This window comes from Muntiacus reevesi, chromosome 8, assembly GCF_963930625.1.
Source record: "Muntiacus reevesi chromosome 8, mMunRee1.1, whole genome shotgun sequence".
Classification (NCBI taxonomy): domain Eukaryota; kingdom Metazoa; phylum Chordata; class Mammalia; order Artiodactyla; family Cervidae; genus Muntiacus; species Muntiacus reevesi.
The window spans coordinates 15297150-15431038 of record NC_089256.1 but is presented as its reverse complement, the minus strand read 5'-3'; the positions used below and the strand labels follow the sequence as shown (position 1 = coordinate 15431038).

General features: G+C 48.9%; 1 protein-coding gene, 1 non-coding gene and 2 pseudogenes across 2 annotated transcripts; 2 read left to right on the top strand and 2 right to left on the bottom strand.

Moving 5' to 3' along the window:
* Positions 1-15624: 15624 nt before the first annotated feature.
* SLCO2A1 (solute carrier organic anion transporter family member 2A1) lies at positions 15625-100489 on the bottom strand. The gene is made up of 14 exons (XM_065943213.1): positions 100043-100489; positions 59281-59418; positions 53874-54036; positions 38073-38300; positions 36942-37040; positions 34977-35113; positions 32720-32798; positions 32051-32215; positions 30386-30575; positions 28596-28761; positions 25903-26066; positions 21734-21798; positions 19194-19317; positions 15625-18324 (listed from the first exon to the last, which is right to left on the bottom strand). The coding sequence occupies exons 1-14, from the start codon at positions 100136-100138 to the stop codon at positions 18204-18206; spliced, it is 1935 nt and encodes a 644-aa protein (XP_065799285.1). The 5' UTR covers positions 100139-100489; the 3' UTR covers positions 15625-18203.
* Positions 88662-89406, bottom strand: LOC136173660 (KAT8 regulatory NSL complex subunit 2 pseudogene; annotated as a pseudogene).
* Positions 100490-108052: 7563 nt separating the features above from the next.
* On the top strand, positions 108053-109764 carry LOC136173182 (protein YIPF5 pseudogene; annotated as a pseudogene).
* A 13351-nt stretch (positions 109765-123115) lies between these two features.
* TRNAC-ACA (transfer RNA cysteine (anticodon ACA)) lies at positions 123116-123187 on the top strand. Its single transcript has one exon. It is a non-coding gene; the product is annotated as a tRNA-Cys (tRNA).
* The last annotated feature ends 10702 nt before the right edge of the window (positions 123188-133889 follow it).

Here is a 133889-nt window from a genome sequence, read left to right as displayed (position 1 = left end):
TATCTTAAGATCCACAGTAGCTGTTGTAAGAATTTTCATACGGCTGAGAGAGTATGAGTTCACTGGCCTCTTTATTGCTTTCATAGAATGCTGTCCTCTCTCGACAATGGGAAACGGAATGAGATCACAAGAGAATTTTGGATACTACTCCCTGCTCTGTGGAAGGTATGGGTTTCAGAGCTGTCTGGGACCGGATAAATTGATACCCTGGTTGGATGAGTATTTGAATTAATAGAAAGGATGAGCGGATCCATGAGAGATATAATGGACTGATTTTTGAATGAGTGGCTTTGTGGGTGAATAGATGAACATCTGAAAGAGTAGATATAATTACATATGAATCTATGTACTTGGATGGATGGTGGAGTAAATAAATGTAGATAAATGGATAGAAAGATGAATGGAAGGATGTTGGGTAAACTGACAGATAAAATAGGGGGAGAGAGAAATGGCTACATATATATGCATGTAAGTTTGAATCATATATGTTACATATATATGCAAGTAAATTGTGTGTGAATGGACTGATGAAGAAGTAGATAGATGGGTGTTTGATGGATGGATGGGAATAACAGAACAGAGCTACATAGCAGGGAATGATGATAATGAGCAAGTGTATAAGTGGATGAGGGCAGCGGATAATGGATGCAGTGAAGTTTGAAATTAGGCCTGTATTTGCATCTTGACTTTGCGTCGTTGTGCGACACTAGGTAAAAAATTTTAATGTATATAAGCCTTGGGAAATTTTTAAATATTCAAGAAAAAATAAATCACGAGTGAAAAATTTAAGGGGAAGTATTATAGAAAATAAATACTTTTGAGAATAAAACCATTCAAGAAATAAATATCAGGGAGGGATTAAGGTCTTATTTGAAGCTAAATGTCTACAAATCAAAATGATTTCATGAGTGAAGAAACTGTGCTAAGATTTGGAAACATTTAACTATGAAATAATAGTAGTATAAAACATTTTAAAAATTATAGTTACAAACTAAAATATCCATTAGCACCACCTGGGAAACCCACAACTAAAATATAAATACTATTCATATAATCATATAATATTAATGTTACAACATGGGGGAGAAAAGGCTCTGGATCAGATGACCTCATCTTTCACATCAGAGAGTCCAATGATAATGCCTACATTGAAGTATGGATTGTAAAAATGATTACGCTCATATCAATATTTTTTCCCCTCCAAAGTCTATTTTTGTAATTACAGAAGCATCTTGTACTTTCGCAAAACTTTTTTTTTAATTAATTTATTTAATTTCTTGGCTGCATTGGTCCTCCTTGAGTGCGTGGGCTTTTCATCACAGTGGCTTCTCTCGTTGCACTGCATGAGCGCTAGGCACGTGGGCTTCAGTAGCGAGGCAGGCAGGCTCAGTAGCTGTAGCTCCCAGGCTCTGGAGCTCCGGCTGAGTGGTTGTGGCGCCCAGCCTGTGGGGTGCTCCCAGACTAGGATCAAACCTTGCATGGCCAGCTGGATTCTTAACCACTGGACCACCAGAGACGGAGAAGGCAATGGCACCCCACTCCAGTACTCTTGCCTGGAAAATCCCATGGACAGAGCAGCCTGGTAGGCTGCGGTCCATGGAGTCACTAAGAGTCGGACACGACTGAGCGACTCCACTTTCACTTTTCACTTTCACGCACTGGAGAAGGAAATGGCAACCCACTCCAGTGTTCTTGCCTGGAGAATCCCGGGGACGGCAGAGCCTGGTGGGCTGCCGTCTGTGGGGTCGCACAGAGTCGGACACGACCGAAGCGACTTAGCAGCAGCAGCAGCGGGACCACAGAGAAGTCCCTACAGAATTCTCTTGAAGTGAATAAACATTTATTTGAAATTTTATCACTCTTTCATGTTCATTTGGATTTATTTTTCAAGCTTTAACTACAAATGAATTCAAATGCAATAACATTACAAAAACATATTTTAAAAAATCACATGTTTATCAAAATACTTCAATATATCTACATTTGATCTTAGCCAAAAGGTTGAGAAACAATAAAATACTTCAGTATATCTATTTAGCTTTTCTTGAACACATACATGGAATGATGTCTAGAATGATACCCTTCTAATGTAAATACTAATTATTTATGAGCAATGGCACTTAATTTTTTTAACCTCTATGCAGTGCTTGAATAATTTATAATAATATGCATTCTTTCTACAAAATTCATACTGGTTTTCCTTCATATAAAAGAAATTTTTTTAAAATTAATTCTCTGCTTATTCAAATTGTCTCATCATTACCTTAAGTAGTTTATTTGTAGGAGCACCCTGCTACCTTCTAACTCTAGGCTTACTGTTAATTCTCTTTGGAATGTAACCTTTAATTTCAGGATGCAGAAATGCTATGCTGACTTTACTTTGTATGTTTGTTAGAGAAAAGTATTATTAAGATATTTATTATAAAAATTATTGCAAACTGTATCTGAGGTAGGAAAATAAATTTGCTCACAATCCTTGAAAAGTAATCATTGACTCTGTCCCCTCTGGCCCTGTTATAATTAACCTGAGAGTATATAAACTAAGTAGAGTCTATGGAGAATGAGAAATTTAATGGTAAGCTTTCCCTTCTAAAAATACATATGCATATTCATTTTTAAATAAAACATATTCATGGGGAGTGGGGGCAGATGGCGCCAGCTCCCCAGCCTAGGGCTTCATCAGGTCTGGGTGCTAACCAGCTCAAGGCTATGAGGTGGCCGTTTATGCTTTATAACCACCGAGTCATATACAGAAAGGAAATGCCTACCAGCTAAATGGGTTGAGAACCAACATTTTCGAAACTGTGAAGAGGAAGTTTTCTTCAAGAATTTAGGGTTCTGGCTGAGCTGTGGTATACTAACTTTCTTTGGCTACTGTAACAAATGACACAACTTTGGTCAGAATTTTTTATAACCAACAGAGATAAAAGAAATTTATTCTCACAGTTCTAGAGCCCAGAACTAGGCTGAAACTAATAACTGGGCTGGGGCGGCGGGGAGGGAGGTTAAAGAGGGGGATGCCTGGGGCAGTGCTCCCAGAGGCTGAGGGGAGAATTCACTCCCTGCCTCTTGCAGCTGCTGGTGGCTGCCTGCATCCCCTGACTCGCGGCCTCTGCAGCACCGTCTCCACCTGCATGTTCCAGTGCCTTCTCCTTTTCTCTGTGTTATCTTCTCTTCCCCTCTCTTAAAAGGACACTTGTGATTGCATTAGGGTCCACCCAGGTAATCCAGGATAATCTCCCGGTGTTAAGATCCTTAATTACAGCTACAAAGTCTTTGCCATATAAAGTAACCTTCACAGGCTCCGGGGATTAGGACAAGGATGTGTTGGGGCCATTTAGCATACCATGCAGCCTAAGATGGAGAAACAGCTAGCAAAGTTTTTTCTCTTCTCACACTGTATAAATTAAGGTCTCCATCCGAAAGCTGTGAATGTGTGAATTTACTCTGATCTGAATTGTGAAATCCCGACCTGGGAGACTTCCATTTCAGCCCTGGACCAAGGCAGAGGCCTGGCTCTCCTCAGCGCTCCCCTGGCACCCACCGGCCTCTCTTCCCTGAAGTTTCTTTGTGCAAGAGGATAGAGCCTCACTCAGAGAAGACGCCTATGCTGGCGGTCTGAGTGTTTGCTCTTCGGGACCCTGGGTGAGGACAGAAAGGCAGAAAGCTGTGTATTGATCCAGAAACGGCCACCCTAGGGCTTGTTTCCACAGGAGTCCAGTCTGACCACGTGTGTCTCTCTCCTTTCCCAAACTGCCCCTGGGTGTTCTGGGGCAGCATCATTCACACGGAAACAGTGGGGCCCACAGTGAAACGGGGACGCTTGCTGTGTGTGTCTCAGGATTTGTAGCCTCTCTCTGGATGTGTGTCCTCTGCCTTGCACCCCACGAAATACCCAAACTTGACGAAGTTCTGGCAGCACCATGCAGGTTGGGAGGGCCTCCTGGTGCTCTCCAGCTGAACCAAGGTTATAGCTCTGTTCCTATTTTAAGTGTGAATTATTTGTGCCATGAAGATCCCAGCACAGTGAGGCGGGAGGAGAGAGGAAGGTGCGTCTCATGGATCCTTTCTCAGCACACATCATCACAGTCCTATGAGGTTACCCATCCAAAGACACGGAATAGGATTCAAGGGGTATTCAGACAGACAGTACAGTGATTGGGAGATTCCTGACTCGTTGCCTTAAGGCTCAATGCAACTTTCTGTTCGGTCCTGCCCACCCCCTTGCCCTCCCTTGCAATCTCATACAAAGGCCAGTGGAAGAGTGTGATTTTCAAATTCTAAAATGTGTTCAAGCATATTAAATAAGTTAAGAAACTTCGTGGTTAGAGAACTGAACTTTATAAAATAAAAACTTTGTTCTTGAAAAAGGTATATTTTGAGAATAAAATTAAACTATGTGTTAACAATTAAGATCCCTTATTAACTTGTAAAATTAGTTAATTAAGCTATTAGTTAATTATTATTAACAATTAACAATTTAAATTGTTAAACAATCTAACAAGTATATATTGTGTTCTGAAAGAGAGAACAAATGTATGCAGATATTTTGGGGTAAAAAGCTATTAATTAGAACATCATAACTGCCAGATGAAGTTTGAACAATAAAAATTAAAATTTATTATAATTCATGCTGAATGTCAAAACTGATAATTCAATTTTTTTCTCACCTAACTTGTTTTCTCCCCATTCAGACAGTGCAGACTGAGAAAGCAGGAAATTTAAAAAGTCACTTATTTTCTTCATCTATTTAAGTTACAAAAAATAGCAGACTTTTGGATTGAAACCTTCTCTGTCTAAAATAAGTTGCAGAGCAGGTGGTGCCATGTAACATGATAATACTTCCCTTCATTTAAAAAAATCGTAAATACAAAGGTAAACTGGTGAAACTTTTAAAGTTGGAAATGCTTTCCATTTGAAGCACTTCAATACAAATACTATTTATTTAAAAAGATAGTAACATGTTCAGTTCAGTTCAGTTGTTCAGTCATGTCCAACTCCTTGCGACCCCATAGACTGCAGCATGCCAGGCCTCCCTGTCCCTCACCAACTCCCAGAGTCTACTCAAACTCATGTCCATTGATGCCATCCAACCATCTCATCCTCTGTCATCCCCTTCTCCTCCCGCCTTCAATCTTTCCCAGCATCAGGGTCTTTTCAAATGAATCGGTTCTTCACATCAGGTGGCCAAAGTATTAGAGTTTCAGTAATGTTACTGTGTAGTAAAGCCATGAGTGTTGATTTTAATCCAAAATATACCAAAAGGCCATAATTAAATAAACCCTTGGAAAATAAAATCTTAGGTGTGAGTTTTATCCTAAGGATGATTCTGTGTTTCATCTCTGGGGCAGAAATAGAGTTATGATGGATCCCAACAGAGATACATGCCTGCCATTTCGACACTATACTGTCAACTATGATACACAGATGCACATAAAGTATAAATGTATGGCTCAAGAATTATCACAAAAGAATGTATCCACCATGAGCTCAAGAAGTAGAACACTGCTACAATCACAGCAGTTTTCCACACTCCTTTCCCAGTTACTAAGCCTTCCTTCCTTCCCCAATATAAATGCTTTTCCAACTTACAACAGACACTTTCATTTGAGTAGTTCTGGAAGCCCGGTGTATGAGTTCTTTTGTGTCTCAGTTTTTCACTCAATGAAATGTTTGTAAACTCATCCATGATGCTATATTAGTTGCTGTATGTGTTGTATATGTATGTGCTCTTGTATATATGTGGCAGGGTTTCCAGGTGGGGTTATTATGAATGATTTTATTATGAAACAACTTGCCTGTGTCTTCTACACGAAGGCAGTGTATTTCTGTGTGTATATACCTAGGAGTGGGGCTTCTGGGTCAGATGATATGCATGTGTTCAACCTCAGTAGAAAATGTCAAAGTGAGTTCAAAATGATCTACCAATTTACACCCCAAGCAGCAACATATGAGCATTCCAATTCTTACCAACATTTAGTATCATCAGTCTTTTTAACTGTGGCCATCCTGGTGGAGATGTAGTAGAATCATATTGGAAATTTTACTTCTTATTTCCTGAGTGACTAATGATATTCAGTTCAGTTTAGTTGCTCAGTCATGTCTGACTCTTTGCGACCCCATGGACTGCAGCATGCCAGGCTTCCCTGTCCATCACCAACTCCTGGAGCTTGCTCACATTCATGTCTATCGAGTCAGTGATGCTATCCAACTATCTGATTCTCTGTTGTCCCCTTCTCCTCCCACTTTCAAACTTTCCCAGCATCAGGGTCTTTCCCAATGGGTCAGTTCTTCGCATCATGTGGCCAAAGAATTGGAATAGCTTCAGCATCAGTCCTTCCAATGAATATTCAGGGCTGATTTCCTTTAGGATGGACTAGTTGGGTCTCCTTGCAGTCCAAGGGACTCTCTAGAGTATTCTCCAACACCACAGTTCAAAAGCATCAATTCTTGGGTGCTCAGCTTTCTTTATGGTCCAACTCTCACACCCATACAATGACTGCTAGAAAAACCATAGCTTTGACTAGATGGATATTTGTTGGCAAAGTAATGTCTCTGCTTTTTAATATGCTGTCTAGATTGGTCATAGCTTTTCTTCCAAGGAGCAAGCGTCTTTTAGTTTCATGGCTGCAGTCACCATCTGCAGTGATTTTGGAGCCCAAGAAAATAAAGTCTCTCACTGTTTCCATTGTTTCTCCATCTATTTGCCATGAAGTGATGGGACCGGATGCCATGATCTTAGTTTTCTGAATGTTGAGTTTTAAGCCAACTTTTTCACCCTCCTCTTTTCCTTTCATCAAGAGGCTCTTCAGTTCCTCTTCACTTTCTGCCATAAGAGTGGTGTCATCTGCATATCTGAGATTATTGATGTTTCTCCCAGCAATCTTGATTCCAGTTTATGCTTCATCCAGCCTAGCATTTGACATGATATACTCTGCATATAAGTTCAATAAGCAGGGTGACAAATATACAGCCTTGACATACTCCTTTCCCGATTAGGAACCAGTTGTTCCATGTCTGGTTCTAACTGTTGCTTCTTGACCTGCATTACAGATTTCTCAGGAGGCAGGGAAGGTGGTCTGGTATTGGTATTCCCATCTCTTGAAAAATTTTCCACAGTTTGCTGTGATCCACCCAGTCAAAGACTTTGGTGTAGTTAATAAAGCAAAAGTAGATGTTTTTCTGGAACTCTCTTGCTTTTTCTAAAATACAGTGGATGTTGGCAATTTGATCTCTGTTTCCCCTGTGTTTTCTAAATCCAGCTTGAACATCTGGAAATTCTTAGCTCATGTACTGTTGAAGCCTGGCTTGGAGAATTTTGAGCATTACTTTGCTAGTGTGTGAGATGAGTGCAATTGTGCGGTAGTTTGAACCTTCTTTGGCATTGCCTTTCTTTGGGATTAGAATGAAAACTGACCTTTTCCAGTCCTGTGGCCACTGCTGAGTTTTCCAAATTTGCTGGCATATTGAGTGTAGCACTTTCACAGCATCATCTTTTAGGATCTGAAATAACTCAGCTGAAATTCCATCACCTCCACTGGCTTTGTTCACAGTAATGATTCCTGAGGACCACTTGACTCCACACCCCAGGATGTCTGGCTCTGGGTGAGTGACTACACCACTGTGGATATCCAGGTCATTAAGACCTTTTTTGTATCTTCTGCTTCTGTTAGGTCCCTACCGTTTCTGTCCTTTATTGTGCCTATCTTCGTATGAATGTTTTCTTGGTATCTCCAATTTTCTTGAAGAGATCTCTAGTCTTTCCCATTCTATTGTTTTCTTCTATTTCTTTGCATTGTTCACTTAAGAAGCCTTTCTTATTTCTCCTTGCTATTTTCTGGAACTCTGCATTCAGATGGATATATCTTTCCTTTTCTCATTTGCCTTTTGCTTTTCTTCTTTCCTCAGCTATTTGTAAACCCTCCTGAGACAACCACTTTGCCTTCTTGCATTTAGTTTTCTTTGGAATGACTTTGGTCACCACCTTCTGTACAATGTTATAAACCTCTGTCCATAGTTATTCAGGCACTCTGTCTACCAAATCTAATCTCTTGAATCTATTCATTACCTCCATGGTAGAATCATAAGGTATTTTATTTAGGTTATACCTGAATGGCCTAGTGGTTTTCCCTATTTTCTTCAATTTAAGCCTGAATTTTGCAATAAGGAGCTCAGCCTTATTGCAAAAAACAAACAAACTGAAAACAACTTATATACCCAGTTCATGCATGCATTCGAAGTCACGTCAGTGTTGTCTGACCCTTTGGGACCCCATGGACTATAGCCCATCAAGTTCCTCTGTCCGTGGGATTCTCCAGGCAAGAATACTGGAGTGGGTTGCCATTTCTTCTCCATAAGTGCCCAGGTGAATGGATAAATTATGGTATGCTCATCCAACAGAATACTAACCAGCAATAAACAGAAGGAACTATTACATATTCACAACCACATGAATGACTCTCTGAAATATTATGCTAAGCAAAAGAAGCCCGACCCAGAAGACTATATGAAATTGTAGAACAAGTAAAGTTATCTGTAGAAATACAGCAGATCAGTGGTGATTTGCATGAGAAGGGAGGATGGGGTAGGGAGGTGAGGGAAGTACTGCTGGTGAAGGGTATCAAAAAGTTTTCTGGAGGTTGTGGAAACTATATATCTGGATTCAAAATTCACTAAGTGAATTCATAATTCATTTAAGAAGGCTTAAAATGAGTGCTTTTTGTTATACGTAAATTATATATCAGTAAAGTTGACTTTTTTTTTTTTTAAGAAAGGCTTATTTTCTATTGTCTCCAAGTTTTTGGTCTAATCACTAGAAGCTTGGAGTGCCATTTAGTGAGATGGGAAAGTCAGTGAAAGGAGGTCTGGGGAGAAATACGGGAGCTCTGTTTGGACTTCATTCTCCAGTGGGCCCAAGTCAGGCACCTGCAGTCAACTGGCCCTCACAGTTTCTCCCAGACAGTCATCTCCCCGGCTGTTATTTCTCAAACTCAACCCTTTGCTGCTGGACTGGCCCTGTCCAACATTCCCCCAGATTTCCACGGCTTAGTTTGACTCTTCTAGGGTGTGGGTATGTCTGGAAATTTAAATACCCAAAGGGGTTGAGTAGGTGATGTGGGGAGCCTCAGTAACCCTAAGAATACAGGGGCCACCTCACAAGGTGATCTCTACTCAGCTGCAGTGCCTTGTTGTAGGGCTTGAGTGCTGGTCCAGGTTTTTTCCAAGAAAAAAATCCCAAGATTCAAATTCTCAATGTTTACAGGTAATTTAAATACATAAGTGTCAAGTGGGCCAATTAGACCCCACGTGTTGGGCCCACAGACAGCCAGTTCCCAACATCTGCTCTTTAGCAAGGCACATTCTGGTGCAAGAATCTACTCCAGCACTCCTCACGCTAACTCCCAGTACTCTGGGCAGCTCGGCCTGGCCCCAGGGAGGCGCCTGGGAGGCCCCTGCTGCTCACTGGTCCTGCCCTTCACTCTGACCTGTCGGAGCCCCTTGGCTCGGATCTCCTCCTGTGCCCAAGCCCCCCAGCAGTCACAAAGAAAAGAAGGAGACCATCTTCCTAAGAACCTACCTGGGCCAGCCAGGCTCCCTTTCCCAAGTACGAAGCAGCCCCAGTGGCTTTTGAAACTCAGAAACTGGGTGGCATCTTGCCTCTTAAAAACCTGTTGGTGGTTCCCCATTATCCATAGCAGCATCCAGCCACTAAAGGAGGTGTATACACAGTAACCCTCCCTCTGGAGCTTGCCTCCCACTACACTCTACCTCCAGCCATTTGTAACTGTGCTTCCTCCCTGCTGCCCTCCAGGCAAACACACCTCAAGCGTCTCACCTGTGAGTCTCCAAGCCTGAAGTTCCCTCTGCCCAGAACACCTTCATTCTAATGCTCCTGCTTCATAAACTTGCGGCCATCCTTCACGATGCAGCTGGCGTTCACCTCCCTGCCCCTGATCCTTACTGCACTAGGGAACTGGCCTCTATCACCTTTGTGATATCACCACACATACCCCTCCCCCCTGCATTCTGATGCAGGCATCTGTCTGCATCTCTCCTACATAGCACTGTTGCATCTGGAATTATTAGCCAGTCTCAACCACACAATTTGTGTGCCTTCTTGGTTACGTGTGTCTTCCTTCCAAATTGTAAATTCCCCCAGGGAATGGGTTCTCTTTGTCTTGTTCACTGCCTCCCCCGCCCCCCGCCCCGCACCTGCCCGATGCTAGAGTCTGCGACAGGATGGGCAATCGGCACTCCCTGAGATGGGCAGGGCCTGGATCTGCACACAGGTTTGTCTCTGATGCCCGCTTCTGTTTCAGGGCCGGGTCCCACGAGGCGCTCCGGGAGGCAGCCGGAGGAAAGAGGGATGGGAGGATACCTGAGTGCCCTGCTGCCACGGTGGTTCCCAGGCGGCGGCTCCGCGGGAAGGCTGGGACACCCTCCTACGCCCCCTCCCCCGCCCACGGCCCTTCGGGGGGCCTACGGGAAGCCGTGTGTTCTCCCGGACCCTCTCGGGCTTCCTCGTACTTTTTTCTCTACCTTCCTCGTTCTTGAATGTGTTTATTACACTCTTGTACTAAAAATACAAATAAACAGGCCAAACGGTGCTTTATCGCGCGGCGGGGGTGGGACATCTCAAGGACACTCCGGAGGCTGGCGCAGGCGGGCTCAGGCTGCGGACAGATTCGGGCTGGCCGGGATCGGTGGTTGCAGGCTGGGGTGGGGGGCGAGCGAGTGGACGCCAGGGCGGGAACGCTGGGCTGCAGGAAGCGCGGGGCTAGGTGGCGGCGGGGTGCGGGCGCGGAGGCGCGGGGGAGCTGAGGACACGCGCAGCGGGGATGCAAATCCGGCCTCCCTCGCGCCCCTCTGCAGGGCCCGGCGTGGCGGGTGGCGCCCCCTGGTGGCACCCACGAGGTGCGGTTTTGCAGACCCCAGCGCCTGCCCCGGCTGCCTTCGGAGGAAAGGAGAGACAGGGTGCTCTGACCACAGTCGTTCAGATACGCAGATGACCCCATCCTTATGGCAGAAAGTGAAGAAGAACCAAAGAACCTCTTGATGAAAGTGAAAGAGGAGAGTGAAAAAATTGGCTTAAAACTCAACATTCAGAAAACGAAGATCATGGCATTCGGTGCCATCACTTCATGGCAAATAGATGGGGAAACAGTGGAAACAGTGAGAGATTTTATTTTGGGGGGCTCCAAAATCACTGAAAATGGCGACTGCAGCCATGAAATTAAAAGGCACTTGCTCCTTGGAAGAAAAGCTATGCCCAACCTAGACATCATATTAAAAAGCAGAGACATTGTCAACAAAGGTCCGTCTAGTCAAGGCTATGGTTTTTCCAGTAGTCATGTATGGATGCGAGAGTTGGACCATAAAGATAGCTGAGCGCCGAAGAATTGATGCTTTTGAACCGTTGGAGAAGACTCTTGAGAGTCCCTCGAATTGCAACAAGATCAAACCAGTCCATCCTAAAGGAAATCAGTCCTAAATATTCATTGGAAGGACTGCTGTTAAAGCCAAAACTCCAGTACTTTGGCCACCTGATGCGAAGGACTGACCCATTGGAAAAGACCCTGGTGCTGGGAAAGACTAAAGGCAGGAGGAGAAGGGGATGACAGAGGATGAGATGGTTGCATGGCATCACCGACTCAATGCACATGAATTTGAGCAAGCTTCGGGAGTTGGTGCTGGACAGGGAAGCCTTGCTTGTTGCAGTCCATGGGGTTGCAAAGAATCAAATACGACTGAGCGACTGAACTGAATTGACCTCAGTTGGCTATGCCTCCGGTTCCTCATGGGAAATGGCATGATAATTGCATCTCTTTGGTGCTGAATAAAAGTGCAAACTTATGTGAAGCTCTTAGGGCAAAGTCTGGGTGCTCAACGCCCTGAACTGCTGAATGCTGGGCTGCAGGAGCCCTTCTGGAATCTCAGAGTGAATAAAGAGGAAGCTGAGGTCAAGGAGCCAGATGAGAAGAGTGTGAAACCCACCTCGGACTTACCCACTGGGGATCCAGGGGTGAGCTTCTGCCTCTTCTGGACTTACCACTCCCTCTTCTGTAAGCTAATGGCAGTGAAGTGTAATGACAGCCAAGGTTTAAACAAATGTTGGGCCCCGTCTGGAATCTCTGAGGTCACGGTATGGATCTGGTGTCTGTAGAAGAGGATTCCTGTCCTATCGCACACGCATGGATCACAAAAAGGAGAAGCGGGTAGCAACACACTGGGGTCCGGATGGACATTCCTTTAAATTAGCTGCCATTTTGTGCCCTGAGACTCAACCTTTCTGACTCCCAGCTCCAAGCCTGAGTTTCCAGAGCTTGGGTGGGAAGAGACAGGAGATGAGAGGGGATGAGAGGGCACAGAGAAGCTTCCACCCTGTCCTGGGTTGGGGCAGCCTTGAAACTCTGGCCAAGAAGGGAGCTGAAAATGGGCAGCTCTTCCAAGCTTCAGAGGCAGGACTTCCTGGGAACTGGTGGGCAGGCTGGTGTGGCTGGGGTGCTAAGAGGACCACTCCTAGAAAGATAGAAGGGCCTCTTCACAAGCCCCTTCCCAGTGTAGACAGAGTCCAGGAGGGGGCCTGAGTTAGGAGGACCTTCCTGGGATGTGTTGGCTGAGGCTCAGAGGCCCTCTGGCAGGCCCAAGTGGGAAGACGGGGGCCTGGTCTGCCCCAGGAGCCAGGGCCAAAGGGCCCACCACTCATGGCTGCCCTTAAAACCCTCCAGGAAATCTTGAAGTGACTGCCTCTCCAGAGATGACCCCAGCTCTCCTTTATGTACCTTATGTCCAGTGAGTTCTCAGAACTCCTGGAATGTCTTCTTTTGCACCTTTTCGTTTCTTGAAATCTAGTCCATCTTGTGAGAATGGATCAAGCCCCTTCTCTGATCTCTCAGTTGAATGCACTCTCAGCCCTTGTACCTAATTCTTGCTTCTAATTATGTGACCTTGGAGGTGAGGGACCATATGTGCATCATCTTTTGTCCTCATCTACGTCGGGGACTAAGTGAATAAATAAAGGCACAAGACAGCTGGGAGGGGTCTTGTTTTCTCCATTTGGAGGACAGGACTAGTCATACTGGCCTTTCAAGGCTGGTGGAAGCTCTGGCTGAGATTCCTCCCCTGGGGATCGACTCACCCTCTCTTCCTCCTTAGGGCCTTTCTCTGGTTCTTCAGCCTTCCTGAGTCTTCGGTCCTTTGCCCCAGCAAATCTCACCCCAGGAGACCCCTCCCCCAACCCCACATCTCCTGTCACTACACCATCCTCTTCCTCTGAGCCGACCTCCCTTCTCATCTCCTCTTTTTCCTGCAAACTGCCTGCAGGTTCAGCCTTGCCTCAAAACCATCTCCTTGCCTTTGGGGACCCAATATTCATGTCGCCACCTTCAGAGAACTTTCTTCTGGCTGTACCCCCTCCCCCAACGCCTGGCAAACTTTGCTTAAGTGCGGCAGTGAGCACCTGTGTCCATCCAGGTTTGCCCCAGTGGTGGGGGAGCCGAGCGTTTGTCCAGCATGTCCGCTTTCTGTCTCTTCTGAGCTCACAGAAGGATTATCCTTCTCCATCTCTGTGACAGTTAGGCAGCAACAGTGACTAGTTCTGGCCAAGGGGCTGGAAGCGGAGGGGAAGCGTGTAACTTCTGGGCCAGAAGTTGACTTAGCGGTGCAAGACCTTCAGAGACTTCCTGGCACTGCCCCATCCATCTGGCAGTGTGTGATGAGAAGGGGGTACTGAGCCACTGCCCTGCGAGTCACCCAGACTGACGGTGGACTTCAGGTGAGCAAGGCGTGCACTCCTGTTGTGTCATGAGACGATTGGCGAGGTTGGTTTGTTTCCCAGTACACCCAAGCCTATCCTGAGTTTCCAGTTAAAGCAGTTTGTTAAATGAGTGGATGGTGTTGTGAGCTGTAAAGATCCGTGTACATTTTAGTCCCTGTCATCAAGCGGTAGCAGGTGCCTGGGGGGCAGGGACTTCATCACACTGCAGTGACCCCCTGTGTGTTGTGGCCACAACACGGCGGGGTGGGGGTGGATCGGAGTGGGCGAGTGAGCAGGGTGTGTCGTGGGAGAAAAGCTTTCTCTCACTTATAATTTGCCAAGGGCTTGTCCACAACCTGTATACATATTTAATCTCTGATTAAAGGTTATAATGAATTCTGTGCTGTTGGCAGGAGACGAACATTTCTCCCAGGTATTTGGTTCTTATGGTTGTAAAAAGATAGTGTTTCTCTGTTGGATTCACAGGGGAGTTTTTTTGTTTGTTTTCTTTCTCTTTTCTCTCTCTCTCTCTCACACACACACAGCCCCTATCAATCTCTGGGAATCTGTAATATAATATTTTAATAATGGTTTGATACTGACTGGATTCAGCCCCCAGATTAACTGTATCTCTCCATCTTTGAAAGCAACTGGGGAAAATCACAATGTGGCTTTGTTTCCTAAGCAAAACCCTGCTGACTCATCACCAAGTGGGGGGTGTCTCCTAGAAGGTCTGTCTGCCTGTAGCTCTTCCAAGGCTTTTTCTCTTGAAAGCCTTTTTCTCTTTGTCCCTTTTCTCTGTGACTCTTTAAACTCGTGCATCTATAGGGCTGACGTGGTCCTACTTAATGAACAGGTATAATGTTCTTGTTACTTGAATAGAAGGTGGGTAAGTGAAATATTACCTGCTCTCTCCACGTCCATTAACGACTTTACCTGGCCCTCACTAGATTCCCCCACCTCTGTCTTGTGGTCCAGTGGACCTCCATGGGAATGGACACAGCAGGGGAGCTGGAGAAGAGAGGGCTGGACAGCCTGGTTGAAGTCCAGGCCCAACCACTTATTATTTGCATAAAGTTGATCACGTGGTTACTTCCTGAATCTCAGATTCCTCATCTTCAAATGGAGCCTGAAGACCAATCTGGCCTCCAACATGGAGCTATGGCAAAGATCACCCAAAAGGGCTTTGGGCCAAAAGACAATTTATGGAGATATGGTATTTAATTCTATTGCATTTTCCCTCTCCTGCGCCAAGAAGGTTCAAGGAAGGGTGAGACAAAAAGGTTCCTGCAGACCCTTCCTTTGCTGGCTTTTTCATTCAGCCCCTGAAGGGCTGGCAGGGGAGTGGATTTCCTAGACTGGATGGGGGTGGAGGGGCATCACTGGGGTACACAGGACCTTAGTTTTGGGGTCCAACCTCTGCAGTTTCCAGGCTAAGGGAAGAAACCAGGCTTCTAGGGGCCTCAGACCAGGAAGGGACCAGAGACCCACAGTGGCAGGACCCAAGGACATGTGGATGGCTCTGGGAGCCAAACCAAGGCTGATTGATGTTGAATTTCCAGCCAGGCAGCACCATGAGGACCTGAAGTCAGACACAGCCAATATAAAGAAATGACTGTGACGCATTTTGCACTTTCGAGCTTGTAGAGGGAGAATTCCACTCTCAGGACTGATAGAACCTAATATAAATGTGGGCTTTTGCATTGTTTTCCATGTCCACTAGCCCCTGGTTGGAGCCACCCAGGAAATCAGAGTCACCTGATTCCTCCACTCACATTGGAGCTGACCAAAGGCCTATTGTCAGTTTCTCAGTGGTCCAAGCAGAAGTGGGCATCCCTAAGGCTCTGATGACCCCCACACAGGGTTTGACAACTACCCGCATCAGCCTCACACAAAGGACCTGTTAAAAATGCCACTCCTGGTTTCCCTTCAGCCCCATATAAATAGCCTCTGGGGCAGGGCAGAGAGGGTTGGGAATCTGCACTTTGTTTTATTTAGTTCTTAAAAATATTTAATTCACCGTGCTGGGTCTTAGTTGCGACACGTGGGATCTAGTTCTCTGACCAGGGATCAAACCCAAACCCCTGCATTGGGACTGCAGAATCTTAGCCATTGGACCACCAGGGAAGTCCCAGAGATCTGCATTTTAACAACACGCTCTATGAGAGTCCAACACTCAAGGAAGCTTGTTAAGCTTTGCACCTGAAGGGAAATGAAGGTAACATCATTCCAGGTCCTGCAGGCAGATTTGCTGTAGGGTAGTTGTACTGGCTGTGACCAAGTGATCAGTGATGATTATGATATTAATTCCACTTCATATCATGCATGGACTTAGCTGTCTGTGTCCTACCCCACTTCTGCATATGAACTCAAGGGCAGGGATCAGAGATTCTGGGAGCCCAGCACTGCGGGGTCTTGACTGAAGGGACTTCACTGAAAGGACAGGAGGCACCTGCTGCTTCTCCGTACCAGCATGATGAGTGGAGAGTAGCATTACCTCCCATCCCCATGGTCTTAGGCCCCCAAGGATTGGGCAAGGGACAGTCTCTGGCCAGAACATATAGGTTCTGTCTGCTCTCTAGCAAATATACATGACAATACAAATTCATGACCAAGTTACATTATATTAATAGAAATATCAAAATAGAAAAAAGGCTTGGAATAGCAACCATCTTCTAGAATCTGAAGGCTGGCAGTCATTGTTCATGAGCTCAGCTAAAGGCAGTGCCTTCAGAATTTGGTTAAATTGCAGAGAGAAGAACCAGGGTTAGTTGCAGAGAATCATTTTCCAAGCATGACCACTGAAAGGGCTGAAACTGGCTTCTGAGGTTGCATGGAGCTTCCCTTCCTGAGTGAGATCTGTGGAAACAGAGCTGGTGGCTTTGGAATCAGGCTGTCTGTGACAGTGGCTTTCATAAAGACTTCAGGCCATGGCACTGTGGCCACTGACATTCCGTCATATGAGGCCTTTCCGGAAGTGGCTTCTGGAAGGGTCTTCTAAGAGCAGTGGCACTCAAGAGATCTGCATGTGACCACGACCGACGTCCAGCAGCTCCAGAGGACATGGTAAGTCAGCTCCCCATATGGTAAAGCCCAGAAGCAGACTCAGTATGGTGGGGTGTGCACAGTCAAGGTTCTGTTGATAATCTCCAGGTTCTTGCTGTGTGTCCCCCACCCTGCCCAGGGAGCCTGCTCTGGGAGGAGGCCTTAGTGTAGACGGAAGGCAGGGAAGCTCCGGGGAGAACCATGCCCCAGTGCTGCCTTGCACAAAGTTGGTCTCCAATAAATATTTGTGGATGAAAGGAGTCCTTTGCTGGCTTCTGACTCTGAACCTCCACCCAGGGCAGCAGCAGCTCTCAGCCCAAGCCCGGGGAAGGCACCCTCCTCTCTGGAGGCAGTGAGAAGAGGCTGAGAAAATGCTAATAAGCACAAGCATGTTCAAAGCCAGGAAAGTCAACTTCTCGGGCCTCTACTCTATGGGCTACAGGAGGCCAGACAGCTTGATGGCTTTTGACATTTGCTGGACTTCATAACCTGATTGCTGACATCCCTGACAGCCTCTCTTTACTCCATGACCCACAGGCTAGAGTCCAGATGGGGAAACCCGTGTGAAGCCACCTCGTCTGCACCAGAGTCAGCTTAGGGGAGGTGGTCTTCCCATCACTCTGCGATGAGGCGTCCTGTCTCCCCACTGTGGGGTGGGGGCTGGGTGTCATGGCCATCCATAATCAGCCGCAAGTCTTCAGCACCGTGTGACTTTCTTAGTGTGAGAGATACTCCTGGAAAGACGGAGATAAACCTACACAGACCCGGGTACAGAAGAGTCTACAGTTAACGTGAACACCATTGGGATGGCCTGTCTTCAGGTGTTAGTCCGAGCTCTGGTCCTGAGCGTGGGTAACTGAGAGGACCAACTGGCCATACTTCCCGACATGAGAGCTTCCAAAGCAGCCTCTTGGGCAGGAAGCGAGGATTGGAGTGGAAGCAAGTCAGCCCTTCCTGGGCTCTGTACTGGGACTGAACCCAGATACACAAGGGACTGCAGCCAGCCGCCCCGTCCCCTAGCCTGGCTCTGGTCAGTAATAACTCAGCCCTCTCCCTCCTGCCTCTGGGCAGATACCCAGAGTCTCCCCACAGAGAAACCACAGAGCTGGTGAGGGGTCGGCGGGGCTGCCTCAGTGAGCATCCCCATCGCGCAGGACGAGACTGGGCCTGTGGGGGCCTCGCCCAAGGGGCCAGGAGAGACCCAGCCCTCCAGCTCCGTGCCCACCGGGCCCATGGGCACCCTGGGTGGGCTCTGGGAGGAGGGGACAGGGAAGGCAAACGGTGACGGGGTTTTCTTTCTCATTTACGAAACAGAAAGGAGGCGGCGTGTTAACGTTAGTAAATATGGGCAGGTGTGCGGGCAGGTCCCTCTCAGGAGTAGGGCAGCAGCTGAGGCCGAGGGTCAGATGAGGCTGGCAGCCTTCTCCTGCACATTGTACTCCTTGTTCTTCTTCACCCGCCAGCTGATGAAGATAAGCAGCGCCGCGCCCAGAGCCTTGTAGGCCACCTGCAGGCCCAGATACCTGTGGGAGGCAGGACACGTGAGGGGTGTGCAGGCTCTGCGGCCAGGGCCACTGAGAAGAGCAAAATCATTGCCCCAGTGGCCCCGGGTCATGTGTCATCACCACTCAGGTAAGGATCTGTCCCCACCTGAGGGGGAACCACCTTCCTCATTCCTTTTGTCCACAAGCCTAGAGAGGCTTGTAGGACGTGGGAGCTACGTGGGGCTCCCAGTCCAGTGCTCCTGGTTGTCACCCTCCCTGGCGCCCCCCAGAGGGCCAGTGAAACACTGCAGGACCAGCCATCGGGGAGGGTGCTATGTCCCAGCACAGCCAGGAGGGGGCGCCTTCTCCCTGCCCTCTTGGTCTGTCCTCCTCCTGGACTTCTGTGCCCCTCCCACACCATTTCCAGACCCCGTCCAGTCCCCTGCAGCCCACTCTCCCCACTTTGTTTGTGACAAGGCAGCAGGTGAGGTGGCTGAAGGGGCGCAGAGCTCAGTGGTGCTGCAGCTGGGCTTGGTCCCACCTGCCCTTGGTCTCTGCCAGGAGCTGTGATGGGCCACCGCTTTCTGAGCAATAGGAGACTGGCCTGGCATCATCGTTCCACAGCCATGAGCTCTCCCTTTAACAACCCTCTTTGTTATGCTGTCCCTCTCGGCGGCCAGCGGGGCCTGAGGACGGGGAGCAGGACACATCAGAGCAGCCTCCGGGTCTGGTTATTTGGATGGCTTTCTGTGAGCCTTGACTTGCTGGTCGGTGGTGGGCCCCACTCCTGCCCATGGCGAGCTCCCCTCCGGCTCTCCCTCGCAGGCCTGAGAGCCTCACAATTGCCACCAGAGTGATGACTGCCCTTTGCTCGGGCCTGGGGCCTGGCGCATCGTGCAGGCTCTCACCTGTTCCGGAGAGCGTCGTTGTCATAGTAGGCACAGGCCCCTCGCCTCCCCGAGCACTTCGAGCTCCACAGGATGCAGGAGTAGTCGATGGTGAGGCCGTAGAGGGCTGGAGACGGCAGCCAGGCTAGCATCAGCAGGAAGAGAGTTCAGAGAGCTCAGGTCACTTGGAGCTGTCAGCAGAGGTGCCAGGGCAGGGTGGGGAGCCAGATGCCAGGGGCTCACAGGCATGAGAACATCTCTGTCCCACCCCTGGGAACCACAGTGACTTTGGAAAGCAGACCAGCTTTCCATGAAGCCTGAATTACTCTTTCACTGGAGGCTCAGAAGAGAAGAGGAACCTGAGCCATCCTTCCAGGTCAGTGAGCTGCAGGTGTCCCCTTGTACCAGTTCAGACAGGTACCAGAGTTCCCATGCTTGGGACTGCTGGGCTCACCCGGTGGCAGGAGGCTCTTGAGGACACCAACTCCTCAGGCCCTCAGGGCAGCCTGGAGGCAGGCGGGTGCCCTCATTTTAATGGGGAGGAAGGTGGGCTCGGCTGGCTCACCTTTGCATACCCAAGCAGGGTCAGGGCTGGACTAGGAACCCTAGTTCTCAGAGGTTCGAATCCCACATTCTTCCACAATGGCAAGCTGCCCTTAGACAGCAAGCCCCCAGGCCCCAAACACCCTGGCTGTTCAGAGCCTCTGCCCCAAAGCTGAGTGCTGGGAACTGGTCCAGCAGGGGCCGTGCCCTATGGCTGCTGAATAGTCAGGTCAGTCCTGCATCCTTAGCTACAGGTTTAGACAGGGGAGGGCTTGGCCAGATCCACACCCAGGTCAGGCCACCCCATTCTCAGAACCACTGAGAACAGCCTCCCAGACTCTGTTTAGGGCCCTGTGAGAAGCTGCTCCTGGGGGAAAGAAACAGGCAATCTTCTGTTTGTGGCTCTGCTCTGAAGTGGGGACCTTTAAGAACCAGCCAATAAAATAAAATGTTTAAGGTGTGGGGGGAAAAAAAAAAGAACCAGCCTCTCTATCAAACCTGCTCGCTCCCAAATCTCCAGGTGAATGGGGGATGGAAACCACAAGGAATGACCTTCCTAAATGATGTTCCCTAAATAGAAATGAAGTCCAGAAAAATTTTCAACTAAGTTTCAGTGGGTAATTTGAAACTGGCCAAGTCCTTTTTTCTACCCAGGGTGGAATTGCATTCTTGGGGGATGAATGGATCCCTCCAGCCTGCGATTTCTATCTGTGGTCTCACATTGAGTTATCTGAGCTCAAATGAAAAAAAAAAAGGCAGCAGGTGCTTTGAGCACAGGAGGGCCTGTTTTCACAGTGGAAGAAGCAGGGCGGGGTGCTCCAGAGCTTATCCTAGCTGCTGTTGAGCTGGGTGGAACATAAGCTTTCCTTCCCAGTGGAGGTTTCAGAGCAAGTTGTAAATGATCAGTTATAAATGGAAAGGCGTTGTGCTGACATCGGTGCCTCTGCAATCAGGACAGGGTGGCCCTGGTGCTTCGTGTCCGCTGTGCTTGTAACATAGGCCAGAGGAGCAGAGTCTGAAGAGGGGGGCCTTAGGAGCAAGTGGCCAGAGACCAAGAAATTCCGCTGAAAACACTGGTTCACTCCGCCTTATCCCACACTCAGCTTTGGTAGGAGAGGGTCCCCAGTGGTTGGGCCCAGGAGAGACATCACCCACACACCCCAGGGTGATCATCAAAGCTGCTACAGAGTGAGGTTTTGCAGCCAGACTCCCGAATAATAATGCACCGCAGCCTCCGCAGGGATTTCAGCATTCAAGGTCAGAAAGTGCACTCTGATGCCACTGAAGTCTCTCCACTGAAGTCAGCATATTCCCCACTGCAGTGGGCACCCCCGGGGTCCTTAATAAATCCCTCCTCAATCCCTTTACTTCGTGTACCTGTCACTGCAAGAGTCTCCATACAAGTGCCTTGTGTTTAATCCAGAGCCTGGAGGCATCCAGAGGGCACAGTTCAGCATGAGCAGTCTGGGAAAGGACCCACGGTGTCCCCACACCTGGGGCGAGCTGGGTGTAAGCAGATGCCTGCAGGCAGCGCATCCCCAGCCAGTCCTGACCGCTGTGCACAACGCCCTTCCTCCTTGGGCTCTGACTGCTTTTGCGGGGTTTGCCAGCAGAGGGCCCCCTTTTGCTGAATAGAGGTAGGAGGAGTGGATTTTGTAAAATGGAAGGGAGGCCAGGGCTGGGCTCTGCCGGAATGTGAGGTTTTGTTCCTACAGTGAACTCTTGGAGAGAGAGAAAAAAATACCTACACTCTGTTCTATTAGGCATTCTCAGCTGTGTCCACTTTTCCTTCTTCTTACAGTTTCGTTTGGAATTAATGCCATAGATGGAAACTTTCCTAACCTCAAGTGATGCGGAAACAGTCCATATGGGATTTGGCCTTTGCTGTTGTGCTTATTCTGTACAGCTTCTTATGACAGAGATGAGATGGGGCTTTTCCCCTCCCCACCCCACACCCCACAGCCCTCTGATTTCCCTTAATCTGGGGCCACCAGAAAGGGGGCGTCTCTGACACTTACCCAGCAGACGCATCAGCAAGAACTGTACTCCAATGGCGAAGGACTTTTCCTCCTGGTTCACCACACTGAAAAGGTAAACAGGAAATCAGCAAGGGGAGGACTCAGGGCTGAGCCTTCCCTCTGTTGATGCAGCCAGCCTCAGGGCGTATCAGACCTGCCCTCACAAGGCCTCCCTGGGTTCACCTGGGCCCTGTGCTCCTATTGTTTCTCTTGGTGGTTCTCAAAGCGTGATCATTGCATCAACAGCATCAGCATCCCCTGGGAACTTACTAGAAATGCAGATTCTCAGGTCACGCCTCAGATGAAGAAGCAGACGCTCTGGGGGTGAGGCCCTGCACTCTGTATTGTAAGAAGCCCTCCAGAGATTCTGTGCACACTCAGGTTTGAGAACCACTGGTCTCTATGATTTTCAGGGCTGCCCAGAGCTCCCTTCAGGAGGCAGAGGACAGAGCATCGTGGAACCAGAGGACGCTGAAGGATACTGAAGTGCAGCACGCCAGGCCTCCCTGTCCATCACCAACTCACGGAGTCCACCCAAACCCATGTCCATCGAGTCGATGATGCCATCCAACCATCTCATCCTCTGTCGTCCCCTTCTCCTCCTGCCCTCAATCTTTCCCAGCATGAGGGTCTTTTCAAATGAGTCAGTTCTTCACATCACGTGGCCAAAGTATTGGAGTTTCAGCTTCACCATCAGTCCTTCCAATGAACACCCAGGACTGATCTCCTTTAGGATGGACTGGTTGGATCTCCTTGCAGTCCAAGGGACTTCTTAAGAGTCTTCTCCAACACCACAGTTCAAAAGCATCAATTCTTCGGTGCTTAGCTTTCTTTACAGTTCAACTCTTACATCCATACATGACCACTGGAAAAACCATAGCCTTGACTAGATGGACCTTTGTTGGCAAAGTAATGTCTCTGCTTTTTAATATGCTGTCTAGGTTGACCATAACTTTCCTTCCAAGGAGCAAGCGTCTTTTAATTTCATGGCTGCAATCACCATCTGCAGTGATTTTGGAGCCCAGAAAAATAAAGTCAGCCACTGTTTCCACTGTTTCCCCATCTATTTGCCATGAAGTGATGGGACCAGATGCCATGACCTACGTTTTCTGAATGTTGAGCTTTAAGCCAACTTTTTCACTCTCCTCTTTCACTTTCATCAAGAGACTCTTTAGTTCTTCTTCACTTTCTGCCATAAGGGTGGTGTCATCTGCATATCTGAGGTTACTGATATTTCTCCCAGCAATCTTGATTCCAGCTTGTGCTTCAGCCCCAAATTAACACTGACTCTCTGACCTCTGTCTTGTGATACATTTTTGGCACATCTTCACCCCCAGCCTGTATTTCCATGCCTGGTTGAGGGCCATGAGTGATACAAATAAGGTTTGGGTCACCTATAACATTGGCTTTAAACCTCACCTTCTTTGCACTACACAGCATCCATTCCTTCATCTTTCCCAGGGGAATTTATCTCAAAATTATTTTGGGATACTGGGGCCTCTTCTTCAATTTCACTCCAGCTTGTGACCAAACTTGGAAGGGAGAGGTTTTTTTTTTTTTAAATCCCACCCTGGGGTTCAAATGGTGCTTTCCCTTCACTGCTTCCTCATCCCTGAGGCTTGGCAGTCCTCTGGGAGGCAATCTGACAGCAATGCCCTTCTCCGATGTTCAGGGGCTTCCCTATGAAATTTCCTTATTCTATTCCCTCTCCTCGTCATGGCCACCCACATACCTTTCTCAGGATTACTGGGTCCACTGTGGTCCATCTGACCTGGAGTGCAAGAAGGGAACCACACACAGGGGTCTTGAGTGAAAGCATGGGTACTTGGAATACACAGATGCAGGATGGTAGAGGAGAGGGTGATGACAGTGTTGACACAAGCAACCTGCTCTGAGCACCTCTACACGTTCTTGTGGAGGATGCTAAGATTGCAAGGGCCTGGCCGTGTGCTTCCTGGGCCATTTCCAAGGGTGTGGTTGCAGTGAACAGACTTAAGGCACGAGGTAAAATTTTCTAGACCAGCTGCAGGCTTGGTTTATAGAAGCAGTGGCTCTCCCAAGCTCAATGCTCCTCAGGGGTGACCTACACCCACTGCAGGTGACACATATGCCTGAAGGCCTACACATCACCCAGTAGGACATGGGGGTCACAAATACATGATGCAACATGAGCTTCACATTGCTTGCTGTCCTGTGAGCAACAAAGTCCTTTGCCTTTGACCTAGGAGTCTCCCGGCTTCTGCCAGCATCTTTATGAAACAGTAACAGAAACAGGAGCTTGGTAGTTTGCAATCTAACGTGTAAATAGGATAAAATCCCAGACCCCTCAACTCCTAGTCATCTGGGGAATAAGAAGCTGTTGATAAGAATAGTAATAATAATTTGGTGGTAATAATTTTTCCAGTTGTCATGTATGGGTGTGAGAGTTGGACTATAAAGAAAGCTGAGCACTGAAGAATTGATGCTTTTGAACTGTGGTGTTGGAGAAGACTCTTAAGAGTCCCTTGGACTGCAAGGAGATCCAACCAGTCCATCCTAAAGGAAGGCAGCCCTGAATATTCATTGGTAGGACTGATGCTGAAGCTGAAATTCCAATACTTTGGCCACATGACGTAAATAACTGACTCATTGGAAAAGACCCTGACGCTGGGAAAGATTGAGGGCAGGAGGAGAAGGGGACAACAGAGGATGAGATGGTTGGATGGCATCATTGACTTGATGGACATGGGTTTGGGTGGACTCCAGGATTTGGTGATGGACAGGGAGGACTGGTGTGCTGCATTCCGTGGGGTTGCAGGGAGTCGAACACGACTGAGTGACTGAACTGAACTGAATAATTTGGTTAATAGTGATAATGAACCATTATGCAGAGCAAAGCAGTTTACCATACAACCCTCACATGAATCCTTTGAGGTCAATATCATTAATGCCCTTTCATTCATGAGGAAGGGCTTCCCAGGTGATACAGTGGTAAAGAATCTGCCTGCCAATGCAGGAGACACAGAGACATGGGTTTGATCCTTGAGTGGGGAAGATCCCATGGAGTAGGAAGTGGCAACCCACTCCAGACTCTTCCCTGGACAGAAGAACCTGGCAGGCTATGTCCATGGGGTTGCAGAGCTGGACATGACTGAGTGACTAAGCACACACATACATGAGAAAATTGAGACTTGGTGAACTTGGCAACACCGAAGCACATTTAGCCAGTTTATGGCAGAGCTAGGCCTTTGACCCTGGACCGGGTTTTCCAAATCCTGTTTTTCCATCTCTGTTGCCAGACGGATAAGGACAGGAGGGAGGTAGGCAGAGGGTAAGTTATGCCAACTTGGTTGAAACCTTGTTTTCTCCTTTGCAGAGGGTGAGGTGAATGGAAGGTCATTCCATGTCAGCACCTCGGGGGCACCTTGGTGTCACTGTAACAGGACACCTCTGCCTTGGCCTGCCGCCTGTCCTGCCCTCCCTTCTGACCTGGCTCCTAGGACACGGGGCTTTTCTCATTGTCATTCTTTCCACATTTCCTTATTCTGTCTCTGGAACTTTCCTCGTTTTCCTTCTCTGATTTTATGCCTCCAACTGAATTCTCCTCCCTCCTCTGAGTTCTTTTGAGAGTTAAAGATAGGTGAATCTACAGATGTGGAGCCAGCGTGGAGTCTGGCAGCCTGGAAGGGTCATGAGGCCCAGACGGCAGGCTCCGCCTCCCCTCCAGGCCCCGCCTCCCCTCCAGGCCCCCCCTCCCCTCCAGGCCCCCCCTCCCCTCCAGGCCCCGCCTCCCCTCCAGGCTCCCCCTCCCCTCCAGGCTCCGCCTCCCCTCCAGGCTCCGCCTCCCCTCCAGGCTCCGCCTCCCCTCCAGGCCCCGCCTCCCCTCCAGGCTCCCCCTCCCCTCCAGGCTTCCCCTCCCCTCCAGGCCCCGCCTCCCATCCAGGCTCCGCCTCCTCTCCAGGCTCCTCCCTCCTCATGCAGGGTGGAGAGGCAGGGACACCCACCGAGTGAGGCTGCAGCGTGGGACTCCGCACCAAAGCCCTGGCACTGGCGCACTAGTATTATCTCCCTGTATCACCCCAAGAGCATCTCATGTCCGAGGACTCGGAGGAGCAGGAGAGGGAGGAGAGCTGAGAAGGGGGCAGCTGGACGCTAAGTGAGCGGCGCACTGGGAAGGAGAGGCGGCTCACCGCAGCACCATCATGTAGAGTGGGTTGTGCGAGGTGCAGGCTATGAGCGCCACGAAGGAGATGAGGAAGGTGGTCGGGAGCAGGAAGTGGGCGCAGGAGATGGGGCACGGGCCTGTCTTCGCTGAAGCAGATCCCCTGCCAATGCAGTGGCAGTTCAAGTAGATCTTGGAAGGAGACGGAGGGGAACAGGGGAAACCTGCTGTTATTATTTCGATTCCACACACTTTAAGTGCCTGCTCCAAAGGTGACGCCTCTGCCCTCCCTGGGGACCTGGTGATGCTAGATGCAGAGACTGGAGAGGAGACGAGGCGGGGACTCCAGGTGCCCCAGGGATCTCGCATCTGATCACTGGGCAACAAACAGTGTTTGTTTCACCAAAACCAGTCGTCCAGTGCGCGCTGGACTCCTCCGGCAGTTACACCGCATGGGGATCTGCAGGATCCCACTGCCAGCTATGGTCCACCAGTGCGGACCTGGGGGTGGGAGGGCCCTCCTCTGGGCCAGGCCACCCTCTGCCGAGCAGTAGTGGTTTTCTGAGTTTTGCTTTTGCTGTTGTGTGTTTATTGCAGGGACATTAAAGGAAGATAAAAATAGGAGGAGATGCCAGTGGGAATGGGCTTCCCAGGTAGTTCAGCTGGTAAAGAATCTGCCTGCAGTTTGGGAGACCTAGGTTCAATCCCTGGGTTGGGAAGATCCCCTGCAGGAGGGGATGGCTACCCACTCAGTATTCTTGCCTGGAGAATCCCCATGGACAGAGAAGCCTGGCAAGCTACAGTCCATGAGGTCGCACAGAGCCGGACACAACTGAGCGACTGAGCGCAGCGCAGCACAGCACCAGTGGGAACAGAGTGAAATCCAGTGACCTTTCTGCCTGAGATAAATTCCTCCTGCCTCTAAAGGTCTCTGTCTCAAGTCTATAAATCCATACAGCTCACCATGGTTGTACAGCTCACCTCGGTGGACCCTGTCTGTGTCAGGTGGCTTCATCTTCCCTCTCTTGTCGTCTGATGGACCAGCCTATGGTCCAACTGCTCCAAGTGGCAAAGCCATTAGAGGGCAGAGATTGGAACTAATGACCTGGTATGCTTCCTTCCACCAAGGATCGGAACTATATGGAACTATGGACTATGGCAGGTGGGAAGCTCATAATTAAGTTGTATACAGTGTTGCTGCTACCTTCCTCAGTCTGGATTTTTTACACATACTTTCCCTTATAATTGGCTATTTATTTTTCTTGATATTCTGCTAATGGATTTTGGTCTTGATGTGCTTGTGGTGTTATTGGAAACGTGTCAAGATTATTTCTGGAGGTAGATGAGTCAGAGGTAAATAAGTAAAGATAAGAAAACCACAGAAGCCACCACAGGCTCCCCCCCAAAAAGAAGGCAGCTGAGAAAGCATCTTGTCCAAGCTCTTTGTCCTTGCACTTCCTGAGAACCACGCTCCTGTGCCAGCAGAGGAGGCCATGGAAGCAGCCTTGCCTGTCTTCTCATGGAAGATGGCTAGCCTTGCCCATGCCCTCCACACAGGCTTAAAGGAACAGGCTGCATCCTCTCCTTAGGGAGCTGCACAGACTTCCCAGCTCTTAGGATAAAGAATGTCCAAGTCTGAAGCCTGAGCCCTGCCCGCTCCCAGGCCTTGCTGGGTATGACCCTCCTCCACACTCTATGCCAGCCCTAGCCTTCTTGCTCTTCCCATTTGCCAGATCATTCACACCCTTGGGCCTTGCACTTGCATTTGCTTCACTCCTGGGTTTTCACAGTGTTTTCTTCCTCTGCTGGTTCAGTTCTAATGTCACCTCCTCTGGCAGGTCCCTAGATATTCTGTCTCATTAAGTCTCTTCGTGGCATGGGTTACCTTCTAAAAACACTCTTGTGCCTTTATTTGATGAATACAAGTTCACGAGGGCCGGGACATGGGCTGATGTGTTCCCCACTGAATCCTCAGCACCCACGTGCGTGTCTGGTGTTCACTAGGTGTTTGCTGAATACCCACACAGACGACTGGAGTTGGTTTGCTGCTGTCTGATCTGGGGAGGCAGGGAGCACTCTGAGGGCTGGTCAGGGCCTTGCCAAGTGAGCACCATGAATGTGAGCTGTGTGAGAGGGGGGCTGTGACCGGGAAACACCTGATCTTGCACAGACGTGCCCCGAGCTGGGGCAGCACCCTGGGTTCTAGTCCCAGATCTGCCCCTGAATAGCCACCGCCTTCAAGCCAGTTGTGTGGCCATAGCTGAGAGTGTCCAGAAGGGTTGAACCAAATGGCCTCCATCACCACTTCCGGCTCTAAGCTTCCAGATCCACATCACAGAAGCCCTCTGCCCTCCATCTACGTGGGCCTGTCAATATGGCTTTGCAACACAACCAGATCGCAGGACACTGATGTGTCCAATAAGGACCCATCAGGGTGAGACTGGCAGGCTTCAGAGGAAGGAGTGCTCTGACTTGTTTCTGTTTTGAGCATTGTTAGGCTTCAGGAATGTGAATTCATTGGACATTGGCCAGTCTTTAATTGACTTTGAGCTGCAAGCATCTGATCATGACCCTAGGGAACGGGAGGTGGAGAAAAGGTGGGTGTGACCCAGAGGCCAGGATGCTGGGAATGAGTGGGGTGGAGCCCTGCCCATCCCAAGTGGAGGAGCAGGCTGTCAGAGCACACACTCGGGGGAGACCCGGGGCCCCTCCGGCCCTTACCGGTTGCTTGAGAGCTATAGAGCTGAAGTTGACTTCACTGCAGCCAGCGTGGCAAGGGGAGAGGTATTCAACCCCATCGTCTCCACAGACCGGGTGGAAGACAGAATCTGGGCACGAGCAGTCCTGGCGGCAGGAGAGAGGTTGTGGACGTATAGAACTTGATGTGCTGCCAGCAAAACAGGAAATGGGAATCAAACAAAGCAGGACCAAAGGAAAACGTCGCCACTCCAGCCCAGCATGACTTCCCCGCCTGGTTAGCATGCTTGTGTCTCTGTTTGTCTTGGGCCAGCGCCACCCAGAGATCTGAATCATGTCTACTGGAGCCAAGGGTCAACTTGGCTGGTGTTCATGGCACCTCTGCTGTTTCTGCCAGTAGGAGCCCAAACCTACCAACTAGTCATTGGGAATGCTTGGTTGGCAAATCCCCCACTGCAGAAGGGGTCGAGATGAATAACCTGCCAGGACTCTGATGAGAGAGAAGGCAGATGCTATGGGAAAGTCACAGGTGATCTTTCCCTTCCTTTCTCTTTCATCTGGGCTCGGGCTGAGGCCCCTTGAGGTCATCGAGGGTCTCAGTGCCTCCTGTCTCTGGGTCTATGTAGCCATCGCCCAGGTTATTGCATCCCCCTGAGCTTTAACCCAGGGATTTCACCGGTTGATCGCACCAATCTCTCCACCCTCCATATCCAACATTCATGATTTCCTCTGAGAAGGGTGGGGGCTAGGGGCTGATAAACCACAGTCCAGAACTTAGCTAAAATAATTATTCTAGTGCTGGGTAACAGTGATGGAACATCTCTCATGCTCCAGGCACTGTGCTTTAGGGCTTTTCATGCCCTGACATCACAGTAAATGTTCTGATAATGATGCTTCCTTTGTGGATGAGAAACCTGAAGGAACTTTCCCCAACTAGGAAAGAAAAGTGCCAGACCTAGGACCTGGTCTGATGACAAAGCCCTGTGCTAAACACCCAGTGAAAGCATTCTTGGCCTCTCTCAGCCACAGCCAGAAGACCAGTACAAACTGGGAGTGGGCCAGAGTGGGGCAGGGGGCAGTTCCATCCTGAGTAACACTCCCCTCCTTCGTACCCTCTGGAGACAGAAGAGGTCCTTTCACAGAGAAAGATAAAGCACCAAAACTGAAAAGTGTGCTCTCTTCCAGTATTGCAACCTCACTGGGCAAAATCTAAAAGAAGAGGTGTTGAAACGTGGCTCTGAGGAAAAAAGCGAAAAAGCACATCCCCTCCTTGGCTTCAAAGCCCTTCCTGAACATGAAGCCAAACTTAGAACTTAAAACCATGTTGCTTTATGCAAACCGACAGGTATCCTTTACCTGCCCTCTTCCTCACCTGCCCTAATTTTTTCAGTCTGCCATCACTTTCATTGTTCTTCTCCAAATCTTTTCAAGTCTCCATCTCTCATCTTTCCTCAGCGTTCAATAAGACTCTGTAATTCTAGCTGGTAAAGAGCAGATGCTAAACATAGCTATTTCCTGGTTCCTGAGGCTCACAGCACTACAGATTCTTCTTGAAACCGAACAAATTAGTTTCTGGTGCTTCTTAAAAAACAGAACCCTAATCCTGATTGCTAGTGGCCCATTAGCACTCTCTGATTTCTTCTCATCATTGAGCACACTACGATCTGCTTTTCTCAGTCGCCACATACGAGATCAGATCAACAAGGGAAAAGGAAAGAGGACAGTTGAAGAAGCAGAAAGGAAGATGTGGCAGCCACCTCCATGTTCTGGCCTCAGCAAAGAGTATTTCCTCACCCTCACCCTCACCCCCTTACCTGGGGGGGTAGACCTCTGCCACGAGCGGGGTGGAGCAGCCCATGAAGAACAGAGGGGCACAGAGGATCATGGAGATGATGATGATGGTGGCAGCCACACGGGGAATGGTTTGCAGAGAGAAAACACAGCGCTTCATGAGGATCCCTCCAAGCAGCATCCCCAAAGCCGCAGCAGGGAGGTTCACAGCGCCTACAGACAGAGAGAAACTGGTCTGGGCGCATAGGCCTTGGAGTGCTATGTGGACCACCGAGAAGGGGGCATGGCTTCTGAAGGGACATTCGATATGTTTAATTGCAACAGTAATAGATGACATTAACTGAGCATTTACTGTTTGCCAGGCATACTGACAGAGTTTTCTTGACATGGAGGATTGCCCTGCCTGTGCAAAGAATAAAGAAAGAAGTGGGACCCTTACAACCAGAGAGATGTGGGTTGAATATGCATTTATTAGACAGTGAAAGTGTTAATTCCTCAGTCATGTCCAACTCTTTGTGACCCCATGGCCTATAGCCCACCAGGCTCCTCTGTCCATGGGATTCTCCAGGCAAAAACACTGGAGTGGGTAGCCATTCCTTTCTCCAGTGGATCTTCCTTACCCAGGGATAGAAGCCGTACCTCCTGCATTGCAGGCATATTCTTTATAGTCTGAATCACCAGGGAAGCCTAAATAACTCTGTGCGTGCATAGTTGCATCCAATTCTTTGTGATCCTGTGGACTGTAGGCAGGCTTCTCTGTCCATAATATTCTCCAGGCAGTAACACTGGAGTGGGTTGCCATGCCCCCCTCCAGGGGGGTCTTCTGGACCCAGGAATTGAACCCAAGTCTCCTGCACCTCTTGCATTGCAGGCAGATTCTTTACCCACTGAGCCACCTGGGAAGCCCTTATTAAGGCTTTCATTATCTGGCCCTTTATTGCACTGTAACTACATGGGGTTAGCAAGGCACCTATGGTGCTTCCTGTTTGATGTGCTAGTCAGAGGCCAAAGGCTAGAAGGGTGAAGTCACAGCCAAGAGCCACACAGGAGGTCAGGGGTCATGCCCTGACCACCCTGCCACATCCACATGGTCAAGTTCACAAGTGAATTGGCACCCATCATTCCCTTGAGTACTTGATGGGACCACATCAGTATTTTGCAACCTCAGTTGCCAAAAAACACAGGTGCTGGATGCTGGCCCGCCCTGCCAGAGAGTCTGCTTTCACTGCTCGACGGTGGGGCCTGGGTGTCTGTATTTCTTAAAGCTCTCCTGGAAAGTCTAAAGTGTAGGGGCTTGAGAATCACTGGGCCCCACAGTCCTTATCCAGGTGAATGTCTTCAAGCCCTTGGAGAAGAAAAACATCCAGCGGCATCTTGCCTAGCCCCCAGTTCAATCCGCGCTCTTTCGTCTCTTGTCCCTGATGATGTCAGGGCCTTTGGGAGACGGTCAGGCTTTCAGCCCCTCTGACACGGAGGAAGCAGCCCCCAACCTCCACCCACTCCTGCCCAGAATGATAGGGGCCCAAGAAATCTGCCAAGAACATTCTGGATTGCCAACCAGGAAAAATGTCCTTAAAAGCCTTTCTCCTGGGCAAGAACCCTCTGTCTCCTGCCCTTGTCAGGTCTGGCGGCGCCCCTCCCTGGAGGAACAGGGGGAAGGCCCGGCTGCGGAAGCCCTGGGGACTCACCGATGAGGAAGTTGGCATAGGCCGCGGAGGCGCCGTACTGTTTCTCCAGGAACTTGTTGAGGAAGGTGGAGAGGCCGGCGATGACGGAGGAGAAGGTACACTGGGCCAGGACCACCAGCATGAAGAGTGGGTTCATCAGGAGCTTCAGGAAGATGCGGGGGAACCCTGTGGACAGACTGCTGTCAGGGCTGCGCCTCCAGGCAGTGGTCAGCGGGGTCCACGAGCCTGACCGCTGCCCATCCTGCCCCCAGGCAGCTCCCCTCTCTTCCTCCAGACAGAAACCCAGGCCCCAAGCTGCTCAGTGGCCAGCTGGGGGCACACAGCCACTCAGGAGCCACTCAACATGCTCAATGGACTAAATAAAATGAGGACAGGCCTGGAAGAAATCAGGTGGCAGGTGATTACACAGGATGGCCACATCCATGTGAAGGGAAGAGAGAGGAGAACGTGGGCCAGACCATGAGGGCAGGGCTGCCTCTGCCTGATTTTGGGTCTCCTGCTCTCTGCAAAGCAGCAGTCAGCAGGGCTCCTGGCAGAACCTCTCGTGAAGGGATGGGCCAGTGTTGCTCTTACTGCCCCTCACCACACCCAATCCCACATGGGCCAGGTGACCCTCGACCACCCCCACCCCAAGCCAGCCCACCCAGGGCTTCCGAGTCCCTCAGTTACTTTTAATGAAATCCACCAGGGAGCTTCTTGACTTGGCCTCTTCCATCTTCCTTGCTTCATCCGTCACGGGATGAGTCCTCTGAAGGCAGCAAAGGGGGTGAGTGTTAACGGCTTCCTTGAGTGTTAACAGGTTCCTTACAGCCATCTTTCCCAGGCCCTTGATCCTTCTGGTCTTAGTGGCTCGTGGAAGGGCGGTGCTCAGCCACCCTGGAAGTGTGTGGAAGGGTGTCCAAAGCAGTCACCACATGCATGTCAATGAGCCCGGTGCTTTGGCCACTGGCCAGAATGCATCCACGCTAGGGCCTCCCAGGTATGATTTCATATCTGTGCATATTATTTCATGTCTAACTGTTGGCTGATGCCAAAAGGCATCTGAGTGAATGTCAGCCTTTGTCTGTCTGTCATGGCTACACTTCCTTGCCCTCAGGTTCCAGGGGCTACGGACCTCGGGGACACTCTGCTCTACAATGACCTCTGTTCCCAGCTCTCTCTTTCAGTCTCCTCTGTGGAGTCCCTTCTTTCTTTTGGGCCCAAAGTTGGAGCCTGTGCAAGGCTCTGACCTGGCTCTTAGCCTGCACCTTCTGTGCAAACCCCCTCAGTGAACCCACCTTCCACTTCTGAACTTGTCAGCTGCAGCCCAAGGTCCAGCTCTGAACCACTAAACAGATGCAAGGACCCGAGCTAAGACACTGTTAGGATCCCCCAGCAGACTCCTCACCAGGTGCAGGCGCTTCCATTTAAAAGCAGACCCCATGCTTTCTCCATGGTGGGCCCCGTGCCCAGCGTTCTGCATACATTGTCCCATTCCTCGCAACCTCCTCCTGAGATAGGTACTCTTATCTCCAGTACTTTAATATTTATTTTTATTTACTTATTTGGCTGTGCCAGGTCTTAGTTGAGGCATGTCGAATCTTAGTCCCTAGACTAGGAATCATTGAGAGCACAGATTCTTAGTCATGGGACCACCAGGGAAGTTTCCATCTCTAGTATTTTAAAGTAGAGGAAACTTAGGAGCAAGAAAACTTGCCTAGGATCTCTCAGCTAGTTTAGAAGTAGCAGAGCTAGATTCAGACTCAGGTTTGTCCGACTCCAGCATCACGATGATGTGCTGCCTGGCTTTGAAATTCTTCTTCAAGACAAGTTGAGGCCCTTCTATCCCTGCCCCTCCCCATTGGCCGGGCCTAGATTTCACCCAGTCTCACACACCTTTTTGCAGAATATCCAACTCAGCCTCTGGCTCTAAGTCTTGGCACAAACTTTAGCCGCTCACGGTTAAGTCCTTCTGAGCAACCCCTCCACGGACATCTATACTGCCCTGTCTCAGTTGCCTGGCAGCCACGGCCCTGGTCCTCAGCTGTATCATCTCTGCACTGGCCTCATCACATCTCCAGCCTTCATTCCTTCCCGACTCCCCATCCACAACCTCACGTAGTTGTCACCCAAGTGGGCGCCAGTCACTTAGAACTTCATGAGATCAGAACAAGTTTCAGATCCTTCAGCCTAATGTCAAGGCCCCCACTCAGACTTCTCCCCACTGTTTTCCAATCTCATCCTTCCCTGATTTCTTTCCCCAACAGATATGACTGGAAGATGCATGCAGGTCAGTCTGCTCAAAGTATGCTCCACTCTCTGCCCAATGTCACACTCTTCAGTACTAGGAATTTCTCTTTTACTCAGTCCTTTAGGATTAGACATGACCAGCCCTATTACATGCAAAGTCAACTGCTCCAGGTCACATATTCAGTTTTTATTGACTCTTAATTCTTTATTTCACTTTAAATAACTCAGAGCTTCCCCAGACTATATTCCCTGGAGCCCTCCTAATCCCTGAGATGCTACCAGGGTGAGGGAACACTGATGAAATCCCATCTTTGGGAAATTCACAAGCACCCTCACCTTTCAAAGCCTCTGAGAAGTCCTACATCATGAAACTTGATTAGATTTCACCCAGAATTAACTTACTGAAACTTCTCAGCTTTATTAGCTACCCCTCCATACCTCCTGGTGGCTCAGATGGTAAAGAATCTGCCTGCAATGTGGGAGACCCAGGTTCGATCCCTGAGTCAGGAAGAGCCCCTGGAGAAGGAAATGGCAAACCACTCCAGTATTCTTGCCTGGAAAATTCCATGGACAGAGGAGCCTGGCAGGCTGTAGTCCATGGGGTCACAAAGAGTCGGACATGACTAAATGACTAACACAATACCTCCTTTTAGGAAACTCTTATAATAGGTAGAATTATGGGTTCTCAGACGCTCACCTCTATTCCTGTGGGAATCGCTCGAGGAAAGAAAAAGAAGGGGCAAGAGGTGACAACCAAGCAGGCTGAGGAAATGAGCAGGCCCAGCCACCAGGCTCCTATCCATCGGGGGTCTCCAGGGCTCAAGTTAACAGAAGCTGAAGAGAAAGCACAGGACACAGGTATTTGTTGGATGAATGCATGATCTCGCTTTACTCATCAAGGGAACTAGCTCCTTGGTCACGACAGCATCCTCCCTCTCTTCCCAGAGAACAGAGGCCTGTGGGAGGACCAGCGAGGTTAAGTGTGCCCCGCAGGCACCATTTCATCGGCCAGTTTCAAACCCATGTATTTGTGGTTTCCAAACCCGCACTCTTAATAATGGAATGCTCTGCCTCCCACTTTTGTTAACCCCTAAAAAAAGAGGCCTCACAATCCTTAGAAACTCACAAACCCACCATGAATAGAGTAGGCTCTTGGGTAAGGAGATGCTTTCTCCTGTGCAGTCTCCCATCCACGCCCAAGGGTCTGCTGTTGTTTCTCTTTGTAAGTAAAGAAACTACATGGGCATGCAGGGAGGGAGAAGGGGGAGAACACTGTCCCGGAAACTGTCCCTGGTGGACTGGGAGCTCAGGTGCTAGTCTCTTCAGGTAATGAAGAGCTAGGACCCAGCTCAGGAAGTGCCAGCTTTGCCCTTTGATTTGACGTACAGGTGGATGACACTGAGCAGGTGACCTTGTGGTCTGACAGTCCCAAGGTCAGGAGTCTGTGGTGTCTGGCAGCGTGATTGCCCACATTCTTTGTGAGGCAGGCAGGCTCTGATCTGAGTGCCGGGCACTGGGCTGGGGATGTTATTTCTGAGGGTCTGGCAGACCTGCCTTCCAGCCACATCAGGCCCGCGGGAATTTACATACCACCCACACACTCCCCATGCATTGCCCGTCTTGACTTTGTCCAGATGGTTCCCTCCACCTGGGATGGCCTCTGCCACCACCAGCTGCGGAATTTCCACCCACATGGGATGCAGACACGCATCATCTCCCTGGGAGGCCCTCCCTCATCACCTCACACAAAAGCGCTTTTCTGGCCTTGGAAGTGCCAAAGCACTTTGCCTGTCCCTCTGTTACTGCGCTGGCCCTCTCTGCCTTGCGGGAGGCTGGGGGGTGTCGGGCAGCCTTACAACAGCCACATGCCCTTGTAGGATCCATCCTGGGGTCGGCTCCCTGAATGGTTAACTCAGTACATGTGCTCTTGTCTGTGGATTGTATTTTCTCATGCTGAGATACAGAGAGGCTTAATCCATATCATTTTGTTAATAGCTCACTTCTGTCAACCTCAGTATGTATCATCCATTTTTAAACATCACAGCAACTTTATTTCACTATCATTAGCCCCATTTTACAGATGAGGAACTGAGGCATAGGAAGATGAAGGTTTGTGCCCAAGATCAGAAGAGGTGGTAGAATTCAGCCAGTAGAGGTGGAACCAGGATTAGACACAGGTTCCCTGCTATCTGTGTCTACAAGGTTAAACTCTGTTGCACTCTTCTGCGTGGGAGTCATAATCCATCTGTATATTTCACATACTGCTTCTTCCTTTCCCTTAAAGAAGTCTTCTCAAAAATTTTTAAACAATCAAAACCATCTTAGAATCAAAGAATTATAGAGTTATTTTTAACACCACAACCTCAAAAGGCAGCTGTGATGGCAACACCTGAAGCCCTGCCCAGGTCTCAAGGGTTCCCACTGCAGAAAGTGTGTTTTCTTAGGGAAGAAAGTGTGTTTTCTTCAGCGGCAAGCCCCGCTCCATCATTCAGCCTGGCCCTGGAGAGAGGAGGCACATGCTGTCTGCTCTCCACCATCTGAGGCCGGCTGACGACTGCAGGTGGGAGGGAGGGAATGGGGGGCGAGGGAGCCATAAGCATTTAAAGTTCAGCTTCATCCTTGCCCTGACTGGCTGGGGGCTGCGGTCCTGGCACATACTCACCTGTGTCCACCCTGCCGTAGTCTACAAAGATCCGCAGCATGACCGAGCCCAGCAGGTACCCGAAAGCTGGTCCAAACACAGCGATGGCAAATAGGATGGCTGGAGAGGGGAGACAGAAAGGATGCTGGGGGGGTAAGCGGACTGAGGGCAGCACCCAGGCTCTTTCCCTCACCCAGGGGCTCCCGAGACATTCCCCAGTCTGTCCCCTGGCCCTGACAAGTCCACACCTGTGGCATTTCCCACAGACAAGGCCAGAGCCACCCAAGACCCTGGAATGTGCGGAACCCAAGCTGCTTCTCCTCTGACTAGGTGCCAGAGCAATCTGCTTGCTGGGAGAGAAGTGGCCTCCTGGGCATTTACAGATGAAGGTGTAAGCGTGGGCTGGGGGCAAGGCTCCTTGCAGGTTTGATGTGACAGCGTTGGTGGGAGCTTGTGGGCCACAGGCCTCTGGATGTGGCCTGTCTGGTCTGGGCCCTGAGGATGCTCAGTGCGGCTTGTTCTAAGGGAAGAATTTGGTCATCTGTTATCTATTTTGCTATCTACTTGGGCTTCCCTGGTGGCTCAGACAGTAAAGTGTCTGTCTGCAATGCAGGAAACCTGGGTTTAATCCCTGGGTTGGGAAGATCCCCTGGAGAAGGAAATGGCAGCCCACTTCAGTACTCTTGCTTGGAAAATCCCATGGATGGAGGAGGCTGGTAGGCTACAGTCCATGGGGTCGCAAAGAGTAGGACTCGACTGAGCAATGTCCCTTTCACTTTATCTATTTTGCATGTTTTTCTATGAGGCCAACTTGGCCTACGGATGGCTCAGAAGACACGTGTGCTGGCCGGTGCCTGATCTAGAAAGCAGTGGTACTGCTCTTGACCAGTACCTTGACCAGATACTTGACCACGTACTGCTGGTCAAGTTGCTGCCCTGTTCCTGGCCTGGGACCAAGGGGTCAAGCAGATCCCCTCGGGGACTCCCACGGCCCCAGCACACAGAGACTGTGGGCCCCGTCCCAACTGGGGAGAAGCTGGGGCCTTGGCTGGGACTCAAACAAGGTACATCAGGTCCCCAAACCTCTGTACGCCCAGGCTGTGCCACGTGAGGACCCGCCCCCACCCCAAGCCCCCTTCAAGCCCGACTCACAGATGTACAGGGGCGAGTTGTTGGGCTCCGAGAAGTCGTCCACGTAGGAGATCCCAAATGGCTGGATGGGCACCGTGCCGATGCCTGCCAGTAGCTGGGCCATCACCATCAGGCCCCACATGCTACTGGTCTCCTTCCGAGAGTCCTGGGGGCTGCCGTGGCACTTGCTGGGGGTCAGGCCCTGCGAGGGTTTCTGACAGAGCTCGGTCTGGGGGTGGCTGCTGTTCCCTGCAACGAGAGAGCACACACCCATCACCCCCATCCTGGTATCCTGCTGCAGCCTCTAAACCCGACCTTTCTCCCAGGCCTTCTTGGAATGGCTCTAGAAACAAAGGTGAGAGGAGGGGAGAGGCGGGCTCCCTGCTCTAAGGGGACTTAGCCCTCCCTCATCGGGCGGGAGAGGCATCTTCCTCTTCTGGGGGACCATTCTTTCTCCTCTCTGGGTACTGGCAGGGGAGTGGGGTTAGTAACACAAAGCTTTTGCCCTGGAGGCAAGGCCACCCAGTGGAGAAATGGTGAGCCAAAATCAACATCCAGGCTTGTGGGCCTTCAGCGACCCTGTGGGCAGCCTCAGGCTTCAGGCCCCCAAGGTGTGTTTTCTCTTTAGCAGGACAGAAGTCATTCTGTCCCACAAAAGACAGTGTCACCTCCAGCCTGGAAGGCTCCCGGGGGTCATGACTCCCAGAATTCTCCCTCTTGGATAAGCCACACATTGGGTCCCACTAGGGAGCCCTACTGCCAAAGGCCTTGAACATGCTACCCAGTCTGGCCAAGGATCAAGAATTTGGGATGCTAAAGGGACTGTGACACCCTCTGGTTCAAACCTCCTGTTACAGGTAAGGGGTGAGGCTGCACCCACAAGAGGAGCCAGGCTGCACCTACTGTGAGGGCCCCAGAAGTCCCAGTGTGGCCTGTGGGCACCAGTGCCCGTGGCTTTGGGGACCTGGCCAGGCTGGCCTGCCGTTCCCATGCCGCTGTTTCCAATTTGGCCCACGCTAAACAGACAGCACTGCCAGCTCTCCAAGGCCTTGAGGGCTCCTTTCCATGAGATGCCTTCTTTCCCAGCCTTGAAGAGGCCAGTGGAAACCACTAACATCCCTGATCCTGCTCCGTGGGTGGGGTTCAGTTTCACTCTCATTTGTGGTCCTTGCAGAGAGGACAGAGCTCTGAGCTGGGTGGACCTCAGAGTCCCGTGGAGAGGAAACATGAGGGCTATGGACAAGATCTGTCCATCATCCTCAACTCTGGCTGCTCTGGGTGGCGGGGCTGGGGAGGGGTCTGCCCTCCTCATCTCATCATCCCCTCCTCTTCACCAGACACCCATGCTTCATCCAACCAGGCCTCCCCATCTCCCTTCCTCTTCACTGGTGTTTGTGTTGAACACGTGTGAAAACTGCTGGCCTGGGGGTTTCCTCATCAGTCAGGGAGGCCTGTCTCAGTAAAAGCAAAGGGGGCCAAGATGTCATCTGGTCAAGGTCGTCCAGACCTGACAGTAGCTGCGTGCAAGGAAGTTCGTGCACCCAGGCCAGCGCCCAGCACCAGACTTTGGTTAGTGTTCCTCCAGCCCACCCATTATCCCGCCTTTCAGCACAGGGTATGGGGTTCGGATAGAGCGGTCCAACCACAAGGGTAAGTGGGAGACAGACTCTTAGAGTGGGGATGTAGCTTTGCTGACATGGGAAGGAAGCTATAACATCTTGTAGATTCAAAAAATACCTAGTAGTTTGGAGAAGAATATGATCCCTAGTTTACAAAACTTATGTGATCTGATTGAATACCCAGAGAAAAACTGGAAGACCATGGCTGTCCCAGGGTGATGGGATTGTGGCATCTTTGCATGTGTGTGTGTTTGCCTCGGTGTACTTTCTAATTTTTCCATAAGGAACACATGATGCTTTTGAAATAAGGCAACAGTAAAAACTTTTAAATTAAAAATATTTTTCATAAAAATATATAGCCAAAATTTAACAATCATTCCCACTTCTTATTTCTTGGTTCCAGAACTGTTGCCCTGGGCCTGCAGAGGTATGCATCACACGAGGGCCAAGTTTCTCTGACACCCATCTTCCCCGGTGCCTATCCTTGGTGGAGTGCTGGGCTTTTCTCTGACTTACATGCTCTACTGTAGAGACCCAAATTCCAGCGCCAGAACTTTTAAACTTTCATTTACTGCACAAGCAGTCACTGCCAAGGCTGTGACGTACTTTGTGTCCTGCTTAGAGGTTACTGGCCCATCAAAGTGGCTGCTTTGGGGCAGAGCTGGCATTTGAACCCATGTGTGCCTGATTCAAAGTCCTTAATGAAATCAAGTCTGAAATGGCAGCTCTGAAAAGATCCAACACAGGTTTTGCAGGGATGGGGGAGGGCAGGTCTGGGGTGATTCCTCTGCTCCTCCCTAGTTACATTCAAGCACATGAGCCCTCTGATCTCTGTAGGTGGCTGGGAACCTCCTCCCAGATAGAGGTATCCTGGGAAGGGCTGGCTGCTGGGAGTTCTGCTGAAATCAGAGACAAAGAGACAAAACAAGCAGAGTATAAAGAGTGAAGAAATTGGTTTTGGTGAAATTAGCCAAACACAGAAAGACAGATACTGTATGATCACTCCTATACATGGAATCTAAACTAGTCAAATACATAGAAGCAGAGAGCAGAAGGGTGGTTGCCACGGACCAGGGGAAGGGGAAATGGGGAGGTGATGGTGAAGAGTATGAAGTTTCAGTTCTGTCACAGAAGTTCTAGAGATCTGCTAGATGGCACAGTGCCTGTAGATAATAATACCACACTGGAGACCCAACATTTACTTACAGGGTAGATCTTAAGTGTTCTTAACACACACACACACACAATAATAATAATTATTATTAAAGGAAACTTGGGACATGATGGATATGCTTTGACGATGGTGACAATTTCATGGGTGTATACTTAAACTCATTAAGTTTTATATATTAATATGTTCAGCATTTTACATGTCAATCACATCTCAATAAAGGCATTTTTTAAAGAAAGAAAAATTGGTTTTAGCCCTTAGGTAGCTGTGTGATCTTAAGCAAGTTTCTGACCCTTTCTGAGCTTCAATTTCCCTTTAGGCAGAGACCATAATGTGGCTAGATAGGGAGAGATCCTGTGGGTCACTAAAGTGCTAGAAGGCAATAGTTTCAGAAGGGAGCAGGCATGAAAAGTCAGACCCGCTGGTCAGCGTGGCTGACGGCTGTGCTGACCTCCTTGTAGGAAGGCTGGTGTGACCCAGCAGTGCTGCAAGGCCTGACTCTCAATTTAGTCTGGAAGCACAAACTGTGAAATGTTCCTGCTGAGGAGGAAAACCCTTCACTGCGCTCAGGAACCCTGTCACCAACACTGCCCCATGTCCAGCACTCAGAACCAGAGGTGCAGTGCTGGCAGACTCATGCCCACCCCCAGGAGGAGGCCCAGCTGGCCGTGGACAGGCAAGACCCATAGATGTTGGAATGGCTGGATTGGGGGCCTGGGAGCTGGGTCCTAGTCAGCTGAGTCTGACTCCCTACATCTGTGACCTTGACTTTGAAAGACCTCAGAGGATTCCAGGGAAGGGGCCATGCGCCGCAGAGGGTGAGTGGCTGCTGGTGACCTCACTGCTCTCTCTGGGCCCTCAATGTGGCAGCCACCGAGACACCCCAGCTGATGAGCATTTACACACGGTGGGCTGTGCTAGTCTTTAGAAAAAGACCCCACTACCCTTCTCAAGACCATTTGGACAGGTTCAGAAATGAGGCCAGAGCAGGCTGCCTGACCTGGGCCACCTTCTAACCCAACTGGCCAGGTGCAGCTGTGTGGTCAGTCAATCAGTACACACACCCTGCTCACCTCTCTCTGCCAATTTTGAGCTGACGCATGTCTAAAGGACTGATAAATAAAAAAGCTCCCGCCAAGTTCTCAAATGGGCATTTGTTCTCAGAAGATTCAAATGAATTTCAAGTAGATTTTGTACAAGGAAATGGGCAAAGTTTGGACTTCCCTAAACCCATGGGCTGTTGTCACTTGCAAATGTGCTTGCCTAAGCTGCCTGTCCCTGCCTAGGTGTGACAAAAGCTCCCTCTCAATGTTGTCTTATTGGCTATGGGGTGGCAGGACCAGGCCTCCCTTCTGTGCTGGGTGACAAATGACCACACTGGGAAAGAGGTGCAAAGCATTGCCCCCCTGCTCCCAGTGCAGCCACCGAAGGACCACACCCAGGCCTGTCAACTTCAGTGAACGATGCCTGCCTCACTCTTGGTTGTTCAATTACTTGGTCAAGAGTGATTGGGGGCAGGCCCTCTGCTGGGGTGACCGAGACTAGCCCAGGAACTCACTGAAATAAGCCTGACACGAAAGTACAAATATTGCATGATTCCATTTACATGAGGACCCTAGAATAGATAAATTCATAGAGACAGAAAGCAGAATGGTGGTTGCCAGGCAGGGGCTGAGAGGAGGAGGAAGAAAGAGGGAGTTAGTGCTTAAGGAGTAGAGTTTCCAAAGATGCAAACGTTCTGGAGATGGATGGTAAGAATGATTGTACAATAGCACGAAAGCGTTTAATGCCCTGAACTGGACACATTAAAATGGCAAATTTTATGTTATGTATAGTTTACCACAATGAAGAAATACAGCCTGGTATCCACTGAGCTGGGCTCCCAGGTAGCACTAGCGGCAAAGAACCCACATGGCAATGCAAGAGACGTAAGAGATGTGGGTTTGATCCCTGGGTCGGGAATATTCCCTGGAGGAGGGCACAGCAACCCACTCCAGTATTCTTGCCTGAAGAATCCCAGGGACAGAGGAGCCTGGCGGGCTACAGTCCATGGGGTCACAAAGAGTTGGGCATGACTGAGGCAACTAGCATGCACACACACATCACTGAGTTGGGAAGGAAAGTGTACCAGAGAGCATGCCATCCAGTCTTGCTGGGGAGAGGGTTTGGGAGGGATTCCTGGAGGACATGGCTCTGCACTGAGAAGACTCAATAGGAAGAGACAGAAGGGAAGCGCGCAGAGGTTTAGTGGGTCAGTGTGCAGACACCACTACGGTGAGGCCTGGCCAGCCCTGGAGGGCTGCTGTGTCCCATGAAGGGGCCTGGATTACATCCTAATGAGAACCCAGAGGGTCATGATCATGAACGTGAGATTAACCTGTGTTCAAGACCTATGTGTAAATAGCGGAATCGACCCAGCCAAGAGCTACTTGGATGGCAAAACAGGTGAGGCTGCGTGCTACATGAGAGGCAGGCAGGGGTTGCTGGTCCAATCCACGGCTGTGAGCACAGGACTGCTCAGCCCAGGGTGGGTGTGCAGCAGATACACAAGGCCAGGCTGGTTGTATGGGAGCAGAGCCTGAGAAGGGCCAGAGAATAAGTGCTTCTTTTAAGAGTTCTTGTTCTTAATTTTGCTGATTCTTACTATTTGACTAAAGTCATATTTATTAGAACATTGTTGCTGGCAAAATTATTTTTCTGTGAGCCATTAAACAGTGATCAAAGCTCACAAAAATGTTGACTGGCTTATTAAGCCTTTACATGGCATGTTGCATGGTGCACCAAGGCCACAAAATTCCTCATGAAATTCCACCTAATGAAGTGTCCAGTAGGCAAAATTCTCTGGGGATCTTTTAACTGCTTTACATTAACTTTTAGAATGTTAGATTACCTGTCAGAAACTGCCTTTATTAAACATGCACATTTTCAAAAATAATCAACTGACCCCAGTTAAATCCAAGTCTACTGAGTTCCTCTTGGACTCTTCTGCACTCCAAATTGATTCAAGGCCTCCCAACAAACTTTCTTTTCCTTATTCCAGCCCTAAATGGGGCCACCCCACCCTGACCAGGCTCTGACACAGGTGAAAGGGAACGAGAAGTTCCTCTGCCTGGGAGTACCACCCTCAGGAAGGGAAGTGGCAGCTGTCTGTCCCAGGGGCAGGGTGCCCTGGACCCAGGTAGAGCAGGGTGTGGTGGTGGGTGAGACCACTGCTTCCTGGCTTATTGTGGAGAAGGTGTTTGCATCAGAGACAGAATGTGGGCCTTCCAAGAACCCATGCCTGGGCCTCCCTGCAGTGGGCAGCCATGGCCAGCTCACTCTGGTTAGGACAGTCTTCTAGAAGTTAGAACCTTAGGCTCTTCTCTTAAAAGGAAGACAGTGATGGAGTGAAAAGACCTTGTATTAGGACCCTTTGGCAGAACTGGGGGGCTCAACTTTCTGCAGCCCATCCCCTCCTCCTCCCTGGAATGAATTCAGGAGCTCAGCCCATGTGAAGAAGAAAGAGCAGCCTCTCTCCATTTCTCAGGCATTCCAGCAAAGGCCGGGCACCCAGTCCTCTCCACTGACTTATAGAACCTCACTGCCCTCCTTCTCCTCCGACCTGCCCACCGTCAGATCCTGTGATAAGGTCAGAGAAAAGCCCGCCAATTCCAGTCACAGTCTCAGGGGCTGCCTGCCTCCACCTTGAGGGGCCTGGGAAAGGGAAGGAGGGAGGTGTATTCATTACCTGATTGTCAGTCTGCTTCCCATCTTCCCTGAGGCCCACTTCTGGAAGGCTCAAGCTTATCAGAGCACATTCTTCTTCCCACAAGACACCAGAGATCTAGCCGTGCCAGTTATCACAGGGCTGCGAGATGATAACTAGAAACAGGCCAGGACCTCTCCCCTTCTTCAGCTACCCCCGTACCAGCCTAGCTGCATGCCAGTCAACCCTTTGACTCATCCCACAATTTACATACATAGAATTTCAGCTCTAATTTCTGAATGCCTCCTCCAGTTTGGAAAGAGGGGATGTGGTAGCAGGAAGGGCTACCTTCTTGGATCAGGCCCCACAGAGATGGGCGGATCTGGGCAGAGCAAGGTCTGGCCTCTTCACTGTTCAAGGACACACAGTCGAGGTGTGGCCAGGCTGAGGTAGTAGGCTATCAAGGATCTAAATAAGGGTCTCTGCACAAAAATCCAGCACTGGGGCTGTGAGAGGATGCTAGAAGTGTTGAGCAAACACAGGAAGGCCGTGGCAGGAGCGGGCTTTCCTTTGACTAATCTTTCTTGTCATTCTGGTAGAGGAAAGAGAGAATTCTGCCAGGAAACCGGAGGGCAGCACCTTGAGAGCTACTCATTACCTCCCCACTCAGAAGGGGGCACTGCAGCTGGGTGAGTAGGGCCACAGGAGGAGGTTAGCGAGACCTCAGAAGCAGCCCCTAAGAGTACAGCAGGGATGGGCAGTGGTGTTTCCGGAGAGTTTCCTGGAAGCACACCCAATGTGCCAAGCCTCGCTGGGCTATCAGCAAACTCCTGGAACCCCATTCAGAGTGTTCCACTCTGAAGGACCTGTTTCCTCATCCTCCTAATCGGCTACTCAACAGTTCTTCCCGAAATTCTGGCAACACCCATCAGTAGGCCTGGAACAGGCTGTCCCGAACTCATGATGGAGATCTCCAAGTCATTAATAAAGTGACCTGTTTGCAGAGCAGAACTGGTTGGGTTCCTTGTCAATCCATCATGCCCCTGTGACATGTGTTCTCTTCCAACTAGACTAAGCCTCCCCTTAGACAACAGTTCCTATGGGCATGTCCCTTCTGACTTTCATTTTGGGAATCTTAGAGAACACATTCTTCTGCACCAGCAGAAATGAACAGAGTTGGGGTTGACAGCCAGTCACATGCTTGAGTAGTGCAAGGAATCATATTTTGAAACCAGACAGACCAGGTTCAAATGGGAATTCTCAGAACCTTAGTCTCTTCATCTCTGAAACAGATATAGATACTAATATCGACTTTGTAATAGTCTTATTCAGATTAAAACTAATAACAGTAACAAAACCTGGGATATGATTATTACACAATAACATCAAAGTTTCAAGCCAGAAACTTTGAGAAATTCAGACAGATGAGAGAGATGTCAGAACTCTTGAGACAGGCATTGTTGCCCAGGTTTTTTTTAAGACTTGGGAAGTGGGTCCAGAAACTAGAAACAAGTAAGATCAGTGCTGGTCACTAGAAATGAATGGATATAATAAAGGAGCTGAGGGCAAGTGGGTTGCTTGCAAGGATTCACATCCATGCAGGAAAAGAGTGAGCTTAGGGGAGTGGAAGAAGAGGGTTCCTTTGCTCTGTTCTCAAGACCGAGTTTCCAAGGCTGAGACTGAGGCTGGACACCCTTTCCCACCCAGCTTTCCAGTACTAAAGGGGCCATGGGGAAATGCCTGCTTGTATTGAGAAGGCCATATGACCAGTGAGGTCGGTGTGAGAGGGCAAGCCCACTATGCATGGTGTGAGGCGGCTGACAAGGGTCTTGCCTCCAGCCTGTCACCCCCGCCCCTGCACACCCACCTGCTCCTGAGGAACTGCCATCAGACCAAGGAAAGAGGAATTGCCTGGCTCATCTTGTCATCAAAACTCTTTCTTAGTGGATAGGAAGGAAAGAAGACACACCTGAATGAACAGGAGGAAGGCTCAGAGCCGTTTAATTTTAGTATTCAAAGAGAATGCGTGCTTAATTTGCACGCTCCCAATTGGGAGTGAAGCAGAATTTATTGTTCACAGATCTATTAACAGGCTGATGAGGAGCAATTTGAAGGGGAAAAAATGGGATTAGCTGAGCCAACATGAGTTCATCAAGAGCCAGTCATGCCAAACCAACCTCATTTCCTTTGTTAATGGGGCTCCCAGACCAGCAGGAAGCCGTAACACGGTGTTACTTGACTGGAGGAAGCCTTTTGACAAAGCCAGTCATGATATCCTGACTGATATCCAGACCAGATGCAGACGCGTGGCTGAGCGTCCTCTGGGGAGAACAACTCAAAGCGTGCCCGGCACAGGCACGGACGGGCCAGGGTGACCTGGAAGACGGTGGCTCTCGGGTCCATCGTGCAAGTCAGCCCTGGACACGGCTGAGAACAGCTGACAGGTTTGTGAGTGATGTGAATGGCCTGAGGCTGGAATCAATGGTTAATAAGACAGTCCAAGGGTTGAAAATTCAAAATTAAGACCCAAGGTTATGAGGAGGGGCTCCAACCAAAGGGACTGAATCTAAGGGAGTCCATGAGGGCTGCCATGGGTCACAAAGGGTCCAAAGGGTCATAGCCTGGGCAGTTTACAAACAGCAGAATGGTTTCTCACAGTTCTGGAGGCAGGAAGCCCAAAATCAGGGTGCCAGCACGCTGGGGTTCTGGTGGGAGCTGGACTGCTGACTTTCTATTGCATCCTCACGGGGCTGAAAGAGCTAGCCAGCTCTTTAGCCTCTTCCACAGAGGCATGGACCCCACCAGGAGGCTGCACCTCCATGAGCTCCCTGCCTCCAAACACCTGACTGCTCTTGGCTGCTTCCTCTTTTAGATCTCTGAGCCCTACTTACATCCCCTGACAGAGGCCAATACAAGCTCTGGATCCTGCAAAGTCCTTTTGTTCCTTTAGAGAAAGAGCGGGAGCTCTTCTGTGTGTCCCCTGGGGAGTCCTCAGAGGCGGCATTGATGGTTTCTTCAAACCATCAATGGGGCTGGCACCCTGCTTCTGTGGGGTCATCCCCCTGACAGTTTTCCTGGGGTGACCACAGCATCTGGAATAGTAACCAGTCTTCCTTTCCAGTCTGAATGTGGACTCTCCTCAGGGAACCCACCTCCCTGCCTCAGGTGGGCCCAAGACACACAGTCCACAGTGGGTCCCCGAGATGCCCTCTTCCCAGAGGATGCAGGGTACAGCTCTGGCTCATAGGCATCCCACCCCATGCCCTCCAGACCCGAGCAGGCCTATACCCTCAGCCTCATTCCTGAGCAAGGGAAGTGATGAACAAGCCTCCAGAGGAGGCAGAGTGACTCTCAGGTCTCTACTGGGGCCTGCACTGGAGACCCAGAACAACGAGGGTTGTGACTCTTCCACACGACAGAGGCAAGCACTCTCAGGTCAGCTGCTGGGGCTGTGTCTCCGAGAGGCCCATTCTCTGCGGCCCCAGCTCCTTTCCCGGCCATCCCCTGACAGGCAACACGGCAGCCTGGCATTTTCTGTCATTTCTCCACAGGCATTTCTCTTCCTTCCTATAGTGTGTGTTGAAAATGTGTTCCCCATCAAGTCTCATTAGCTTAGTTGTGCTCATCTGTTCGGGAATATTTTCCTCTCAGTTGACTTAATAACACTCATGTGTTTTGTGACTTCCCCCCTCCCCCCTCATTGTTTTCTCTTCCTTTTCAGGTTAAATAGATCCAACTGGCCAGACTGTGAGTGACCTTACACCCACTCACCCCCCGAAACACCACACTGATATTTATGTAAGTGCAGGACCCCAACCCCTGCCAGGCGGCTTCCCCACGTCCATCCCTGTCTGCACCTCCACACCCAGAAGACCCCCACCCTCTCCACACCTCTGGTACACACCCACCTCCAACCCCCACATACACACATGCACTTCTTCCCTCATGCACCCACCTCCTCCACTTACAGCCACCTCACCACCATGGAGAAAGGCCTCCCTCACACACACTCCCATAGGCCCCCCAAACACACTCCTTCCCCGCCGTGTCCCTCTCACACCAGGGCCAGATGCTGCCCTTTGAACAGCCCTGAGCTCAGGGTCCCTGAGCAGCTCCCTCAGTGCAGGCACCCCGCATGGCCCTTGGGGCCTTCTGGGGTTCAGTGCCATGGGTTCTGCTCTGGGGCCGAGCGTCCTCCAGTGAAGAAGGGGCTCAGTCACTCAGGGGCCTTGAGGCTCCTGTCCCCAGGCCTTCCCACCACCCTCCTGCCACTTTTGATGAACAAGCGTGGGTGAGGGGCTGGCAACTTCACAAATAGAGGACTAGAAAGCGACTCTTCCCTTTCTTTTCTAGACCGCTCCAAAAATACCCTCGACTCCCCCAACCCCACTGTTCCCACAGGAAACCCCTCCCGCGTGCATCCATTGTCTGCGAGGAGCTGACTTCCCTCTGGCCTTGGCCCAGGACCTCTCCCAGGTTACACCTACTCCTCCCAGACACTGGTTTCCGAAGACCCTTCTTCTGTCTCCTGGGGGAAATGGTCTCCTGTTGGCCTGTCTCCCACCTATCCCAACTTCTCCATGCATTCCAGAAGTGGTCTTAGAGGCTTTGGCTGGGTGGCTAGTCTTTTCTCTAAAGGCGCCAGGCATATTTCCGGACCCCACTGACATTTAGAAAATCTAAACATTCAAAAACGTCTGCATGGCCTTTTTAGAATTAGCAATTAGTTGTTAAAGGTCTCTGTGATTCCCACAATGGCTCCATCTCTAATTTGTTTTTCCTAAAACACTTTTCATTTCCCATGTCCATTTCTGGAGCAGCTCTGCTCCCAAAGGGAAAGAATCAGCAGGCAACACATGATAACAGGTCCAGGGGTCATTGCTGATGAGTAAGAGATTTCAAATACTACATCAAGGGCAGGCAAAGAGAAATGTGCTGAGCAGCTACTGTGGGCCAAGCACTTTTTCTGCACAATTTAATTTTAATTTTTGCCTTTAGAACATGCTGAAAAGTGGAGAAATTATTGTTCCCACTTTACAGATTAAGAAACTGAGGCTCAGAAAGGTGAACAGCAGCTTTCTTGAGGAGACTTAGCACCTACATGGCTGAGCTGGGATTTGAAGGTCTCTGTTCTCTTTCCGCATTACCAGGTACCTCCAACTTAAGGGTCTAGGAACAGATCAGAACAGCAGCCTAAGCTTCAGTTAAGAGAAATCCTATGGCCTCACATGTGAAGGCGTGGCAAGGACTATGCCCAGGGAGGGGCCATGCTCCAGCTAGAGCAGAGGACGGATGGACGGTGAGGACCAGGGAGAAGCTGCAGCCAGATGCCCCAAGGATGCCCAGCCTATTGGCCGGGAGCTGTCAGACACTCCACAGGAAGCAGGCGCTTCCTCATTTGGAATCTTAGTTTACCCAGCATAACTTGTCCCCACCACCGCTGGTTATAAAGTCTACCACTGAATGGTTGCTGCACGTGCCAGCCACTGGGCTAAACTTAGAGTACATATCCTTCAGTCCTTGCAGCTGGGCGAGGGAGGCTCCATTTCATAAGGGAGGAACTGAGACTCAGCTGCGAAGGAAGTGGCCCAAGGCCATGTTGTTAAGGGGTCTCAAAGCCCAGCTTCGGACGTAGGACTGTCCAGATGCATGTCACCCCTCAGGGTGGTGCATTTAATGAGATTCATTTGTTGTTGATGACTTGCATAGTTCAAAACTGAAGTTCCCGTAGGAATACATTTGAAGAATCATACTTGAAACTTTTCCCACGAAGTGAAACTTTATAAATATTTTTGTTTGCACATATTAACGTAGTACATGCCCTCACTGCACTGGTACTCACAGCCTCAGCGAGGTCCCACACTGTGGTTCCTGGGCCAAAGTCCTCCTTAGCCGGAGCCCCTGGAAGCACGAAGATGCCCTGAAGGTAGCCCAGCCCTGAGCACTTCCAGCTGCTGCTCAGCCCAGCCAGCAAGAGGGGAGTGTGTCCTATTGTTGCAAATAGAATTGACACAAACAAAAACACAAGGTCCTCACTCTCTTGGCCAGCAGTTCCTTCCTGCAGGCTGAGAGGCAAGTCTTGTTCTTTCCTCTCTCCCTGGAGGTGGGCTAAAAGTTGAAGCGTTTGCCTAGGAGTAGGGAGGATGGTGGTGGAAAGGGCCCAAGCCCCCTGACCATCCCTAACAATGGGCAGACGGGTTGCATTCAGAGTCCCGCCCATCTCCACCCACCCTCTGGAGTGGCTGCTCTGAGCGGAGCAAATGCCCTTGGTATGCGGCACAGGCCAGGGGAGGCTGGGGGAGCCCGCCCTAGGCTAGGCAGGCCACCGTGTGGCTCCTGGCAGATGCCCTCCCCGCAGCCTGGCCCCAGCGCCTGGAGCTCCCCTGCTGATTTCATCACCCCACTCTTCATGCTGATGGGGAAGGGCTGGGACCTTGCATTGGAACAGGCATAGCACAAAGCTTTCCGAAGTAGCCAGCAAATCCTGACTCTCCTTCAGAGCTGGCCTCAGACCCTTTGTCTAGATCAAGGAGGGGGAAAGAGCTTAGACCCCTAGGCTTGGGTCTGTCTTCCTCTTGGGCCTACTTGAAGCAAGACTCAGGCTTAAACAGTCCACAGATCCAAGGCCACAATGAATGTATAAGAAATAATTAGTTCCCTGGTGACTACCATGGATGTGGGGAAAAGAGTCCCACGGCCAGAACTCAACTAACATTTCATCATTAGACATGGCTGTTCCTGATTCACATTTTTTTCCACTCCAGCCACCTACCTCCCCACTGTAGGTCTCACAACCTACCTTCCCACTGCAGGTCTCAAAGTCTTAACTCCCTATGCTGTAGGCTAGGTCTCACAGTCTACCTCCCCACTGTAAGTCTCACAATCTACAAGGGATTCCCTCCTGGCATGAAGAGTGATTCATCTCTTGGACCCGATCTGCACATATGACTAACAATAGGCCTAGTATTTAAGCAAACAGCAGTCAGTTATCCCTTCAGCGCACCCCTCGGTGGCCCATCTATCCTTAGACACCCTCAATTCCATACAGTGGACCAAGAATGAGCACTTAGGGATTGGGCCTCTCACTGGCTACTCCTCACAAAACCATTGCCATGTACCACATCCCTTAAAACAAGTGCAAATTTATCCCAAGCCAGTACATTATCATACAGTTAGCTCCAAAGCAGTGGTATTCCCAGGATACCAAGTAAATGCAAATATAAAGCCACTCTTAGGGCAATTTCCTATCTAGACCACATAAAATGTCCACAGGGGGAAGAAGTCCCACTATCAAGGACCCTGCTGTCAAACATTACATAACAGAAAGGAAACACTCCACCATGAACAAGAACAAGCAGACACAGAATGTGGGAGGATTAGCATTCTCAAAATCTGTGCTAATAAAACAATCTGAAAGGGACTATAAAAATAAATACATTTAAAATAATTGAAGAAACTAAAATGAAAATAGAAATCATAAGGGATTATCAAGAAACCATGAAAACAGGGCAGGTAATTTGGAAAACTATTTGAAAGTTATAGTAAAGAATGTACTTCAGGAAAACTGAAGTTAAATCAATAAGGGTGAGTGAAGTGCAAGAAGCAATGATGAGCAAAGAAACCAGTAACCTTGTGGGTAAATAGAAATAAGTACTGAATTATTTATAAATAACAACTATAGTAATAATGACCACTGGGAGGAAGTTAAAGACAGGCAAAACTAAAATATTAGTCAATAATAACACGGAAGATGGCGGAGGATGGTGGGCATCCAAACATTGCTGCTGCTAAGTCGCTTCAGTCGTGTCCGACTCTGTGCGACCCCATAGATAGCAGCCCACCAGAATCCCGTCCCTGGGATTCTCCAGGCAAGAACACTAGAGTGGGTTGACAGGATCCTTATTTTGTTCTGTTGGAGAATAGAGATATTCATCAGCTGTTTTTGTTGTTGTTCAGTTGCTAAGTCATGTCTGACTCTTTGTGACCCCATGGACTGTAGCCTATCAGGTAGGTTCCTCTGTCCATGGGATTTTCCAGGCAAGAATACTGGAGTGGGTTGCCATTTCCTTCTCCAGAAGATCTTCTTGACCCAGGGATCAAACTCATGTCTCCTGCATTGGCAGGCAGATTCTTTACCACTGAGCCACCTGGAAAGCTCATTCCTCAGCTGCAGAGTTTGCTAAATCACAATTCATTGTTAAAATGTAAGGGTAAGAGTGATGCATACTGTGTTCATAGACTGGCAGACTCAATGTCAACGTCCCCAAAGTGACCTATGAATTTAATACAAGTCTAATCAAATTTCCAGAAGGATTTTTTTTAACATATAGACAAGCTGATTATAAAATTTACATGGAATGACAAATGAATAAGAATAGATGAAGCAATTTTGAAAAAGAAGAATAGTGTTGGAGGAATCACACTACCCAATTTTCAAACTTCTTTATAAAGCTACAGTAATCAAGAGTGTGACAGTGACAAAGGAATAGACACACAGACTAATGGAACAGAAGACAAAGTCTAGAAATAGACCCTTACAAATATGTCCAATTGAGGGCTTCCCTGGTGGCTCAGTGGTAAAGAATCTGCCTGCCAGTGCAGGAGACAAGAGTCTGAACCCTGGTCGGGGAAGATCCCACAGGCCATTGAACACCTAAGCCCATGCACCACAACTATTAAGCCTGTGCTCTGGAGCTTGGAAGTCGCAACTACTGAGCCTCCATGCCACAACTCCTGAAGCTTGCACACCCTAGAGCCTGTGCTCTGCAACAAGAAAAGCTACTGCAATGAGAAGCCTGCAGACCACAACTAGAGAGTAGCCCCCGCTGCTCACTGCAACTAGAGAAAGCCCATGCAACAAGGAAGACCCAGCATAGCGAAAAATAAATTAAAAATGTGTCTCTTATTTTATTTAAAAAAAAATAAATGTCCAACTGATTTTTTATAATGATGCAAAAAATATTTAATGGAGAAAAGAGAGTCCTTTTGACAAACGATGCTTAAAGGATTTAACATCCATATGCAAAAAGAAGAAAAAGAACGTTATAAAAAACTAACTCAAAATGTAAATGTGAAAATATGAAACTTATAAAAACACATGGTAGAAGTGTTTCCTGACTGGAATGTAGCAAAAAATTCTTAAATGTGCACCAAAAGCACAGGAGGATTGATGGGGTGTCTTACAAAGTTGGTGGGGCGCTTCTGGGCAATGGATACCACTCTGAGCTCTGCTGTCCTATCCCACCAGAAAGTTTCCTTGGCTTTTCTCCCCAGAGTGTATCTGACAGTCAGAACATACAGAATTATGTACCCTCATTCCCTTGAAGCAGTAATGGGAGGCCACTTACCCGTGATGGTCTTGGTGTATTGGTAAGGCTCTGAAAGGAAGTGTGGGAGGGTGAGTACAAAGGCCCCCAAAGCTAGCAGAAGGCCCCCAATGCCAATCAGCTTTGGACGGTGCACCCGGCTGCCAAAGTAGCTGACGAAGATGATGAGGATGGCGTTGCTGATCTGCAGAGAGAGCAGAGGAGCCAGGTGAGACCAGAGGCTATGTCCTCACCCACCCATAGCGAATCTGACCACCAAAAAAGAGAGGCAAGAAGCTGCCTGGTGTGACAGGCAAGACAGCTTGCCTGGTGATTCTTACAGAGGGCCAAGCATGCAGTTTCAGCTTTCCCCTGTTTTCAGAAACCCTTCCCAGCCTCAGCATTCTAGGGGAGACCAAAGGAAGTATCTAGAGACCATGGGAAGTTCAACGATCTTAGGGCCAAACTTTTGGGGGCCAAATTCAAGAAAGCCTCCTATTCTGGCTGGCTCCTAGAAACAGTGCATGTTCTCTAACTAAAGCCCCTAAGGACTCTGATATCATAGTCAGAATAACCACCAAGCAACATGCACTATCTCATTTCAGCATGCAGCAAGACATTTTGCAGATGGCACAATTGGGACTCAGTATATTAAGTAACTTGCTGTGTACATGAGGTCAGGAGGTGGCTCAAACCAGGACGACCTGAGTTTAAAGTGCCCTGTCTTAACTGCACTGGTCTATGGCCCCTTACAGAAGTGGGTTTCTGCCCCAGAAGCTCTGCTTCTAATCAGCCGTGGCCCTCCCTGGGTTGGTTTCCACTTCTGTGAATGAGGGATGAGGGTTAAAGTGCCCCGAGTCCCTTCCCAACTGGAAACACCAATAACTCATGCTCCTGGTGCTCCCTGGAAGGCATGCTCTCTGAGCCCCACCAAAGAGGGGAATCAAAGGCTCCAGCTGGGGCGCAGGCTCTTCTTCAATGGTAAAAGAGGGGCTGGCAGATCTTCTGACCTTGACTCCAAGATGGTCATCTACCCCAGAAAGTAAGTTCACCTGAGCCAGAGGAGCCCTGGATGTCAGCACTCATAGCCCCCGCCCTGTCCATGCCACAGTCTCCTTCCGGCTATTAAAGCAGGGGCCCTTGTCTCAGGAAATAGGAACCAGAGGCTTGGTATGTGGCTCTTTCCATGATCATCAATGACCTCCTCATTGCCAAGCCCATTGGCTAATCCTCTTCTCACTTGATCTCTCAGCACCTTCTGATTCAGTTGACCATTGCTCTCTTCCTGAAACCCTCCTTTCACTGAGTTTCCATGACACCACCGTCTCCTAGTTTACTGCCCCTGGCTGCTCCATCCCAGTCTCCTTGGCTGGTTCCTTCTTGCCTCCCTGATCTCTCAACTCTCAGGTTCAGTCTCCACACCTCGGCTCTTGTCTTGGGAGCTCAGCCAGTCCACGGCTTTCCTTGTTCTGTATGTGCTTCTAATTCCCTCATGGGGGGTTAGAAGCATATTTCTATGAGTAAATGTCATACTTAGCATCAGAATGCTGTGTGAGCAGAGATTGTTTTCTGTCTGTTCATTCCTGTCTCCCCAGCACCTAGAATGGTGTTTGACACACAGCTGGTGCTCATGAAATGTTTGTTGAATAAATGAATGAAGGAAGGAGTAAATGGTAGGCTTTTTCAAGAAGAGGAAGGATTACCCAGGAGACCCCTCCTGTGTGGCCAAGAAAAAGAATGGTTTATGACAGAAAGAGAAAGGGAATATGAAGGTGGGTGAGGAGGCCTAGCCTGGCTGAGAAGTTGCACCAGTTCCTGGCCAGATGTGGTTCTAGGACATTCTGTAACCAGTGCCTGGAGACAAAGCTTCATTAGCTTCTTAGATTTTATTCCCTTCTTGTTTCCCTATCATTTTGCAGGAAGTAATTGTAAATGTCAGACCATATCAGCTAAGCTAACTGAGGCTGACTTGCAAGGTTTTGGAGAAGAATGGGGGAGGGTCCCAAAGGGAGGCTCAGGAAGGACTGGGGGGCGCCCAGCCCCAAGCCCTGGGAGCAGACTGGGCTGGCTTCGTGGAGGAAACTGGGCCCCTATGGCTCTTACAACTGGCTTAAGCCCTTGGTTCCCAATCTTTCCTTCAGCAGTGGAGCTCCTTTGAAAAAAATTACTTTCCTTAATATAAAAACAAAAGAAGCAGCAGCAGCTATTCTAGCTGAGGAGAAGAGGGGCTCTGCAGCCCAGGCCACATCCCCTCAGCCCTGACCTGGCCCCAAACAGCTCCGTGGACTTCCCCTCAGAGCATTTGCAACACATCCCCGCCCATTAATGTCTCAAAACAAAGGGACCCAGGGCAAACCACAGTGGGCATTAAGGGCTATTGTAGGTGAAGCTGGTGCTTCACTGGCAGATGCTGACATCTTCCCTGCCAGCCAAGCCCCTCCTCCTGCTGCCGGCCTGGTCCGACCAACCCTGTCTCCCCTTGCCCTCACCGCTGGCCCCGGGGGCTTGGAGACTGGCCTGCAGCGTGAAGGCTCCCACTTCTGGAAGTTGGCTGCACACGCCAGGCGGTCAGATGGGTTCGGCTTCCCCTCCACCAGGCCTGTTCTTTCTCACACCCCTCAGGCTTCTGATAGGCAGCTGCCTTTTGGTCTGTGGTGCCTTCAATCCCCTTGTGGCTCAGCTGGTAAAGAATCTGCCTGCAATGTGGGAGACCTGGGTTCAATCCCTGGGTTGGGAAGATCCCCTGGAGAAGGGAAAGGCTATCCCCTCCAGTATTCTGGCCTGGAGAAGTCCATGGACAGTGTAGTCCATGATGTTGCAAAGAATCGGACACAACTAAGCAAGTTTCACTTCACTTAGCCTTCAATCCTGTGCTTAAGCAGCTACCAAATCCTGTCTTTTCTTCCTTTGCAGGATCACCAGGGCCCTCTTCTCCCCCAGCTGCTCAAGCCTGGCTCATTGAAGGCCTCCTAGCCGTGTGACTTCGGGATGCACCGTCTTCTGCCTCAGGTGTCTCCCAGGCTCTCCAGAGGGTTCATCTTCACTGACTATACACCCAGCCCTGGTTCTGTTCAAGAAGCCAGGCCAGTTCCTTACTGCCCGCCCCCAAAACTGGGAGCCTCGAGCTTGACCATGAAGCTCCCTCCCTTTGGCTGCTCTCTGCTCTCCCAGTAAGACCCCTACTTTCCTAGTCTGTTTTTAAATGCTGGGGTCAGAATCAATAGGATTGGGACTTCCCTGGTGGTCCACTGGCTAAGACTCCATATACTCCCAATGCAGGGGGCCCAGGTTTGATCCTTGATCAGGGAACTAGATTCCACATGCCACAACTAAAGATCCCTCATGCTGCAATGAAGATCAAAGATTCCACATGAAACAACTAAGATATGGTGCAGCCAAATAAATAAATAATAAATTTTTCAAAAAATTAAAAAAAAAAAAGAATCAATGGGATTGTTGAAGACCCCTTGGCTGAGTTCCTATCCTACCTACTCCACACATTCACCCATTCACTTCCCTTCAACACACACAGATACACATCCAGACACACACAGATACACAAATACACATAGACAGGTACACAAATGTACACACAGATCACAGACACACACAGTCATACACACAGACACACACACAGACTCAGACACATGTAGAAACAGACATACACACAGAGAGAGGCACATTTTCATACAAAGCACACACACAGGATTGTTAGGTTCAGGGAATTAACTTTCTTATATTTGCCTCAAACTATGCCCATAGGGATGTCCACAACCTGACTGTTGAAAAACTCATCTGAGTTTGGGAAAGAGAAATTAGAAAACAGTGGAAGTATCACATGGGCCTGGGAGCTCAGAGGAGGGTCTGAGGCCCATGAGGCCAGCAGGCATGACTGATGGGTCCCAGGGTTGTACGTGTGCAAGGGTGTGTCCACCACAGTGGAGGAAGTCCGTGGAGGTGGAGTGCGTGTCGAGAGAGGCAGCAGTAGAGCTTCCAGCAGTGTGTCCAGGGACTAGCTTTTGGGCAGAGCAGGGCTGGTGGGCAAAGGGCAGGGCGGGGGCTTTGGGGATCAGAGGGAGGCCTGGGGTGGTGGCCGTCAGACAGACCTGGGCTCTGATCTGGTGTGGCCACCAGTATTGGGTAGGCTTTCTGCCTAAAAGACATGACTACTGTGAAGACAGTCCTCCTGCGAGGACTGCAGGGGCATCTGCCCTGGCATGGCGGGGAGGGTTCCTGAGGGGCACTCCTGTGTGGGCCTGGCGGGGCACAGGACTGAAGGGTAAAGGGGCGTTTCCAGCAGGGAGCTGGCTGGGGGATGAGCTGGCTGGAAGGTGGTGGATGGGGGCCGCTGGGAGACCTCCCGCCTTCTTTTCAGCTCATCTCAGAAACTGCCCGTGAGAGCCCCTGCATCGGCCTGAATTTCACTAAATCAACAGAAAATCTAACTGCACCTGGGCTCCCGGGAGGGGGAGGCTTTGGCCTCCACCCCAGAACAGTGGGCCTCATGGAAAGAAAAGACAGAAAGTCATAGACTTGTGACCCTGTCTGGGAGTCAAACCCATTGAGTTGGCCTCTGGGAGCTGCTCCCCTACCTGCATGCCTGCGACTTGTCTTCTGCGGGGAGCCGGCCTGACTGCTCAGGCCCCTTCTCGGCCGTAGGAGAGATCAAAGATTCTCTCTCTGTCCCGCCACCCCTGATTTATTAAAGTGCAAATTGGCCTTTCTCACCTCCCTCAAGGAAATTGCTGCAGCCACCATTTGCCCATTCTCCTGACTCTGACAAGATTATCAAGCTCCTATGAATCTTTAACTGATTGTAAGACGCCAGTGCCATCCTCTGCTAGTCTTAAAGAGTTGAGATAAAATTCATGAGCTAAAACTAGTGTCTGCAGTTCTGCACGTATGCATGTCTTTGATCTAAAATTTGGTGAGTCCTGTTAGCATATATATGTATGTTACCCCTCAATAAAGTCGTCGGAATCAGTCACAAGCTGACTCCGTCCCTCTCAACCCCATCTTTCCGAGTCTTTCTTTTCTCAGGTGCTCTGGTGATTGCGTCCTCGACCTGTTCCTTAGCCGGCTGGCCCGGCAGTCTTCCTCTGGATGGGGCTGGATGGAGGCCACGTCAACTGGTAGGTGAACTCAATCAGAGGCACGGAGTTTGGAGGCAGCAGGCCTGCACACCTCGGGCAAGCCGCTGACCTTGTTGAACCCCGGTGCCCTCACCTGTTGGAGGAGGTGCAGAGCACCTGCTCGCAGGGGAGTGGTGAGGAGGTCAGGAAACTCCGGAGGCTCTCAGCTCAGTGCCTGGTGCCAGGGGAAATGTATCTGACTGTGTCCATCCCCCACGTGCCCCCTGCCCCGATCTGCTCCTCCAGAGCCCCCTCTTGGATCCCGTGAGCACGATGACGCTTGGGTGGGTTCCAATGGACTGGAGCATCCTGCTTACCTCATTCAAGCTGGAGATGAGACCTGAGGAAGAACTGGAGAGGCCAAACCGCTTCTCGATGGTGGTGAGGCTGCTCTTGAAGTAGGCACTATACAGGAGCTGGCAGAGCTGCAGGAGGCCATGGCACAGCACGAACACCTGGGAGGAGACTGGCAGTGAGCCCTGCTGCCCACTTCTGCTCTCCACTCTGGGGCACAGAGGCCCAGCAGCCTGGCCCGTTCCCTCCCTTGTTCATTGGGAACACGCTCTCCATCAGGTGGTCCCAGGGTGGAATGCCGTCATCCTCAGACCCATTTCACCCCTGACCTTGGTCAAGGCATGTCAGTGATTCCCATGATTTCAGCCGTTCCTGTCACATGGCAGGGAAACCACAGGGTTGGAGAAGCATCTTTAAAGGTGTGACTCCTCAGATTTTTCTCTGAGAGCTCTGCCGTCCCTCCTGGGTCCTGTGAAGGTTGAGGGCCCCCCTCTCAGCCCACTCATGTCACAAACAAGCAGAGGGGTGACACTGCTCCACGCCTCTTGACCAGGCCTCCATTACCCTTCCCCATCAACACTCATTCCCCCAGACTCCCTTCTCATACCCCAGTGAGGCTGCAGGATGGGCTCTCACCCAGCCCAGCTTGTTACCACCTCTTATACGAGATGTTTGTGACCATGCTGGCTCCTCCTCTGGATGAAGATAAAGGCCTGGGAAAGGCATCCCGCCCGGTCCCATAGGCCTTGTCCTGTGGGTGTGAGTAAATGTGACAAGCAAATGTGCTTTCCGTGGTTGACGGAGACAGAAGCACAGTGGCAAGGGTGGAGAGGGGTCGTGGCATCTGGAGTTGGCTGCAGGCTCCGCGCTCCTGGGTTCTTGGCTGTCGGGCTGAGAGCAGGCTCAGAGCCCCAGACCCCCTGGAAGTGCCCCTTCTGAGGACAGCACGTTTCCATCAGGGAAGGGTGGGGTGCCAGTATGTTTCCCAGTCTGCCAAAGCTCTTCCCTCACTGGAAGAGCTGGCATCTCAGGAAAGCAACAGGGATCCACCCACATTTCTATTTCCTTATTAAGCCAAGCCAGCCATCCACAGGGGCCCCGCTCTAGGCTTTGGGGTCAGAACTGACATCTCCTCTCCAACCTGCCAATGTAAAGCCTCTGCAGCCCACGCTGCCTGCTCATACATCCAAATCAAGGTGGCCAACACACCACAAAACCAGACACTTGTCCAAGCACTGCCACTCCCCTCCTGAGCCTGCCTTCTTTTCAGCCCATCTCAGAAACTGCCTGCGAGGGTCCTTGTGTTGGCCTGAATTTCACTAAGTCAAGGGAAGATCTAACTGCATCTGGGCTCCCGGGAGGGGGAGGCTGTGGCCTCCACCCCAGAACAGTGGGCCTCGTGGAATTTACACTGTCCCTCAGTGATGCAAATCAAAATTAGAGGGAAGAAGGATGGGCTGAGAGGTCAGAAGCCAGGATCAGCTAGGAGACACTGTAAGCCAGGGAGAAAGGGCAGAAGCAGTGTTGGTGGCTCAGCGGGTAAAGAATCTGCCTGCAATCCGGAAAAACTGGGTTCAGTCCCTGGGTTGGGAATATCCCCTGGAGGAGGGCATGGCAGCCCACTCCAGTATTCTTGCCTAGCGAACACACCCATGGGGAGAAGAGCCTAGTGGGCTACAGTCCATGGGGTTGCAGAGTTGGACATGACTAAGGGACGAAACATACGCAATCTCTGCTTGGTTCCCTAGCAGTCTCAGGAGAGAAAGGTGAGGATGGTGGGGAAAAAAATCTGTCTCAGATCTTTTCCTGAAAGATATGTCTTTGCTCTTTCCAGTAAATACAAAAATCCCTGCAGACATGAGGTGGAAGACTCCACCTAGAGCTAGGGGGCGCCTTTCTCACCTCACACCCCAGCAAAGCCTACTGCACCGCCAGCTCTCAGCCAATGCAGCTCTGGCAGGTTGGGGTCCCTTACAGATGCCCCAGCAGAAATGCTGGTGTGTGTCTGAGACCCCAGGTTCCAGTGGACTCAGCAGATGAAGAGGAATGAGATCTGTGGCTGCAGGGGAGGGAAAGGTGGGCAGAAGATGCTGGGTAAAGAGAGAGAAGTGGAGAGAAGGTTCCAGTAGATTTCTGTGCAGAGCAGCTCAAGGTCACAGCCATCTGCCTCATGGGTGGCAGGAAGGAAGCCTGTCCACTCACCACTCCTGCCTCCCCAGAGAGGCTCATCTCTGCTTCTTCTCATGCACTGGAATTCTCAACATTTTGTGATAAAGGTACTTTGGAAAATGATCCAGTCTCTCCTATGAATGGGGAAACAGATGTCCAGAGAGGGAGAGAGGGGGGATCCTAGCACCTCAGAGCTGAGGAGACCAAGGGCTCACAAGGGCAGGAAACTGCCACAGCTGCTCCGTTGTGTGAGAGGCAGGCCCAGGACCGGGCCTGCCAGGCACTTGGAGGGCCTGGCACCAGGCCCACAGCACCTGTACGTCCAGGATACAGGCAGTTTAGTCTTGGAGGCCTTACCAGATTATCTTCTTCTGATCACCCCATGAAGGTTAATGCCCCCCCAACCTGCCCGGCTCAAATTGTCTGTAGTCACCTTCCCTGGACATGGGGCCCTTTCTGCACATGTGCATTGGAAGCCCCATTTGTGGTACCCACATCTCAGACTCTCCTACAGAACGTCCCCCAGGGTTTTTACACTCAAGTGCATCACACTCTGTGCTGGACATGTCCATACGGACATTCTCAGACCCCTCCCCCAGACTAATCGCTTCCTAAATAGGGCCCAATGTCCTCCCCACTCAAGCCTCTTCGGTTTTTCCTTCATTCCCCATCACGTTCGCTCAGTGCCCTAAGCCAGAAACCGGAAATTCTCCTGGATGCATGGTCCTCACCTCTGACATTTGGTGCCACTGTGATTTCATCTGGCGCCTCTTGCATTTGACCTGCCCTCACCTCCAGATTATGTCTGGCTTCAGGCCCTCCCTCTTTTATCTCCCCCAGATTCTTTCAACAGCCTCTCACAGATCTCCTATCTGCCGCCTTCCAGTCTTCCATCTCATCACTCCAGGAAGAGCTTTATCAAACACCAGTGTGAGCCAGGTACACCCAGATTAATACCTCTCACTGGCTCCCCACTTTTCACAAGATGAAAACCAATGCCCTTTGGAGTGTCATCCAAGATGCTACAAGTCCTGGACTCTGCCTGCCTCGTTGGCTCCATATTCTGCTAGATGGATCATATTTTACAAAGATGGCTACACTAATGTCTCCTGTCCCATATATACCTCTTACAATGTGACAATGACATTCATCCATCAAGAAGTGGGATCTGTGTTCTCTTCCTTTCAATATGGGCCAGCCTTACCTATTTGCTTCTAAAAAAGAGAAGGAAGCAGAAGTGATGCTCTGTGGTCTCTGTGGCTAAGTCCTGAAAGTTAATAGTGAATCTCCCAGCTCTTTCATTGGATCTTAAACCCCAGACATCACATTATAAGGAAGCCGCTCTTCCCTACTCATGGGGATCCCCATGGTGATGCTCCAGCCGATCAGTCCAGTTAAAGTTTCAGCCTGCAGCCAGCTCAGGATTCCAGCCTTCAATGCCAGGTGAGCTATGCCCACCAAGCCTTCCACAGATGGCAGATCCATGAGCAAACTAAATGTTGCCATTGTTTTAAGCACTAAGTTTGGGGCTGCTTTGTTATGTAGCACTAGAGCTAGAACCTCTTGTCCTTCAAACTTCATCAAGGTCACACACTACCCCAGAGCACACACTCACTGTCTGCATCTTTGCTCAGTCTTCACAAAAACATCTTTCTGTCTGGATAACCCTTCAGTGTTTTCCTTGCCCAGCACAGGGTTCAGATATGTGTTCAGCTCAAAGTAGCCTCCGAAAGTCCTGTCACCTGATGCTGACTTTTGCGCAGAGACTTGCGGATGGCTTGGCATGTGACTGGCATTCAGGGTGGCATCCAGCAGAGGGCTGAGGGCTGTCAGAGCAGCCTGTGAGACACTGAGGGCTGGGCCAATGTCCAAGGCAGTGGGGAGGCAGGTAGTGGCAGCTTAGAGGCTCCTGCAGAGGTTGAGTTGACAAGGCTCTTGTCCTTGATTTGAGGTGGAAGAAAAGGGGCAGAGTTTCCAGCCTGAGGGCCAGGAAGGGGTCAAGTCTGTGCGTGAGACAGGGACCCAGGAGGAGGAGTACAGATAGAGAGAGGGGACAGGAGTTCAGGTTTGGAACACCCAAGTTACTGCATATAAAGTTCAAAAATACCAGTCTCCCTCTAACCAAATCAGTAATGGATTAACAGGAGTGACTAATCTCTACTAGAGCAACTGATTGGCGGCTCAGACGGTCAAGAATCTGCCTGCAATGAGGAAGAACTGAGTTCAATCCCTGGGTTGGAAAGATCCCCTGGAAGAGGGCATGGCAACACACTCCAGTATTCTTGCCTGGTGAACACCCATAGACAGAGGAGCCTGGTGGGCTACAGTCCACGGGGTTGCAGAGTTGGACATGACTGAAGGACGAAGCACACACAATCTCTGCTTGGTTCCCTAGCAGTCTCAGGAGAGAAAGGTGAGGACGCTGGGGAAAAAAATCTGTCTCAGATCTTTTCCTGAAAGATATGTCTTTGCTCTTTCCAGTAAATACAAAAATCCCTGCAGACATGAGGTGGAAGACTCCACCTAGAGCTAGGGGGCGCCTTTCTCACCTCACACCCCAGCAAAGCCTACTGTAGCGCCAACTTTCAGCCACTGCAGCTCTGACAGGTCGGGGTCCCTTAAAGATGCCCCAGCAGAAATGCTGGTGTGTATCTGAGACCCCAGGTTCCAGTGGACTCAGCAGATGAAGAGGAATGAGATCTGTGGCTGCAGGGGAGGGAAAGGTGGGCAGAAGATGCTGGGTAAAGAGATAGAAGTGGAGAGAAGGTGCCAGTAGATTTCTGTCCAGAGCTGCTCAAGATCACAGCCATCTGGTTTCACTACAGAGCTTACATGGACAGGACTCAAGCTACCTGAACTTATCAAGTACCTGCTCCATGACCAGTGTGACATGAGCAGCACACACTTGACACCACGCAGGACAGAGAGAAATCCATCCCTTGTGAGACTGTGGGGCTTATGACCATAAGGAAATGGACTGGTGGGAGGAGAGGTTTGCTCATTAGGTTGCAACCCATCCTCCACCACCATTTAGACAACACGATGCTGTGGGTTGATAGTTGGGGTTTGGGACTCAAACAAGCCAAAGCTCACATCCTGACTCTGTAATGAATGGCATGACCTCTGACTATGTATTGGACCTTCTGACAGCAGTTTCCCCACTAGCAAACAGGAGCTTTGACAATACCTGTTTCCACTGCCTTGGGAGGCTTGCACAAAAGTGTCTGTGTTTAAAGTCCTAGAAACCTGCTTGACCCACAGCGTGTGCTCCACATTCTGGAGAGATAGTTAATAAGCCCAGGCTCCCATCTCTCCCTCCTGCCCAATTAATTGAACCTCTCTGTTGCTTTCCCATCTCCTGTGGAATGAAAACTCTAGGACAGAATTTCCCACAATGTGTTATGCAGATCACCACTTGTTTGAGATGATCAAAGTTGAAAGGATTCCCAGGAGAAAAAAGTTTGGAAAACGTTGCATGCCACCATCCTTCCTTGTGAATATTTACAGTTTGTATTAGCACATTAAAGTCTCTAAGAAAACCTTCAGTAAAGAATGGCTTTTAGCTTTGTTTTACCCAACTTTCTCCATGGCTTCTTTAGCCATGTGACCCCCTGTATATATATGAAATGTCTACAGACTCTAGCATTCTGCAGAATATAATTCATGTCCCTTTTAAAAGTAGCTTATGGTAGAATCTGGGTCTTGAGATTTCCTCACAAAAGGAAAAGAAAATAAAGATATATTACATGGCTGTATTATCTTTTAAAAAATAGCCCACCAGCATTTTCTGTTTCCTCACTCCACTTTTTTCCTTTTCATAGCAGTTATTGCTTCCTAGGACAGTGAAAAAGCTGGCTTAAAACTCAGCATTCAAAGACTAAGGTCATGCCATCTGGCCCCATCACTTCATAGCAAATACATGGGGAAACAATGAAAACAGTGACAAGCTTTATTTTCTTGGCTCCAAAACCACTGCAGATGGTGACTGCAGCCGTGCAACTGAAAGACACTTGCTCCTCAGAAGAAAAGCTATGATAAACCTTGACAGCATATTAAAAAGCAGAGACATTACTTTGCCGACAAAAATCTGTCTGGTCAAAGCTATGGTCTTTCCAGTAGTCGTGTATAGATGTGAGAGATGGACCATAAAGAAGGCTGAGTGCCAAAGAATTGATGCTTTTGAACTGTGGTGCTGGAGAAGACTCTTGAGAGTCCCTTGGACTGCAAGGAGATCAAACCAGTCAATCCTAAAGGAAATCAACCCTAAATGCTTGTTGGAAGGACTGATGCTGAAGCTGAAGCTCCAATACTTCTGGCTACCTGATGAGGAGAACTGGCTCATTAGAAAAGACCCTGATGCTGGAAAATATTGAAAGCAGGAGAAAAAGGGAACAACAGAGGATGAGATGGTTGGATGGCATCACTGACTTGATGGACATGAGTTTGAGCAAACTCCGGGAGTTGATGATGGACAGGTAAGCCTGTCATGCTGCAGTCCACGAAGTCACAAAGTGTCGGACATGTCTGAGCAACTGAAGTTGCTGAGAACTGAATTGCTTCCTAAAATTACATCATACATTTATCACTTATGGTCATCACCCTCACCAAAATCCAGAATTCACAGAGGAAAAATGATGTGTGTTTTTCAAGATGCCATGTCCTCTTGTCTGAACAATGCCTAGTCCTTAATTGGGGCTCATTCATTGTCAAGTGAATGAATAGGTCTTTAAAGAGTCTAACCAATGAACTCTCTTCCAGAATATATGTCCATCAGAGGAGCCATTTGAGAAGCTGCAGGTTTGTTCCAATGGTCTTTCCTCAATCATTATAAATTTCTCCTTCAGCATTGCTTTTAATCAGTATATAAGCAATTCATCAATCACTTAAAATCTGTGCACTTTATTATATGTAAAGTTAAATGAAGTGTTAGTCGCTCAGCCGTGTCTGACTCTTTGTGACCTCATGGACTGTAGCCTACCAGGTTCCTCTGTCCACGAAATTCTCCAGACAATAATACTGGAGTGGGTCTTCTCAATCCAGGGATCAAACCCAAGTCTCCTGCATTGCAGGCAGATTCTTAACCATCTGAGCCACCAAGGAAGCCCTATAATATGTAAACTATACCTCAAAAAAGTTGATTTAAGGAAAATTTGACTTCAAAATGATTTGCAACCAGGAAGGTATTCAAAATAATCTTCTGAGGCTTTGAAGGGAATTCCACAAAGAGTTAAAAAAAAAAAACAACCTATGAGCATTGGCAGTGTCATTGGAATAAATCTGTTAAAGAGTTCACTTTGAAACAATCAAAATCCAAGTAGATATTTAAGTGTGTGTGTTAATGAAAACATCTAGCTTTTCATGTGTGTGTGTGTGTTAAAACTACACAAGTCTTCAGGCACATCTTGTAGAAGGAAGTGCGAAGGGAAAGTTAAAGCAAGGGAACAACACTCTTGCAGGGTGTGGTGGACGGGAAGCTCTAAAATGTCTAACTGTTCACGTTCACAGCTCTATTCTTTTTCCAATCTTAACAAACATGGAGAGGAAATTCAGACAGGAAGGAAGCAGAGAGATTGGAGTGGTCATGAAGATCTTTCTTCTAATAGAGATGACTCTTTTCACCACTTTTGCCAAAGAGCTAAGAACGGCTGAAAGATGCTGAGACACCAAGCGAGGGTTCAGAGTGGGACCCTAGGCCCCAGCCAAACTTCAGAGCTCTATGTAAGTAAATAATCAGACTATAAGGGTAAACCGCTAGGACAAAGAGTGAAACCCTTATAGCTCAGGGTGAACAAGAAAGGGTCAAAGTCCAGCCCAGCCATAGTTTCTTCTGCTATGCAGGTTCATGACCTTCTTTTCTGAACTAAACAGAGAACTATGATCTGAAGCACCTAATTAGAATTATAGGGACACTAGGAGAATTTCTGAAATGTGGTCCTCACAGAATTACTACCCATCTAATCACTGACTCTGCTGTCAACGAACTCCGGTTTTGTCCACATGCATCCCAATGAAAGCAAAACTCTAGAAAATTCAGCCGATGCCTTAGGTTCACCAGGATGTGATGTCTCTGAGATAGTTTTACCCACATATGGGAACCAGGAGTGGGAAGAAAGCCACTCAGGAGCAGGAGATGGGGCTGGACTGGGACACAGGCTGTGACCTCCCAGTTTAGATCAAATGTTCCCACCCTTAAACAGCAGATGTCAGTAGTCTAAATGGAGCTATTTGGAAGGAAGGAAAGAAGGAAGAAGGAAGGAGGAAGAGTGAGAAGAAAGAGTAAAGAAGAGCTCAGGGAAACCTTAATCTTGCCCTGCCCAGCAGTGCAAGGAGAGCTCAGAGGATGGCTGCTTGCAGTTCTCCTAAGTGAGAGAGAAGTCTTAGAGATGCCACTTGCTTTAGTTCCTCCAACCTCTGTGGGTCAAGATCTGGCCGCAGAATCCTAGTTGCTCCTCCTCTCCAGGCTGGAGCGGACTGGGGCAGGGAGGCAGGAACAGCTGGAGGCTTGCACGTCTCTTGGGCAGCACCAGAGCTGCCCAGCCACGGTGACGACCCAGCAGGGTTTGAGCCACACTGCCATTCAGAAGCTCCTTTTCACGGTCAGCTGGGATCCCTCCTACTTAATCACAAATCCACTTACATTTATTTTCACTTTTTTCTTTTATTTTGAATTCATGCACATGTTTTAAAAAAAAATTGTCATATGGAAGGACTAAGAATGACAAGGCCAGACCTATGCTCAACTGTAGCCTACCACAAGTACTACAGTCCAGGGACATACTGTTTTTAGTGTTTCTGTTGATTACATCCACATATCTCAAAATAATATTCTTGTTTTGCAATTTCTTGATTTATCACTTTTGACTGTGTGCCACGATAGAGGAGGATTTAGCTCACTTGTTCAGGTCCCCTCTCTCTCCCTCTTCTCCCCAACTTTTCATAGTTCTAGCAGTGTTTGTATCCTTATTGGATCACTTCACTTTGTGGCAAGCAAGCCTGGAGCCAGCAGTGGGGCTTACCCCCTGGGTGCCCACCCACACCAGCTGACGGTCCCTCAAGGCATGGAGAGAAGCCCAAGGTAAAGGGCTGCACTGTATGAACCCCTCCAGCTCCACCTGTCTGTCATCTCTGCCTTCTTCCACCCTGCCCACTCTGAATCTGCAGACTCCATGACTGTGCCAAGTTCCAAGTCCAGGGGCTCGCCTACTCTCAGCCCCACGCACGCACTTCAGAGTCCACTCTCCTCCACTTTGTTTCATCTATTGACACTTTCCAACCACCCTCTATCTTATTGAAATTATTGGGATGTTTCAGCCACTCATAATTCCTGTACTTTTCTTTTTTCTGTTGTTAGTTTTCACTATTTTAATTCATGGCTCTTATCCTAACGAGGGTATTAGACATGGACGGAGACAAACACATGCCAAGCCTGCCATCTTGAATTATGAACCAAATCCACCTCCTGATGCTAATCCAGTAAGCAAATTAATGATTCTGGCCCTATTTTTTCAAAGGGAAAAAAAAGGAGTATGTACTTGTCAGGGGCCTAAGTAGTCAAGCCAAGAAGTGTACCCAGGCTCTTCTCCACAACCTTCCGTCCCTCACCCCCTAGGACACTCATGCATCCTGACACCTCATTCATTTGACTAGGAATTTCCAAAGTGGCCAGTCTATCTCCAACAGAAGTCACATGGCTGGAGAGTGGCACTGGCTTATGGTGTCTCTCCATCTCCACTTAAATATTTCTATTTTTTTTAGTGTCTTTACTCTCATAGCCCATTCTCAGTCCTGGCTGGAAGTTCACCCAATGGATAAGATCTGGGAGGTAAGACTCCAGGCTCAAGAGGTCCTAATGCAATAGGGACAAAGAAGGAAACTCAGAAAACGTGACTTCCAGCTGTTTCCCAATGACCTCAAAGAGGCAGCATCTGAAAGGAAAGGAGGTCTGTGGGTTGGCTCCTCTGAGCTGGAGGGGAGAGGGGAGTCTTACCCCTGTCCTTCCAAGAGAAGAAGCAAAGCAAAGATGTGTCATGGAGTGAAGGCCTCCTTCAGCCCCATTGGCCTGCTTGCACTCTACACCTTCAGCAGGGTGTGACTTTGGATCCAAACCATGGTTCAGTGGCCCCAAAGGGGAATGTGTCTTTGTTTGTTTGTTTGTTTTAAATTTTTTATTGTTTTTTCATTTATTTTTATTAGTTGGAGGCTAATTACTTTACAATATTGTAGTGGTTTTTGTCATACATTGGGAATGTGTCTTTTAAGAAGTGATTCAGGAAATCAGGTACGTTCCCATGTAGGAAGAATGCCTGAACATGATAAAGCTCAGAGATTCAAAATAGCCAGCCCAGGGTCCAAGTTGGTGGTAGTCACAGAGAGTACTTGTAGTAGTGTCTGTCATATTTTCATAAACTAGGCAAAGTCTTTGATAAGACATGGTCCTGGGTGCCCTGGGAAGTATAAAAATCAGAACAATCTAAAAAAAACAACACAGATTCCCCTCACAGCTTCCTTGTTCCCTAAGAGGGCAGCGGCCAGTCTGGAGAGCTGGGACTCTGATTCTGCCCATTGGGAGCCCCTTAGGCGTCTCTGCCCAGCACCCTCTGGCCAGCTTTTGCTCTCCACATCGTGACCTTACTGTCTGGCTGGTTCCCCTCATGTGACCGAAAAGGGCCATCAGAGGTCTGTGAGAGCTGCTCTATAGAGGACTGGAGCCTCAGTGGAGGCCGGTAGGCCACCAGAAACCACAACAAGCCCAGAGGACCACAGCACTTAAGTGGTCTCTCCCACAGATCACACTTCTTGGTGGGGGTGGAGAGGTGGGCCAAGGACCTCTCTAATGCAAGTCGCCAAGGAAGGGTTAGACCAGGAGCTTTCAGCCATTTTTTAGTCTAGTCTACTCACTTAGAAAAAAAATCTCACCAAAGGCCTTTGCTGCTGCTGCTGCTAAGTTCCTTCAGTCATGTCCAACTCTGTGCAACCCCATAGACGGCAGCCCACCAGGCTCCTCCATCCATGGGATTTTCCAGGCAAGAGTACTAGAGTGGGTTGCCATTGCCTTCTCCATAAAGGCCTCTAGGTAAGAGAAAATTGAACAGGACACTCACTGCAAGTCCCAAACCACATAATTCTGTAGTTTTTGTTTTTATTGTGACTAGGAGAGGCCTTTGATAAGACTGAGTCCTGAGGGCCCTTGGATGTGTAAAAATCAGCACTCTCTGTAAAGAAACATGTGGATTTCCATGGCAGCGGTCTAGTTGGAAGGGACGCTGCAGTGATACCAGCAGTCTTCAAACACTTTTGGCTGCAGTTGTTTCCCTTTGGTTTTTCCCTGGTGTTAACTGTCTGAAGTTCAGCCCCAGCGATGAGGAAGTCAGATGTCTAGACTCTCCTGGTGGCATTTGTGAAGGAGGATGAAAGAGCAAAGGGCGAGAGACGGCCCAAGGTGACCAGGATATGTGGCGTGGGCTTTAGAAATCGTACATTAAAAAAAATTCTGGAAGAGATGAAACATGAGCACATAGACTAAATGATTTTATCAGATTAGCTAGAAGCATGGTGCTCAAGGTTCCCAGAAAAATAAAAACTTTGAAACAAAATTATCATTGACATTTATGTAAGTATGTGTTCAAATTCTTCTTTAGAAATTTCCAAAGTCACTTTTATTTTTTAAGTCAGAAAAGCTTTCCTTCATGGAAAACAAGTACCATTTGCCTTTTTTGGAAGTTGGCACAGGAGTAATTTGTTAGGTGAAATACGGCGCCATTCGGGAAACTCTGAATCCATTTGTGGCAGGAAAACAACACTCATATTGTACTAATATAGAAACTTCACCTATTTTATTTTCTTCCTATTCTTTGTAAAGCAAGATGGGATGTTAATATTTTCCCTCACCTCCCTGAAGGGTTTGCAGATTAAGCCCTTCCTTTCCTGCTCTCAAGGAAGAGGAAATGAGTTTTTCAGAGAGAAAGTGGGGTGTGGAGGCATGTATCAGAAGAGCCCAGGACCCTGGGAAGCTGGCCAGGAAGGAGGGACCCCTCTGCCCAAGAAGGCTGGTTCATGGCCACAGGGAAGCACTTAGGGGCACTTTTCCTCACATCACCTTTTTTGTGTGATGATTAGTTTCTCTCTGCTTGTTTGTTGGTCTGTATCTTCTGCATCTGGCTGAGTATCTGGCACATAATAGATGTTTAATAAATACCTGCTGCATACAGTGAATCCGCATACCCCTGAGAGGCAAATACAATTCTGTTGGTTTATGGATGAGGGAACTGAGTTTCAGGTAAGCTTCCAAAATTCTCTTATCATACAGTTGGTAAATGGTAGCAAACGAGGTACGCCATGTGACACCATCATTCTGCTCCACCCAGCACCCTGATCGCATGAGAGTTTGGGCAAAGAAGGTACCACTGAAGTTGTCTTCACCAAGATAGCTGGTTACCTAACTGCCAAATCCAGCGGTCTCTCCAATGACAGCTTTACCTAAGTCCTGCAACCTCTGACACTCTTGTTTCCCTCACTATCTCTGATGCCATTGTTTCCCGAGCGCATGCAGTCTCTGTGTTCCTCCTTAGAAATTCCTGTGGGAGCTCTTTCTGTTCCATTCTCAGCCCTCTTGTCTGTCTCTCTGCACACATACACCCCATGGGCATCCTGCTCGTCCACCACAGAGGTCACCCTCATGGCACGCCACAGCCTCCAGTCCATCCTATACTGCAGACCTCCCACCTCGACCGCCTACTTCCCACACAGTTCAACTTTACTCCCAACAGCCAGTATCTGAAATTCACACCTCAAACGACCATGTTATCCTGCACTGCCTCCTTCAGATCCCAGTTCTCTCCCTGATACTTTCACCTCCAAACCAAGGCTCTAAGCCATGCTGTGTCTCCGCCTCCCCTGCTGCCTTCCATCCAGAGGCTGGCAGGCCCACCTGGCCACTACTGGTCAGGTGGGTCTATCCTTTCCTGAAGCCCACTCTTTCCTCCTTCCAATCTACTCTCTAGCTAGCAGCCAGAGTGATTTTTGAAGAATGCATAACATTCACCACAAAAAGGCACAAGTCAAAAGGGTACAGCTTGATAAAGTGCCAGAGGGACAGCACGCAGACCAAGAAACAGAACACTTCTAGCTTCCCAGACAGCCTCGGGCGCCCTCTCAGTCACCCTCCCCTCCAGGGTAGTGACCTCCTGTCCTCTAGCAGCTCACGTAGTTTGCTGGTTTTGTACTTTACACAAATACAATCACATGGTGTGTCAGCGTGATCTTCTGAAGATGGAGATCAGAGCCTCTCATGACCCATGAAAAATCCCTCCAGTGGAATTCCACCAGCTCAGATCAAGATCAAGCAGAGCACCCCAGCCTGCAGGGCCTCCCTGTTCCAGCTCCCGTCCACCTCTGGCTTCGCCGAGCTTCCCATCACCATGGCCTCTCCTTGGGCACTACCCTAGCTACGGTCTGGGGTAACAGGCAGTAAAATTTGTAGCTGGGTGGAAACCTCATCGCCTGTGTGAGATGATGTCTTACCTTAGAGCTTCTGGGGGTGGGGCCCATTCTGTCTACCAGGGTCTGGGGCGGGGAGCTCTTCATTCCCACCCCTTCCCTTGTTTAGCTTCTACTCACATATCTATATGATAGTGAAGAATGTCACTCCTGTTACACATTCTCCATTGTTCCTTCATGGCCCTGAGCCCAGATTGCAATTACAACTACCTTGAGCGTTTGGGGCCCTATAGCAATCCTGGCATCCAGCACAGAGCCATCGCCAGCCAGCAGGCGGAGGAGGGAAATGACCGCAAAGCACGGCTGGCTACTACTTTATGAGGAAGAGGTGATCTGCTCGGCAAATATCTGACGATAAACAAATCAACGGGAAAGAATGAACCTCAAGGAACGTAACCACTGGTTACATCAGCACCTGTAAGCCAGAAGTAGGAAGATGTCAAATTATTAAAGCAGATTGTGAATTCCTTGAAGACATAGGGGTTTTTCCTTTTTTCCTTCTATTGTGCCCATTTATCTCCCAAGGAGATAAATCGATTACTTCGCAAATCCTTGTTAATTCTTTCACTGTCAGCAGGGTGACACCCAGGGCCAGCTGCATTTCAGAGCTCCCAAACATCTCCATTTAGAAAAATGAAATCCTGGCCTCATATTCACCTTTTGGCCCTTCCAGGCTTTTTAACAGAAAGACTGGAGTCACACTGAGCAGTGAAGGGGGGCAGGTCTGCCCCATGAAGGGGGGAGGCTGCCCCGTGCGGGGTCTGAGGTTCTATAGGGTTCTATAGGTGCCCCAGCAGGAGGAGGAAGGAACCCTCGCCCAGGGAAGCCCTGCCTGGAAGCCTGTGCTGACCCTCTCAGAGGCCTCTCAGAGTTCCTGATAAACCATAGCACGCCCAGCCCAATCAGAGTCACTGGAAATCTGAGAACCAAGCTCGAAGAAGCTGTAACAGAGTCAAAGACTGCAGACATGCCTGAGACAAGGGTGGGCTGACTGCCCACAAGGACAGGCCAGGGCACGGGCGTGCATGGACGCCAGGACTCAGGGTCTGCTCATTGTCACTGTCCACCTCACTGGCCGACCCGATGTCAGAGCGCCTCCTGAGGCTGCAGTGTTCCAGAGCCGCGCTCAAGCAGCAGAAAGCATGCTCCCCTGAGACAGCCCGCCTCTGGCAGCAACACTCTCCGGCACAGCTCCTGCTCACTCCAGCATTCCCCTGGCCATTTCCAGCCACAGTGATCCTCATACATGCCCGCTTCCTTCCAAGACCCCATCAATCTGAAAGTGACAGCAGCTCCCTGAAAACTCCAGCCCGCCCCTGCCAGTGAGACAAGATGTTCAGGGCAGACGCCCCAACACAACACAATTGCCACACTTTATGGCGAGACTTCCTTCTGCTTTCCTGGCTGCTAATGGAGGCATGGCAGGAGGAAAAGGCTTTGTCAGATGCATCAGGAGGATGACGTGTCCTTTGTAAGTGCTGAGCACAAATCCAGATCCCACCCTTGACCTCCTGGAGATCCCCAGAGGGACGTGGAAGCTGGTGGTTTCCATTCCCTACCGATTGATGACAGTCAAAATATCAAGGATATGAATCCAAAGGAACCACGCTACCTGCAGGTAACTCTGGCAGGGACCCCAGAATATCTGTCACCATCGTGCCCCATGGGCCTCCACTTCCCCTCCCCACAAGCCCTTCTCTCCGCCAGTCCCCCAGGTGATCCCCCAGCATCCTTGTTATGATCCTCATGACTGATCTTACCTCTGTCTCCATCCCCTTCCTCTGCTAAGGACACTTTCTATGACCTGTGCTGTCCCCAGCCTCTTTGCTGGATATTACAAGCTGAATTGTGTCTCCAAAGAGATATGTCAAAGACCTAACCCCTGGGGCTTGTGAATGTGACATTATTGGAAAGAGGGTCTTTGCAAATATAATCAAGTTATGGTGAGGTCATCCTGGAGTAGGGTGAGCCTTAATCCAATGATTGGCGCCCTTACAAGAGCAAATTTGGATCCAGAGACACAGGACACTGGAGGCAAAAGAATGGAGTGATGTGGCTACAAGCCAAGGATTTCTGGCAATCACTAGAAGTATGCCTGCAACTCCCTTGGTCCTCTTCATTCTGTTCAATGACAGAATCCTGTCCCTCTGGCCCAGATGTCCTGAGCTGACCCTACTAGAAACCATCTTCACCTCTCCTGGGCCCACTACATTTCCTCTTCCAGCTTCAGAGAGTCTGCACTCACCCACTCTTCAGGTGACTGAGAAAGTAGGTTGCTTTATTTCTTAGCTGTCCATGTCCCTCCCAATTCACCTAGCTGTTTTCTTAATTCTTCTATTGCTCATGGTTGTCCTTTGTGAACAAACACCGTATCAGCCAAGGCCTTCTATGCCTCTCCCGTCTCCTGCTTCTCCCCATCCCACCCTTGATTTGATTGCCTTTGGGCTCCACTCCCCTAACCTGCGTGCCTCCTCCTTATCTCCAGGCTCTCCCACATTCTGTCCATTCCTGAAGGGACCTGACTCACGTTCCATGAGAAATTTCCCTAACCGTGTGAACCTCTCCTCTGTGGGAGCCAAGTCGTTACAGGAAGCCCGTGTGGGATGGAGGGGACTTCCTTGTCTCCACAAAGTGAAACTGCCTCCCTTCTTGCCTGTCGAAGCTGTCCTGTAGGGTGCCCTGCTGTCTTAGCTGAGAGCAAATTCTCACAAGTAGTAGGGTCAGTCTTCAGGCATTTCTCCACAGGCCAGAAACGACTACCCACCAATCTGTCTGGACCTTATGAAAGACAGAACTCCAGACTGATTGGCTTTTCTAGGCTTGCTCTAAACCAGAGCCTGCAGCCTGCATACCTTTAAGAGGTCTCCTGGCTCAGCAGCCCTGACACTCTGAACTTGTATCTACTCTTTGAATGTGGTTCTCTTCATCTGGGTTCTGAGTCCTTGTGCATGCTTCCCTATGCCTAGAACATTCTCCCACCCCTTCCCTTGCCTCCTTGCTGGCCTTACTCCCCCTTTCAAGCTCTGTTTGAACATCGGTTCCCTTATTTAGGCTACTCCCTTGCTGACACATCCCCTTAGGAACCTGTGGACCTCTCTCTCTGACACCATCACAATTGTGATCCCAGGGCCATCATGGTTATACAGTGGATCAGCTCCCAAAGACCTTACTTGGTTAAAAAAACACACAAGTCAAGACTTAACCTTCACGGGATGCTGTGTCTCCTTATGGAGACTGAAATGGTGCCTCCCTCTGGCAAAGGTGCAAACACAGTCTACAGTTCCCTTGGTCTATTTGCTTTAACAAATCTTAGTAAGGTCTAGAGGGGGCAGGGGATACAGGGGTACATTATTGCTAATTTTTCCCAGAAGGAACACTTGAAATAATGTGATAAGCAAATGTTAACTGAATATCATTATGGGTTAAGCAGGGCTCAACCCCTCTGGAGCAGTTTGTAAATAAGATGAGGTATGTGTACACACATACACCACCACACACACGACACCTTACATGTTTCCTGAGAAATCTGTAGGCATGTCAAGAAGCAAAAGTTAGTACCAGACATGGAATAACTGACTGGTTTAAAATTGGGAAAGGAGTATGACAAGGCTGTATACTGTCACCCTGCTTATTTAACTTATATGCAGAGTACATCATGCAAAATGTTGGGCTGGATGAATCACAAGCTGGAATCAAGATCACCAGGAGAACTACCAACAAACTTAGATGCGTAGATGATACTACTCTAATGGCAGAAATGAAGAGGAACTAAAGAGCCTCTTGATGAGGGTGAAAGAAGAGAGTGAAAAAACTGGCTTGAAATTCAACATTAAAAAAAAAACTAAGATCATGGCATCTGGTCCCATTACTCCATGGCAAATAGAAGGGGGAAAAGTAGAAGCAGTGACAGATTTTATTTTCTTGGGCTCCAAAATCACTGTGGATGGTGACAGTGAAATTAAAGATGAAATTAAAAGATGCTTCCTCTTTGGAAGTAAAGCTGCTAACAAAAGTTCATATAGTCAAAGCTATGGTTTTTCCAGTTCAGTTCAGTTCAGTCGCTCAGTCGTATCTGACTCTTTGCAACCCCATGAATCGCAGCACACCAGGCCTCCCTGTCCATCACCAACTCCCAGAGTTTACTCAAACTCACGTCCATCGAGTCCATAGTCATATACAAATGTGAGAGTTGGACCATAAAGAAGGCTGAGCGCTGAAGAACTGATGCTTTCGAACTGTGGTGCTGGAGAAGACTCTTGAGAATCCCTTGGACAGCAAGAAGATCAAACCAGTCAATCCTAAAGGAAATCAACCCTGAATATTCATTGAAAGTACTGATGCTGAAGCTCCAATACTTTGGCCACCTGATACGAAGAGCCAACTCATTGGAAAAATCCTTATGCTGGGAAAGACTGAAGGCAGGAGGAGAAGCGAGCAGCAGAGGATGAAACGGTTGGATGGCAACATCAACTCAATGGATATGAGTTTGAACAAACTCTAGGAGATGGTTCAGGACAGGGAAGCCTGGTGTGCTGCAGCTCATGGAGTCACAAAAAGTCAGACATCACTGAGCAACTGAAAAACAAGAAGCTGTAACAAAAATAGAGGCAGGGGGGCCAATGAAGGATTTGGGGACAAGGCTGAAGAAGCCTCCAGTCAGGCTGTGTCAGTAGACCAGGGGCCGTCAGCAAGGGAGAAGGCCATGACCTGATGACTAAGGAGAGGTGGGAGTGGTGAGCATCTGAAGGCCAAGGAAAGGGAAGCAGGGAGCTCCAGAGACAATGCGGAGCAGGGTAAGTGGTGGGAGGCAGAAGTGGGCTGTGGGGCAGGGAAAGACCCAAGTGGACATTAATGGAGCCATCCCTGGTTTCAGGCTAGCTGGCAGGTGCCCCTGGGGAAAGAGAGCCTCACTTCTGGCAGCTATTTAACCCCACACCCAGGAAGAAAGAAGATCCCTTCAGGACCACATAGAATCCAGGGATTAATCACCAAATTAAAATGGTGACTCAGTAGCCACTATTTGGGGTCCTGAAATCAATCCCCTTAGGGCTTTATGTTGACAGTCTTTGAGCAAGAAGGCAGCTGTGGGAAGATGTCTTGTCCGATTATCTCTGTTACCTTTTGTTCCACGAGGGCAGAGCCTCATGCCTTGTTAGACTTCACACAGATGCACGACACCATCTATAGATGGAAGGTTTGCCTGCAGTGGAACTCCAGGGATATCTCCTAACAGAACTTCACTAGCTAAATGTGCAGAAGAATCTGAAGGGAAAATGGATCTTTGATGAGGCTCTCTGGGACATGGGAATTCTGACTTGAAAGATAAAGGATCTGGTGCCTGACAGAGGCGACCTGATTTCCAACAACACAGATGATTTGGTCCGAGTCCAGTCTTGCATCTAGTCTTTAAATGGGTAGGAGTCTGCTCGTCTGGGCCCTTGCTCGAGGAATGGGCAGCTTTGTCACTGAAGGCTACATCTGAATGCAGGTGGTCAACACATCTGTTTGGTCTTCTTTGGTCACCCTTGGCCAGCACAGTGGCCCAGGACATCTCTGCCCCTAAAGGAGCCTCTATTGCAGTTCCTCTCTCTCCACCACTTCAGTTTATCTCTGGCCCTTTCTGGACTGAGGGCCGCCCCTTCCATGGCCTCACCTCTTGAACTCCTATGTGACCCTCCTTGTCCTCCGCTTTGCCTGCCTTCCTCCCCACTCCACTCTTCAGATCAGCAAGGAGCAGGGGAAAGGGAGAAACATTCGCAGGGTCTGGAGAGGGCAAGGTAGAAGACAATGGATGGGATCCAGCCTTCAGCTGATAGGAGAGGACCATCAGCACTGCAGAAAATGCTCAAAACCTTTCTCGGAAAAGTTTCCTCGGGTGCTAGGTTGGACTGAGAGAGGAAAGGAAACTTTTACAGGAAAGGTCAAGGCAGGAGGCAAGGCATGCTAGCCTCCTTCCCATCAAAAAGTACATTAGATAAAAGCAATCAAACATCCTTCCCTGGTACCCGCACCCTCAGTCGCTTCCTCCCACCTCCGCTGCCCAGGGCCCCAGGGAGTGCCCAGGGGAGTGGGCCACAGGAACTTCTACTGTTGCCCTGCTGTCCGGAGGGGTCGTCCAGGGTGTCAAGGTCTTTTCTATGACGTGAAATGTCCAGTCTAAACACAGGAAGTGAGGGCAGGAGCGAGAGCAAGGGGGAAAGCAAGCCAATTTCTAAAATTCCCTGTTTACCTACAGTAAGCTTTAAGCTATAAATAACACTAGTTAGAACACCCCTGATCTTGACCTCCGAGAAAATGTGCCATTTCCAAACCACCTGTGGGAAAAAAGAGGTTAAAATGGACCTCAGCCTCACATAGCATGCCTGCATCCCCAAGCTCCCCTGGAGATTCTCCCAATTCCAACATGTGGCCACCATGCTCGTCAAGCCCAAGAAGGCTCTGTCCACCCCACCCTCCCCTCCCCTCCCCACCCTCCTTTCTCCATGGGGTGCTCTGGGAGGCCTCCACTGGCCTGTCTGGAATGCTCCCCAATGTTCTTCCCATCAATTACGACTTCACATTAGATACTCACACTCCCTGGGAACCATTTCAATTGAATACGGTTACTTCCCATCAGTCACTTTAACGAATACTGTGGGGACAAGACCGCCACAGCCGCCTCAGAGACCTCTGCTTATGAATCAGTGCTCTGATGTGTGCATTGCCTCGGAGCAGAGGTTCTTGAACTTCAGGGCACAGCAGAGTGGCCTAGAGGGTTTGTTAAAGCAGGTGCCCCACCAGCAGTTTTGGATTCAGTAGATCTGCAATAGGGCACAAGAGCTCGCATTTCTAACCAGCTCCCATGTGATGCCAACGCCGCTGGTACAGGGACCACACCATCACCTCAGATTCGAGCAGGTGCCCCTGAACTCCAAGCCAAATCCTTCTTTCCAGCATCTCCTTCCTGAGAAACAAGGCCTAACCTCTGTGTAAACCCATTACAAAGGAATGAGGGTAAAACTGAGAGGCATACCCCTGCTTCCTCTGTCCTCCCCTTGGCCATCTGTCCATCTGGGTATGGGGTCTGTTTGCATGCTAAGGCGCTGTCAGCACTGTCATGGCAGCCAGGAGCACCCCACAACTAGCTCTGACTGTTCACTTCCATTGGCCTCTCAGCTCCTTGGAACATCCCCGCTGCCTCGCCTGGAGCTCTTGATGGCAAGTGCAAGGGAATGTGGTTTCATCATCCACACCTGGTCTGTTTGGCTGTGCTCTCTTCCAGCAGGTTTCAAGACTCCTGAATGAAATCATTAATAAGCATCTGTAGATGGGGAAATATTAGCTAAGTGAATACTTTACACCTACAAGCCACAGCCTTGGCGGCAGCAGACGTGAGCTCACCCCCCTTTCCAGTATCATGACCAACTCATGCCTGCAGCCCAGGGGGCTATGACCTCAGCAGCAGGTCAGAGACAAACACTAGTGGGCAGTGAAGGAAGGGTCGTCGAGATGGTGGTGGTATACTGGGGGTCTGCTCTGTGGAGGGCAGGGAAGCACAGAGTAATGACAGGATTTTCACTGTCGGAAGGAGATGCCATGCCCCATTTCAGGCCCCCTTGCAGAAGCTCAGGCCTACGTATCCATTCCTGCCATCAGTGATGTCAGCAAAGCCCCTCTGCAAATCTCTCCTTTTGCAGGCCTATTGCCCAGGGGTGCTCACCTCTCCTCCTTGCTGCCACATTCTGTTCCATACTTGTCCTGAATGTCACTGTCCTTTGAGCCTGTGACAACACTTTTGCTGTGTCCATTTGGCTACGCTACAGTCTCCAGTTATTCAATCAAACATTAAACTAGGTGTTGGCTGGGAAGCAAATTTGCAGCTGCAATTAAAATATATAATGAGTTGACTTTCAGGAAGATTATCTTAGATAACCTGGGTGGGCCTTGTTTAAATAATCAGAAGACATTAAAAGCACAGTGGAAAGAGAGAGAGGTTGATTCCCCTCAACAAGAGCTTTGGCCCAATGCCTATGATCATCCTTTCCTGACTGCTTGCCCTGTGAATTCTGGGTTTGCTTATTCAGCCCCCGCAATTGTCTAGGCCAGTTCCTTGAAATAAATCTCTTTAACGCATATATCAATACATACATATGTGTGTTTGCATCTGCTATTGGCTCTGGTGTGATTAAATCCTGCAGTAGACAAAATAAAGGCCTCCCAACACTTGTGTACTGACACTGTGCTTAGTTGCTCGGTCATGTCTGAATCTGTGCGACCCCATAGACAGTAACACACCAGGCTCTCCTGTTCACGGGATTCCTGAGGCAAGAATACTGGAGTGGGTAGCCATTCCTTTCTGCAGGGGGGAAATTGTAACTGCAGGTCAGAGAAATCATGATGCTGAAGAAAGAGCCCAGAAGTGAGCTACTTCCCTTTTCTTGAGCCTGGGTGGGAGACAGAAGTAAGGGCCCCAAGTCACATCAGCCTGTTAGTCGCTCAGTTGTGTCTGACTCTTTGCGACCTCATGGACTAGGGCCCTCCAGGTTCTTCTGTCCACGGAATTATCCAGGTGAGAATACTGGTATGGGTAACCATTCCCTTTTCTGGGGGATCTTCCCAACCAAGGGGTCGAGCTAGGGTCTCCTGCATTGCAGGCAGACTCTTTACCACTGAGCCACCAGGGAAGCTGATTCAGGGAAGCTATACATGATTTGTATAGGGATACTTTCTTTTTGTAAATTCCTGTTAGAAGTTACTATACTTTCTTTATTTTGAGGTACTATATGTCTTATTAATTCTGGAAATTTTTTGTCATTTTTTTCAATACTGTCTATTTTACCAATTCATTCTGTTCTTTTCTTTGGGCCTCATTTCAGACTTATAAGTCTGGACTTTATTTTTCCTGTTTCCATATCTCTTAAACTGCCTCTTATAGTTTTCACTTCTTTTTTTTCCTTTTAACTCATGGAACTATACTTTATTCATATCTCATTGGGTTTTTTTATGTCCTTTCTCTGTCCCAGAATCCCAGCCAGGACACCATGCCACATTTGGCTGTCTGGTCTCCTGCAACAAGACATTCAGACACTTCTAGTTTGGAGGCGTTATTGATCAGATATTTTGTAAAATGCTCTTCAGATTGGGTTTGTTGATGATTTTCTCAAGGTTAGACTGGGGTTATATTTTTCAGGGAGGAAGACCACTAACTGCTCTTCTCACCCTATTAGTTAAAGGGTACATATTTTCAAGATAACTTGAAAATGCTAAACTTGATGCTAAACTTGGCCGAGGCTGTGCTTGCTAGGTTTCTCCTCTGAAAGTGTCAGTTTCCACTTCTTTATTCCTCTATGCTGCACTCAGGTGACTCTTCAACCCTATCTTCCACGTACTACCATTTAGTGCAGATGTCATTAAGTTAAGGACTTCAAATTGGGAACTTATCTAATCTACTAATTAACCAGTCATTGCATCTAATCTACTACCTAACCACTCACTTTTTACTTTCTATAGCTATAGAATTTCTGTGTTTCTCAAATCTGCTTGTTCCTTTTTCATAGTGTTTGTTCTTCCCTGGTGTTTTCTATTTTTTCTTACACTTCCTTAAACAAGTCAGTATATGTTTACATGTATTTATTGGCTCCACTGGGCCTTCGCTGCTGCACGTGGGCTTTCTCTGGCTGCAAGGAGTGGGGCTCCTTCTAGGCGCAGTGTATGGGCCTCTCTTTGTGGTGGCTTCTCTTGTGGAGTGTGGGCTCTAGGGCACGTGGGCCTCAGGAATCGCCGCACACTGCTCAGTAGTCACGGCTCCCAGGCTCCTAGAGCTCAGGCTCAGCTGTGGTGTTGCACAGACGGAGTTGCCCCTCAGCATGTGGAATCTTCTCAGACTGGGGATCAAACCAGTGTCCCCTGCATCACATGGTGGATTCTTAACCACAGGACCACCAGGGAAGTCATCAATATAATTTTATAGTCTCTTTCAAAGTGTACCATTATCTCAAAATCTTGAGGTGCTAGCCTTCCCCGGTGATATATATGTGCTGTCTGTGGCTTATGGTGGGTCACTTCCTGTGTGACTGCTTAGTGGAAGCTCCTCTTCCCATGAGTACAGTCTTCTCTTGGGATACTTTTGGTCTGGTTTGCAGAAGTATCCTCCAGAGTGGTTTTCCTCTGTGTCTACCAAAGAGTTAGCACCAGTCCAGAATCAATTTCTTACGCTAATTTATTTGATTAGAGATCCCCATACTGTGTGGATAGTATACATTCTGCTTCCAAGTTCACATGGCTCAGACTTGGGGTTTTGGTTTCTCAGAATTATTTCACCTAGAGGTCCAGTTAGAGATATGCGTCTTACCTCTAACCAGGTGGTGGGCAGAGTTTTTCTGGTTCCTTTCTCACCAAGGACCCAACTTCATGCGTGAGTCTGTGTGCCAACACCCCATGTCATATTTGGTGCCTGTGAGATTACTAATACCCAATCTCCATCAGGAATTTCTTGAGAGTTTCTTTACACAGTTTCCCCTCAATCCCTGCTACAGAGTCAGCAGATATACCGTTCATCACTTCCTGCCCCTGAAGATTTCACTTCCTTTCTTCCAAGTTCAGCACTGTATTCAAATATTTGATGGTATTCTATTTTATCCAGAAACTCTAAGTATTTGTAATAGGAGGGTTCTATGTTATGTAAACCTGTCATATTGATGAAAACCACAATTCACTATAGTTCTCTCATCTTATTGCAACTAACAAGAGCCTTTGGAAGACAGGCACCTCTGATTCATGGTCGTGTTCCCCATGCAGAGGTTAAATAGCAGAAGCATGAAGGTGGCATGTTAGAGTTCAGAGTACATAACCCCCGAAGTATTGAGCAGAATCTTAGCTCTGTTTCTACCTCCTCCTTCTCACAAAACCCAATTCTTTCCCCTCTTATTTGACACATAACTTTGCGTCTATTTCTGCATCTGCCCACTGTTTATGTCTCTCAGGAGGGCTTGGACCACTCTGTTTTGTTCATCATTGTACCTCCAATGGTTGAGACTAGGTGATCAATAATCATGTATTGCATGAAGCAGAGATATTACTTTGCTGAAAAAGGTCCATATAGTCAAAGCTATGGTTTTTCCAGTAGTCATGTATGTATGTGAGAGTTGGATCATAAAGAAGGCTGAGTGCCAAAGAATTGATGCTTTCAAACCGTGGTGCTGGAGAAGACTCTTGAGAGTCCCTTGGACAGCAAGGAGATCAAACCAGTCAATTCTTAAGGAGATCAACACTGAATATTCACTGGAAGGACTGATGCTAAAGCTGAAGCTCCAATACTTTGGCCACCTGGTGTGAAGAGCTGATTCATTGGAAAAGCCCCTGATGCTGGGACAGATTGAGGGCAGGAGAAGAAGGGGGAGACAGAGGATATTATGGTTGGATGGCATCACTGACTCAATGGACATGAGTTTGAGTAAACTCTGGGAGATAGTGAAGGGCAAGGAAGCCTGGCATGCTGCAGTCCATAGGATCTCAAAGAGTCAGACATGACTGAATAATTGAACAACAATGAATAAATGAATGAATGACTGCATTTCAGGCAGCCGTCTTGACACCATTCCTGGCCTCAGAGTTCTGAAACCCCTGCTGTTTATGACATTAGTAGAGTGCCAACTTGCAAGCAGTGGTCACCAAATGACTCACGGCTAACCAAAATGATTGCATGAAAGCCCACCCAGGGATGTTGCCACATCCTCCCAGGTATAAAACTCCAGACTCAGCACTGGATCCCAGGCACCCCTGAGCAGATGCTGTCCCACCCTCTGTCCTCACCGCTCAGGCCCACTCTTCCTAAATGGCACAGAGCCCATCAGGTACATTCACTTCCCTAAGATGTTTGGCCAACCCTTAGGACTGGATTCCCAAGCTCTAAGCCAGCCTTTGGGAGTGGGCACTAGAACAGCAGAGAGACCTCCTGGACAGAGACACTTCTCAATCTTCCCAGAAAAGAAAATGTTCCATAGGTTTGTCTCTCTTTAAGAACTAAGGTATTATTATCTTACTTCACCTCCATCACCGAGGAGCCATAAAACTAAAAAAAAAAAATGCAGTGGACTGCATGCACCAGGACTTTCCTGGTGGTCTAGTGGTTAAGAATCTGTCTGCCAACGAAGGGGACACAGGTTCAATCCCTGGTCTGGGTAGATTCCACATGCCATGGGGCAACTAAGCCCATGCGCCACAACTATTGAGCCTGAAAGCCACAACTACTGAAGCCTGCGAGCCTAGAGCCTGTGCTCTGCAACAAGAGAAGTCATGGCAATGAGAAGCCCTAGCACCGAAACTAGAGAAAGCCTGCATGCAACAACAAAGACCCAGCACAGCCAAAAAAAAATTGCAGTGGGAGCAGTGACTAGCATAGGAATGGTCCTTGCAGACAATCCCAACCCCTGGCTGCCCTCCTGGCCGCATCGTTGGTCCATCCTCGGGGACCTGGAGACCAGCTTCCTCCTACCTCACATCTCATTTCACAGACCACAATGACAGGCCTCACTGTACCAGGCAAAGGGGGATGTGGGGGGTAGCATCACAAACTTCAGGGCTTTTAATTGTTAGCTTCTTCTAATTATAAATGCGGGACACGTTTACTGTAAAAATATGGAAAACACAGAATGTCACAAAGAAGAAGAACAAAACCATTTATAGGCTTCCCACTCAGAGAACTACCTCTGTTCAGGCATATCCTCTTCAAGTCTTGTGGATCTGGATCACCTCTTCACACGAATGTCCACCCTGCCACCTCTACTTAAGTTTATAGAATGAACTCTTCCCCCAAGTCAAAACTGTTCACAATAAATCTTTAAAACCTGACTTATAAATATTTCATAGGCGGATGTCCCAAGATTTATTTACTGTCTTGCCAATTGCTAGATACACAAGTTGTTTCCTCACTATAAGTTTCTGAACAGATGAATTACGTGATTAAGCATTGTTCAGCAGACTGGGTTTCCATTTATTCATACAAGAAGGGTTTCTAAGCCACTTGATTGCTGCCCCCACCCCCACGCCAGGTCCTATTGTCAATGCTTATGTGCTGTGGGTGAGGGAAGGTGTAGCAAGAGAGGAAAACTGAGGAACACGGAATTTGGGGGTCACCAGTGTGAAGTTTGGCTTGGGAAAATAAAGCAATAAATATAAGTAAGTAGCCTGCTGTGTATGTTGGTCTGGAGACTGAAGTAGCAAAGGCCTGGCTTGGCTGGTTGGGGTTTGTGGCGGGACACAAACTGGCTCCTAAGACAGGGTCCCTGAACCCCAGCTCTGTCACTGTGTGATGCGGCAGTTCCCACAAGTTGCCCACCAATTTTCTCCACTCTACAACGTGGACAGCATGCACCCCACAGCACAGAGAGCATTTCTGAAAAGACCTGACCTTGTTATGTCACTAAATTTGGCACATACAGGTGCCCCCCAATGCAATGGCATTCACAACTACATATTCATATGCCCCATGTTTTATCACACAGATGCGTCCTAATACATTGGACTTTGTGGTGATAGCTCAGAAAGTCATAATTGCTGCTAAAAATGTGCTGGTGCCGAGGGTGGGAATTTTAAACACTTGTGACTTTAAGGTAAACCAAAACAGGCTTGACTAACACGTGTCCCCACTCCTTGTGAACCATATATACCTGTTTGTGTATTAAACTTACAAGTCGACTCATGGGACCCAAGCTTTCCCGGGACAGGGAGGCTAGAGCAGAAGCGAGCCCAGCAGGACAGCGTCCTAGCAGCAGCAGCAGTCTGAAAGTGAAGAGGCGGCCACGGCCCGAGGCTCGCTTGTCCAAGTCAATGACAAGGTCCAGGGCTGCAGATGGCCCACTAGCAAGGCCAGTTCTCCATCACTTTGACTTGGCCATGGGTGGGTGGGATGTGGGGGGTGCAGTCTGGGGTACAGGCAGGGATCCACAGGAATGTTCCCACTGGCATTAGGGCAGATGCCCTCCATAAGGGTCTCTGTCTCACTCTCTGGTGATAAAGTCAGGGAGTGTGGTCCCAGCGAGCCTCTTGTCTACTTGCTCCAGAGAGATGTTGCCCAGCTGGAGTCTGGAGGATGGACCCAATGATCTGTCCAGGGTTCTTCCATGCTTGGCAAGGATTCTCCATAAGAGCTCCCAAGTCAGGGAGAAGTGAGAGAAGATGGTGGAGAGAAGGCAGCGTGTGAGTAGGCCTTGGGTTCCTGAGGGCATAACAAACTGGCAGGGACTGATGGGGTGAGGATGCCCATCATAGGAAGGTTTTTGCTGGTTCCAGGAAACCCCAGGCCCACCAGCCTCCACAGGGCCTGAGACCCCCTTGTGAGTGATGACTAGATCCAGTGAGGTTCTGATCACAGCTCTGTGATCCAGGACAACAGCAGTTGGGGGCCACATCTGCCCCTCAGCAAGGCCCACCTTCAGGGCCAAATGGGCTTTTAAAGAAGGTAGCCCAGGCCCCTGGGGCTTTCTGTTTCAACCCAGTTAGAGGGACCTGTGGGAGAAGGAAGACTGCCCTTCTATCAGACACAGTGAGGAAAGTGACCAGGAAGAGGGGCTCTGCTGGATCGGCTCCAGGGGATAGACACAGAAGGACAGACATGATCCCACATAGGAGAGACCCGTCTACTGCCTGTGGGGCCACAGCTGTTAGGCCTGCTTTGTGACGTGATGAGATCCCCATCACTGGGGCTGTGGACATTGTCAAGAAGATTCCAGCCTCTTTGATCATATGAGTTTTCTCATCACTTTCAATTCTGAAATTCAGTAATTCTGAAAAGTGCAAAGGGCACTGTGTTTCTTTTATATGATGCTTTTGAATTATGGTGTTGGAGAAGACTCTTGAGAGTTCCTTAGACTGCAAGGAGATCCAACCAGTCCATCCTAGAGGAGATCAATCCTGGGTGTTCATTGGAGGACTGATGCTGAAACTGAAGCTCCAATACTTTGGCCACATCATGTGAAGAGTTGACTCATTGGAAAAGACCCTGATGCTGGGAGGGATTGGGGGCAGGAGGAGAAGGGGATGACAGAGGATGAGGCAGCTGGATGGCATCACCAACTTGATGGACATGAGTTTGAGTAAACTCTGGGAGTTGGTGATGGATAGGGAGGCCTGGCGTGCTGTGATTCATGGGGTAGCAAAGAGTCGGACATGACTGAGGGACCGACTGAACTGAACTGATATGTTTATAATGTTTTAACATTTAATAGAAACTATATATAATATTTTTATTGCATCTTACATAAGATAGCCACTACAGAAACTTACATAGTTTAGAAGCAAGATGGATGGTTAAGAAAGGCCCAGTCCTGTGGGCTATTTTCTCAGAGGCTATAGGTCAGAGATCACTGAGGAGAGGAGCTTCAGATTACTCAGTTAAGGAAGAGGTGAGGAAAGGCTAAAATATAGGGTACAGACAGAGATAACAAGCCACTGGGATCATCGCTATCCCAATACTTGGGAAACAGCATTACAAAAATCCCTCTCCCCTTAGGCACAGCCCCAATCTCAGCAGCTATGATAGGAATCACCTATTGTCTTACTTGCCTGGAGTAGGAAAACATCACAACTGAAAGACATCATTGGTCCCTGCCCCCAACATTTGGTTAGACTATATAGCATTCAATAATCCAGAAGAAAAACAAAGTGGCCTGGGTTGTCCTTTAGTGAGAGACGGTCAGAAATACTTCCTTAGAGAATAAGAAATACAAATCCCCCAAAGTCAACTGGTTTCCAAACCACACGGTCAACTGACACAGGTGGGTCCTGGCTTCCCGTGTGCAGTAGCCACTCCACTCTGAGGCTGCAGAGGCTTTCTCAGAAATTGGAGATCCCTGTGATCAGCACCCATCTCCAGCCATCTGCACGTGGCCCAAAATGTCCGCTGGACCTTCAGCAATTTCTTTGACCAGATGATCTTCAAGGGTTAGTGAAGGGTCAAAAAGCAAGGGTGAAGGAGGGCACTGCATACCATCACCCACAGCTCGGGCTCACACATCTGAGGCAACTTGAAATGCAGGGGGCAGCAGAAAGGAGCCCCAGAATGGCTGACAGGAACTGGTTTGTTGCAGGGTACCAGCTCACGCCCCTGGCAGCATTGAAGAGAACCTGATCTGTTGTCCTGACAAACATGAGTAAGGCAGTGTCTGGTCATTGGAATCCACAAAGGCCAAGCACCCCTGAGTGGAACGAGTGGTATGGGCCTCTTAGGCAGTACCGTGTGTGGTCAGCTTTCTGCGCTCCTTCAGCTTGCCTGTGTCGTAAGGCTTCCATTCCATAGCGCCGACCATACCACTGAAGACATTTTAGATGCTTTAACTTCTCTCCTTCTTTGGCCAGAACTCTCTCCGGGCCACTCAGGAGATGACTACCTAGAGCTTCTTGTTCCGCTTTGTAATTGTGTGACATTGCTTCTTCTCTTTGAGCAGATGCTGAAGTTGTTTAAACTGGTCAGTGCACAAAAATTGCAAATGAATAAGCTTCTCACGCATAATCAAGGCCACTTCTTCAGCTATGTAGACACCAGCACGTTCGAAATTTGGCTGGCTTCACTGCAGCTACATATTGGAGTCTAAGACCCAGCTCTGTCCCAGCATGTGAGCTCAGCTGGCACAAGAATGTTTCACCCACCAGCCCTGGACTGGTCTTCTTCACTTGAGCATGAAGTACAAGGGCATTCCCACGGGCATGTTCAGCCCAGAAGGACACCCCATCTTTCTTCTCAGGCTTTGGGGCAGCACTGGGACATCTTTTTCCATTTTTTTGCCTCTTGCAAGGCACACTCCTGTTTTCGAGGATATGCTGAGCATAACTCCTACCCCACCAGATAAGGTTGCGAACATGGGCAATGAATGAATGAATAGCACAGGGGCTCCTGAGACCTGGGTACTGGGGTGATCCTCACTCAATCGGTTAGCAAGATGTGGATCTGCATCCTGGTTATACCGAAACCTCTGCCGCTGCGCCGCTCCACTCCAGCACTGTTTCTATAGATCAGTTTTATCATTACTTGTATGGATTCTACACAGTAAGTTTAAAATGTTGTACAAGTCATAATGAGCAATGAAGGCAAGGCCTAACTGGAGGACTTCCACATGCAAACAAGAGGGAGAAGTGAGCCCTGCCACCCGTCTTCTCCTGGAAGCCTCTAGTTCCTTCCCGCCGTGAGGCTTATTTCCATCCTGGGTACCATCCCTGACCTGCCATAGTCTCCTCTTCCACCCTATAGTCAGGGGCTGCAAGTCCATTCCTGTAAAATGTCACAGCAAGGAAGGCAGTTGGGTGACCAACTTATCCCCATCTGCCCAGAACATCTTCAGTTTTGAAACTGAAAGTCTACATCCTGGGAACCCCCTCGGTCCTACACATATTGAGGCCATGGGTCATGCTGAGAGGCAGGGCACTACAGATTATTGTTTCTTGGAAACATGGGGGGCGTCTGAGAGAGCTGAGGGCAACCAGTGTCGTCTGGAAAAGCGCCTCCACAGTAGACATGCAGTACAGGCTTGTGAGCGAGTGATGTTTAGCTCCCCCCACTTCCTTTGAATGCACTGTGAATAAAAGGCAAATCAGGACAATTTCATAAGGGCCTGGACACTGGCAGGAAAGACTTCTAAAACAATTTAATTCATCCTGCAATCTCTCAGGCAGCCAGTAGGGCAGGACCAGTGTGGCCCTTGCTGCCTGCTGTCTGCCCCCAACCAGGCACCCCCTCTCCTCAAGCCCATAGGGGCCTCACTGCGTCCTCTAGCCAGCTCCTCTCCTGGGGTGTCCCACAGGCTCAGCCCAGGAATGGCCTGCACCCGCACCCCATACCTGTCCCACTGACATTTCCTAGGTATCCTTCCCTCCATGCCCAACAAGCTGGCTGAGTGAGTTAATCACATAAACTAGTTCTAACTTGAGGCCTGTGGTATCATTTCCCAAACTCTACCTGCGGTCATACCTGGAAGACCTGAGCCAAACATGATGTGGCTTCCTGGAGCACCAGTGTTACTACTACATTTGGGGGGTAGACATAACATATTATTTGGAAGCAAACAGATATATTGTAGAAGAAAAATATAAAATTCACTTGACTCTAGGATAAAATGTAAACTACCACAGAAACGTAATAACCACTGTTAGTTAAACCACATCTCCAGAGCCCACCTTCATCCCCTTGTCCTCCTCCAATGTGGAGATCTGGTCACTCCTTTAGAATTCAGGGCCAGCCACTAGCTTAATGAAGTCCCCCTGGTGCCATCTGCATTTTAATTAAGGCCTTCTGTGCTCCAGCCCAGCATCTCCCAAGGATGTTGGATGGGACACAGTTCAGAACATATATAGTTAAGGCTGATGTTTGGGTAAACAAAGCTCATCATCGGGACTCTCAGGTTCCTAAAGGACTTGGGTACACACTAAATCTTACAGAAAGGGTTAGTGTTCCCACATTTCTAGAGGCAGAGGCCAACACTGTAGGGGTCAGTGCCGATGCTGCCCAGACTGAGTGTCCCACAGGCCACTGGGGTTACTGCCCCAGCTGGGCTCTCTGCTCAGCCCACAGCTTCTGTAGCATCTCCACCCAACAAGGTGACGAGGCTGCGGAGAGGGTGAGAGGGCTGATCACTGCACAGCATCATCCCATCCACCCAGCCCGCAATGTAGCCTGAGTCTCTGGGCCTTGGTTTCATCCATCACCCCTGATCACATTTAATCCATTCCAGGGAATCAAGATCCTCTAAACCAAGAGAGCTGGGATTAATTGCAGACAACCCAGCCAGCCCATACCCTCCTCTTTTGCCAGGTTTCAGAGCAGATCTCCCAGCAAAGCTCAGATCCAACTGGCCCTACTCCTGGTCTCATCTCAATCAGCAACTTGATAGCATGAGATGGGAATCTGAGAACCTAAAAGAACCTCAGAGATCACTAAGCTCAGACCCAAATGTTCATGGACAAGAGAATCTGGAGCTGAGAGACATTCTGTGGCTATGGGAAGGAGGGGGCTGGGAGTGAGCTGACACCGGTGGGAATGCCTGCTTTGCCACTGACTGGATACATGGTCTTGGATGCACCTAGATTTCAAGTATGAAATGGAAATGCTGATACCTCCCTTCCAGGGCTGTTATTATGAATAGAAAAAGTTTAGGAACATATATTGAAAAATCAAATTCAAGGGAAAAGACAACCATTCAACTCAAGCCAGAAGAAAAGCTGGAGCATGTAGATACATAAGATTCCATCCAGTTACTAAAAGCAAGCTTTGAATCTGCTCTTAACTCTTCCTAAAAGGCAAAGGAGAAGGGAAACTGAGTGAGTTAAAAGATTTGGTAATCATACCATGGCAGGATGAAAATCAAGTTTTACCTCATAGCAAGACTTTCTGTTTAGCTACAGTAATCAAGACATGGTGGTGTGGGCAGAGAGATATACACATACATCAATGAAGCATGATAGTAAACCCAAAATGGACCCACACAAGTATGGCCAACTGATCTTCGACAAAGACGCAAAGGCAATTCAATAGAGTTTGGACAGTCTTGTCAACACATGTGGGAAACATTTATTTGTTCCTAACCACAGGCAAAACAATGAAACCTTGACCTAAACCTCACACCTATACAAAAAATTAACTCAAAATGGGTCACAGATTGAAATGTAAAAAATGTATAAAACTTTTAGAAGGATTTCTCTTTTATGAGTTAGGATTTGGTGGAGAGTTTCTAGACAACAATAAAAGCAGGACCCATAAGTTTAAAAATTGATAAATTAGACTTTATTGGAATCAAAACCTTTTTCTCTGTGGAAGATTCTGTGGATGAAAAGCTATAGACTGGGAGAAAATGTTTGCAAACGATATGCCCAACGACAGACTTATATCTCATATATGTAAAAAAAGTCTCAAAGGAATAATTCAAAAATGCAGCAAGAAAAGGGACAAAATGCATGAACACATATTTCAGGGAAGAGGGTGTTGCTGCTGCTGCTGTTTAGCCGCTCAGTCGTGTCCAACTCCTTGCAACCCCATGGACTGTAGCCTGCCAGGCTCCTCTGTCTACCATGGGATTCTCCAGGCAAGAATAGTAGAGAGGGTTGCAATTTCCTTCTCCAGAGGATCTTCCTAACGCAGGGGTCGAACCTCGGGCTCCTGCACTGCGGGCGGATTCTTTACCAACCGAGCCAGCAGGGAAGCCTGAAGGGGGTATACACATGGTGAGGGAACACATGAAAAGATGTTCAACAGCGCCAGCCAACTGGGACATGCAAATCGAGACCACATTGAGATCTCACTACACACCAATTCGAAGAGATAAAATGCTCCTGGTTCCCTGAGACCTTGCAGAGGTCACCACCCCTCTCTGGGTCCATTTTTCATTTGGAGGAGGTTCTAGCCAGTGTTGACATTCTGTTATTGTATAAAAATGGGGTCCTCCAGTTTATTTTCACCAGTGGCAGTGCCCTTCTGTAGGGGAGGAATTCTTTCAAAAAAAAAAAAAAAGGATAGCTAAAATAAAAAACAGTAACAACATCAAATTCAGTACAGGAACTGAATTTCTCATACCTTGCTAGTGCAAATGTAAAATGTTATACCCACTCTGGAAAATAGCTTGGCAGTTTCTTTAAGAAAAAAAAATCAACAGGAAACTACCATGTGACCCAGAAAATTCACTCCTGGGCTTTTCAGTTCAGTTCACTTGCCCAGTCGTGTCCAACTCCACGGCCCCATGGACTGCAGCATGCCAAGTTTCCCTGTCCATCACCAACTCCCGGAGCTTGCTCAAACTCATGTCCATCAAGTCAGTGATGCCATCCAACCATCTCATCCTCTGTCAACCCCTTCTCCTCCTCCTTCAATCTTTCCCAGCATTAGGGTTTTTACCCCAGCAAAATGAGAATTCATGCCCACACAAAAACCTGTACGTGATTGTTCATAGCAGCTTTATCTGTAATAGCCCCAAACTGGAAACAACCCAAATGTCCTTCAGTAGGTGAATGGCTGGACAAATCATGATAACATCCATGCCATGGAACAGTATTCAGCAATAAAGAGAAACAAACTACTGATACATGGAACAACTTGGAATGATCTCAAGGGCATTATGCTGAATGAAAAAAGCAATCTCAAAAGGTCACACACATATTTGATGATTTCATTTATATAATGGCCTCAAAATGACAAAGTTACAGCACTAGAGAACGTATTAGGGTAGTCAGAAGGAGACCTCGGTGGCAATGGGATAGTCTTAAAGCAGAGGGACGGCAGTTCCCTAAATCTGTACACATGACTGAATGGCCTGGAATAATACTCACACATCACTACAATGTCACTTTCCCGTTTTTGGTCTTACATTGCAGCTATGTAAGGTGACCCTTGGGAGGAACCAGGTAAAAAGTACATAGGTCCTCTCAGCACCATTTTTCCTATAAATCTGTAATTATTTCAAAATAATCCTTCTTCCACTTGCTTCCCTGATAGCTCAGTTGGTAAAGAATCCGCCTGCAATGCAGGAAACCCCGGTTCAATTCCTGGGTTGTGAAGATCTGCTGGAGAAGAGATAGGCTACCCACTCCAGTATTCTTGGGCTTCCCTTGTGGCTCAGTTGGTAAAGAATCCGCCTGCAATGTGGGAGACCTGGGCTCGATCCCTGGGTTGTGAAGATCCGCTGGAGAAGGGAAAAGCTACCCACTCCAGTATTGTGGCCTGGACAATTCCGTGGACTGTATACTCTGTGAGGTCACAAAGAGTCGGACACGACTGAGCGACTTTCACTTTCACTTTCCATTTGTTAAATTCATCACCAGGAGACAAAATGAAATCCAGGAAAGGGCTTGAGGCACAGTCACAGGAGGAAAGGGTCTGAATAACCTCTGACCTCCACCCCACCCAGTCCCATACTTTTCCTCCTCGGCCCCCAACACACATATATGAAGCAGAGCACGGTGGGCCTCTCAGGACAGACACCTGGAGAACATGACATATGCTGTCCCTGAGTCAGAGAAACAGCCCAGGAAGGAAAGAGCATGCCAGCTCATGGGTGGATGAGGGCGTTCTCTGGTCCTAGGGGTTCTCTTCAGTGTCTCCCCAGGCATGGATTGCAGGCTGTGGGGACGTAGCACTTTCCTCTGGAAACTGAGAAGTTAGGCCCAAGCTGCCTCCCCTCGGCTGGGGGTCAGAAGCCTCCGGACATTATGGACACAGGCCAAGACAAAGCACCCCTCCCTCATGTCGGGGGTCACCAGAGCCACTGGGGTCCAGCTGTGAGATCTCCTTCTTCCCACTGTTCTTCCCCTGCCTCCCACCCCCACGGACAGGACAGCCATTATTTCACTAGGAAGGGACCCTGGGTGTGAAAGTTTCAAAAATGTGGGCAGTAATTACCAATCAACCACTCTTTCTATAAGATAACCCCAGTTTGGCTCCAAAAGTTTCATTTTAAGAAGAAACAGATCTCTTTGAGGTTGCCAGGATATGTTAGCCACCAAGGTTTCCCCTCACCTCCCCGACTCGTGCCCCATAAACATTGAATGAACCTGTTTTTAATTTGGAGCTTAGGCATTCTGGAGGCTGAACTGCTCCCCCTGACAATAGCTGGTGAGCAGGTCCTCTACTTCTTAATTAAAAAATTATTTAATAAAAAAGGAGTTAAAAAAATACAATACACACAGTAATTATTTCTAAGAACATGTGTTTATAATTTGTGTTCGATAACATTCTAATTAGCCTTATTTTACTAAAAAGCATTACATGTTAAAAAAAAAAAAAAAAAGAATGCTGTAGGCAAGGTGGCTCAGTGGTCTGCCAATGCAGGAGATGTGGGTTCGATCCCCAGATTGGCAAGATCCCCTGGAGGAGGGAAAGGCAATCCACTCCAGTATTCTTGCCTAGAGAATTCCATGGACAGAGGAGCGTGGTATTGCAGTGAAAAGGAAAAATGAGGAATGAGTTTTTCTTTCCCTTTTCTGAGAACAGAGAAGATAAAGAGAACAGTGAACAGTCCCAAACATTCTTAGTTTTTACTTTTAACTGTTCCTAATCTGTACTCTGTAACTAAGCTTGCTTTTCTGCCCCCTAACTCTGCATGTCTGTAAATAAGTTTGGTTTTCTGCCCCCTAATTCTGCATAAGCTACATTTTGCACCTATTATCCTTTGGTTCTATGCCAGTTACATCCTGTATTTGGTGCTGAGCTTTATAGCACTCTCTTGGCAGATCAACCCTCAGAAGTTTTCCTGTATCAGAAAGAAGGCTGAAGTAAAAATACATAATGGACCCAATTACTGGGCCACCACACTGCCAGAGGCTACCTGAAGCCAGCCTGTGACTATTTTTGAAATAATGCAAGAGGAAGAAGACAAGATCCTAACACCTTTGTTCCTCATCCCTGACCCTTAACCACAAGCGCTCATCTTATATAAACCCCTAGGCTGGATGGCATCACCGACGTGATGGACATGAGCTTGAGTAAACTCCGGGAGTTTGTGATGGACAGGGAGGCCTGGCGTGCTGCGGTTCGTGGGGTCGCAAAGAGTCGGACACGACTGAGCGACTGAACGGAACTGAACTGAGACTCCTCATGGGAGGGACGGCACAGCTCTTGAGGCATGAGCCTACTTGGTTGCCCTCTCCGCCAGCTGAGGATTAAAGCCACCTTTTCATATCCTCCAAACTCTGTCTCTGTAATTTTTATTCGGCTTCAGTGGGCAGAGAAAGCCAAGATTTTGTTCAGCAGTTGTGGGCTGCAGTCCACAGGGTCACAAAAGAGTCAGACACAACTGAGCAATTATGCAGGCACGCACGCAAGTCAGAAGCAATAGTGACTCTCCAGAGTAAATAACAATTGTATTGACTCCTGCAGAAGGAGGTACCAAAAACTCACCCCATGCCTGAATGTCCCCAGGCTCTTGAAATGAAACCAGGAAGAATGAAAAGATCTGAACCTGTTAGTGCCTATACTCATCTGAGCTGCAGCCGCCGGTCAAACTGGGATATGTCACCAGAATCTGGAGAAACCCCTGACTGCTCGGAATAAGTACATCCGAGGTATCTCCATGTGCTTATACAGAGCTAACCAACACACCGTGCAATAGACAGGGCCAGACACACAGGGGTTAGGGTTTGGGGCTCTGACTCCAGAGGCTCACATTCCTGGTTCCTCTACACACCACCCTTTCTATGTATACACACCCAAGAGACCAGCCTCACAAAGCCTTGTTTTCCTCATCATTAATGGGAACAGTAACAGTATAAAGTTGATAGCGCTGTAATGAGGATCACATATGGGTAAACTATTTCCATAGTTCAAGTACATTCAGATAGATCTGTTGCTGTTAGCTACTACTTTTATTTTTTGGATATTATTATTATAAATGGCAGTTTTTCTTAACTATTAACCGTGTCTCACAGAATGAGGTATAATTGGTGGAATAACAGACCTGAAATTATGTTTGTATTCTGAGTCTTAATAGCTGAGGCAAGAACTGACCTCACAGTGGTGTCAATACCAGAAAGCCCAGCATGATTTACAAAGCTGTTTCCTCTTGCCTCTTTCCACATAATCCTTAGGAAGCCCTTCCCCCCCCTCCCCCCCCCCCAGCCCTTGGAGTGTAGGCATTGTTCATATTACCCAGTTTTTTTCACTTAAGGACTCTGAGGCTCAGGAATGCCTCCCTGTGTCACCTAGTTAAGTAAGGGAATGGCATGAGGCTTGGGTCTTAGTCCCCTTGTTTCATGCCTTTTCCCAAACCATATGGTATGTGGGGTATTGCAGGAATGTAATAAAGCCTACTGGGCTTCCCATGTGGTTCAGTGGTAAGGAATCCGTCTGCCAATGCAGGAGGATTTGATCCCTGGGTCAGGAAGTTCCCCTGAAGGAGGAAATGGCAATCCATGCCAGTATTCTTGCTTGGGAAAACCCACTCCAGTATTCTTGCCTGGGAAATCCCATGGACAGAAGAGCCTGGCGGGCTAAAGTCTATGGGGTTGCAAAGAGTTGGACATGACTGAGCGACGGAACACATGCACACCTAAAGCCTATTGGTTAATCTGTCCCAACAATGAGGAACCTAGAACAATGATGGGTCCTCAGGTTGGATGTCCCCTGTTCCTCCCATATCACACATGTCACAAGACATGTACAGTTCATATCCCCTGGGAAGGATCAGGGCAGCCACCAACCTTCTTATTAGGAGCAGGAAATCTCTCATCAAATAGCAAAGCCCCCAAAAGTCAGCAATGTCTCCTGGAAGAAAAGGCTTCAGAGAGTTTAACTAATGGAATTCCAGCCCTCAGATTTGCCTTGAGATATCAAATTTCCTACCTGTTTTCAGGCTGATAACTGAAGCTAAGTGGAAGTTGCTCCTAACTCTGGCCTTAGAATTACTATGGATTAAGGGAGGAAATGGTTTAAAAAATCTGGTTTTCAGAGTTTAGTAAAATTTTCAACTGGTATGAGTCTTAAGAAGGCCAATTGGCCTGGGTCCAGGCCTCAGGCACGTGTGACTAAATCATCAGCGTGTGATAAATTATCTTATTTTAATAGATCTTCAAAGAAACTGCTGCCATGAACTCATTTATTTTAGAGACTCAGGGCGGGTCTAAACAGATCAATCTCATTTGGGGTTACCCTGGCTATGAGCTGTCCCTCCTGCTCCCAACACTAAAAGTGGTAAAAATAGAGGACTTAGCCTCAGCCTGGCTCCCTCCTGGGCCTCTTTCTTTTCAGACCACCTGATGATTGCTCTGGCCCTTTCCTCCCAATTCCTAATTTATAAACACCAAATTTTCCACAATTCTCTGCTGAAACCTTTCTAAACTTTCTTAAAATGGTGGGACCAAAACCACACACAGTGCTCTCATCAGGGTCTGGCCAAAGGTGAGGAGATTTGAGGATTATTTTAAACTCTCTCAAAATTTCTGTCTCTCTTACTTCCAACCATGGAATCAATTCAGCCTAGTGTGGTATGGGGAAAGGACAGCAGCAGGGGTGGGGAGTCCAGATCTACTGCTCACAGTATGTGTAAGTACACATGTGGGTTCCACTGTGACCTCCAGATCCCTTTCTTTTGGACACAAAACCAGCCCACAGAGACCTTTATCCTCCCTTCATGTGTTCTGGGTTCCCCTTGATCGTACCACTGGAGGCTTTACCTACCCGAATCTGACTGTGTGACTGCCAGAAACAACCTGTCTGCACCATCTGCCCTGACTCCAAGGTAACCTGACCTGGGCTCCACCAGCTCCCACATCCTCACCGCATGAGGTGCATTCTGCCCTACCAGAAGAGGCAAAAAAGCCTGAGTGTGGATTCCACCATTCCGGTCCTCCTGGACCTGTGAGTGGAGGAAGGCGACCTCACCACACCACTGCCTACACCCAGCTTTTCTTCACCCACTCCCCATAACTTGCCAGGCACCTGCCTAGACTTTATTGAACAGACCAACAGCCGCTGCTTTCCCGGGGCTATTTCCGGACCTGGAAAGCTGGTCCAAGAGCTGCAGTGTGGGTTGCCAGCCTGGGGGGAATTCTTAACATTGCAGGCAGCAGCCCGTTCAGGTAGCAGAGCCCACGCGCTGGCTGCCGCCCTCAGGGAAGAGGAAAGCATAGTGGAGAATGGCTCTTCTGCCATCCACTCAAGCTGAGATGGGCTCTGATCTTCATCTCAGAGGGACCACAGCCTGTCCCCTACAAGGCACCAGACCAGGCACTTCCAAGCCCACACCCTTAACAAAGTAATTGCCACAGGAGCCCAAAAAGGTGTCCTGGAGATGTTCTTGTTCGAAGAACTGGGCAATTTCCCTACCTTAGTGCCAAGACTACCTGAAGAGAGTTGGCCCGATAAAAGCAGGTAACTTCCATCTCCGTTTCCTATCCTGAGGAGGGCGTGTGAGTAAGCGCGCGCGCACACACACACACACACACACACACACGCATGCACACACGACCAGCACCGGCTTGTCTGGCAGGGCGCCCCCCTGCCCGCGGTGCGGGGTCCGCAGGGATGCGTTGGGGAGCGCAGCACCAACCGATGGACTGCGAGGGTGGGCGCCCGCACCCCCAGTGCCTCCCAGGCGCCTGCAGCACCGACGCCGGGACCGCGCCGACGGTGCGCCCTGTGCGGCTCGGGCTCGACGGCCCCGCTTCTCCGCTCACCTTAATGTTGCTGAAGATAGAGCGGGGTTTGCAACCGGCTCGGCCCTCAGAGGCGGCGCTACCCTGGCGCGCGTCGGCCTTGGACAGGAGCCCCATGGAGGCGGCAGCACGGGGCGGGAGGCCGGGCGAGCGGGGCCGGGGCTCCTGGGCTGGGGCGGGCGGCCAGCGGGTGGCGGGCGCCTTGTCGGTGGCCGGAGGAGACTGAGGGCGAGGGTGCGCGCCTAGAAGTTTTATAAGTGGCCGCCGCCGCCGCCGATGATGAAACGCGCACTCCCTCCTCCCTCTGCCTCCGGTGTCAAAGGCGCTGCGCGCCCCCGCCCCGCCGCCGCCGCCCCCAGACAGGTGTGACGCGGTGGCCGGCGGCGCTGGACCTCTTTCCGGCCGAAGTTGTCTCTGCGCCCGCAGCTGGGGGGCTGGGACCCGCAAGGCTCGACTGCCCCGGGAGAAGGTCCCGCCCGCCGGAGCGTGGGGGCGGGGGGTGGCGGGCCGGGGAGAGGGAGGTCTGCAGGGGGAAGCCGCCGGCTGCAGAGCGTCGGGGCACCCGGGGCGCTGGCGGGGCAGGGTGGGCGCCGCGGGCCCGCAGATTCGAGGGGGCCAGAGAAGGGATCGGCCGGGCTACGAGGGTAGGAGACAGGAGGCGGGGGCGAGGGGCGCTGAGGGAGCCAACGGGAGCCAGGGTGGTTGGAGGGGAGCCGACGTTTGTGAAGGGAGGGGGAGCTTCCGCGCCCCTCCCGATGCGGTCTGGGAGATTTACGGAGCCGGTCTCTGCTTGTTTGCACTCGCCGAAAAACCTGGGCTCTCAGTTCCGGTGATGGCTCTCAGACTCGCTGAGGCTCTGTTTGTGTCCAGGACTGATTTATATTTAAACTGCTCTTTGCACTAGAGAGGGGCCGGGTAACAAAGGTGGAGAAGTGGGGGCCGCCCCGGGCTGGACCCGAGCCAAGGTAAACTGGAGGTGCTGTCGAGTGTCAGCATGGCTCGCTCTGGCCTGGAGTGTTGCCAGAAGGGTGGGAGTTGGGAGGAGCGGTGAGAGTGGGGCCGTGGACAAACGGGGTACACCCACTGATCTCCTTTTCAGGGCTGGAATAGAACAGACGCTTAATTTTTTTTCCCCAAGATTTTTTCCACCAGGATACACAGTGCTGGAAAGAGAAAGAAGGTGAGACTTCCAAAGGAAGGATAAGAAGGTTCTGCCCAAAGCAGCTGCAGTAAGAGATCTAGTTCTGGAGGTGTTTTTCCAGCTCCTTAATTCCTGTCATTCTTGAAAAGCCAAGGTCTTCAAGCCACCCCACCCGCCACACATTCCCCCTCCCACTATTCCCAGGAAAAGATGTTCCTCAATTCCCAGGTGGAGAAGGCAATGGTGACCCACTCCAGTACTCTTGCCTGGAGAATCCCATGGATGGAGGAGCCTGGTAGGCTGCAGTCCATGGGGTCTGGAAGAGTCAGACAGGACTGAGCAGCTTCACTTTCACTTTCACGCATTGGAGAAGGAAATGGCAACCCACTCCAATGTTCTTGCTTGGAGAATCCCAGGGATGGAGGAGCCTAGTGGGCTGCCGTCTATGGGGTCACACAGAGTCAGACACGACTGGAGTGACTTACCAGCAGCAGCAACAATTCCCAGGAAGATTTGACTAAGACAGGAGCCACAGGACAGATGGAACACGTAGGTCTCTTACTTCTACCCAAGGTTTGGTTGATGCTTTTCTGGGCCTGGTCTGGGCTGTCTGTGTCCAGAGGCTTCTCCTTTCCACCTGCAGCCCCAGGACCCTGGACAGCACAGCACACAGTGCTGGAGGAGAAGTCATTGGACTGTAGGTGGCTTTGGGCCAGTTCGCTCACCCACAGATCAAGGGTCAACCAGAGAGGCTTTCGGGAGGCTGGCCCTGCAGCAGGCCCAGATCCAGAGGAGGCACGAAACTGCAGTGGATAGTAAGCCAGCTTGGAGAATTTGAAACACAAAAATGACCCTCAACAGAGCACTCAGCATGTGCTGGGCACTGGGCTCTAGCAGCCATGGTGGACTCCACCAGCATTCTGCTAGCACTCCCAGATGTGATGCTACAGAACCCCAGCATTAGCCCAAGAGTTATTAGCACTGTTATAATCTGGTTTTAACAGATGATGATGAGGTGAACCAAAAAGAGTGCCTGGAAATCATATAGCTTGTAAGGCATAAAGCTGGACCTTGCTTTCCTGACTCCAAAGCCCAGACTTATAGCACTATACCTTTGAAAAGTATAGCAGCCTCATTTCACAAGTGAGACCAAGCAGTTCCCAGAGAAGGCCCAGGTCAAGATTATGGTCATGTTAGGACTGCATCACTAGAGCATCTTCCTCACACATTGAGTGAAGCCTTGCTGTGGTCCTCTGATAGAATCCCAGGCAGAGTCAGCCTCTCCAACCCCACCTTGTCCTCCTCCATTAATCTTGCCTCTGCCCATTCTCAGGACTAGCATCATCTTTAAAGGAAAGGTCTATTCAGATGCCCACAGATGGTTATCTGCCATCATCTACCTTTCCTAGGGGGAGGTCACCTAAATGTAGTGGAGACCCAACAGTTGGGCTAACTGAAGTTGGGACTTCAATGAGTTTTATTGGTCTTTCATAACAAGAAGACGCTAGTAGGTAGTCCAGAATCATGACATAGGTCCCTTCAAGATTTAGTGTGTGTGCTTCCCTGGTTGCTCAGATGGCAAAGAATCTGCCTGCAATGCAGGAGACTTGGGTTTGATCCCTCTGTTGGGAAGATCCCCTGAAGAAGGGAATGTCAACCCACTCCAGTATTCTTGCCTGGAAAATCCCATGGACAGAGGAGCCTAGAGAGCTACAGTCCATGGAGTCACAAAGTGTCAGACTCAGCTGAGTGACTAACACTTTCACTTTCTTGTCCTCATGGCTGGCTTCACTACCAGCTTCCTCTCCTAATTCCAGGGAGGAGGTGGAAGACAGAAAATAGGCAGGGGCTGTGATCACATCAGGGAAGCAGATCTCTCCTGTGCATGCTCAACTACTTTTCCTTAAATCTTGTTGGCCCAAACTGGATCACATGGTCACCCATTAGAAGGAGGCTAAGAATTGTAGTTACTATCTGACTGCTTCCGTTCAGTGCCTACAGTAACCCATTTCCCCTGAAAGAACACCCTCAGCGTCCAAGATTCTTCTCAGATCCTTTGATTTCAGCAAATACTTCTCAGCACTAAAAGAAAAAAGCACAAGGCAAGTTCCTGACTTCAAAGATTCTAGGATCTCAGGGTGGGGAGCAAGAAGACACAGCATCAGCATGATGTAGCAAAAGAGCTGTTGTGTGCATTGGCTATGGGAACACAAAAGAAGGGCAACAAGAAAGCTGCCTGGAGGAGGTGACTTTCAAGCTGAGCCCTAGGGACTATAAGGATCGGGAGGATTAGAGTGAAGGAAGGTAAATCTACTCCATGATTTCAGTCTGGCTGGACCTGAGACCAGAAGACAGTGAGAAGGTGTGCAGTGAAGAAGTTGGAACACCAGAGGAGCCAAGATGGCAGAGGAGTAGGACAGGGAGACCACTTTCTCCCCTAGAAATTCATCAAAAGAATAACTGAACGCAGAGCAAACTTCACAAAACAACTTCTGATCGCTAGCTGAGGTCACCAGGCGCCCAGAAAAGCAACCCATTGTCTTCGAAAGGAGGTAGAACAAAATATAAAAGATAAAAAGAGAGACAAAAGAGCTAAGGACGGAGATCTGTCCCGGGAAGGGAGTCTTAATAGAGGAAGTTTCCAAACACCAGGAAACCCTCGCACTGGCGGGTCTGGGGGAAGTGTTTGAATCTCGGAGGGCAACCTGACTGGGAGGGGAACAATAAATAAAACCCACAGATTAGGAGCCTAAAAGCAACTCCCAGCAGAGAAGTACCCCAGACACCCGCATCCGCCACCAGCAAGTGGGGGCGGAACGGAGAGGAGCGGGCGGCATTGCTTAGGGTAAGGACCGGGCCTGAGTGCCCTGAGGACAATCGGAGGGAGCTTTTGTGAGTTACCAACTTAAACTGTGGGACAGCAAAAGAGAGAGAGAAAATTAACCGGTCCGAACACACTGCCGGCCGTTCGCAGAACAAAGGGACCGAGCAAGTTCAGAGAAGAGCTCGCAGGCAGCGGACCGGCCCAGCCCTGCCTGGAGGCTGGGGGTAGGGGGTAGGGGAACGGGGCAGGCTCTGCCCCAAGGACCGCATCCCCTACTGCACTGCAAACAGGCCTCCAGTTTCTAATCAAAGACCTCTTGAGATTCCGATGGGTGGGTTGTCGCGAGACACAGGACGCAGGCACCCAACCGGCACGGGCGGGGACTGGGGCTGTGGACGCGGAGGGCAGAAGGCGCACGCACCCGACTGGCGCGGTCGGAAACTGAGACTGGGACCACGGAGGGGAGAAGGCGAGCCGAACCTGGGGAGAGTGCGCCCGTCAAGCTCCTGGCTGCCTGAGCCGCTCTGACAGGGAAGGCACAAAAAGCAGGCGCAGCTTTTTGTTTCGGGCTTTAGTGGAACACCTGAGGGCTGGAACCGCGCGCAGCGCAGGGCACGCTCCAGATAGAGCAGCCGGGAGCCTGAGCAGCGCAGACGGGAAAGCAGCGCCAGCCCCTCCCCGCAGCGCGAGGGAACTAGCTACCTGAATAAGAGTCCACCTCCGCCCGCCTGTGTCAGGGCGGAAATGAGGCACTGAAGAGACCGGCAAACAGAAGCCAAATAAACAAAGGGAACCGCTTCAGAAGGGACCGGTGCAACAGATTAAAATCCCCGTAGATAACACCGACTACACCGGAAGGGGCTGTAGATATCGAGAAGTGTAAGCTGGAACGAGGAGCTATCTGAAACTGAGCTGAACCCACACTGACCGCAACAGCTCCAGAGAAATTCCTAGGTATATTTTTACTTTTTTTTTTTTAAGTAAGAAAAAAATTTTTTTTTCTTTTTTGTTTTTTCTCTTTTATTTTCTTTTAAAATTCCCTATTACTCCCCTATTACTCCTTAACTTTCATTTTCATAGATTTTTACAATTTTTTTTAATTAGGAAAAATTTTTCTTCTTATTTTGTTTTGTTCTTTTTTTTTTCCTTTTTCTCTTCTATTTTCTATTTTTCTTTTTCTCTTATTTCCTTTTAAAGTCCTCTATTACTCCTCTACTACTCCTTAATTTTCATTTTCATTACACTATAACCTTGCAAAAAAAAAAGAGAGAGAAGCCCTATTTTTAAACCGAACTTCTTATATATTTCTAAAATTTTTGTGTGTGTTTTGGTTTTTGTTTTCAATATAGTATTTTTAAGAGTCTAACCTCTACTCTAGACTTTTAATCTTTGTTTTTCAGTATATGATATAAATTGTGGACATTTAAGAATCCAGTATTCAGTTCCCATTTTTATTCAGGAGTGTGTTGATTATTCTCTCCCAATGTTGACTCTCTGTTTTCTACCTCAGAACACCTCTATTTCCTCCTTTCCCCTTCTCTTCCCAAACCAATTCTGTGAATCTTTGTGGGTGTCTGGGCTACGGAGAACACTCTGGGAACAGACAACTGTGTAGATCTGTCTCTCTCCTCTTGAGTCCCCCTTTTTCTCCTCCTGCTTATCTCTATCTCCCTTCTCCCTCTCCTCTTCTTCATGTAACTCTGTGAACCTCTCTGGGTGTCCCTAACGGGGGAGAATCTTTTCGTCATTAACCTAGAAGTTTTATTATCAGTGCTGTATAGTTGGAAAAGTCCTGAGACTACTGGGAGAATAAAACCGAAATCCAGAGGCAGGGGACTTAAGCCCAAAACCTGAGAACACCAGAAAACTCCTGACTACACAGAACATTAAGTAATAAGAGACCATCCAAAAGCCTCCATACCTACACTGAAACCAACCACCACCCAAGAGCCAATAAGTTTTAGAGCAAGTCATACCACGCAAATTCTCCAGCAACGCAGGAACATAGCCCTGAACGTCAACATACAGACTGCCCAAGGTCACACCTATCACATAGACCCATCTCAAAACTCATTACTGGGCACTCCATTGCTCTCCAGAGAGAAGAAATCAAGTTCCACGCACCAGAACACCAAAGCAAGCTTCGCTAACCAGGAAACCTTGACAAGCCAATCATCCAACCCCACCCACTGGGTAAAACCTCCACAATAAAAAGGAACCACAGACCTCCAGAATACAGAAAGCCCACTCCAGACACAGCAACCTAAACAAGATGAAAAGGCAGAGAAATACCCAACAGGTAAAGGAACATGAAAAATGCCCACCAAGTTAAACAAAAGAGGAGGAGATAGGGAATCTACCTGAAAAAGAATTTAGAATAATGATAATAAAAATGATCCAAAATCTTGAAAACAAAATGGAGTTACAGATAAATAGCCTGGAGACAAAGATTGAGAAGATGCAAGAAATGTTTAATAAAGACCTAGAAGAAATAGAAAAGAGTCAATTAAAAATGAATAATGCAATAAATGAGATCAAAAACACTCTGGAGGGAACCAAGAGTAGAATAACGGAGGCAGAAGATAGGATAAGTGAGGTAGAAGATAAAATGGTGGAAATAAATGAAGCAGAGAGGAAAAAAGAAAAAAGAATCAAAAGAAATGAGGACAACCTCAGGGACCTCTGGGACAATGTGAAATACCCCAACATTCGAATCTTAGGAGTCCCAGAAGAAGAACACAAAAAGAAAGGCCATGAGAAAATACTCGAGGAGATAATAGCTGAAAACCTCCCTAAAATGGGGAAGGAAATAGCCACCCAAGTCCAAGAAACCCAGAGAGTCCCAAACAGGATAAACCCAAGGCAAAACACCCCAAGACACATATTAATCAAATTAACAAAGATCAAACACAAAGAACAAATATTAAAAGCAGCAAGGGAGAAACAACAAATAACACACAAAGGGATTCCCATAAGGATAACAGCTGATCTATCAATAGAAACCCTCCAGGCCAGAAGGGAATGGCAGGACATACTGAAAGTAATGAAAGAGAATAACCTACAACCTAGATTACTGTACCCAGCAAGGATCTCATTCAGATATGAAGGAGAATTCAAAAGCTTTACAGACAAGCAAAAGCTGAGAGAATTCAGCACCACCAAACTAGCTCTTCAACAAATGCTAAAGGATCTTCTCTAGACAGGAAATGCAGAAAGGTTGTATAAACGTGAACCCAAAACAACAAAGTAAATGGCAACGGGACCACACCTATCAATAATTACCTTAGATGTAAATGGGTTGAATGCCTCAACCAAAAGGCAAAGATTGGCTGAATGGATACAAAAACAAGACCCCTATATATGTTGTCTACAAGAGACCCACCTCAAAACAAGAGACACATACAGGCTAAAAATGAAGGGCTGGAAAAAAATATTTCACGCAAACGGAGACCAAAAGAAAGCAGGAGTCGCAATACTCATATCAGATAAAATAGACTTTCAAATAAAGGATGTGAAAAGAGACAAAGAAGGACACTACATAATGATCAAAGGATCAATCCAAGAAGAAGATATAACAATTATAAACATATATGCACCCAACATAGGAGCACTGCAATATGTATGGCAAAAGCTAACGAGTATGAAAGAGGAAATTAATAGTAACACAATAATAGTGGGAGACTTTAATACCCCACTCACAACTATGGATAGATCAACTAAACAGAAAATTAACAAGGAAACACAAACCTTAAATGACACAATGGACCAGCGAGACCTAATTGATATCTATAGGACATTTCACCCCAAAACAATCAACTTCACCTTTTTCTCAAGTGCACACTGAACCTTCTCCAGAATAGATCACATCCTGGGCCATAAATCTGGTCTTGGAAAATTCAAAAAAAATGAAATCATCCCAGTCATCTTTTCTGACCACAGTGCAGTAAGATTAGATCTCAATTACAGGAAAAAAAATGTTAAAAATTCAAACATATGGAGGTTAAATAACACACTTCTGAATAACCAACAAATCATAGAAGAAATCAAAAAAGAAATCAAGGACACGTAGCAACCGGCCCGGTACAGGGTCCTTAGCTGAGTTTGGGGGGTTTAGGGGGGTTGCCAGAGCTACCGCCGCCGCCGCTGCTTCCACGTTTGATCATTTGCAATGTCAGGCTTTGATAATTTAAACACGGATTTCTACCAGACAAGTTACAGCATCGATGACCAGTCACAGCAGTCCTATGATTATGGAGGAAGTGGAGGACCCTATAGCAAGCAGTATGCTGGCTATGATTACTCGCACCAAGGCCGGTTTGTCCCTGCAGACATGATGCAGCCACAGCAGCCATACACCGGGCAGATTTTCCAGCCAACTCAGGCCTGTACTCCAACTACACCTCAGCCATTCTATGGAAACAACTTTGAAGATGAACCACCTTTATTAGAAGAATTGGGTATCAATTTTGACCACATCTGGCAAAAAACACTGACAGTTTTACACCCCTTGAAAGTAGCAGATGGCAGCATCATGAATGAGACTGATTTGGCAGGACCAATGGTTTTTTGCCTTGCTTTTGGAGCTACATTGTTACTGGCTGGCAAAATCCAGTTTGGCTATGTATATGGGATCAGTGCAATTGGATGCCTAGGAATGTTTTGTTTATTAAACTTAATGAGTATGACTGGTGTTTCATTTGGTTGTGTGGCAAGTGTCCTTGGGTATTGTCTTCTTCCTATGATCCTGCTTTCCAGCTTCGCAGTGATATTTTCTTTGCAAGGAATGGTAGGAATCATCCTTACTGCTGGGATTATTGGATGGTGTAGTTTTTCTGCTTCCAAAATTTTTATTTCTGCATTAGCCATGGAAGGACAGCAACTTCTAGTAGCATATCCTTGTGCTTTGCTATATGGAGTCTTCGCCCTAATTTCCGTTTTTTGAACTGAATTTATCTGGGATGTGGACATCATTGGGCCAAGTAACAAAAAGGACTTTGAACTCTTCAATTGGACCAGCAAACGGCTACAGTGCAACTCTCATGCAGATCTAATGTTTGACTCTTGGAGCAGTGGAAGTAAATAAGTATCTTTTGTTCATTTTTATAGAACTTTTGAATACTATATTGGATTTATGCAGTATGACTAAATTTAAAAGGTGTTTGTGCTTATACAAATAAGAAGTGCTATTTCTTTCCTGTTCCTGCAGCCTTAGAAAAACAACTTTTTCCCTTGCTAATTGTATATTATGGTGTTTTTGATAGATTTTTATCAATTGTGGGAAACTAACCACAGAGATGATATCTTAAAAACAATCCATAGTAGAGAAGACACAGGACTTATTGGAGAAATATTTTCCCAAGGAATTAGGAAAGAAAACTTGCCTGTATTGTCAAGTCAGATGCAATTGAAGCCGAAAAGTGATCCCAATGTAAAGTTTTGAGTTTGCACTTCAGAAATTTGACGTTCCTCTGAGTTATTTTATGGAATTTTGGCTAAAATTCAGCAATACAGTTAGTTCACAGTCTACTTTATTGTAGACATGGAATGTGAATATCTATTTAAATATTAGCATTAACTAAAACATAGTGACCTAGACTGGCCACATTAATGTTATAGTTGGATTTCCATGTTTCCCAGGAAAAAGAAAATCACTAACCTTTTTTGAGGAAAATACTTAAAATGTCACAATTTCAGTATTGCAGTTCCCAATGTAAAGTGTGTTTGATGCTTACTGATTAAAATTTTCCCAATTAATTTAAAAAAAAAAAAAAAAAGAAATCAAAATATGCATAGAAATGAATGAAAATGAAAACACAACAACCCAAAACCTATGGGACACTCTAAAAGCAGTGCTAAGGGGAAGGTTCATAGCATTACAGGCTTACCTCAGGAAACAAGAAAAAAGTCAAATAAATAACCTAACTCTACACCTAAAGCAATTAGAGCAGGAAGAAATGAAGAACCCCAGGGTTAGCAGAAGGAAAGAAATCTTAAAAATTAGGGCAGAAATAAATGCAAAAGAAACTAAAGAGACCATAGCAAAAATCAACAAAACTAAAAGCTGGTTTTTTGAAAAAATAAACAAAATTGACAAACCATTAGCAAGACTCATTAAGAAACAAAGAGAGAAGAACCAAATTAACAAAATTAGAAATGAAAATGGAGAGATCACAACAGACAACACTGAAATACAAAGGATCATAAGAGACTACTACCAGCAGCTCTATGCCAATAAAATGGACAACTTGAATGAAATGGACAAATTCTTAGAAAAGTATAACTTTCCAAAACTGAACCAGGAAGAAATAGAAGATCTTAACAGACCCATCACAAGCAAGGAAATGAAACTGTAATAAGAAATCTTCCAGCAAACAAAAGCCCAGGACCAGATGGCTTCACAGCTGAATTCTACCAAAAATTTAGAGAAGAGCTAACACCTATCTTACTCAAACTCCTCCAGAAAATTGCAGAAGAAGGCAAACTTCCAAACTCATTCTATGAGGCCACCATCACCCTAATTCCAAAACCAGACAAAGATGTCACAAAAAAAGAAAACTACAGGCCAATATCACTGATGAACATAGATGCAAAAATCCTTAACAAAATTCTAGCAAACAGAATCCAATAACATATTAAAAAATCATACACCATGACCAAGTGGGCTTTATCCCAGGAATGCAAGGATTCTTTAATATCCACAAATCAATCAATGTAATACACCACATTAACAAATTGAAAGATAAAAACCATATGATTATCTCAATAGATGCAGAGAAAGCCTTTGACAAAATTCAACACTCATTTATGATTAAAACTCTCCAGAAAGCAGGAATAGAAGGAACATACCTCAACACAATAAACACTATATATGACAAACCCACAGCAAGCATCACCCTCAATGGTGAAAAATTGAAAGCATTTCCCCTGAAATCAGGAACAAGACAAGGGTGCCCACTCTCACCACTACTATTCAACATAGTGTTGGAAGTTTTGTCCATAACAATCAGAGCAGAAAAAGAAGTAAAAGGAATCCAGATCGGAAAAGAAGAAGTGAAACTCTCGCTGTTTGCAGATGACATGATCCTCTACATAGAAAACCCTAAAGACTCTTCCAGAAAATTACTAGAGCTAACAATGAATATAGTAAAGTTGAAGGATATAAAATTAACACACAGAAATCCCTTGCATTCCTATACACTAACAATGAGAAAACAGAAAGAGAAATTAAGGAAACAATACCATTCACCATTGCAACAAAAAGAAAAAATACTTAGGAGTATATCTACCTAAAGAAACAAAAGACCTATACATAGAAAACTATAAAACACTGATGAAAGAAATCAAAGAGGACACAAACAGATGGAGAAACATATTGTGTTCATGGATTGGAAGAATCAATATTGTCAAAATGGCTATTCTACGCAAAGCAATCTATGGATTCAATGCAATCCCTATCAAGCTACCAATGGTATTTTTCACAGAACTAGAACAAATAATTTCACAATTTGTATGGAAATACAAAAAACCTCGAATAGCCAAAGTAATCTTGAGAAAGAAGAATGGAACTAGAGGAATCAACCTGCCTGACTTCAGACTCTACTACAAAGCCACAGTCATCAAGACAGTATGGTACTGGCACAAAGACAGAAATATAGATCAATAGAACAGAATAGAAAGCCCAGAGATAGATCCACAAACCTATGGACACCTTATCTTTGACAAAGTAGGCAAGGATATACAATGGAAAAAAGACAACCTCTTTAACAAGTGGTGCTGGGAAAACTGGTCAATCACTTATAAAAGAATGAAACTAGAGCACTTTCTAACACCATACACAAAAATAAACTCAAAATGAATTAAAGATCTAAATGTGAGACCAGAAACTATAAAACTCCTAGAGGAGAACATAGGCAAAACACTCTCCAACATAAATCATAGCAGGATCCTCTATGACCCACCTCCCAGAATATTGGAAATAAAAGCAAAAATAAGCAAATGGGACCTAATGAAACTTAAAAGCTTTTGCACAACAAAGGAAACTATAAGTAAGGTGAAAAGACAGCCCTCAGAGTGGAAGAAAAAATAAAAAATGAAGCAATAGACAAAGGATTAATCTCAAAAATATACAAGCAACTCCTGCAGCTCAATTCCAGAAAAATAAATGACCCAATCAAAAAATGGGCCAAAGAACTAAACAGACATTTCTCCAAAGAAGACATACAGATGGCTAACAAACACATGAAAAGATGCTCAACATCACTCATTATCAGAGAAATGCAAATCAAAACCACAACGAGGTACCATTACATGCCAGTCAGGATGGCTGCTATCCAAAAGTCTACAAGCAATAAATGCTGGAGAGGATGTGGAGAAAAGGGAACCCTCTTACACTGTTGGTGGGAATGCAAACTAGTACAGCCACTATGGAAAACAGTGTGGAGATTTCTTAACAAACTGGAAATAGAAATGCCATATGACCCAGCAATCCCACTTCTGGGCATACACACCGAGGAAACCAGATCTGAAAGAGACACGTGTACCCCCAATGTTCATCGCAGCACTGTTTATAATAGCCAGGACATGGAAGCAACCTAGATGCCCATCAGCAGACGAATGGATAAGGAAGCTGTGGTACATATACACCATGGAATATTACTCAGCCATTAAAAAGAATATGTTTGAATCAATTCTAATGAGATGGATGAAACTGGAGCCCATTATACAGAGTGAAGTAAGCCAGAAAGATAAAGAACATTACAGCATACTAACACATATATATGGAATTTAGAAAGATGGTAATAATAACCCTATATGCAAAACAGAAAAAGAGATACAGATATATAGAACAGACTTTTAGACTCTGTGGGAGAAGGCGAGGGTGGGATGTTTCGAGAGAACAGCATGTATATTATCTATAGTGAAACTGATCACCAGCCCAGGTGGGATGCATGAGACAAGTGCTCGGGCCTGGTGCACTGGGAAGACCCAGAGGAATCGGGTGGAGAGGGAGGTGGGAGGGGGGATCGGGATGGGGAATACATGTAACTCCATGGCTGATTCATGTCAATGTATGACAAAACCCACTGAAATGTTGTGAAGTAATTAGCCTCCAACTAATTAAAAAAAAAAAAAAAAAAGAAGTTGGAACACCTAGTGGCATGCCATGAAGTGCAGGTCTTATTCCCAACATAATGGAGAGCCGTTAAAGGCTTCTAAACAGAAAGTGACCATGCTGGTTTGCATTTTACATGGGCCTATGGGGCAGCTGGGTGGGTCATTGTGCAGTGGGGCAGTCTGGAAGGCATCCCAGGAGCTCTGCAGCAATGGGGATGATTCTGGGGAGGACGGAAAGGCACAAAAGATGTTAGGCATCCAAGTGTCAATGAGGGAGATGTTAGGGATGACTCCCAGGGTCTGACTTGGGCAACCTGCATTGCTGATGCTGAGTGTTGAAGAGGGGACCCAGAAGGAGCAGCAGCAACTGGGGGAATGTGATGAGTCCCTGAGGCTCTTTTGAGTTCAGATTGCCTGGAGTATGTGCAGGAAAGAGATCCAGCAGGCAGATCAGCAGAGGGGTCCTGTGCTCAGAGGGTACGCTGGGCTAGAGATTGGGGGCTGGGTATCCACATGGAGGCAGTGGATAAGCCTCGAGAACAGATGTGTCTCCTGGTGAGCATGTGTTGGAGAAGTAGGTCCGGGAGCAGCCACAGCAACCAGCAAAGGAGACAGAGAAGAAGAGTCCATGGAGAGGAGCACGTCCACATGTGGATAGAGCCCCAGGGCGGTGTTCTGAGGAGGAGGTCAGGAGCATGCCTGGGATGCTGAGGAGGGATGATAAGATCCAAGGATGGCCATTGGACTGGCAATAGGACCTTGGCAAGAGTGTTTGCGATGGGTGATATGAGCAGAGGCCAGACTATCTGACCTGAGGAAGACCTGAGAGGGAGAAAGGGTAAACAGGGGCCAGTAGAACTTGCTCTGGGGTGCAGAGGGGAGGAGAGAAAAACAAAGGAGCCAAGCAGCTTCTCAACTGAGCCCTGAAACTTCCTCTCTGCTTGAAACTGGAGCAGTTACATTCCCCTTTGGTTTTTGCTCATGCTCCTCCCCCCTGCCTTGTAGCACTTGGTTTCTACCCTTCAAGGGTGGCTCCTGTTACTATCTGTTCTGGGCCCCCATAACAACAATAGAACCTATCACCCAGGAAACTAGAGGTCCTTACACCCATTGCACAGATGAATAAACCGAGGCTTGGAGCTCTTCCCTAACACACACCAAGTGTTCCTCCAGCCTTTATTATCACAGGTAGCAGTGGAGACGATCCGTGTGTTGCTGAGGGCACAGACCCCGAGTCATACATAAATGCCACCACCCCTTCTCGAAAGCTGTGTTACTTTAATAAAGAAGCCTGCATCACCTCTCAGGGCCTCTGTGCCCCGTCCCAGCTGTTACAAGCGTGCATGAGGCCGTGTCAAGTTCCCAGTGCTGATGGGGGAGTTGTTGGTGCCCAGTGGGCGCCTGATGGTTGGCAGGTTGAGGTCGGTCTCTTCCTCTAAGCCACTTGTGAGCCCTCTGGGACAAGGCTTCTGTGTTCATTCTCTTTGCCAAGCATATCCTGTAGCTTTAAGATGTTCATTAAGTGGAACTGAGCTGAAATGAATCCCAGAAAGACCCAGTGACTGGAGAAGGCCTCATGGCTCCAGAGGCCTCCACGCCCCTACTGCTTGCATACCAGGCTCCCCCCTCCCGCTGCCCCCCCTTCTACTCCACCGCCTCCACCCTCTACCCTAAGCCTCCCTAGTCAGCCTTGTTGTGTTTATCAGTCCCCGGGCCACACCCACCACTCCTGCAGCCACAGATGGAAGTCTATGACAGTTCAGACTTAGCTATGATTTTGGGCTAACTCTGCCTGGGTCAGGAAGATCCCCTGGAGAAGGAAATGGCTCCCCACGCCAGTGTTCTAGCCTGGAGAATTCCATGCACTGTGTAGTCCATGGGGTTGCAAAGAGTTGGACACGACTAAGCAACTTTCACTTCACTTCATTGCTCACCTAGCTCCTTGTGTGCCAAGGTGATGGGGCAGCAGTCCCCCAATGATTACACCCCCCACTAGGTGCAGGGTATCTCTGCATCCAAATGACATTGGTGTGGCAGCCTCGTCCCCTGTGAGTGGCTCTGGCCACTAGTTTATATTTTTATTGAACAAACGCTCTGTGTTGACAGTCCTTGCCTGATGCTGGCACAAGGCTGATTCGTTTAATCCTCAAAACAACCCAATAAGAGGGGTCACTTTTATTAGTGCCATTTTATATTTGGAGAAACTGAGGCTCAGAGAGGTTAAAATAACTTGCTCAGGGCCACACAGCTCGTAGGTGGCAGAGCCAAGATTCAAACCCTGGACCCTCAGAGCAGAGTCTCAGCTCCTGAGAGCTCCTAAGAGCATCCCCTGCTCCCTCCTCCCCCACCAGAGGGCCCTTCAGGGGTCTGAAGTCCACCTTGGGCCTCTCCCATCCCTGCCCCCTCAGGACCTCTGCTGCCAGCAGCACACCGGCCTGAGTAGGGGTTTGAGCACAGCCTGGGGCCACTGGGATCCTTCTCAATCCAGCTCTGAGGACCCTCCACGCCTTTCTTCTCTACCCGCACCTTCCCTCCTGCAGCACCTGCAGCAGGCCACCTGGGCCTCACTCAGGGCTGAGCTTGCTCCCCTCTCCCCATGGAAAAATGCAGCAAAGAGCGGGAGGGGCAGAGTGTCCCACTCCTGGGACCCCAGCTGCATTGCATGTTACCTGTGGGACAGCAGTGTTTGCTCAGGGTGGGCACACTGATGGCATGTCTGCTTTCTTCCCAGAGGGCCTCACACGGCCTGATGTCTTGTTCCAGCTCTGGGTCTCACCCAGTGCAGGTCACTTGCTGCTTTGAGAGGAGGTGTGGCAGGAGATTCAGCAGAGGCAGGAAGAAGAGAGCCCCCCACAGCCCTGGCTCTGCACTCCTCCCCCCGGGCAAGGAGCGCCAGCTGGCCCCCATCCTCTGTGCTCCATCCACCCAGGTTCAGGTTGTCCCCAAGCGGTGTTATCACAGCCAATCCTGTGTGATCACCAGCCAGCCTTCCTGCAGCGCACGGACTTCACTTCAACCTCCTGATCCAGCCATGTGTCCTATGGATGTTGCCAAGTAACCAGAAAGCTAGTGCTTTGTCTCTGCCATGGCGTTTGTTTTTGAACTGTTTGTTAATCTTTAGGTCATAGTCTTTCAAAAATAATTTAACTGTGTGTGAACTCTACCCCACCCATCATCTGGCACCGCTATTAAACCTTTACTGACTTTTCTATTTTTCCTGTTTTTTTCCAATAAGCATGTTTTTACCTAGAAAAATCACAGTGTACCATTTGGCTCCTACTTTTTACAATAAACATTTTTCCATGCTGAGAGGGGCTTGTCACCATTCTTTGAATGGCTGTGTGGGCAACCAGGAGTTATTAAGCCTTCCACTGCTTTTGAATGTTGGGGGTGTCTCTAACTTCTGTCTTTTATACACAGGGACTTGATGAATAACTTTTTGCAAAAAAACTCTTGGCCTTAGGACTGATGGCCAGCAGTGTCATTTGAACACTGCTAGATATTTTTCTCTGTGATATTCAAAATTATGCCTCCTGCTATATTTCTACCACTGAGGTCTCTTCTCCTCACCAGTGACACCCCTCCTGGCCCCTTAGAGGGTGGCCGGCCCCCAGGGAAAATGGCCTGACTTGCTGTAAAGTCCACCCAGGTCCTGGGGACCTCCTAAGGCCTTTCTTGTCTCCAGCGGCTCAAATAGAGGCCCAGAACTCAGAGAGACACCTCCAGGCTGATCCACGGGTGCCGGGTGATGTGACTGCTTTGATCTGCAGTCCCTTCCCCCTCCCCCAGCTCTGGAGAAAGAACTGTAGGTCACAGGCCTTGTGTGGGCACCTTCCCAGAAAGAGCTGATCCGCACCTGTATGGTCCAAAGAGGGACCCCTTGTTCTCTCTGCTTGTCAGCTTACTGGCTGTGTCACCTAAGGCAAGTTGCTCAACCTCTCAGTGCAGCATTGGCCTCTCCATGAAGCTGCATGAAGCGTGAGCGGGACTCACAAGCCCTCGATATGATCACCACTGGTAGCGTGGTTGTTTTCTCCTGACTCAGCAGTGCTCCCTTCTAGGCCCTGTTCCATCCTCAGTTGTTCCCTGCTTTTCTCCTTAGGAGACCTCCTTTCTCCAGAAATGTCTTCCCAGAGGAGCCTGGGAGACCCTTAATCCAGCCCCCACTGTGGAAGCTGCGTGCGGGGTTGGAGGGGTGGTCACCTGTCACCCAGGCCCGAGGTGGCTGACCTCAGGCCCAACCTGCCTGTCCCTAAGGAGCTTAACTGGAGCCCCATCCTCTCATGCTGCTGGGGATGGAGTTGGGGGTCCAGGAGGGGCACTGCAGGGTAAGGCACCCTCCCAGGTCCCCTCTCCCCACTAAAGCCTCCCCTCGTCCCCTCCACGTGCACTAGGAGAGGCTAGGCGTCCCAGTCCCCGCCCTAGAATTCTACCCCCCCACCACCCCCCTGCCTGGGAGCCGGAGGCCTGGGCTGCAACACAGACACATAGACATTTCCTCACCCCACCCTCTCCTTGAATCTGCACACTTGTCCACAGCAGGGTCAATCCAAGGGGGCCCCAATGCAGGGTGTGCTAAGCACTTTTTGAATTTCTGAAAGTTCCCACCCAGCCTGGACAATTTTGATTGTCCCCCGGGGTACCAGATCCTGCTCTGCTCCCCGTCAGGCTCTGGGTCAAGGTCTGGCCTCATGCTCCCACCTGGCTTCTGAAGGCAGTCCGGTTCTTTTGTCAGTCTTGCTTCTTGACCCAAATCTCCTCGTCCTGGATTTGTCCAGGTCTGGGGCCTCCTCACCGGAAAGGCCTCTGGCTCCCTCTTTCCTTTCCTCCCACCCGCCATAGCTCCCAAGGGTTCTCTGCGGCCTGCTTCTGTCTGCTCTGAGAGGGAATGGGTCCTACCTGGCTGGCACACACCCTCTGCGCTGCTTGGACGGACCCCATATCAGGTGGATTGTGAGCTTTCGGGACAGGGACCAAGGACAAACACACAGATAGGAGGATGCCCCAGGAGACTGAACAGGAGCCCTGCTTTCTGCGGATTGCCCCCCACCATGCCTGGGATCCCCATTGCACTGATCACACAGACCTTACCTCCCAGATAAACAGACCTGGGCCTTCTGGGGCACCTGATCTGATGCAGCCAACCCTTCCTCTGACAGTTCCCCATTCTGTCCTCTGCCGCCCCCGCCCTTCCAGGAAGAAGCAGCTCTGCTTTCCCAGTGGTGACTTTGGGGCCTCCAGAGTTCTGTGGGGCCCTTCAGCTGGGCCGGGGTCCCTAACACACCCTGGGCCCTGTTCCTCGGGTGCTGAGTCACCTGATGAGGTCACTTTCCAGTGATCTCCTCTCCGTGAAGCCTCCTCCCTGGTCATGGGTCACCAGCCGGGAGCGCCGGGGGGGTGTGGCCTCATTGCTGGGAATTCTGGAAGAGAACGTTGATTGCTTCCGTGTGAAGCCAATGGCGGAGGAGGAGGAGGGCCACCCGGACAGTTCAAACCCAAGACCCTGGGAGTCCACAGCTCCCTGACACTGAGGTGCTCCGAGAACCTCGCTCTGGCCACAGTGGCAGGAACGATGACCAGCAAAGTGGGCATCTCCTGCTGGCCCTTCCCCACATCTCCTGGTTCCCCCCTTCCCACTCTCAGGTTATGAGTTTAGGTGGGTGGGCCCCACTAGGGCAGAGGGCATGGGGCCCGGGCATCTGCTCAAGCAGTCGGGAGAGCATGCTTTTTCGGGGGCTGCCAGCAGTGGGGACACATTCCTGGATGCGGGAGTGGGGGAGGGCGTAGATTCTGGGAGAATCTGTTCCAGGATGTGACCACTGAAGGAGCAGGAATGTGGGACAAAGGTCACTGAGGCTTGTGACTATGTCCCTCAGGCTCTGGGTCCCGCTGGACCTCAGCATCTGGACTTTGCAATTCTGTGAGGCAGTTGTGTTGATCTTGGCTTCCTGTTGCTCACAGGTAAAGTACGCTGACGAATCCAATAAACCAAGGTTTGGACAACACCAGGCAATTCAGAGCGCGGCCTCAGAGCCAGAATCTCACATAAACTTGAAGTTGCCTTGCTAGGCAGGTCTCATTGTTACTACTCGGAAGAAGTAGAGGAGTAAAGGTCGGAGGTGAGTGTAGTTTGGCACCTGCATCTGCTGAACACAGACCTCATCCTTCTGCTGGGTCTCGTGCCACGGAGCCCTAAAGCCATGCTGGAGTCAGGCCCTGCATGTTGAAGACACAAGGATGGAGGCTGGACTGCCCACCACCGGAGGAGACAGCTGAGCTGCAGAGGCTCCAGAAACACGTGGTAAAACATTTCCATGGGTGGACATGGTCACTAAAATTCATGCTCACAAAGAATCTGTAATAATGAGGAAAATGCTATGTCATGATGTCAAATAAAAAATAGGACAAATTTATAGATTACACACATATATATTTACATAATACTCACAATTATGTTTTTCAAAAGGCATAGAATTTTTTAAGGCTAAAAGAAAATATAGCAAGATGTTAAAAAGATGATCTTTCCATGATGGAAATGTGAGTGTTGTCATCTCATTTTTTCTACATCTTTCTCATTTCCTTGATAAATTTGCTTTATAATGAAGCAAATATAATAAGCTTTATTTAAAGAAAAAAACAGAAAATCACTTGGTCACATAGCAGTTTTCCATAAGGACCATTTTCAGAATTGAAACCAAACCAATCCTTTGTCTGAAAGGGCATCAGGGAAGCTACTCTTGGTCCAGTCCTGCCTTGACCACTTTCCCCTGACGCTCAAGTTCCAGTCACTGACCTCGGCCAAAATTCACACCCATCCTGTGCCCTCCTATGAAAACTTGGCTACTCAGAGGGCCCACATCACACCGCTGCTTGGCAGTAGCCCCCCTCATGGTGAGCTCCAGCCCGCAGCAGTCTACAGGGAGCTCTGGGCATTGTGCCCCTTTCGCTGGGGAGAAAATGAAGGTCCAGGAGACCTAAGGATTTGCCCTCAGCGTCAGGGCTGGGCAGAGCTGGAACTGGAACTTGAACTGCAATCCATCTGATTCCAAAGTCCACACCGCTGGCTATGATGTGACGCAGCCTCTATTCTAAAACCTTCCTGGGTCACTTGTTTGTCTCTTTCACAAATATTTACTGACCACCTACTATGCCCATGACACAATTCTTATTCACAAAGGAGACGTGGAGAAAATCTGGGTTATCAGCACACCCCGGCAGCTCACACTGCAGCCCTGTGGTCTCAAAGCGGGATGTGTGAGGCCTGAGAGGTGCTGGGTCATCTTTTAAGGAGCAGGCAGAATACATCACACCTTCTATTTGTAGCTGTTTTCTAATAATTTTTCATTTCCACTCTTAAGTGTTTATAATAAACATGATATCCTGCACACAGCGTGTGTGCTCAGGGGCTCAGTTGTGTTTGACTCTTTGCAGCCCTTCAGACCGTGGCTTCTCTGTCCATGGGATTCTCCAGGCAAGAGTGCTGGAGTGCACCAGTCAGGATGGCTTCTATCCAAAAGTCTACAAGCAATAAATGCTGGAGAGTGTGTGGAGAATAGGGAACCCTCTTACACTGCTGGTGGGAATGCAAACTAGTACAGCCACTGTGGAGAACAGTGTGGAGAATCCTTAAAAAACTGGAATTAGAACTGCCATATGACCCAGCAATCCCACTTCTGGGCATATACACCGAGGAAACCAGATCTGAAAGAGACACGTGTACCCCAATGTTCATCGCAGCACTGTTTACAATAGCCAGGACATGGAAGCAACCTAGATGCCCATCAGCAGACGAATGGATAAGGAAGCTGTGGTACATATACACAATGGAACATTACTTAGCCATTAAAAAGAATATGTTTGAATCAATTCTAATGAGATGGATGAAACTGGAGCCCATTATACAGAGTGAAGTAAGCCAGAAAGATAAAGACCAATACAGTATACTAACACATATATATGGAATTTTAAAAGATGGTAATGATAACCCTATATGCAGGACAGAAAAAGAGACACAGATGTATAGAACAGGCTTTTGGACTCTGTGGGAGAAGGCGAGGGTGGGATGTTCTGAGAGAATAGTTTTGAAACAAGTATACTATCAAGGGTGAAACAGATCAGCAGCCCAGGTTGGATGCATGAGACAAGTGCTCAGGGCTGGTGCACTGGGAAGACCCAGAGGGATGGGATGGGGAGGGAGGTGGGAGGGGGGATCAGGATGGGGAACACGTGCAAATCCATGGCTGATTCATGTCAATGTATGGCAAAAACCACTACAATATTGTAAAGTAATTAGCCTCCAACTAATAAAAATAAATGAAAAAAATTAAAAAAAATTAAAAAAAAAAAGAATACTGGAGTGGGTTGCCATGCCCTCCTTTAGGGGATTTTCCTCACCCAGGGATCAAACCCGCGTCACCTGCCTTGCAGATGGAATCTTTACCACTGAGCTACCAGGGACTCCCATACTCTATAGTGACATCCTTATAAAACATAGGTGATAACTCTTTGATTGGCATATGATCTTGTTTATATGTCCTTGTATGTGAAACTATACATCACGGTGATCAGGGAAGGCTTGTGGGGAAGGTGGGAGTTTCACTGGGATGGGTTAATCTGGGCAGAGTGAGGGAAGAGGCCATCAAAGGCGACACCACAGCCCAGTGGGGACGGGTCCTGCGAACTCAGGGGATGGGATGTGGGCCCCCTCGTCCCTACCTCCTCCTTCAGGCTCAGAGCCTGCAGAGCATCGGCTGGCCCTGGCAACCTCTGGGCCCCTGTGGTTCACCTGTGCCCACCTAGTCCAGCAGTTAGGCTCCCACCCTGGTCCAGGATATGGCCCCAAACTCAGGTCTTTAGAGTCAGATCCTCTTCCTCCTCTATTCTAAGAGCCCTCCGTGTTTCCTTTTAGACCCAACTGCTCCCTCCATCCCACCCCTTCCAGCCCAGCCTAGCCCACCTTGAACCCTGGGTCTGTGGTCCCCACTCCCCACCTCCTCAGCCTCTGCCCCTCTGTCCCCCCAACCTGCATCTTGTGGGACTGACTGCCCTCAGGACCCACTGCCTGGGAAAAGCTGCTCATTCTCCAAAATCCAAGGCCAGGCGGTGGCCATGGGGCCAGCTGGAGGTTTTCTCTTGGGTCCCTGAGTCCACTTCCAAGCCTTTGCCCCTTGAGCCCTGCCTCCTGTAAGCTCGGACATCCAGCCCAGGCCCCCACGGCCCCTTCCTTGCCTCACTCCACTGGGTGCTGCTGTATCCCTGGAATGTCCACACTCTGTGCTGGCACATCCCACTGCAGCTGATCTCACACTTCACCATCACACAGCACCTTAACACCTTCAATTCGCCCATTTATCTGTCCCCACCTACTTCTATTTCCTTCTAGCTTAGAACCCAGAGAATTTCCAGCAAGGGCTATCCATCTCCTCGACCGAGAGTGACCAACCCTTAGGCTGTGCCCTGAGTCCATCCCCTTCTGCTCCCTTGGGCAGTAATCTGCTCCTTCAAATTTGCTCCCCTCCCTCCTGCAGCCTCAACTCTCTCTTTTGAACCTCTTCCTCCAGCAAATTTGCTTATGTTTCCATATTTCCCCACATTAATAACAGAACAATCACCCATCTCTTGACTTCCTCTTGCCCCTGCCCTGTCTTTTGTCCTTTTTTATGGTCAAGCTTCCTGAGATTGTCTCTATTTTTCCCTCAATCCATTGCACACTGGCCTGGGGATTATACTATTACAATGGATTGCTCCTGACAAGAGCACCAGGGACCTTGTTAACTTATTCCCTGGATGCCTGATCCTGGCAGGCTCCACAGCCTCGAACATGTGCTCATGGGAATTTGCTCTCAGTTTAGTCTACACACCACCCCTTCCTGCTTCCCTTGTCCCCACCTCAACTGCTTCTTAGGCTCCCTCCTGGCATCTTCATGGTAAGTGCTCCTTAAACACCCAGGCAAAATTCTGATGCAGTTGGTCTGAGAAGGGCCAAGAATTTGCATCTCTTACAAGTTCCTGGACTTCCCTGGTGGCTCAGATGGTAAAGCGTCTGCCTACAATGCGGGAGACCCAGGTTCAACCCCTGGGTTGGGAAGATCTCCTGGAGATGGAAATGGCAACCCACTCCAGTATTCTTGCCTGGAAAATCCCATGGATGGAGGAGCCTGGTAGGCTACAGTCCATGGGGTCGCAAAGAGTCAGACACGACTGAGCGACTTCACTTCACAAGTTCCTGAGTGATGCTGCTGCTGCTGGTCCACAGACCACGCTTCAGAACCACCGCTTTATAGAGCAAAGTTAGCCTTGGCCTGAGCCCTTCAGTGAATATAGCAGGCTCATCGCAAAGTGGGCCCCTGCCACCCACGCTGGGGAAGCTTCTGGCTCCACTTGGGCTCAGCTCACAGCAGTGAGGCCTTTGACACTGGCTTGCACTGACTCTTGGCTCATTTTTCCAACTTATTCCTGGTCATTGTTGCTCTGGCTAGAGAACAGAACATAGGCATTAGAACATAGGTCATTATTGGTGTTCAAAGTGGAGGTAAGTGGCAGGGATGCCCATCAGGAGGTGTTCTGCCCGCTCTCGGGTCAGACTCAGACTTTCCTTTTTTCCACTGCATTTTCTCTTTGCCCCATCTTTTATGTTTTAAGAGCACACCAAGGCATACTTCTGCAGAGACCTAAAAAAATGTTATCTAGTAATTGCGTTCAGAATTCTCCCTCAGTTTCCTCTAATGCCCTGAGCTCCATCCCCAGCACCCACTTCTGGGCTGAGAGTCAGAGGACTCTCCACGCAGGGCAGGTGACCCCGAAGAGGAATCAGAGTGCACATATTCTTGCTATAGGAACATAAGGACAGCCTAATACTGAGGCCAGGGCTGAGCCTCAGAGCTGCTAGGCTCCTTCCTCTTTGCCCTGCGTCTGCCCGAGGGGCTAAATAAACGAACTTCACCTTGGGCCCTTGCCAAGGGTCTGCCTGGTTCCCACAGCAGCATGGGCCGATCACATACGCCTAGGAAGGAGGGCGGGTATGCATGCGCTCATGAATGTATGAAGTCGCTGAGGCAGGCCAGGGGTTGACCCAGATCTGACTCAGTCACTCAAAACAGCCACACTTTACTAGAGCCTGTGGAACAGTGCCTGGATCCTTGCCTAGCACTCAAAAGATGCTCAATAAATATTTGTTGAGTGAATGAATGCGTTCACTCCAGGATAATCTGTTCATTCCAAGAAATCTGATGCGATCCTGGCTGCTCTCATCTAAACCAAGTTTTTCCTGTTTCTTTTAATCATTCCCTTTTTAAAGTTCTCAGATGGGGCATAAAACAAATCCTCTTACATCCTGCCAGGGAACATGGAACATGGAACCAACACACACATGAAAATCCCTGACCATGGGCTCCCTGTGCACTCAGCCAACCCAGCCATCCCTCCAGTGGCCACACCACAGAAGGAGCCCATGGCAGACCCCCAGATGAACATAAAGCTGCCTCTCCTTCTCTGGAGATCTGCAGCTCCTGGAATCTGCCAGGGCAGGTGTCTCCTGGCAACTGTGCAGGCGTTCCTCCCCTTGTAGATTCCTCGTGCCATGCACCCCACATTCTCAGGCCTCAGGAGATTTGGGGTCTCGGATGAGGACTAAGAACAAAGAAGGGTCAGGGATGTGAACCAGTTGCCCTTTTATTGAAAGGCAGATAAAAGATGTTTTTAATGAATTGATTTGATCGCCAACTTGTAAAATAAGCCTGCTTTTTGGAACTGAGAGTTGGGAAGATCTCGCCCAGTTCTGCTTCTTTCATGCCAGCTTCCCCTTATGGATCAAGCTTCACCACACAGCCCTCCCTGTAAGGAGGTCACAGTGTTGCTGGGCAGACAAAGCCATCTTCATCAAATAGCCACACACACAACGTGACAACGTGGCAGAGGTTAAAGAAATCATTCTACAGCCTGTCACAGTATCATAAATGATTACCGGTGAGTTTGGTGTCACATTTTTCTAGTTTTGAATGAGTTAGGAAGAAATTTATAACCATTTACAAAAATGCTAAAGTTCATGTGGCTAAACTCATGCCAGTGCCTCTCACCGAATGTGGTCCTTTCCTTGGGCAGTATGACTCCCAGCCCCTGGCCTAAGAAGACTCCCCATGTGTGGCTCTAGCAGATAACTACTGCCCCCGAGGCCAGCCAGGCAGACCTGGAGCATGCTGGATGGGGCTGGATTGCGCTGCCCCACTGGGCTATGTGGCCCAAAGTCAGAGCCCAGGTTTTCCTCTCTGGGCTCAGATGCCTAAGTGACTTGTTGGAGCAGAGCCCCTGGAGCACAGCAAGCAGGAAGTCTGTTCAGCACTCAGCCAAGGCCGGGGTCTGCCACCCTCCCATCCTGGCCTTTTGCCTCCACAAATAAAAGGCAGTGCCGCTCCACTCTCTCCCACTCCTTCTGTCAACATCCAACGCAGTACATGACCTGGCATCTTCAGGGAGCTCATGACGAAAAGAAATAGGAGTCAACCTGCCAACAATTTTAGCCCGGACTGATGTCGAGGGAAATGTGACTGCTGCCCCTCGAAGCTGGGGAGGGGCAGGAACCCAGCCCTCCACCCCTCCCAGGACTGACCAGGGCGTGGACACCTCCCCAGAAATCCATGCAAGGTCGTGGGACAGAACTTGCTGCAGACATTGTCTTTTGGAGCAATCATCCCAAAGTATTTCACAAGTGTATGAGTAAACACCAGCCTAAAGTGTGACTCTTCACAGGAAAAGTGAATAATTTATCTAAGTTTCAAATGCTGAACATTTTTTGATAAATGTTGATTCCATTTGTATATCTGCAATCCACAAGTATTATTAAGAAGGTTTGAAAATGCTACTGAAGATGAAGAATAGAGAAAACATGTTTATCTCACTTACAGATACGTACAGCAGTGTTGTTAACCTGGACAATGTCCAGTTCTGAGCTCACGTGGGAATCAGTCACAGAGAAGATCTCCATGTCTGTTGTGTTTATGATGTTGAGCTGAGGGCTCTTGTCATGCTGCCTTCTTCCTTTGTAAAAATGTGTTCAGAAAAAAAAAAAAAAAAAAACACAGGATGTTTGGGTTGTGATAACAAAATACCATAACCTGGTGGCTAATAAGCAACAGAAATTTACTTCTCATATTTCTGGAGTCTGGAAGTCCAAGATCAAAGCATTGGCAGATTCCTGGTTCATGGACAGTGTCTTCTCACTGTGTCCTCACAAGGGGAAAGGAGGCTCTCTAGGGTCCTTCATAAAAGGGCACTAATCCCATTCTTGAGGGCTCCACCTTCATGACTTCATTGCCTCCTAAAGGCCCCACCTCCAAATATCATCACTGTCAGGGTTAGGTGTCAATATATGAATTTGAGGGGCACAGCATTCAACCTATGCATGCATGCATGCTAAGTCACTTCAGTCGTGTCTGACTCTGTGCAACCCTATGGACAGCAGCCTACCAGGCTCCTCTGTCCACAGGATTTTCTAGGCAAGAATATTGGAGTGGGTTGCCATTTCTTTCTTCAATTCAACCTATAGCAGTGCACAAAGAAGAGAAAGAAAAGCAAGAAAGATAATGGAAACATAAACCCAGAACATTACGTGTGTGGTGACCACTGCATAAACTGATGTGCTGGAGTGACCTCTGGGGGGTTGAGGATCTGGGCACCCATAAGATTGGCTAGAGGCTGTATGCACTTTCTAGAATCCCAGAGAGGGGCATTATGCCAGGAGAGGCCTCCACTTGCCCACACACATAGATCATTGACCAAGCTCAGTTCTGACTGCCAGTTACAAGTTGCTTGCAGAGTCTCTGACACTGGATGGCACACACCATGGATGTAGGTGCCAGGTTAGGGTCCTCTGATGAAATGCCAAATGCCCAGTTCAATTTGAATTTCCAGCAAACAACAATTGTGGTTTTTTTTTAAGCATAAGTGTATCCTAAGTATCTTATGGGATATAGTTATACCAAGAAATTATTCATTGTTAACTGGACATTCACATTGCACTGTGTGCTCTTTATTTTTACTCATTTAATCTAGCAACTTGCTGCACTAGGTAGCTGAGGGCCTTTCTGGACCAAGTCAGGGTGCTGGGGACAGGCATCCACCTGGCCAGGCCTCCCCAGACACTCAGATCAGGCGTACCCCCGGTCAGGTGACAGCAGAGCTGCTCTTGAATGACTTCTGAGAGAATGGGCCCCTGAATCCATTCCACCAGTGTGGGGAGGGTCCCCATGCTACCATTTCACTTCTGACATATGTCAGTGGGGTGAAAATAAACAGTAGCAAATTTAATGTGAAGATTAAGGGTGACAAACTGATGCTAGAATCTAGCTGCTTTATGTCAAATGTGTTATTCTTTCTTTCTTTCTTTCTTTCTTTCTTTCTTTCTTTTTGAGGTCACAGATGTCAAAAATTTAATGGCAGCAGGACTTAACGGAGAGTTCTATTTATGAACTTTTTCTGTTAATTGGGGAAAGACTATCATTATTTTATTTGACATGGAGAACATACATACTCCAGCCTGAGGACTGTCAAGGACCCATCAGGACACTGCTTGTTAATAGATTCACAACCCAGATGGAGACCCTGGAGATGATAGGAGAGGAAGCCAGGAAAGCAAGCCTCAGGCAGAGCTGGACTGGTTCACAAGGGCCAGAAGAGGGGCAACCGGCCTGCAGGCAAGCAGTGCTTTGGGAGAGGGGGTGTTCCCTAAGGATGCACGGATCTGTGGGAGCACATGGCCACCTGGGGGCCATATGTGTGTGGCATTGTTGTTGTTGGGGGGCGCTCTGGAGAATGTAGAGCCCAGATGACTGTCCACCAGAGCCCAAGGCCCTGGGGGGCAGTAGGCAGGGGCAAGTCAGGCAGACCCAGTGATGCTGAAAGCTCAGCTTCTCTGTGTACCAGTGCTGAATTGAATCTTGGAGACAGAGTTTTGGGTGAAGTAGAAAAGAATAGATTTCTTACTTTGTCAGGCAAAGGGGGCCTCAGCAAGCTAATGCCCTCAAAATCATCTGTCCCAACTTGGGAGACGACAATGAGAAGTTGCACAGTAATTGTTCAAAGAGGACATGGTCAGCTTGTGGACATTCTTCTAATGGGTTGGTGTGGAGGTGAGTGGGAGTCAGCATCATCAACTTTCTGGTTCCAACTGGTCTGGGATCTACATGTTTGTGGGCAGTTTACCATTGTTAACTGTTGACTTCTCCCACCCGGAGGGTGTTTCAGTATCTGCAAAATAGTTCAAATATATTGTGGTGTATCCACTGATGGGGAAACAGGACCTTGCCCCAAGGCTGCTCTTAACTGTTTCTCGCTGGTCTCACATACTCTCCCTTCCCTAATTCACAACTGCTTGAAATCTGCCCATTGGAACCCGGGAAGGTCCTGGAGGCTGAATGAAGGCTGCTTCCTATAATCAAAGAAATAATGGGCACAGAACGACTTTGTGCCCAGGAGCCCCACAGGACTCTGCTCTGCATCATAAGTGGAAGGTGGCATGGGAGCTGGGGGTTGGCAACCCAGAGAGAAGTCCAGGTTTGCTCTTGGCCTGCCACACAGAAGGGACCCTCTTGAGAGTGGGGGGGCAGTCTGTCTGAAGGGTTGGAGACTAGAGCTGAGAAGCCCAGGTTTATTATCCTGGCAGAAGGGGACCTCAGAGCCTGTTGGGTGAGTGTGACCCAAGGGGGAGTGACTGGGGCCTTCCTGGCACATGATCGGCAGGAGGGGACAGTGAGAACAGTAACAAAGCGACCACAGACAGCAGTCCCTGCATGGCCTGAGTGGACGGGGTGAAAGGAGTCACACACACTGTCTGATTTAGACCACTGGGACATGGATCAGGGGTTTAGCTCCTGCCTTTACCTCCTGTTGGCCAATCAGCCAGGTGTCTTCCACCATGGCCTGACAGCCGGGTCTGGTCCCAGTTCTGGCACCGTTTCTGTGTTCTTGGGAGAAACCATGTCTCCTCTCAGGAGCTACTGTCACAGCAATACAGGAGACCCCCTTCATCTGCTCTAGGAAGTCACAGCTTCGTGTCGGGTCAGCCAGGCTGGCCCAGTACAACTATTGGTGTGGACCAAGCATGTGGCCTCCACACGGGATGGCCAGCCTCGGCACCTGAGCCAGGCACCCATCACCACAGCTGTCCCACCATCCTGCCCCGGTGTTTCATCAAGGGAGTCTGAAAGTGAAAACAACGGGAAGAAAAGTGAAACTCCCGAAGGGGAGGGCAAGGCAGCAGCAGGCCAAGTATCACAGGCAAAGGTCACTTCGTGTCCCTTGAAATGAGACCCAGAGAAGCCTTTGTGACTTCCGCATTCCTGTCTTCCGTCGCAGTTCCTGCATGGCTCTGTAGAGGCTGTCATCATAGCCCTATCAGCCAGGTGACTGTTCCACCCAGCCCTGCGCTGACAAAGGGCCATCTCCCCATAGGCCGGCCACACACAGAACCGAGCATGTAGTTCTGCATGTGGCTCACACCTGTGCGCAGGACCCGTCCTCAGGGACCCCCGCAGCTCTCCCCAAACACAAACCTGCACGCACCCCTCCCCCAGCTCAGCCCTCACACCCCCTTCCTGGCAGAAGCACGCTCACAAGCACAGACACGGAACACCCTGTGCGTGCTAAGTCACTTTAGTCACGTCCAGCTGTTTGTGACCCTGTGAGCAGTAGCCCACCAAGCTCCTCTGTCCATGGAATTCTCCAGGCAAGAATACTGGAGTGGGTTGCCATGTCCTCCTCCAGGGGATCTTCGCCACCCCGGGACTGAATCTGCGTCTCTTACGTCTCCTGCATTGGCAGGCGGGTTCTTTACCACTAGTGCCCTCTGGGAAACCCTGTATTCTTGTATACCCAGTCTCCCTACGTGTGCTCATGCACAGTACACAGACAGGCGCACGGGCCTCCCTGCTGATGGCGATCAAGCCCTTGGGTGGCTATTCCTCTGTGCCCGGGGCAGGGACACCAGCCCCTCCCTCCACTGCCATCTAGGAATGGTCTCCACCACCTTCCTGAGCTCAGCCAACCGGGCAGGGCCCCATAACTGCATCTGGTTCTGTTTGTACTGACTCAAAGGGCACTCCCTTTGAGACCCCGCCCTTCGAAGGCCAAGCCAACACCTACCAGCTGTTTTCCCCACACATTTCACATGGAGTGCTGGAGGAACTGGCATCCTGGCTACCTGGACTCTGGAACGGATCAATATGGTTCTTCTTATCTCTATGTTAGAGAGGCTATTCCAAGCTGTCAGAAACACAGAAACATAGACACTCAGGTTATTTGGAATGGTGGCTGTTCATTGAAAGGAAGAAAAGAGGGACAGAGATGCATGGGCAGGGCTGCAGCAGTGTCCTGAAGTTGGGACTTGAGCTTGGGTTTAACCCTAAGAAGAGTGTCTGCCCCACCTGGGTCCCAGGCACGGCACCAGATGCCTAGTGTGCGTTATCAAGGGGCACTCACAGCAGCCTTATGGAGGAGTTCCCATCACTGTCCATTCAAAGAGGATGGTGAGGCTGAGATTATTTGTGGCTTGCCTGAAGTCCTGCAGCTAGTGAGAGCAGGGCTGGGACGCGAGCCCCATTGTCAGGGGCCCATCCATGTACCAAGGAGGCTCCGCATCCTGCCGCTCCCAAAAGCTGGTGTCTGTGGCTCTCAACCTGGTGGATCTGCCTTTCTCTTGAGATGACTTCCCCCCATCTCTGGATGTTTGTCTGTCTGTCTCTGCTTCCTCCTTTGTGTGTCCCTATCTAAAACTCCCGAGATGGGACCCTTAGCACCAGTCAGATTCTAGCCAGTGCGGAACCACTCTGAAAGTAAAACGAGCAAAGTTTCATCCATACTGGACCCATGCTCCACTCCCTTCCTTTCCACAGTGAGTAGATGCCTTGGGATGAGGCGCTCAGCTGTGGTCAGGACAGCTAGTCACTCAGATGCCCTGGGGTTGGGGCAAGACACTCTACCAACGCTAGGTTGTCCACTGTGGTTTCTAATACTGTTATTAGAAATCTTTTCTGAACATACTTCTCATTTTCCTGACTTGGTGAGATTCATCTAGTAAGTAATTGAATATCTACAAAAACTAGTCAGGATTTTATGATTCCTGGGGCATCCTTCTGCATTCCAAGTGCATCAAGCCGCCAATGCAGGAGGGATGAGAGCTGATGGTGGTGACAACCAGGAAACTCCCTAAACATCTTTTTAAACATTCCTGATGAGTTTTTTGCCCTAATGTTAATTTAGAGGCAACAAAGAGGAAATTCCCTGGCAGCAGGTTCAGTGAGATCAGGCGTCGTCTCTGCAGACGCAGGCAGGGTCCCTGGGTGAGGCAGCTTCCTTCCCCTGGGACCTTTCAGCCTTGGCTGCAGAAGGCCGCCCACACCTAGGGGCCTCTGAGGGCACCTAGGCGTGGAGGGTCCCGGGCCAGCTCCTCAGTCATCTGCATTCCCAGGAGCCTCCTCCACTGATAGAGGACAGAGGTGGGGGTCTCGGGTCACTCAGCCCATAACACCCGCAAGCACAGGCCGCCAATCCACCCTCCCTTGGGACTGTCAGGAGCAGCCCATTTCAATTTGGTCCTTTGCATAATAAATACATTAGAGACCGCAGACTTCATGTGTGGTTCAGATCCTGTTAGAAAATACCCGTATTTATAGAGAAGCTTAAAGGAAGGAGCAAAAGTCCCAAATCCTTCACTGAAAATGACTGAGTGGGAGGGAATATTCACACCCAAAGCTACAATCTGGATTCTGGACTCCGCCTGACGTCAAACAGTATTCCCGGTGGATCTGAAACCCCACATGCTAGCAGCTACTTCGGAAGCAGGGCTTTTCCAGGACAGCCATCTCCTTGGGAGCTGTGCCCTGAACTGACCGAGGATGACTGACCTTTAGAGTCTCCTTCAGCCCAGGCGGCAGCTAGGCACGAGGCTGTGGGGCTGGAATTCAGATCTCTCTCCCCACGGGCCTGGGCGCATGGGTGTGGGCGGCTGGGGGAATGTTGACCTGGCCTCAGGCTCCTGTTTTCCTAAGTCAGGAGCCAAACGAGGAGATGGCCTCAGACCTCAGACTGTGTGCTGCAGGCTGACAGTTACCCGACAACACATCAACAGTCACAGCTTCACCTCGATTTTTTAAAGGAGTGTATGTGGGTGGCCTTGTATGGCAAGCAAAACCTTTATTTTTTCCCCCTTATTCTACAGCAGAAGCAGGCAACTTTCTACCAAGGTTTTACAGGATTCCTAGCCCAGCACCTGACTTGGAAACCCTTCCAAGAGGGTCCACCTTCACAAAGTTGATGTGTGGGTCTCAGTCCCCTGACTTTAGCCTGCATTGTTGACAGAAGCACTTTAAAGGAGTGTGTAATCTGAATGGGGACAGAGGTGGGTGATGCTGGGGGAGGCGAGTGGACTCACTGCGTATCATGACTAAATAAGTCCACTGCAGGAGAGTAGGGTCTGGATTTGCGCTGTCCCAGTGGAAGTGACCTCAGAGGGGAGTGAGGTCCATCTGAGGACAGGTCCCCAGAGCCCGGCACTCTCATGGGAGGGGTCTGAGACATCTCTGCCCAGAGGGAATCCCTCTGCACAATCAGTTCTCCCAAACCCGACAGCCCTGCACCCGAGGCAGGGCCTAGGAGCATGAGAAGGCCAATTGGGTGGGCACAGGGCCCTGGGCGGTGCCAGTCCTTTCCAGAATGAACAGGCACCTGCTCTCCTTGCAGTGCCAAGAGGAAAAAGGTGAGCAGAGGCTGCCCTTCCCCTCCCAGTCAACGTGACCAAGGCCCATCCAGACGCCTCTCCTCCTGGGACCTCAATGGGGTGTGTTCCTGAGGGTCTTTGCCCAGAGCAGCCCCCAAGGTGCCTCCAGGACTCCCCTTAAATTACTGACTATTTCCCTGAGAGACTCAGGTGGCAACTCCAGGGCCTAGGGCCCAGCAGGTGAACTCAGGGCCCCAGAGGACTGATGCTGGGCTCATCATCAGCTGTAGGTTTGGGGAGGGGGTCTAAGTTGGAGAGGAAGTGAGTTCCTGGGCTTCCTAACATTCCGTGAATCTCATCCAGACCTTCTCTCTTAGTTCCCTGGGGCTGCTATTACTATAGTTCCGCAGGATGGGGTGCTGACACAGCAGAACTTTATTGTCTCACAGCTCTAGAGGCCAGAAATCCAAGGTCAAGGTGACGGCAGGGGTGGTTTCTTCTGAGGCTTCTCTCCATGACTTGTAGACAGCTGTCTTCTCCCTGCATCTTCACATAGTCTTCCTTCCATGTGTGTCCATGACCAAAATTCCTCCTCTTATAGCACTAGCCATATAGGATTAGAATGGTCCTAAGGACCTCTTTTTAACTTAATTACCTCCTTACAGACCTGGTCAGTAAGCAGACACTCTTTTCACAGCAAACACCCTGGTCATAGCAAACACCCTTTTCCAACAACACAAGAGATGACTCTACACATGGACATCACCTAATGGTCAATACGGAAACTAGACTGGTTACACTCTTTGCAGCTGAAGATGGAGAAGCTCTATACAGTCAGCAAAAACAAGATCTGGAGCTGACTGTGGCTCAGATCATCAACACCTTATTGCCAAATTCAGGCTTAAACTGAAGAAAGTGGGGAAAACCACTAGCCCATTCAGCAATGACTTAAATCAAATCCCTTATGATTATATAGTGGAGGTGACGAATAGATTAAAAGGATTAGACCTGGTAGACAGAGTGCCTGAAGAACTAAGGACAGAGGTTCATAACATTTTACAGGAAGCAGTGACCAAAACCATCC

Excerpts from the sequence above, each read along its gene's own strand:
- SLCO2A1 (XM_065943213.1), bottom strand. The coding sequence starts at position 100,138 with ATGGGGCTCCTGTCCAAGGCCGACGCGCGCCAGGGTAGCGCCGCCTCT. Across the intron at positions 59,419-100,042 it reads CTATCTTCAGCAACATTAAG|GTGTTCGTGCTGTGCCATGG; the intron begins GTGAGCGGAGAA and ends GTCTCCTCCCAG. Across the intron at positions 38,301-53,873 it reads ATACACCAAGACCATCACGG|GGAACAGCAGCCACCCCCAG; the intron begins GTAAGTGGCCTC and ends CTCTCGTTGCAG.